Genomic DNA, 144,179 nt, shown 5'->3' on the forward strand with positions numbered 1-144,179 from the left:
TCTAGTGCCCCAGAACGAATCACCTTACTCCCGAGTCCCCATCTTTCCTCTGCACCTAGTTATTTTTCCTTTTTATATACATAATCATTGATATCTTAACTCGTTAGAGGACAGCCTGGGCAACTACGTACTCCTCTTCAAACAGATCATTTTTCCTTAGTAAGGTCGTGTGTTAATAAATCTTCACAATTTTGTCATGAGAGCCCCCATCCTTCCTGAGTCATTCTCCCTTTTAAAATCTCCTGTTGTTGGAATCACATTTGCTCTTTGAAGTTTAGAGAGACCCTGAATCTTTCAATCCATTTGATTCGACCAAATATGCTATGGATGCAAAAGCGAATAAAACACTCTGCCTCTGAAGACTCAAGTCCAGTTAGGTTAACAGGCAATGCCTCACTATATGAATTGGGCAGGACTCTAGTCAGTGGTCTTAGCAAGTATGTGAGGGCACAGAGGATAGAACAGGATAATCTGTAGAGGCTTAGAAAAGTGAATAGGAATTTGCCAAGTACAAAAAAATGATGGAGCATTTCTGACAAATAGGGCAGCATATGTAAAAGCCCTGCTGTGTGAAAAGGTATATGTGTCCAGGGAAAAGGGAAGACATTGTTATGGCTGAAAGATGGTGTAGGACAGGGGAGGGATTTTAGGACAACAGGAGCAAGATGACGAAGAATATGTTTTCCTGTTAGAGTATGAATCTCATATGGTAAGATCCACAGAAGTGTCTTCAACAAGGGAATGCGAAAATCCATGTTCTTGAAAAAAAACCCTAAGATATAGTTAATTTGGGGGAATTCTAGTATTTCACTTTTATAGGCTAGGAGGACTGAAACAACTGTTTTCAGAAAGCACTTAAGCCCACTGCAGAGGCTGTTGGGCAACACTCGAATATGTAGAAAATTGCAGTGTATATGGTTAACAACTTCTAGGCATTTATCATCCCCTACGTCTACCTGGGTATTTCCCACGTCCATATTCACATTCCAAGTTCTGCCACAAGTAGCAGTTTGATGGACAGCAGCTGAAATTGCATTTTCAAACTTATTTTTGGATTGTAGAAGAGACTGGGTTGAACATTTTCTTCACTTCATAAGAGTCTAGAGGATCCCAGCTTATCTTCCTGTGTTCCTTGGAGCCTACACAAAGGCGTGTTGTCTGTAAGTAAGGTCTGAGCGTAGGCGGTATCTTGTTCACTGTTGAATCACAAAGAGCTGTCACAGGGCCTAGAAACCAGCAAACTTTCAATAACGTATTAAATGAATGAAAGAAACAAACAGAACGGTCTCCTTGAACCACAGTACCTCCTTAGCAGCAGTTGAAGAGGAGTCAAATATGGAATTATAAAAGTGATATGAGATTCTAACAGGCTTGTGTCAGGCTGGTATGTTGTGAGCCCTAATAGTCCCCAAAACCTGATCTTGAAATATTCAGTTTCTTCTTCCCGCAGGTAGCATCAGAGACTCAGAGGGTTAGCATTACTGGGAGAGAAATGTCTAAACTCATCAACTGATTAAAAGTTCAAACACAAGTATAAAGATTTTAAAAGGTTGTAGGAAAAAGTGACTTTCTACTACTTGTGTTTTTCATTCCTTCTTTCTTGTTGTATTTTACTTTGTGTATTATATACATATATTTATCTGAGGCATGGATGCATAAACACTCACAATGACTGAGGCTATAAGAGTAACATGTCTAAATGAAATATAGTACAGGACAGAGAGACAGGAAGTATTGACACTTTCTCCTTGTTTTTGGAGTCTTAGCCATTTTTGAAACATTTAATGTTCAGTCTCAAGCAAGAATTTAGCACTTGATATTTGACATAAATTATGCTTAGGATTGAATGAAAATAGTTTTCTTCTTATATGTATGTTTGCCTTCTCAAATTCAGATCTCCCCCAGGACCCATCTTCTTAACTCACCACAATTGTCATACAGTAATTTTTTTGGATTGATTCTGTTACAGGTCAACGGAAAATGTATAGGAAACAGCAAAGGTAAGAATCTTCTATTAGTGGCTACAGCATTGTGTCAACCCAAGAGCAACCTCTTCACCTACCTCCAATAAAGATGTAAGCCATCTACATCTCATTCAGAGACTGGGAATGCAGACAAAATTAGGTAATGATACAATTTTACCTCTTAAGAAAGGCACTTAAAGGATATGTAGGCTTACCCTGTGTTTTAATTAGGAGAAACAAAGATTGAGAGAAGTTACAGAGATGTGCCCCAAATCACAGGTCAAGTTGATATCAAAGTCAAGACAAGAACACAGGTATCTTGTTATCCAGTGTTCTTTCTGCAATAGTTTGTAATGGTTAGTGTTATATGGGGGGCCTGGAGAACATGTTTTCCATGGCATATACCATCATAGAATAGCAATCAATCACACGACTGCAAGCATTAATAATTAAGCTGCCATTTATTAGGCACTTTTCTTATGAAGAGAACTTTATGCTCATACCTGGCCTCATATCTTTGTGGCAACCTCATATGATAGATACTATCATTCATGTTATTTTATGAATAAGGACAATGACACTTAGGAAAAGTAATATCTTTACATGTGGCCATGCTACAGTTAATCATGAAACTAGCACCCTAACCCGAATTTTATCTAACAAAAATTCCCGTGTCCCTGACTACTAAGCTATACTCTGTGAGTCAAGCTTAGCTCTGAAAGAAAGAGATCAGATTAGCCCATGTCTATCCTTCCTACTTTAATAATCAACAGTTTGATTCCAGGTACATTCATGGAAGTTTGTGTCTTAAAAAACAATCATTAAGAAACTCTAAGTGAAAAATACTGGGGATTCAGTGTTCTTAAAGGGTTACTGACTTTTTTTCCCCCACAGACTACAGTGAACTGATCTCAAGGCTCCTACGTATAACTAGATCTTTGTAGTTGTCACATAGAGAACAGAGGGCTGCTCTGATGGGAATGGCCTGCAGTTGAACCCTGATCATTTGTCCATTAACATTTTTACCTGTTTTCAATTGAAAGGATGGTACACCTACAATTTTCCTTTTAAATCATACAAGTCTCATGCTGACAAACACTGATCTTTTCCAAAATACCAAAAATGTATAATTTAAAAAAATATTCTGTCCTATTATTTAATTTAATATTTTTTACATCTTTATTGGAGTATAATTGCTTTACAATGGTGTGTTAGTTTCTGCTTTATAACAAAGTGAATCAGCTATACATATATCCCCACATCTCCTCCCTCTTGTGTCTCCCTCCCACCCTCCCTATCCCACCCCTCTAGGTGGTCACAAAGCACCGAGCTGATCTCCCTGTTCTATTATTTTAGAGGTACAGCCAGAACTCTGCCGGGGAACAGGTTATCCAGTTAGCTCATTTTCTGTGCCCTGGGGTTTCTCTGTCTCCTTGTTCTGTTCTCTTTGAAAGCATTGTACTCATTAGCATCACCATTGCAAGCTGAGGAGAGGCAGGCTTGAGAAGGGCTATGCCTTCTTCAAAGCAGCTGAGTAGATAAATAGGCTAAGTACAACAAGGATCTGAGAGAGTATCTGATGTCTCCCTATAGTTTTACTATTTCTCATCTACATCAATATTGGAGATCTCTAGTTGAAAGTTTAGCTTCACCTGCTGCAGGCTCTAATTTCTGTAAGAAAAGCATGGCAATAGATAATAGGATTAGTTAGAACCTTGATAAAGTATTAAGCTTCTTCCACTAGTTTCTTGATTTTAAATTTATCAGTTAAAAAAAATGCATTCTGAGTATTTATAAGAGAACCTTAACGTTTTTATTAGCTATAATGCTCAGAATCGTATTTCTCAAACTGTGACCCCCTACGAGGCCAGGAAAAATCCCATGAGCCCAGAAAACATTCTTAGAGGCTTTGAGGTCTTCTATATTATCACATTAAGTGTTTATCTTTAATGAAACATTCAATATAAGTATATTCTGGGTCATCGGCACTACTGCCTGGAACTGACTCCCAGCTCTTTATTTCTGCTGCCATAATTACTTTTGTGTTTAACTTCACTCCAGGTAAAGGCCATAAGTAAACATTTGCAGTACACTGTAGGAAGGCGGGTTTTGCAATCACTGGAGAAAAGTAATAGAGGAACTGAGCCGTGACACATGTCTCCCTGGCAGAGGCTGGGTAAGTTCAGAACTACCTCTACCATCACACATTTCCCATCTCTGTGTTGTGAGTTGACTTATTTGTCAATTTCCAACAGTTCATTGTCAACATTTCCTCTGCTCCTGATAGCGGCAGTGATTACGATATATACTCACGCAGTGAAGGATTCGGGAATGCAGCTATGCAGACTTTACGTTCACGCAGACCACAGTACAGAATTAGCAAGTGAACCCTAATTAAACTTGGCATTAGAGAACTTCTTATGCAGCATTTCATTAAAGTGAGAAGCCATATTAGCTTAAGTAGTCAAGTCTTAAAATTATTAATACTTTCTAAAACACATCAGTGCAAATATGCATTTTCTATATTAATATATTTAAGTCAACATGGGAGAAACTGTTAAAACAGAAAGAAACTCAGGGCAAAATCTTCTTTGTTATTAAATACAAATTCTTTATTATTGAAGTCATCATTTGTAACTTAATTTCAAGAAAATAATCTAGTTGAATAAATAGTAATTTGAAATAAATTCACATTGTTAGTTTTGTTTTTATTTATTTTGTAATTTCTTTTGGTTCTATAGATACATAGGAATATTAAGAGTGAGGGATTTACACTAGGTTGTGCAGATTTAAGTTACTATGTGATCAAAATACGGTACCGGGAAATTTTTATTCCCTGCAAAAAGGAGACAATACATTGTAAGAGTCTGAGAATATACTGTGATATGCTCTATAAATGGTAAACACTTGGTAGAATGTTTTCAATATATTGGAATTACAGAACTGGAAGAGAGCTTAGGTATCATTTACTCTAGTCCCCTTGTTTAGGCAAAACATGGACTCAGGTAGTTAGAACCCTCCTCCAAGATCACTTAGAAAGTGAAGTCATTCAATCAAGAAATAATTCTGAGCACTTACTCCTAAGTGCTAAGAATATAATGTACACATGTGGTTAATGGCAGAGCCCCACCTAGAAGCTACACCTTTTATGGCCAAGCCCAGTCTGTTTTTATTTCTCCATGGGTCTTTCTAAGCCTGAACACCAGCCAGGAAGAAGCCTGATGTCTTAAGCAGGAATCAAACAAATCACAGTGGCTTCTTCCATTCTGGGTTCTGCTTCCATTAGCATCACGATTCATTTTGAATTTAGTTGATAAGGTTGAGATTTTAGTCTCAGCTATAGAGAAAGAGAAGCAAGGGAATAAGTTAAAAAATTATGTATATGAGCTCAGGCTAGCCATACAAAGTAAACTGTGGCTTTTTCTTAATCAAAGACCAAGTTTTATTATTTTGATGAGGAGGGCAAAGCTTCATTATCATCTACTGGTCTTTCTAACTATGATAAGTGACAAACTAATGTGGAAATTTTGCAAATTATTGAGAATATCTATGCTGTTTATAGGCTCAGTCACTGGGAAGATACCAGGTGAGCTTGTTGTGTCGTAGGGCATTTGGTACAAATACCAAACTGCATTTACCGTCAGCTCTCTCTATGCTTTATTCTCATTCATGTAGCACCAGTATAATCCCAAGTCCCTAGGACCTGGGTCCAAGAGGCCTTGAAAATGTTGGGTATTTCCTTTTCCCTATTTCACAGTTAGCTCAATAAATAGAAAGTCCAGTTGTGTAATATTATGGTGTGGTTTTTCTAAGGATATACAGCTTCACTTTCATTCAAGGGCCTCTGAATCAGTGTGAAAATCAGGGGAGGAGTTATGACTACCGGTTGGATACACTGAGGAACGTCTTTCGTGGGTGCATTAATACTGTTTCACCAAACATTTCCAATTCTTCTTCCTCCAAGGTTGGGGTAGGATGGCTCTTTGTGATTCCTCAAGGATCTGAACCTGCAGTGCATTCTCTCCATACCATAGCAGTTTCTTTGAGTGAAATCTAGAGAAGCAACTCTGATTAACTTAAGGAAGAAAGGGCCTGGTGCCTTTTTTTATTGGAAAGATGATGAGTAGCTTCAAGAGTTGGACAAAGGGGGAGGTTGAGGAGGAGAGGGACAAGAGCAAACACTCAGGTGTGAGCCGCAGAATGACGTCTGACCATCCATCTAGTTCATTGGTTTCGAACCATGAATGAACCCTGGCTATGCAGTAGACTCACCCGCAGAACTTTTTCTTTTCTTTTTTGGCCATGCCTGGGGGCTTCTGGGATCTTGGTTTGCCTACTAGGGATCAAACCCGGGCCCACGGCAGTGAAAGCACCGAGTCTTAACCACTGGACCGCCAGGGAATTCCTCACCTGCAGAACTTTTAAAAAGCACTTATGCAAAAAATAAAGTAAAAAAACTGGGGGCATCAAATTAAGGACCCCATGGATGAAATTAATTGACAGGTAGTGGTACAAGGAAAACAGTCTCAAGTCTATATCTGGAAGCTAATATCTAAATATGAAAAGACTGCTTGGAAATTCACAACAAATCAAAAGTAACCCTGATGTAAAAATGAGTAAAGGATATGAAACGGTGATCTCTATAAGAAAAAAAGAAAAGCCCTAAAGCTAACAAACTCATGAAGAGATACTCAGAATCATTGATAAATATAGAAATGAAAACTACAACAAAAATATACCCTTGGAAACGTTGGAATGAAAAAATTAACAAACTGGGTGTTGCCAAGGATTAGTGCGGATTTGAGTATATATATATATATATATATATATATATATACATATATATATATATATATATATATATAAAACTTCATGCCTTGCTTTGGGAGTGTGGAGTGGTATACCATTTGTAAGAGCAATCTGTCATTTAGCCAAATTACGCACATAGCACAGTAATTCCATTCTTAGCTATATACCCCAAAGAAATTCTCACATAGGTCTCTACAGGAACATGCTCAAAAATATTCATCGCAGTGTTATCTGTGTTACAAAGAGTTGGTTTCAAGTTGGCTGTCCATCTCTGGGAGAAGAGAAAATTAAAGTTGATAGTTATAAACCAAGGAGAATTATGAAGCAGAAGAAGGAGTTAGAGGCAATGAATTAAATATATACATGGCAACATGGATGGATCTTAAAAGCATTTGCTTATGAAGAAAGAAACAATATAACATACCTAGCACAATACCATTAAGAGACTTTAATCCACATGCACACCAAATAAAAAATACGCATTTTTTTTCAAGACTACATTAAACATCTATCTATCTACTACAAGATACTAGAAGATAATTAGATAATGTTATAAAAATGAAAATAACATAAAAACTAATGGCTCTGCTCCTCCCCAGAACAATTTCTCCCTCTCCCTCTCTCTTTCTACTTAGTTTTGGAGAGCTCCTAGGTGATTACAGTGTGAGGTAAGAATAACTATTGAACAGAATATAAAATCCACAAAAAAAGAATAAAAAGTCTCCAGTGGCCTTTTCCTCTTATGAACATCTTCACACAAGATTCCAACTACAGGTGAGAGAATCTGATTACTTAGTATAAGTGGTATCTGTGCCCCCAGGCTCCTGAGATCAGAGCCCCTCCTGACTACATGCAGAGCCAGACGAGCTGTTTCCCACAAAAGGGGTGCCGGGCAGCCCCAAACCCCAGGTGGGCCTTACTCTACCCAACAATAATTAGCCTGGATGTTTGGAAGTTTCTGATTCTCAAAATATATTTAAGACAAGATGTTTGATTCCAGGATGATAAAGATTCATTAGTGCATGACAATTAATCACTATAAATTCAGGATTCAAATGATTCCACTTAAATAATTCAGTATTGCTGAGTGCTTTGCTTTTACTACACGAAGTACAGAGAATAAAAGAAAAAATATATGTATATTTTGGATCTTGCCAATAGGAATTCCAGGTTAGACGGATTACGGTCTGTCATTAGTGCCATATAATGTCTCAGGATGAGATATATGTCAGATTTTTGTAAATAATTAGGAAAAATTACTGAGGAAATTATTTGTATGGGAATTTTAGGCAAAACCCCTTGTATATGCTCTAAAATTTCCTGTTGATTATTTTGAAATTCCAACACTGGATGGAACTCAATTCCCCCTTCTCGTACCTATTAAGGCAACAATGTGTTTATCATGAGTTTGGGCAAAGCTTCATTTTAATTACTGCACATGTGTTCTAGCGATAGAAAAAGCTTTCGATCTAGAAGGGATCTTTGGATTCTCATTATCTCCAGTTTTAGTTTTATTAAAAAAAAAAAAGAGGGCTTCCCCGGTGGCGCAGTGGTTGAGAGTCCGCCTGACGATGCGGGGGACACGGGTTCGTGCCCCCGTCCGGGAAGATCCCACATGCCGCGGAGCGGCTGGGCCTGTGAGCCATGGCCGCTGAGCCTGCACGTCCGGAGCCTGTGCTCCGCAACGGGAGAGGCCACAACAGTGAGAGGCCCGCGTACCGAAAAAAAAAAAAAAAAAAAAGAAATTAAAGTCCAGCGAAATGACGTCCCTGGCTCTAGGAGGTGGGAGTGTCGGTCTCATTTCAAGCTCTCACTCTGATGTCAGGACAATGTTAAGGCTCTTCCCAGATTTGTCTTCCCCAGTGAATGGTAGATGATACCTAGTCATCCAGAACCTTGATGTCTGCATGACTGATACTAAAGTGCTCCGTCACTTTATTTTTTACAGCTTATTTCTTTAAAATTTGTTGGGTTAGTCATTTAATGTTTTTAATCATAAGTAACATAGTATTGTTGAGCCATTAAATGCATTTGTTCCAAATTTGTTATATGTATATATATACACACACGTATATACGTATATGGGTGTAGTACGTATGTGTATATGTGCTGTATATACATGTATCTATTTTTTATGTGCATGTATGTTTGTATATAAGTGTACATATATACCCTTCAATGTGCAAGGCACCATTCTAGACATAAGGAGCACCATGATAAAGGAAACAGATGAAAGTCATGCCCTCAGGGAATTATAGTTCAGAAGAAATCATTTCTATCAAAACGAGCAAACAAAGCAGACACCAATTCAGAAGTGGATGTGGCTTAGTTGTTGCAGAGTTTTATGCTCATGTGTGTGTGTGTGTGTGTGTGTGTGTGTGTGTGTGTGTGATGGAAGGAGGGAATGTGGAATAGGAAACGGGTTAAAAGAAATTGCGTATTTCTTTTATAAAGGTCTTAGAAATTAGAAGAAAATTATATTTGTCTGAGTGGCTTTATATGAATATTTTCATAGGAATACCTTTCAACTGCTGAAAATTACTGTGGGCTGCTTGTGCTGATGACGTGGAGGGGGGGTTGCCACTTTCTTTTCCTTCCCGACATTTTTCACTCTAATCTAGGGCATGATGTACCAACTGATTCTACTCACTTTGTATTTTATGAGTTTTTACCTCTTCAATTTTTCATATGAAAATATTTCCCCCATTCTTCCTAAGCGTGTGGGTGCTTGATGTTTAAGCACATGGACTTTGGGTAAAATGCAGGTTTCTGATTATAATACCTTCTTTAGTACACATTAAACTCTACTCACAGGAAACTGATGGCTTGGTCGATTTCCTCTCTTGACTTCTCCCCAAGTTGTCCTCAAATACGTGCTTTATTCTTCCTTGAAATGACACATCCCGGTGATTCCAACCAGTCCTTTATGCAAGTAATTCCCACTTCCAGATCCTAACCCTTGGACTGTCTTCTGAGCATGTCCTTTGTCCACGGGCTAACGAACATCTCCAGCAGGCCACTGCATAGCAGTATATTAATTTTCCTGAAGCACAAACTGCTCTGGCTTCTTTGTTTCTATCCGTGCTAGAGCATTCTTTTAGTTGTTCAGGTTTGAGAACTTTAAAAATCATCTTAACTCATCTTGCGCCTTCACTTCTTACAACCACTCAGTCACCAGATACTTCTGATTCTTTGTTTGCCATCCTTCACCCTGATACGGAAAATGAATCAGAAAGTAAATTTACAGTGTTTTTCTAAGAAGAGACCAGTAGGTGGAGAGACATATATGGGAACTACCACTGGGAAAGATTTGGGTTGGGATGACTTGTACATGAAAATATTTTGAATGCTTTATTTTGGTTATGATTTTAAGGCCTAGGCTGGAAACTTAACTAGCTTTTATTTGATTTTCTGGAAAATATTTTTGAAGTTCCAAATATATAAATGGGCATGGGATAAATTAGGAGGATGGGATTAACAGATATATACTACTATATATAAAATAGATAACCAACAAGGACACACTGTATAGCACAAGGAACTATACTCAATATTTTGTAATAAACTATAAGGGAAAAGAATCTGAAAAAGAATATATATACATTTACACAAATAACTAAATCACGGTGCTGTACACCTGAAATTAACACGACCTTGTAAATTGTTCAATAAAAAATAAATAAATCAAATGTGTTTGCGGGATACTTTGCTATGAATTACCTGTTACTGGTAACAAGTCTCTAGAAACCACTAGAACTTCCTCTGGGAAGCAGAGGTCAGCTCTTTTTTGTATTGGTGCTGACTAGTACCACGGATGCAGGCAAACATGCACACCTTGGAGATGCGCTCCCGGATATGAGCGTGGCACTCTGCTTTGCACCCACGTCCAGGCAGTGATTACAGGGGGCTCGCAGTTCCAGCACGGATCTGATGTTCACTTAGTAAGCCTGCAGAGACAAGAGATGGAGAGAAATGTGCTTCATTCCTCGCCCCTCAGCTCAGAAAGGCATCTCCTGCCATCAGCTGTTGATTCTAAGAGCCATTCTGTCTCCTCCAGAAGACAAAGCTTGGCAAAGTTAGGCCTGCCACAGAAATATTGTACAATCTCTGCTTTCCGGTCTCCTCTTTGCGTGCATAAAGGTTTACTCTTCCAAGACTCAAAAATTTAAAAATCACTACTATCTCTCTTTGCCCTATTTAATGCTTTCAGCCTCGAGCTCGGTATTGTTTGATGAAAACGTTGCCTCTGGAGCTTTCTTTTCATTTCCATTGCTTGGTGTCCCCTTGCCATTCACTCACGGTAAACCTTTTCTGTCACCTTGCTCTGTGGTGATTTCATAAGTGATAAAGAGCTATTTTTAGTTCTAACAGAGTCTGACATTCATTGTATGTGATACAACATTTTAACCCATTGACATTTTGATAAACCTACTCTAAATCTTTAAGTTGTGCTTACACTTAAATATTTTATGCTGTTTTCTCTTCTTTTGCCATTTATCTTCATTTTCTTTATGGATCATTTTCCTTTTTCCTGTGAAATTGGAGTTTCCAGTATGCTTTCCAAACCTTCTTTCCATTTTATAGGAACATACCAACGTTAAATAATTTTTGCATGCCCTCACCTCAAATATTTACTTGGCATTGCCTTCCTTGCTCCAAGATGAAATCTTAAGAATACTTGTGAATTTCCTCAACTCTTCTTTTCTCTGAGAGAGTCTAAAATTATCTATTTCCAAAATGCTATTAAACTCACTCTTACTATACATCTATTTTCCTTTAAGAAGCTTTACATAAAAATAATTTTTCAAATTCTCATTTTCACGATCATCATCCATTAGGGTTTAGCAATGCAAGATCCATTGTTTCCCCACTCTTTCTTCCTTAGTGTTCCCTGAGATGCCTGCTCTGATTTCATGGTCATTTCTTGGAATACTTACGGTATTGAGAGACGATGCACACGGACGATGCAGCAGGGTCTTGCCAGTGAAATAGGGTCCGCGTGAGACAGTTCAGTACGTGACAGGAAACTAGTGACAAAAGTGTGGGAAGAGAGGACGTAGCCCATTGATCAGCAATAGGAAAACGCAGCTACTTCCGTCAGGGCTGGAGTAATCAGGGGGCCAGGTGGTGTTGCCAGCACTGTGGTGGGAGCTGGAACCATAGTAGAGAGACATAGTGCCAGCCAAAGACGTGATCTGATGCAGAGAGGAGAAGAAAAAAAGATCTCGGCTTCTCCCCCACTTCTACTTGCCAGTCTCCCGTCAGGGCCTCCTATTATGGGAAGCTATTGAGAAGCCAGCTGGCAAGGGGACCTGGGACTCGGCTTGAGGACACAGACTCTGGGGAAGGGCAGGGCATGGGCTTAGAGCAGCAAGCCAAGACCCGCAGAATCCTTCCTCGACTTTGCCATTCCAAGACTATCTTTACGTTGCACCAGCAGATGGATGCTGTCTTGGCTTGCCATGTTACTCTTCATTCCAGTCTCAGCTCCTCCACAGTTTATAGTATTGCTCCACTGCCATCTTTCTACCAGGTTTGTCCATTAAAAAAACTGGATTTCATTTTTATTTCTTTCCTCCATCACAAAGTGTGCATTATATTTTCTTTATTCTCTGAATTTCGGAGTTACGAAATTATCCTGGGATTTGGGGATTTTATATATATATATTTATGAATCGTTCTTTGGTCTTTTTTTCCATCCTTCTAGGATTCTCATCACACACGAGTTATCTCTCCAGTACCTTTCTTCCAGGTCTCTTTCATCATTTCCCTCACACTGCCATTACTACATTTTTGCCACACATATTTTTTTCCATCTGTTTCTCAAAACAAGTAATAAACTTTCTAGACTAGGATTTCTGGGAGGTTAGGGTTTCTTTATTCAAACACAGTGCTCAGATCATAGCAGGCACTTAGTAACTATATGTGGATAAAAGAGTATATAAATTAGGCAATCATATTTTCAGTTTAACAGATTACAAAATATATGGACACAGATATAGATGTATAGAGATATGAGTGTATATGTGGATGACTTCAACTAAAAAAATAATGCTGCACACATAAACATTTGGATTTCTGAGTTACCACCAGATATACAAACTAAATAGGACTCTTGCATAAAGGAAATGGAGGAATAGTGTACAAGCAAATATAGGCTTTTCAATATATATTACCTCTAATTTCTTTCTTCTTTAATTCAAAACAGGAAGCAATGGTACCCATAAATTTTCTTGAACATTGTGCTTATAGAAATATTTGTGTTTCATGCCTCAAGTAATAGCAGAACAAAACCTTTTGAGCTCTAATTTTTTATTTAACCATTTAAAATGTTACTCATTTTGCTTTTTTGACTGGAGATAAGTCTAAAAATGCTATTCTAAGGAACAATATTTTTAATGATGCATGAGGCCAGGTATTTTTTAATTTTTAATTTTAATGATGCTTGAGACTAGAATTTTAGAAATGGAGCTATATAATATTTTAAGCTTATTAATATTAAAGTCATTTTTATAAGATACCTAGCAAGAGTGTACACACTTACAGTGAATTAAAATGGGAAGTGACTACCTAAATATTGCAGACACATAATGTGATTTATAAAATGTCTGTGATGACAATGCCAGAATCTTTTCTATCCCTGGCTCCATATTGGAATCCCCTGGGAGCTCTCCAAAAGACTCTCTCCACACTCAGGCTTCGACCTCAGGCTCATTGATATTTCATTTTATGAGCAATTTTCTCAAGGGAGAAAATAATCAGGCCCCAGCTTGCTAGAATGGGAAGAGAAAGGGAAGCAATAACAGTGCAATGAATATCATTTATTAAAACTTTCAAAGCTCCTTGCACCGACCAACCAGTTTAAAGACATTATTCTGCTCACGAGTACCTTACAAGCAGAATCCTTCCTCAAATTATTGTTACCATCTCTGTTTGACAGAAAACAAAACCGAGCCTTAAGGATGTTAAGCAACGTGCTCAGACTCATCATTTACCAACTGGTGGAAATAGGCTTGAACTCAGTTCTGCTTGAAACGAAATCTGCTCTGAACTGCTCTACTGCACTGCTGCTCATGATGTTAAATTTGATTTACATGATAACGTCATGTTTATTCTAACAATTCTTACTTCATCTTGACAGGGAGAAAACTGAACGTGAAGTATGTTTTTCTCTTATAAAAAGACTAGATTACACATAATTATACACAGAATAAAATGTAATTAAAAACACGCATTTTGTTGACACGTTTGGAACCTTGGATTAGACTGTTTCTCTTTAAATGCATTAGATTTCTAAATATAGCCTCAGTAAAATAGGCTGTTCCCTAACAACATAATGTACCGTGGAAAAATGCATTGTTTAATACAAACCTGGGTCACTGTGTTTCATTTCCAAGTGTGAATTTCTCACATTTTCCACATTACCCCTAATATCAATGATAACATTCACAATGAGAACAGCACCAAAGCGCTGGTTCTGTGTCAGGCCTTGTTTAGAGCAAACAACATCGACATCTCAGCTTCTGTGTGACTCTCAGAAAATAGCATAGACAGCAGTGTGTGTGTGTGTGTGTGTGTGAGTGTGTGTGTGTGTGTGTGTGTGTTGCTGTTGCTCTTTGGGTTCAAGTTTATTAAAATTATGAAATGAATTTCAGAAGCCTACCTGAAAAATTAGTGTTGGAGCAAAGTACCTAAAGTCTCTGGAATTCTTTAGATTCCCCCTCCCGCCAGCAGGGATGATGAACTAAAGGACAGAGAAATCCTCCATGGGACGATGCTGCCTTAGTTTGGTTCTTCGTGGAAGCCTTCCAGGAGCCCAACAGCAGGCAGGCACCCCATCCAAGAGGGAAGCACACTGGCCCAAAGCACACTTTTTAGTGATCCTCAGTCAGCCCTCCCTCTCCCTTGAGGGTGCGAAATTGTCAAAATTGTACAATCATTGCCTTTATCACTTTTGTTTTATTCCACATGTCCAAAAATTTTACTAACCAGGATACATTTTCCTTAAAAGAGTAAGTCATTTTGTTTAGTTCTATTGATTCATATAATTTATCCCAGCAGATGCTAATAAATAAAATATTTCACAATATGCATTAACACATACACAAGTTTTTTATTTTTTTAAAATTTTGGTCCCAGAAGTTTTAAAAATACGATTTATAAGATTTCCCACATAAAAACTTAACCTTATAATGTTTATTTTAAGACATTATATTAATGTCTATTTAATGGTACTCCCGATTAGGATTTTCCTTCAAAATCTACCCTTTATTCTAGGCAAATTCTATTCACATAAAATAGAATTCAGGTCTTAGGAACGATAGTTTACTTTTCCTTAATGGTTTGTATTTTTACCTCAATGTTGATTCAGTTCTCACTTTTTGTCCAACCTGATGATCTCCGTGCTTCCTTCTTGTATTCATACAAGAAATGCTTGGACTTCCCTGGTGGTACAGGGGTTAAGAATCCGCCTGCCAATGCAGGGGACACGGGTTCGAGCTGTGGTCCGGGAAGATCCCACATGCCGCGGAACAACTAAGCCCGTGCACCACAACTACTGAGCCTGCGCTCTAGAGCCTGTGAGCCACAACTACTGAGCCTGAGCTCTAGAGCCCGCGAGCCACAACTACTGAGCCCGCGAGCCACAACTATACTGAAGCCCACACACCTACAGCCTGTGCTCCACAACAAGAGAAGCCACCACAACGAGAAGCCTGCGCACCGCAATGAAGAGTGGCCCCTGCTCGCCACAACTAGAGAAAGCCTGTGCACAGCAACGAAGGCCCAACGCAGCCAAAAATAAAAATATAAATAAATAAATGTAAAAAAAAAGAAAAAAAAAGAAATGCTCAACATGTCGCCTTGATTTGAATATTCCAGAACATTGGTGGCAATATTATTCCTGCTCAAAGTCCACATAACTGATGACCTATGTGTGGCATAAAGAAACACAGAAAGCAACCTTTGGAGGACAGTCTAACCCTTAATGGCTGACCCATTTATTTTAACCAGTTCTAGGACTCATTTCCTCAGTTCCAATTCCCAGGTCATACATGCCCTCAATAAACATCCATTAAATCAGTTGATACGAGTTGTGGGTGAGGAATCTATTTGTTCAGGCTATAAAACATAAAAACTGTCCTTTACACTTAGAGAAAAATATGTTCCCTGATAAAAAACAAGCCTAACATTGGCAGCATCAGAGTCAGGCAGGTATTTGGAAAAAGTAATAATGACTGGAAAATGACATGACAATTAAAGAATGGCACAAAAGAACCCACTTTACCTTTAACCTTTATCACGCTTTTTAAATATTCCTAGCGTTTCTTCCCATGACTGAATTTTTAAAGTCTAAAAATGTTGTCAAATATAACAGTACTCTGAAAATAAGCAGCATCGCTATCGCACTTCATGAGGAATTGATCATAGTCTTAATTTATAACTTGTATCTCCTCATTGTAAGGCAGCACATCAGAATGAGCCTGTCCCTTGTCATCTGTGAAAATAGAGCAGTCTGACACGAGCCAGTAAAAAAAACAAGGGCTATTCATGGAGTTTTCCCCAAGATTAAAATAAAACAATGCATTTGAGCTTCAATTATATGATGAATTCATTTTGTATAATTGTCTAAGTTATTGAAAGTAATTGACTTGGGGTCATTTTTCTCTGTGTCCTAATGAATTTCTGTGAACAAAGAACAGATTAATTTCTTATCATCAGTGACCCCTGCCGTTTATCTGCAGAAAGATAGTGAGCTATTAAACTTCCTAGGTTAGTTGAGGATCTTTGGCACTTGAAAATCCAATCAGGTCATAAATTGGAAAATTTTAATTTAAAAAGCACAGTTGGACATTAAAAATGTAATGATGTTTACTTCTTTAAATATTCTTTTGTAAGTGACTTTGCCATGTGTAATAGCAATAAGAAGAGAGAGAGAGGTATGGACGGTCTGTAGTAAAGTTCTTTAGAAATCACTCTTTTGAGGATCATAGGTCTAAGTGAGTATCAAACAGGAGTTCCCACTGTGAAGGGTCTCAGAATTACTTGAAAATATAAGATGGACATAGGTTTATATAAAAGGCAGAAAGTAGGAAATAAGCCCACCAAGAATAAATTTTCTCTGATTTTATTTTCTAAAGGTCCAAATCCTTATGACCCTTGAAAACTCTGGATTAGAGGCTTTCAAATTCTTCACACTTAAAACACTGAAAACTTCGTTCCGCATACAGGCTCTTTGCAGGGCAGATCTTTGTGTGGTTCTGGGGCCGCCCAGAGCATTGCCACTAAGCGACCCATGTGTGGATGGGAGGCTAGGTCAGAGGGAAAAGTGAGACTGGCTCTAAGACACAGACTGGAGTTTGAGTTGGAAAAGTCACCTACTGGTAGAGTCGACTAGATGCACATGGTGTATCCAGGAACATGATTTACTTAGACTCACAGCAAGCAGGCCAAGCTTGGGGTGGGGTTCAAGTAGGAGCAAAGAGATGGAGCAAGAGGCTGATGGGTAGCGTGACAGTCTGGGTGATTACAAGATCTCACTTTACACACACAGCCCAACGTTCCTTCATTGAAAAGGAACTGTATCTTAATTTGGGCAATTGATTGTCCAGTAGATGGACAACTACTATAGGGCTTTTCTATTTAAGAAAAATATGCTTTTACTCACTAAAGTAGATATCAGGTTGTGAAGAAATTGCATCAAAATTTCATACATAACCAACCTTTCCTACCCCATGGAAAAACTGACTTCAGTTAATTTCCTCAACACATTGTCAAAACATTGTGTTAGGTACACTGATTTTGCTTGTTAAATCTCTTAAAGAGTTTTCGGGAATATTTACTAACGTTTTGCTCGTAAAAATAAACCTCCAAATTTTGTATCTGTATTCCCAGCAGGAATCCAATAAGGCTGCTCAAATATTGAATAGTATATGGGAAAGTCATTTGAAATCTCTAAAGCACTGTATACTATAAATTATTATTTCCATAATTACAGTAGAGAAAAGTCACATGCTTTCCAGGTTTCATTTCAAGGTGCACTTTTAAAGTAGTGTCATCTTCCTATTAACCCACTCCTCTCTATTCCTTTTTAATTTTAATTTTTTTTCAAGACAATTTCGATGTCAGTATCCTCCATAAAGCACTCCCTGACTTCTCAAGCCCAAACCAGCTCTTCCTTCACTGAATTCTTTTTCACTACAGTCATTATTGCATAGTCTAGTACAGAACTGCAGTGGGATTGTTTCATATACATCTTCATTGAGACTAGAATTTTTTGAGGACTGCGTGATGGTTATGTGTCAACTTTACTGGTCACGGGGTACCAAGGGTAAACATTACTTCTGGGGGTCTGTGAGGGTGTTTTCAGACGAGATAGGCATTTGCATGTGTGGACTCAGGAAAGTAGATGGCCCTCCCCAGTGTGGGTGGGCATGACCCAATCCATTTGGGGGACCGAACAGAACAAAAGCCACAGGAAGGAGGAACTCACCCTTTTGCCTCCTGTCTGCTTGCTTGAGTTGGGACATCCCTTCTTATCTTCTCTGGCCGTCCGACTGGGATTTGCACCACTGGATCCCTGGTTCTTAGGCCTTCAGGCTCAGATGAAATCACACCACTGTCTTCCTGGGTTTCCAGCTTGTGGCATGGACTTGAAGTCGTGGGGCTTCTCAGCCTCCATAATCACGTGGGCCAGTCCTCATAAAACATCTCCTCTATATATCCTACTGGTTCTGTTTCTCTGAGAAGCCCATCTAATAGAGACTGAGAGTGATTTTTTTTTTTTAAGGGTGACTTGGAGCTTAACTTTTTTTTTTTTAATTAATTAATTAATTTTTGGCTGTGTTGGGTCTTCATTTCTGTGCGAGGGCTTTCTCTAGTTGTGGCAAGCGGAGGCCACTCTTCATCGCGGTGCGCGGGCCTCTCGCTATTGCGGCCTCTCTTGCTGCGGAGCACAGGCTCTAGACGCGCAGGCTCAGTAGTTGTGGTGCACGGGCTTCGTTGCTCCGAGGCATGTGGGATCTTCCCAGACCAGGGCTCGAACCCGTGTCCCCCTGCATTGGCAGGCAGATTATCAACCACTGCGCCACCAGGGAAGCCCGAGAGTGATTTTTTTAAATAATCAGAAAATCTCCGAGAGAACGGCCATAGAAGATTCATATGAACATGGAACTTTTAAATGGATGTATGGGAAACAGTGACTTCAAGAAGAAATGTGGCCGCATAGGGCAGACCTTGCCCTTTTCTGAAAACAATATAAAAGCAAAAAGGACAGTGAAAACAAAACAAAATGGACTTCCATTTCCATCAAGGCCACAGATTCTAAAGCATGTTGAAGAGCTACTAAAAAGCAGCTAAGATTGGGTAGAAGCCACATGGAAGGGGATTAAAAGAAGAAGAACAGAGATGAGAGAAACAGGACAGTAGTATCCAATATCTGATCTCAGAAAGTTTAAGCAAAAACACATTTCCTCAAAACGAAGGATTCACCTGAAGTCAAAATATTATGTTTCTTCTTTATAATCCTGAGAATCACACCTGAACTAAGCAGAACTATGAGAAAAAATTCTCCTAAATGGAGTTTAGTTCAAGGGTGCTGAGGAGAAGGACGACACTAAGACCCACACAGATGAGCCTTAGTTGCTAGAAGCAACTGTTTTGGCAGAAATATCTCAGTGCCATGACCCCTATTCCCACATTGATATATCCCTTCCCCAGTGGTCTACAGGGGGGCCCAGGAATAAGGTGGGGCTAAGGTTGTCTTTTAGAGAGTCAGTGCCACTCAAACAAGGAACAAAGACTGTCCTTGTTCAATCAGATAACTCACTCAACCTCCCTGGAGAAGGCCGGGAAATATTTCCACTTGGAAACCAGGCAGAGGGAAATTATCAAGCCCTATAATAATAACTATCTTTATTCTTATTTTACTATACCATTTTACTGGCATTAAAATGGATTGTCTAAGAAGTATATTTTTTCTCAAATCATGGAAAAAAGGGAACCACTATGGTTTGAATACCTACTAAAGACAAAATACTTTGATTTGCCTCATTTGATTTTCCTCTTAACCCATCTATATTTTGAGGCATTAAGGTTTAGATAAGTTCTACCTACAAAAGTAATAGAGTAATCAAGTGCTAATGACAATTGAATCTATGATGTCTGCCCCCGTGATATTCTATTCACCATATTTTTCTGCTTCCATCTAAATTTTGTGAGTTAATGGAGGATTTTCCTTATTTCAGGGAAGATAAGATGCCATCAATTAAAGTTACACGATTCTGTCTTATACCACTAGGAATAAAATGTGCTGCCAACTAACACATGATGTGTATGAATGATAAGACACATCTGATTATCAGAGATAATAATCTGATAGAAAACAGGTGTTAGAATGAAAATCTAATATATTTAAGCTTAAGAGAAAATTCAAGCTTCAAACATAAATCCCACAACTTTATATGTGAGAGAAACGATTCGACTTGGATTAAATTTGATTTGTAAAAATACTGTGTATCAGCCTAGCCTCTTAATAATCACCCAAAGAATAGGTGAGTGCCGACTGCCAATATGCAGTGTGACTTCATTTCAGTTAATGCTGGAATATAGTTGTCCTTTCTATTTGTGTATAACAAGAATGAAATGAAATTTAAACACATAAATAAATCCTCTCCTATCAATTACACACTTCCAGATATAGAATAGTTCTTGTTGCTAAACCCTCACTTCCAACCAACAAATATTGAAAATTTGCCATTTTGACTCCTTAGTCAACTACTTTTACATTTCTTTCTGATGACTAAGTTAATTTCACAGGGCTTTCTTAAAAAGATTAAGACATCGTTGCATTTGCTGGAGAATTTATGTTAAAAACAACTTCAAAGGTTCAGTTTCCTGAGGAGAACAAAATGAGAGAATAAGATTGATATGGAGTTTGAAAAGATGCTGGAATCAAATTCTTTCTAATAGCTCTTGGGATCTCTTTCCAGCATAAGGTGCTTGCATCCTGGAGGTGAATGCAGTCCCAGAGGTATGCGTGGGTCATATAATGATACGTTTTCCCTTTCATCATTTCTCAGCAGAGTGGACTCAACCTTAAACTGTAGTGCATCTTTTCTAGAGTTGAAACAATTATGGAAGAATATATAAATTCATAAGATATTGTCATAGTCCGTAGGACACTGTTCTCATTTAAAACCATTTTAAGTGAATTGAATGCTTGTGAAAGTTGCTTATGTAGTAAAGCCTCTGCCTTTTTCTTTATTTGCAGGTCTGTATAGAGAGCATCAGAGTCTCTTTGGACAATTTATTACTTCATCCATAAAAAGCCTAACTCGTTCAGCGCCAAGAAAATTATTCCTTGTTTGTGCCAACAAAATAATTTATATAATTCTTCTTACACAGAACTCAAAACACTCTTAACTAATTCACTCATGATGTATCCATAGAAAATGTGGATTGTCTTATGGACAGAACTTGTTAGGTTCAGAGAGATGATTCAAATGCAGTGTGGCTATGTTTTAAGGATGTAACTGAGTGGGTGAACCCCTAGAGTGCGTTCTCCTCTCAAGACATCTTGGTACATGTTCCCTCTATTTTGTTGCCCCTTAGGAGTCTTTAAAGGATCCAGATTTTTTTAAAAAAAATTATGTGCCTATGTGGAGAGCTTCCTTCAGTCATGCTATATCATACAAATTACTGAACTTAAAGCTTTCCTTTAGTAATCTGGACAAGAATATACATTGGTTCACTGTATGTTCCTTATGGAATTTATATCCATAATATCCTAAAGATGCTCTAGCTCCAGTCCAGCACCCTGAGTGATCACCCAGAAATTCTGCTGGGTTTAGACATTCTGCTCCTTGCACTGCACTGACTCTGAACTGGACTAGGCCCAGAAGTAAAGACAAATTTCCAAGATGCCATCTCACTGAGAAGATCTCATTGCACTCTAACTCTGGGAAATATTAACAGTGCTTTGTGATACCACTGGGAGTCAGAAAAGCTAAAAAACTTAAAACTAGTCACCATTGGTTATCTTGTGCTTCCAAGAAAAGCAGAAATGCCACTGAGAGATTCTTGAGTGTCCTCTGAGGTCACCTGATATCCGTAGCCAGCCTATGGAAGCTCAGGCTTGAAACCCTCTTGGCAGAGTGCCAGCCTGGGACCAGCGTTAGCATCCAGATAAAAGAGGAAGTGCTCTGCTGCTTCAGTTAAAAGCTGTCAGTCTGCTTTACAAACCAGAACAGTGGTTCAGTGTGCTCCAGGGAGGTCCAGGGGATTCAAGATAATGTAAGATAGTACACTTGTCTCTTAGACACTTAAATGGCAATGTTAACAGAGAATATAAAAGAACAGCAAACCTTGGAAGTTGTCAAAACACACGCATTCAAGCATCTCTGGCCATTCTTGCTAAGACCCTAGAACAGGAATAATTCAGATCAGATTGTAAGGCTGGCATTGGAATGACAGAGATTGGTAAAAAGAAACAAACCAGATATAAAATGAGGACAGGAGCAGAGGAGATTAGGATCTAGCAGCTAAAATAAAGGGCTTGAACACTCAACATATCTACCCACCCCTGATGGCCACTGTCCTTCCAGGATCTATGTTGAAGGCTATGTTTTCCAGCAGCTCCTTGGAGCTGAGGTGGGAGTGGCCAGTGATGGCTATAGATCAGGCAGACCACGGGTACTATCTTCCACCAATCCTGTACCCCTTTGGGTAATAAGCCAATCCTTCCCGTGCAGAGCTCACCACACTGGGGTTAAATAGCTCTGACTCTTCTCCCAGTCTTGTGCTGGAGTTGACTAGGCATAACTGGGACCTGTTTACAATAGTCCTGTATCCACCTGGTGTCCAATACTTATCAAAGGGATTAGCATCTGACCCAAGCAGATTGATCAGAATCCTCCAAGGTCATCTGCTGGAACTGTCAGGAGTCACGTGATTTTGACTTGCCTGCACTTGTTAGCCAGGAGGATGGTGTAAGCAGGAACTTCCTGTTTCAATCTTGGCCACCACATGAAGGCAGCCTGCCAGAGCATGAGATTATTTCAACCTCGGGGTACAACAGAGCTCTAGGACTGCCTGGCTGCAGGCCAATAAGTTTCTTTTACCTTTGTGTAAGCTCATCTGTCTTGGGTTTATGTCACTTGAAACTAAAGGAGCCCTAACGCAGAAATTAAGAACAACTGAGCACATGGCTCCATACCCTTGATATTCACTTTCACCTCCTAAATTTTGTGCACCTTTCTCTTCTCAAAATAGTTTGTTAGGTTTTAATGGTAGATTTCTACTTTCCTCCTATTGTCCGGCTCTGATGTGAACATTGACCCTGTCCTACATTTTACATTAAAATCTGTACATCAAGTGTCTTGAATTTTCTTAATGAAAGGAAATGGACTAATACTGTATGATGCCAGTTAATTAATCTATTAAATGGAGAAATCTACATGATCACTCTTATGATCACTCTTAGAATTGGTTACCCATACATACTGTGACTACATGGCATACACATGGCATTTATACTTGTGAGCTCCCTTTATACAAGAGTGTATAAGTGTGTCATTAGTAACATTAGCAAGAAGAAAAACTAAGGGAGTACCCTAACATCATTTTATAAAAGCACAATGAATTGTAGAAATGATATATAAGCAGAAACTTTTGATATAAGCAGAACAACTTTTCCCAGCTTCAAACTAATGAAAACGTATTTTAAAATAAAGCAATAGGGCTTCCCTGGTGGCGCAGTGGTTGAGAGTCTGCCTGCCGATGCAGGGGACGCGGGATCGTGCCCCAGTCTGGGAAGATCGCACATGCCGCGGAGCGGCTGGGCCCGTGAGCCATGGCCGCTGAGCCTGCGCGTCCGGAGCCTGTGCTCCGCAACGGGAGAGGCCACAACAGTGAGAGGCCCGCGTACAGCAAAAAAAATAAAAAAATAAAAAAAAATAAAGCAATATAGGGCTTCCCTGGTGGCACAGTGGTTGAGAGTCCGCCTGCCGATGCAGGGGACACGGGTTTGTGTCCCGGTCCGGGAAGATCCCACACGCCGCGGAAAGGCTGGGCCCGTGAGCCATGGCCACTGGGCCTGCGCGTCCGGAGCCTGTGCCCCGCAACGGGAGAGGCCACAACAGTAAGAGGCCCGCGTACCGCAAAAAAATAAATAAATAAAAAATAAAATAATATAATAAGTATGCAGGAATATCTTCAAACAGATGACTATAATAATCAAAATGTAAGACAATGAATGTATAAGCTTATCTTTCATTTCAGGAATGGTTAAATGTTTTCTCATTTTAGAAACATTAAATAACAGATGACACAGCCTTGTTAGAGATATGATATAGTGTAGGACAAAGCCACCCGATGTCAAAAACAACCTCTTGAAAGAACTAGGTGTCAGGAAACTGAATTAACCCAAGCCAACTGATGAGGCTCGGCTGACGAGCTAGCTACACGGCAGCAATCTCCTCTGGCTTATTCTAGCATAGGTTTGCAACAAGTCATTTGTCAATCACTATGCCCTTTGCCAATAATTATTCCTGGTCGCTATTCCTAGTCTTTATCCAGGGCCATCACTGGATAAAGTGATAAAGTATCCAGCAGAATTTATAGCTCATTAATTTGGGGTGATATTTATGGTGAGTCTATGTGAGGCCTTCAGGGCTTTATTAAGACTCTGCCATGATTAGAAATCTTGGAATGAGGGAACAGTTGCAAAACGGTAGTTTTTTGGATGTTTCCTTTTGTCTTTGCCAAACTCAAGTCTGTAAACATAAATGGTCACTTTGCACAAGGCATTGCATCAAGACTTTTTTTTCTAGAAGGCACTAGCATTCTTACACGGGATTCACATTAATCATGGCTTTTAAACTGTTATATGACAAATAGAGAGCAGTATCTCATTTATAAAAGAACCAGCTAAGCACACACCCTAGACCTGACACCTGGGGCAGCTTAGTCCGCTAATTTGTCAAGAGTAATTAATGGTGGACAGCATGGTACGTCTTCCTGCCACCAACTCAGTTATATCTGGAGGCAAGCGTGCTGCTGTTCATCTTTTAAGAAATTTGCCAGATTTTATAGGATGGAAAAGTTTGCTCTGTTCTTGCACAGTGAATCCAGGTATAAAAACGTCACTTCTTAATCATAACTTACATTTATAGAGCTCTTTTGCTCCCTAAATCTGAAATCTCATCTTTTGGATTACAGGGCCCTTTTGATCCAGAATTTAATTTCAGGCTTTGAGTTATTATTAAAAGTCTCTCCATTTTTTGTTTTGTTTTGTTTTTGCTTATATTAGATAAAATTGAAAATCTCTAGGAAGTGATAGAGCAGGGATTTAAAAGTGTATATAGATTATACTTATATTGGGTTGGCCAAAAAGTTCTCTGGGGTTTTTCTGTAACATCTTATGGAAAAATCCGAACGAACTTTTTGGCCAACCCAATACTTTATGGTACTTTATGGCAATACTCTATGCTTCTGAAAGCTTTCATTAAAGATTTCATTATAGAATTCACAGATCTTGAGACAGATCATACATATGTAATCGATCAAATTAGATTTGGCACAGAACTTCGTTTGGGAAATATACATGGCATGTATTTGCCTACAAATGTGGTTAAGGCTCCAAGCAATATTTGAGGCATTTGACAGGGACCGTGCTTGTTAATAGAGGCTGTGTTGTATAGTAGAAAGAGTATGAAATTTGCAGCCAACTAGAACCAAATTCAAACTACCCAGAAGTAATTTTATCACTGTCAAGTGGTGATGGTAATACTTACTGGTGAATATTAGTTTTAATAAATGGCAATTGTTTAACCCTTGATGGTGTGTCACTTTTAGTTCTCCAAAAAACAGACGCCATGATGGGATTAGGTGGGCAAAAGGTTTACTGAGGGAAATGTTTCTGCTAAATAAAGGGGGGAGGATGAGGAACAGGCAAACAGCCGGGAGGATGTTCTTCAGATGATGAGGTGCATCTGACCACCAGGCAGGGGGAGGAGAACAGGCTGGGAAGGAAAACTGTCAGATCAGCTGGGTTTCACAGGTAGTGCTTTGGGACTCCAAAGACGAGGAAGGCAATTCGAGTGGAGATGGAAAAAATAAAAGTTTGATAAACAAGTGTTTGCTGGGTCACCAGAGACACCGGGAGATCAGAGTAGACTCTGGTCGCTAAGCCCTGACAGAGTCTCCCTCACCACACCCAGCCCATATTCTTTGCAGACGTCTCTATCGACCTCTCTCTCGTGATGGCTCTATTCTGGGAACAAGCCCTCTGTCTAAATTCTTTTAGGCAGTTAAGGGAAAGGTAATGAGAAAAACTTCCTGAGTCTTCTTAAAAATAATAATTAAAAATAATCAGCCTAAATCAATTCTCATGCCAAAGAAACATATTTTAGAGTGGCAAAATCTGCTCCCCTACAACAGTATTTTTTTCCTTTCTTTTGGGAAACTTAATTTGAACTGTCTTGCAGTTCACCAATCATTTCCTCAGCTGTGTTGTGTCTACTGTTGAGACCTGTATAGTTCAGCTGTTCTTTATTTCTAATATTTTTATTTGACTACTTCTTATAGTGTCCATCTCTCTGCTGAAATTACCTTCTGATCTTGCATTCTATCTAATTTTTCTATTTATAGCTTTGAACATATTAATCGGAATTATTTCATACTCCCTGTCTGATCATTTCAGTACCTGTTTCAAAGCTGATTTTTTTTTTTTTTTTTTGCAGTACGCGGGCCTCTCACTGTTGTGGCCTCTCCTGTTGCGGAGCACAGGCTCCGGACGCACAGGCTCAGCGGCCATGGCTCACGGGCCCAGCCGCTCCGCGGCATGTGGGATCTTCCCGGACCGGGGCACGAACCCGTGTCCCCTGCATCGGCAGGCAGACCTTCAACCACTGCGCCACCAGGGAAGCCCTCAAAGCTGATTTTGGTTGTAAGGATCACTTGGACTCTTCAGGCTGTATTTTTGTCTACTTTTGGTGTGCTTTTTTTGTTATGTTCCTTCTGCCATGCCTTTGGTATCTGGTCAGGATTTGGGCTGGATTTGAAGTTTGTTGTTGCTGTGGTTACCTGCGTTGAAATGTGTTGTTGTTCTGGGCACCACAAACTGTCAATTTCTCTAGTGAATCTTTTTATCTCCCGGGTAGATGTTGTGTCTTCAGTCTGTGCTTCTCCCTTGAGAGAGTTCCCCTTTTGCAGCTTGCCAGCTGTTTCCCTTTATTTTTCAGTTGAGGCTTGGTTAGCATGGTTATGGGATGGGGGCAGAGACATCATCATTGTACAGTAAGTCCCCTACATACGAACGAGTTCCCTTCCGAGAGTGCATTCGTAAGTCCAATTTGTTCATAAGTCCAACAAAGTTAGCCTAGGTACCCAGCTAACACAGTCGGCTGTATAGTACTGTACTGTAATAGGTTTATAATACTTTTCAAACAAATACATAAAAAACAAAAAATAAAACATTTTTAATCTTACAGTACAGTACCCTGAAAAGTACTGTAGTACAGTACAACGGCTGGCATCCAGGGGCTGGCATCGAGTGGACAGGCAAGAAGAGTTACTGACTGGAGGAGAGAGAGGAGGTGGGAGATGGTAGGGCTGAAGGATCGTCAGCAACAGGAGACGGAGGGCAAGCTGCAGTTTCACTCACGCCTGACACTGATGGCATGCATGTTTGCATCTTTGAAAGTTCTCAACTTGAAGGCTCGTATGTAGGGGACTTGCTGTATTCTGATTAAGTTTCAGACTTAGGGAAGTCCTGGGAACCTGGATCTTGTGGGTGTGGGCTTCACGAGAGTTTCTGCCCCTCCTGCACCCCTATCTCCTGCACCAGTTGCAGTGTCCTCAAGCTATGCTTTTGTTCCTGGCCTTCTGCACATGAGCCTTTCCTGCTTAGGGAAGATGGGAGGAAGGAGACTGTGCCCTCTCGGTGCTGGCTGTGTTCACTGCCACACTGCAGTGGATGCCTCCCCTGTAGACTCACTGTGTTTTTTCTCTAGTGGAGAAAGAGGGCGTGGGTTTGGGTAAATTTTCACAGTGGGGTGAGAAGGGAAGCAGCAGATTCTAATTTTCCTTGAGAGCCTGGAGGATGTCCTAGAGCAAAGGCCTGAAGGAAGAAGTGTGAGAACCCCTCTGTGTCGGTGCCCCCAAGGCTTTATACTCTCATCCTAGCCCACGTTCAGCTTTTAGCAGCTTGTTAAATCTTTCTAGTTAAACTTCCTCCTGGATTATATTGTATCCTGACATGTCTGCCTCTAAGCAAATGCTCAGGCTCTATTTCTCTCTGTAGACTTCTGGGTCTTTCAGAATCCAGAGTGTTGTCTGCCCTGTGGTCTCAGTTCTCTGATGAGCTCAAGAAAATCATTAATCTTCAGTTTGTCCTGCTTTTTTCCTCTTGTGGAATGTGACTGACATCCATGTTCGGCTCTGTACACCTCTGAGGTATTTTTGTTACTGAATAAATGGTTGTGCTTATTTTTAAACGTTTTATTGTCATTTTGATTAAATAGCTGACCAGGTGTTGCCTCTCAGGCACCCACGGTCCTGTCTTGATCCCATGTCCAAATTTCCGGTGACAACTGTTTTGATTTTTGAATCCCCAAATTGAGTCTTAAATACAGAAAAATTATTATATAGCTTTCAGGTTATCTTTTAAGCCAAAAGTAGCTTGAGGTTTCCCAGAGGGGCCCTGGGTAATCACAAAGATTTGTTCATTCCTCTTATAAAAAGGGAGGTGCTGTAAATAATTAGGTTTATTTAATATGTTACTATTAAAATTGCATGGGGAGATGTTAAATTGGAAGAGATGCTGAAACTTGTAGAGGAAAAATGCTGTTTCTATAAGTATTTCAGAAATTGTGTATTTTGTAGGGAGTTCCTAGGTATTTGTTATACTCTCACTGCCCATGATAGGTTTCTGCTTATCGCAGTTGATGTTTTGCCCAATGATATTAGATACCAGTAACATGTTATCAGTCATATGTTTGGTTATCATTAAAATTCTTACTTGGTCACTCTCTTATTTATTTTGAATATAGCATTTTCTAGGCCAAATATTCTCAATTACTGTTGCATGGCTGACTTACAGAGTTTTATAAAAATACCAGTGGCGGGTCCTACTCTAGACTTTCTGAATCTCTTCCCATGATATTCTCATTATATTTTGTATATTAAGTCTCAAAACCTTTGTATCAAGATTTTTTCTCAATAAAATGTATGTTTGTGTGTTTTTAAAATCAGATGTTTAAGACACAATCATTTAATGAAAACAGTGGTAATAATTATGTATTTTAGACATTTTATGTAGTTAGACATTTATAGACATTTTATCTAATTTTTGGTATGGCTTTATTACTTTTGTCTGTCATATGGTTAGAAAATTCTTTCTTTTTTGATACCAAAATCTGACTCCTTTAAATCCCCACTACTACTTCACACTTTCTACCATGCTATAGGCCTTTTATGCATTCGAAAGTAGTGTTTATTTTTCCTGTATTATTTTTCTACTCTTTTCACCTTATTAAATGAGATAATGAATGAGAAACTCTCTTTTTCCAGCGCTTGGCACTTGCTCAGCAGTAGCTGTAAGAGTGTGCGTCATCCAAAACTGCTGAGGGAAATTTGAATGTGCATTTTTTCACTTTCTCGTTGAATTGCATGCCCCTTTTATGTTTAGAAGTCATTGTCAACTTTTCCGTTCCCCCAGCCACATACTACCTCATCAGCATTTGTTTTAAGTAATTCTTGCAAATAGCTCTTTCATACACACCCACGACACACACAAACACAAACCCACAGATAGACACACGCACCTCGTTTTTCTAATAGATATAGTTGCTGTTGTAACTACAGTAATAAATACTTATTTAAAATATTGTACAAATAATACAATTTTATCATTATATGCCTTTTCAACTAACATGCATTAAAATACAACTAGCATCACTGACTTCTGCAAACATTTTTGTTAAGTTTGAAATGCTTTAATAATAATGGGTCAGAAGGGAATTCACTTTACACAGACAAAGGAGCTTGTCCTTAGTCCTGGAAGAGAGTCCTGAACGAGTTATCAAAGGGGCGTTTGCGGGGGTTTGGACCTGGAGCAACGGGGCCAGTGGAGAGTGAAGTTCCAGGCTGCCAGTGTTTTCCTCCTGGGCACTCTCAGAGCAGCCGGTTCACATCTTTATGCTAGTATTTACCACATGATATTGCATGTGCTTTTATTACTTACGGATTGTGAGTTCCCCAGGGTAGGGACCAGTTCCTGTTTGCTTCTGGCTCCTCAGTGCTTAGAACACGTTAGCTAGTCCTGCATTTCCATTTGGAGCTAGTTCAGAACATAAAAGGATTGCTGTAAACGTAATATTGATATATGTAAACCATACCAAAAATTAGATAAGATTTTCCCACTGTGGCATAGTGGGAAACATACTCCTTATAATAGTATGCACACGCACACACACACGCACATACACACAACGTTAAACCCTGTATGAAATCCCTCAACCACTCTCCAGAGCGTTCAAGGACAGGGACAAAAGGACCTTCCTGCAAACATGCCTGTTTGGTTCGGGCTCCCTGCATCCACAAGGTGCCTGGCCGTGGCCGTCCTGCCTCCTCTGGCCTGCATCCCACTCCTGGCCTTTGGGCTCCATGCCAGCCCCTGTGCTACTCACACTCAACACTGAACCCTGTCTGCTTGTGTATACACTGCCTCTCTGCCCTGTCCCCATTCTGCATTCCTCCAGGCTCCCTCCCATCATTCTTCTGTATTCTGACCGACGACTGAAAGAAAAGGCACAACATAAGGCTGTGAGTTGAGTTTATTCAGTGTTGTACTGAGGACTGTAGCCCAAGGAGACAGCCTCTCAAAGAGCTCTGAGGAACTCTCCAAAGAAGCAGGGGAGGAGCCTGGATATGTATGACGTTTTTGGTTGGAAAACAAACAGGAACATCAAAAGATTACTACTAATCCCAAAGAACAGATATCTCAAGTTAGTGATTTTAGTGCTTTCCTATGTACAAGAAGATGCAAGAATCTGCAGTCACTGAAATTTTAACTTAGATATGTATATTAACTACCTAGGGGCCGGTAACCAAAGCACAGAATGCTTTCTGTTTTCCTCCACAAATTCCTCCCAGATGCACTGTTTGTAGGCAAGTGGCTAATGGCTTGATCTTAGCAGAACTGAAATGGCAGGCGACATTTTTTCCTTTTTTTCAAGAGTGAGCACCCCTCCTCCCTAGGACTCCCCTCCCTCTCGGCCTTGCGCTGTCTTTGTCCTGCCATTCCACTAGGCACTTTGTCCTTTAAATCTTGATTTACTTATCTTTCTCACTAGATAACAATTACCTTTGAAAGCAGAGGCTGTGTTTTATTTGACTCTGTGTCACCAGCACTTATTTTAGCTCCTAGCAGCAATATTTGTAGAATTAATGAATTATTTATGAGTGAATAAAGGCAAGTAGTAAATAAATTTGACTTAGAAATCTCTCGCTCCAGTGTCTGGGAAGATAGTAGTAAGATGAAGATGGAGTGAAGTGTAGAAACAGAATTTGAGAAGAAACAGTGAGTTCATTTCAGACTCTGCATTGAACGTGAGTAAACCGGGGAACACCTAGGCAGATAGTAACATTTAACAAATATTTATCCAGAACTTATTAACTACCAGGCACAGTTCTATGCATTAAAACAGGAGTCACCTTACCCAGAGGGTTATGCCCTCAAGCCTTTTTTCAGGCAACCAGCTGGTCAACAACTAAAAGACTGAGGGGGTCTGGAGACTGGATAGCTTGCAGGATAACCCCACAGAGCAAGTCATACTCCAGAGCTTCCCTGGGTATAACTGAGGTCAGTCTGCAGGTGCGGATGTATTTGCAGGTGAGGGTGTATTCCTGCTGAGTTCTTCTTAACAAAGGAAGTGATCTTCCTCTAGCTCCTCTCTATAACCCTGAGCACAACTGGAACTGCTGTTCTTTTTTTTTTTTTAATTTATGTAATTTTTTGCATCCAAATTTTATACACACAACTATTTTAAGAAGCCACTGTAGAAAGTTTGCAAAAGAAAGCAAAATGCCTTTAGGAGCTTGTATTCTAAAGAAACACACACACACACCTTAAAATACATACATCATAAAACTCCAAAAACACATTTGTTCAGAATGAGTTGAGCACACGTTCTGTTCCATGTTGAATGACAAGGAGAGCTTGGGTATATTTCTGTATATCTCAGTGTTGTTCTTTGGAAATGTAGTTTAGGATTATGACAGCATTTCATCACATGAAATATGCTTCATATTTTCACATTTCTTATTATCTGCTGATAAATTCGAATGTGATTGTTAGAGAACACTGCTGTTTGCTGTGTACTAGCCAAACACAAGCAATGGCACGTTGCCTACTGGAAAACAAGAAATGAATTAGGAGACTCATTGTTGCCTCTGATTGACCTGACCTCACTTTTTTGTTTCACCAATGGGATTTTCCATTAACCACAACACTGAATTCCCTACTCAAACTTCTGTATCAAATTTTTTTCTTTATGTATCTCATGTACTACTATTCTTCTTTCTGGAAGAAGCTTCCCTTTGCCTACCATGGAATAGACTTAAGAACTATCTCAAGAGACAATATTTGTGATATTCTTTTAAATACTCATTCATTTGAGAAAGAAGTAATATCTCTGTAGATATCTTTATCATCTACTCATTTGTTAAGTTTATGAGCCTGTCACCTGAAAAAGAAATGCACAAGCTAAAAGTTGACAATTATGTTTCATTCAGTGGACTTACTGAGGATTTACGCCTGGGAGGCAGCCTCTCAGATAGTTCTGAGGACTGTTCTGAAGAGGTAAGGGAGGCTGAAAAAAACCCCATGTAGTTGACCATCAAAAGGTTACTGCTGGGGCTTCCATGGTGGTGCAGTGGTTGAGAATCTGCCTGCTAATGCAGGGGGACATGGGTTCGAGCCCTGATCTGGGAGGATCCCACATGCCGTGGAGCAACTAGGCCCGTGAGCCACAACTACTGAGCCTGTGCGTCTGGAGCCTGTGCTCCGCAGCAAGAGAGGCCGCGATAGTGAGAGGCCCGCGCACGGCGATGAAGAGTGGCCCCCGCTTGCCACAACTAGAGAAAGCCTTCGCACAGAAATGAAGACTCAACACAGCAAAAATAAATAAACTAATAAACTCCTACCCCCAACATCTTAAAAAAAAAAAAAAGAAAGGTTACTGCTAACCACACAAACAGACATCTCAAGTTAAAGATTTTAGTACTTTTCTAAGTATGGGAAGATGCAAGAGTCTGGGCTTATTGAAATCATTCCTTTGATATGCATTTTAACTATCTTGGGCCATATCCTGCTTTGCTCTATCCTGAGTTTCCCTGGGGGTGGGGGTGGGGCAGAGGAGGCCTGCAGTGGCTGATGGCTTCATGCGCACAACATCCTTTGTTTACTGAAATGTTAGGCGGCATTCTTTGTCCATAAGTCAATTAAGTGGAAAGGAATTTGTTATATAATATTTAACATTTAAGATTTTAGTAAAACATTAAATAACATTTTTGCGTCTTGAAGGTTATTTATTATTTAAATAATAAACCTCTTTTTAAAAAATAATAAAACCTTGGGGCTTCCCTGATGGCGCAGTGGTTGAGAGTCCGCCTGCCGATGCAGGGGACACGGGTTCGTGCCCCGGTCCGGGAGGATCCCACAAGCCGTGGAGCGGCTGGGTCCGTGAGCCGTGGCTGCTGAGCCTGCGCGTCCGAAGCCTGTGCTCCGCAACGGGAGAGGCCACAACAGTGAGAGGCCCACATACTGCAAAAAAAACAAAATAAAACAAACAAAAAAAACTTCTAAAAAATAATAAAACCTTTAATGTGGCTTGGAAATCATGAAAAATTTGCTAGTCTTGATTCGTATAAATATTTATGAATGAACATAGACTAAAATATATCTGCACGCTTGATGGTCACATATTTTTTAGAGAATTATGGAGACACTCTATTGAAGACATTTAAAAATGTAGGGACCTCCCTGGCGGTCTAGTGGTTAGGACTCGGCCCTGTCACTGCCATGGCCCGGGTTCAATCCCTGGTCGGGGAACTAAGATTCCACAAGCCATGCAGTACGGCCAAAGAAAAAGATAGTAATAAACTAATAAATAGATATTCTTTCCTTCTGTCCCTCCCTTCTTTCTCTCTTTTTCTGCTGTATTGAGTTCACTGAATAGACATTAATAGAATGCATGTACTACTAGAGGGATCAATGATGAAAAATTCTTTTTCTTTTAAAGCAAAGACTTATACGGTTTATTTTAACGCTGCATTTATTTAGCACATTTACAAAAATAAGTTCACATGGAAACATTATCACGAGTTTACAGGAAGAGAAAAAAGATTTTTTTTCCCTCTCTCTAAATGTCTTGGTAGTTAGATTATCTTTTTCATTTTCTCTAGTTCCACTGCTAAAAAGTATTAAATAAGGGTGATTTGTGGTAACTATAATAAGACTCTTACATATAAATTATCAGTTTTCACTCATAAATGTATTAATGACAGCTAATTTTGTTTTGCTTTTAAGCATAATTTCTATTATGATTTAAATAAAATTTTGACATGAGACAAAATAGAAAAAAAAGACTCATAATTTGCTCACCATTACACATTGTTAATATGTACTTAACTACAGGAACAAATATGCTCATTTTTGTTGATTTGGTCTTATGTAAACATTTTGCCTATTCTTATATTATGATTATATCTTCTTAACCATCTTAACTTCTTAATTACAGTTAAATAATCATTTTAAATAACATCCTACTTAATAAAGATAATTTCCTTTACAATTTTATATTATTGAACAATCATTTTCTCCTGATTTTTATTATGTTAAAATGTTATAAAATATTTTTGCATTTGTAATATTGATATTTAATAATGCTTCTTTTGAATTTACAGGATATGGGGTTACTAAACAGCATGAAAATTATGTCTCTTAATGTGTATAGTCTCAGCATTTTAAATTATTAGTATGCTTTTATAATATTTTTTAGCAAAGTTTGAGACAGCCAGAGTCACTACTGTTCTGTGGACATTAGGCATTTAGCATTCATAAATGACATCAATATTATACAGTTGGGCTCATCACAGAACTGAGCTCACAGTGAGAGGCAAATAGAGAGGGTCTGAGGTGAGATCAGCTGACCTGGAGCAAAGACTGTTGGAGCCATAAACCAACAAGAACACTTTAAATGGCAACTGTGACCATATGGTGGAGGTGAAGAGCGGAATAGCGTGAATGAGAGAGCCATCCAGGGGCCTCACTCTTGGGGCTCCCCTACACTTTCCTGGGTCTTATGTCTAAAAATCCCACCAGATAGATGTAGCATGTCACATACAGGGCAGATATCAATCCAAGTACACCAATATTCATTTTAAATGTGAACCCTCTAAATATACCAATTAAAAGGCAGAGGTGGTTAGACAAACATGACCCAACATTGTCTATAAGAAACCCACTTAAAATTTAAAGACAAAAATTAGTTAAAGGTAAAGAAATGGAGAAAGACATCATGATAACAGTAATCAAAAGAAGACTGGAGTAGCTATATTAATTGCAGACGACCATACTTCAGGACAAAGAACATGGTCAGGGATAAAGAAGGGTATTATATAATGATAAAGGAGTTTATTCTCAAAAAACCCCATAACGATGCTTAATGGGTATGCACCTAATAAAAGGTCAAAATGTGAAACTTTTGCAATCTTTGAAAATATTTTGAGACCTAAAAACATTGTTTATTTAATTTCTTTTCTAACAAATGTGATCGGGAACTCCCTGGTCGTCCAGTGGTTAGGACTCTGAGCTTTCATTGCCAAGGGCTTGGGTTCAATCCCTGGTTGGGGAACTAAGATGCCACAAGCTGTGCGGTGTGGCCAAATAAATAAATAAAAAATAATAAAAAATGTGATCATTTCATATGACAACTTTTCCTTTGAATTCCTTGATTCTGTTTTTCACAAATCAACACCATATGGCTACTTAAGTGGACAGAAATGGCCACAAAATCCCAAGGTTTTATTATTTTGAGTGGGTATAACTTTAGAAAGATTTTCACTTCAGTCTCTGAAATGTCATAATTTTAAATTATATTTTAACTAAGAATATATATTAGTTATAAAATTAGAAATTTGTAGCATAAGATTAAAATAATTGTAAATATGTAAGACACCAAAGGAAGTTTGTAATCTTCTGTTGCTATAGAAGCTTTTGTTTCAACTGAGGAATCTTCTAAAGAATTACAACCTATGCCAGAAAATCTTGATTTTGGAGTAAGCAGTAACAGTCTGTGTAGAACGTGTCGGTTTTGTTTTTATGAAAATGTAAATGTGCCTTAACCTCATTTTTCCATTGTGGCATAAACCACAGCAAAACTTTGCCTTAGTAAACCGCTAAAAGGTATGCAAAGTTTAAAGGAAAATCACCAGAATTGTTTTCAAATGATAAGAAAGAAAATGTTAAGCTAGGAACAAAATTCAAATAAGATGTTTCTGAAAACTTCTTAAAGATCATCTTCAGAATAACCTTAAAAAGTGAAATTTGAATAACAGGGGAACTTTTGGGAAGGCCCGTGTTGTTGATACATCGCAATTTTTTTGAGGGGAGCACAGGATAAGCCAACTGAGTTGGGATCTGCACTTCAGCTGCATCAAAGGTTGTATCCTAATTGCTCAAAAGAAACCAAATGATTAACCAACCTGGATTTTAAAATTACAGTTAAATCCAAGTACTGGCTTCAATAATTGCACTGTTATGTTGGTTTTTGTTACTACATTTCTAGCCATGTCTCTGAATATGTTAGTTTTACGCCATTTTTAATAAAATATTTTAATTTAATGGTCTATTCTAATACCCAGATATAAGTCATTGCAAGAAATGTCCTTTTCTATTGCATTATGATTGAGAACATTTCGAAAACTGGGAAGCGTTGCAAATATGGGGAGACTCATGAGGAAATGATTAGTATCTGCATTCCATGATATTTTACATGCAAGTAAAAATTGGCTATTACGGCTTATTTTATTAGAATTTTAAAACTTATCTTTGGAGCATCTTTGAGTTTTAGAAACATTACTATAAATGTATATGATTCAACTTTGGATGACCTCATAAGGAAAATACAGACTCTTCCCCTCCCCGCAACCCCTGCCCAGTTTCCGAGCCATATAAATTCCTTCTGGTCCTTGTGTACAGGGAAAGCGTGAGGGAGCTGTGAGTCACCCCCAGAGCAGAGTGCTTGGCAATGTTACTTAGAAATTTGCCAGGTATGATAATGGTTAAAAGGTATTTGGGGCTTAAACTTTTTTCTTTTTTTTTTTTTTTTGCGGTACGCGGGCCTCTCACCGCTGTGGCCTCTCCCGTTGCGGAGCACAGGCTCCGGGCCCGCAGGCTCAGCGGCCATGGCTCACGGGCCCAGCCGCTCCGCGGCATGTGGCATCTTCCCAGACCGGGGCACGAACCCGTGTCCCCTGCATTGGCAGGCGGACTCTCAACCACTGTGCCACCAGGGAAGCCCGGGGCTTGAACTTTTTAGCAAAATCTTCCATCATAATTCTTATTTTGTCATATTGAAGATTGAATTTGTGGTTGTATGTTTCCATTTCAAAAAAATAAGTACAAAAGATGAAATGAAGCTCTGAAAATGGGCTTCTCATTTAGTGGACTTGAGGTACTACTAAAATCAATATGCTTTTCATGTCTTAGCTGCTCCAAATCTTCCTTGTTCTTTAGAAAATGGAAACATGAAAACATGATGTACAAAACTTCCACTGTAATTACTACAGATAATAGAAAATAGAAAAGGCTCCTTTGACCTGTGAGGTTTTTTTGTTTTTGTTTTTGTTTTTGTGAGTGGACTGCTAAAAAAAAGCTTGCCTTCAAACCCAATTCAGGAAAGACCCATAAAGAGCTACCTCTTTGAATACAATAGGATCACCTCCATTGTCCTCCTAATTATCCCCTGTGAATATGGGAGGTTCAGTCACCTTGTCTGTAGGATCTAGTTTTTCAAGAAGATTCTCTTATTTGGTGTTTGAAAAATAGGTAAAAGCAGCTTATTTCTGTTATTACTGCTGTTTTATTGGTAGTTTTTGATACAGCAAGTCATTGCAGCTCATTTTTAACACACACTCACATAGCTTGTCATTGTTAGTACCGTGTGAGGGTAGGACAAAACATGATTTTGCATGGCAACATCACCTTATTCACAATAGCTGAGTTATTAACTCCATTATTTTTCTCCCTCCAAACAATGACACTATGGTGAAGCAAAAGATGTATCCAGTCTCCAATGCGGTAAAAAGTACCAAGAAATCTTAAGTGGCTCATTCCTAAGGGCAAAGTTCAATCTATTATGACCTCACTTGTTCCTTGGGCACATTTTGCTTTAAGTTAGAAACAAGACACTGGGTCTCAGAGCAAAGAACCATTCAAGGGAACAATTCAAATAGATGAGGTTAAAGTAGTCTTCTATTTACTCTAAACCACATTATTAAAGAACAATAAACCTAGCGAAAATAGGGCTTTGTGCCTGTATGTATTCATAGAGACATGGAAACATGCTTGACTGCTTCCTAGGTACCAGGCACTATTTTCCAAGAACCATCTCCTCACAAAAGGTTTATGAAGTAAATGTTGTCACTGTCGCCCGTGATAAACAACAGGGAAACAGGCACAGAACGGTGAATTGTCAAGGGCTTGAACTCTGTCTACCCCAGAGCTCAAACTCCTAACCACCATGCTATGCTGCCCTCCCATGTCAACAATGATTAGAATTTAAGACATTATGACAGAGAAAAGTAAACTTTTTCCAAGTTTTGGTTTTTTTTTTTTTTTTTTTTTTTTGTGGTACGCGGCCTCTCACTGCTGTGGCCTCTCCCGTTGCAGAGCACAGGCTCCGGACGTGCAGGCTCAGCGGCCATGGCTCACGGGCCCAGCCGCTCCGCGGCATGTGGGATCCTCCCAGACCGGGGCACGAACCCGTGTCCCCTGCATCGGCAGGCGGACTCTCAACCACTGCGCCACCAGGGAAGCCCCTAAGTTTTGGTATCTTAAAATGAAAAATGCCAAATATTCTCACCAGGGGGAGGTGGGTAAGGGCAAGTGGAATAAAAGACAGACTTACTTTTTCTAAAACAGAATGTGGCTGGACAGTTATTTGTTACTTAAAATCCTGTTGAACTTGTCCTGAACACACAAAATTGCCTGCAAGCCGAAGAACCATCTGTCTTCTTCCTTTTTAATGACTTTGCCAGCATGAGATTTTCCAACGTTTGTGCAGAATTCCTGAGAGTCTGACAGACACATGCTAAGAAATCCCATGGGTTACATTTGGAACACCAGCTAATATTTCATGTTCTGATTACTGTGGAGAAAGCAAAAGGCTTTTTCATTGTGTTAGAAGAAAGGAAGATAAATATATTTTTTAAAAACACCATAAGCTTTTGGAGTCTCATGTAAAATCAAGTCTACTTGACCTACATGCTCTAAAATTGGGTGCAAACATGAAGTCTTGCAATCTTTGGTTTCAACTATTAGAAAAACATTATGACAAATGACTTGGTATTTTCATACAGTTTTCCTGCGGTAAACCGTAACACTGTCAGGTAAGCTGGTTTCCGTGATTTAGTCTATCTTTGACTTATTTCTTACGGCATTATCAAACAAAAACTTATTCTCAGAAATGTGCATTAGAGATATGACAGGACTTTATTATATTTATTATAAGGGAAGGGTTCGTGGCTATTTGGAATGAACCTAATTATAAATACTCATAGAAATTTACACACAGGTCCATAAAAATAAATGATAATTGCAATCAAGTTTTACTCTGTTGTGTTTATATTTTTGTGTTTGTGAGTCTATCCAGCATTAGGAAGCAAACACATGTAAGAACAGGCTGGCTTAAGATAACAAAATAGAATCCCATCACAGATGCAATCCAATCTGGGACTTGTTACCTGTGGTGGAGGCGATCAGGAGCATGCTCAGACCCCCAGCTAGTGCCCCCTGCCCTCTGGTTGGTCCTGACAGAGGTCACAGAAGCAAGCCCAACCTTTCCACTGTGTATGTATGTATACACATGTTTTGGGGTAGATAAACACACTTATAATGTAAACCCAGATATTTATATATAAATGGGTGAGCAATCATTTATACCAAACTCTCTAAGATATAATCAATGCAGATGGCTGTGTGTGAATACATTTTGTTTACAATGGAGGACAGTGTGTTAACTAATAGTGTCTGCATGACATTTAATATTTTAGAAGGTAAAGATGGTGTCAGCATCAGAAAAAATGAATTGAAAGAAATTCAGTCTGCATGGGATCATACAAAAACTAGTATCTCAGACCTAGGGACACATACAGACTGAAAGTGAGGGGATGGAAAAAGATACTCCATGCAAATGGAAATCAAAAGAAAGCTGGAGTAGCAATTCTCTTATCAGACAAAATAGGCTTTTAAAATAAAGACTATTACAAGAGACAACGAAGGACACTACATATTAATCAAGGGATCAATCCAAGAAGAAGATACAACAATTGTAAATATTTATGCACCCAATATAGGAGCACCTAAATACATAAGGCAAATGCTAACAGCCATAAAAGGGGAAATCGACAGTAACACAATCATAGTAGGGAACTTTAACACCCCACTTTCACCAACGGGCAGATCATCAAAAATGAAAATAAGGAAACACAAGCTTTAAATGACACATTAAACAAGATGGACTTAATTGATATTTATAGGACATTCCATCCAAAAATAACAGAAGACACTTTCTCCTCAAGTGCTCATGGAACACTCTCCAGGATAGATCATATCTTGGGTCACAAATCAAGCCTTGGTAAATTTAAGAAAATTGAAATCGTATCAAGTATCTTTTCTGACCACAACGCTATGAGATTAGATATCAATTACAGGAAAAAATCTGTAAAAAATACAAACACATGGAGGCTAAACAATACACTACTAAATAACAAAGAGATCACTGAAAAAATCAAAGAGGAAATCAAAAAATACCTAGAACCAAATGACAATGAAAACACAACGACCCAAAACCTATGGGATGCAACAAAAGCAGTTCTAAGAGGGAAGTTTACACCAGTACAATCCTACCTCAAGAAACAAGAAGCATCTCAAATAAACAAGCTAAACTTACACCTAAAGCAATTAGAGAAAGAAGAACAAAAATCCCCCGAAGTTAGCAGAAGGAAAGAAATCATAAAGATCAGATCAGAAATAAATGAAAAATAAATGAAGGAAACAATAGCAAAGATCAATAAAATTAAAAACTGGTTCTTTGAGAAGATAAACAAAATTGATAAACCATTAGCCAGACTCATCAAGAAAAAAAGGGAGAAGACTCAAATCAACAGAATTAGAAATAAAAAAGGAGAAGTAACAACTGACACTGCAGAAATACAAAGGATCATGAGACATTACTTCAAGCAACTCTATGCCAATAAAATGGACAACCTGGAAGAAATGGACAAATTCTTAGAAAAGCACAGTCTTCTGAGACTGAACCAGGAAGAAATAGAAGATATGAACAGACCAATCACAAGCACTGAAATTGAAACTGTGATTAAAAATCTTCCAACAAACAAAAGCCCAGGACCAGATGGCTTCACAGGCAAATTCTATCAAACATTTAGAGAAGAGCTAACATCTATCCTTCTCAAACTCTTCCAAAATATAGCAGAGGGAGGAACACTCCCAAACGCATTCTACGAGGCCACCATCACCCTGATACCAAAACCAGACAAAGATGTCACAAAGAAAGAAAACTACGGGCCAATATCACTGATGAACATAGATGCAAAAATCCTCAACAAAATACTAGCAAACAGAATCCAACAGCACATTAAAAGGATCATACACCATGATCAAGTGGGGTTTAACCCAGGAACGCAAGGATTCTTCAGTACATGCAAATCAATCAATGTCATACACCATATCAACAAATTGAAGGATAAAAAACATATGATCATCTCAATAGATGCAGAAAAAGCTTTCGACAAAATTCAACACCAATTTATGATAAAAACCCTCCAGAAAGGAGGCGTGGAGGGAACTTACCTCAACAGAATAAAGGCCATATATGATAAACCCACAGCCAATATCATTCTCAATGGTGAAAAACTGAAACCATTTCCTCTAAGATCAGGAACAAGACAAGGTTGTCCACGCTCACCACTATTATTAAACATAGTCTTGGAAGTTTTAGCTACAGCAATCAGAGAAGAAAATGAAATAAAAGGAATCCAAATCAGAAAAGAAGAAGTAAAGTTGTCACTGTTTGCCGATGACACGATACTATACACAAAGTGTCCTAATGATGCTACCAGAAAACTACTAGAGCTAATCAATGAATTTGGTACAGTAGCAGGATACAAAATTAATGCACAAAAATCTCTTGCATTCCTATACACTAATGATGAAAAATCTGAAAGAGAAATTAAGGAAACACTCCCATTTACTGTTGCAACAAAAATAATAAAATACCTAGGAATAAACCTACCTAAGGAGACAAAAGACCTGTATGCACAAAACTATAAGACATTGGTGAAGAAATTAAAGATGATACAAACAGATGGAGAGATATACCATGTTCTTGGATTGGAAAAATCAACACCGTGAACATGACTATACTACCCAAAGCAATCTACAGATTCAGTGCAATCCCTATCAAATTACCAATGGCATTTTTCACAGAACTAGAACAAAAAATTTCACAATTTGTATGGAAACACAAAAGATCCCGAATAGCCAAAGCAATCTTGAGAAGGAAAAACGGAGCTGGAGGAGTCAGGCTCCTAGAGTTCAGACTATACTACAAAGCTACAGTAATCAAGACAGTATGGTACTAGCACAAAAACAGAAATATAGATGAAAGGAACAGGATAGAAAGCCCAGGGATAAACCCATGCACCTATGGTTGCCTTATTTTTGATAAAGGAGGCAAGAATATACAATGGAGAAAAGACAGCCTCTTCAATAAGTGGTGCTGGGAAAACTGACAGCTACATGTAACAGAATGAAATGAGAACACTCCCTAACACCATACACAAAAATAAACTCAAAATGGATGAAAGACCTAAATGTAAAGCCAGACACTATAAAACTCTTAGAGGAAAACACAGGCAGAACACTCTATGACATAAATCACAGCCAGACCCTTTTTGACCTACCTCCTAGAGAAATGGAAATAAGAACAAAAATAAACAAATGGGACCTAATGAAACTTCAAAGCTTTTGCACAGCAAAGGAAACCATAAACAAGACGAAAAGACAACCCTCAGAATGGGAGAAAATATTTGCAAACAAAGCAACTGACAAAGGATTAATCTCCAAAATTGACAAGCAGCTCATGCAGCTCAATATCAGAAAAACAAACAACCCAATCCAAAAATGGGCAGAAGACCTAAATAGACATTTCTCCAAAGAAAATACACAGATTGCCAACAAACACATGAAAGGATGCTCAACATCACTATTCATTAGAGAAATGCAAATCAAAACTGCAATGAGGTATCACCTCACACTGGTCAGAATGGCCATCATCAAAAAATCTACAAACAAGAAATGCCGGAGAGGGTGTGGAGAAAAGGGAACCCTCTTGCACTGTTGGTGGGAATGTAAATTGATACAGCCACTATGGAGAACAGTATGGAGGTTCCTTAAAAAACTAAAAATAGAACTACCATACGACCCAGCAACACCACTACTGGGAATATACCCTGAGAAAACCAAATTCAAAGAGTCATGTACCACAATGTTCATTGCAGCTCTATTTACAATAGCCAGGACATGGAAGCAACCTGAGTGTCCATCGACAGATAAATGGATAAAGAAGATGTGGCACATATGTACAATGGATTATTACTCAGCCATAAAAAGAAACGAAATTGAGTTATTTGTAGTGAGGTGGACAGACCTAGAGTCTGTCCTACAGAGTGAAGGAAGCCAGAAAGAGAAAAACAAATACCGTATGCGAAGACACACACACACACACACACATATATATATTCCATATATATATGGAATCTAAAAGAAAAAAAAAATGGTTCTGAAGAACCCAGGGGCAGGATAGGAATAAAGACACAGATGTAGAAAATGGACTTGAGGACATGCGGAGAGGGAAGAATAAGCTGGGATGAAGTGAGAGAGTGGCATGGACATCTATACACTCCCAAATGTAAAATAGACAGCTAGTGGGAAGCAGCTGCATAGCACAGAGAGATCAACTCGGTGCTTTGTGTCCACCTAAAGGGGTGGGATAGGGAGGGGGGGAGGGAGACACAAGAGGGAGGGGATATGGGGATATATGTATATGTATAGCTGATTCACTCTGTTATAAAGCAGAAAGTAACACAACATTGTAAAGCAATTATACTCCAGTAAAGATGTTAAAAAAACACACACACACAGAACCTGTATTACAGAGTTATCAGTCATGATGGTGCTTTTCCTGGTTTGATAAGACCTACCCCTGAAAGAAGGTGATGGCCAGCGTTGTCCCAGATGTTGTCCTCTCCTACCTGGAGAGGTAAGGGTTAAGGGTACGGGCACCGGAGCTGGACTCTGGGGTTCCAATCCAGGCTCTGCTTCTCTTAGGGCAGCTACTAATGTCTCTGTGCTTTAATTCCTTCTTGTGGAAAATGGGTTAGTAATAGTTACCCACAGGCTTCCGGTTTTCTTCTCGTCACATAAAGATTTTACCACTTCACTCGTTATTCTTTCCTGTATTCATTTTGTTGTTTTCAATGTCCACGTAGATTATCCCTGTAACATTCCAGTCTCTTATTTTCTTGTCCTCCTCATTTCAATTACGCACTTGCATGTTTGGAAATATAAATATTATGCTTTGTTTGTAAAAATAGAATGTGCCATGTCATTAGAAGTGTATAAAAAGACTTATTCAACAAGATACTTTTAGACATAAGAATGAGACAGTAATAAAAAAAAGGAAAGAATTGTGCAGTTTTTATGCTTTTGCAACCACAAGGGAAGAAAAATTGAGGTGCAGTTTGGGAAGATTCATACAGAGGAAAATCTCTGAAATAATGATGAAATGGTTTGTATGGCAGATAAATGGGATTATATTGAACTGGGAGATTTCTCAAGGTCATCTTGCGCACTGCTCATGCTGGTCATTCCTCTTGCTCTCCTCAGCAGAGAGATCAGTGAAAAAAACTAGGTATTTGTACATCAGTTTTCTCTGCTGTTCTCTCTGTTGCAGGCTGCTCTTGCCTGGAAAGACGCTCTAGGGAGCAGGGCAGGAGAGTCAACCATCAAAATAGACTTCTTTTTGTATTGTTGAGTAAGCGGAGAAAAATCCAGTTCGGATGTATGGAAAAATATTGCCGCAAAAGGAAATTAAAGCATATGCCAAGAACATAGGAGACACCAGATTTCTGAAACAGATTTCTTTTTACAAAACGAAAATGACAGCATAATTTCTCCATGTTCTCAAGGAGAAAAATTACCTATAATAAAAGTACAGGTCATTATAGAGATAGTAAAATAAAAATTGAGAATAGCTGGTTAGCAAAGGTTTAAAACAAGGCAAAAATATAAATGCGATATTTTAAAGAACAGGTTTTATGTAACAGAAATTGAATTACTGAATTAAAAAACACATTTCTGGACCAGTCACAGAAAGGAGAGAAAGAAGATTAAGTAGATGAAAGTTATAAGATGGGATATAAGATATTGGATATATGACATATCCTATACAATTTATAAGAAAAAATAGAAGTGAGGGAAAAATGTAATAAATATAGAGAGGAAAAAAAGGATTGCATGCTGAGAGAAACATGATCATCTGATTTTTTAAATATATGAATATATATATATTCTTTTCCTACATTCTCCTCCATTAGCTTATTACAAGATACTGAGTACCCTGTGCTATGCAGTAGCATTATCATCTGATTTTGTAGAAGACTCACCGAGGTTGAAGACTAAAGAAAAGATTCACACCGGGTCATAATCAGTTGCCCACTTTACTAGATTCTTAGTTTTAAAAATAAAAGTTATTTACAAAATAGTGCAAGTGAAGTGACAGCATGCTTTTTCATAGCTATTTAACAAACCAGAAAAATAATGATGTGATACCTACAAATGCTGAGTGAAAACAAATTTTGAATAAATACACCCATGCCAATCACATATACTTAACTCATTAAACTCAGCTCGTATGTGCAGTCCTTGAAAATATTATTTGAAGTCTGAGCCACTGAGAAATGAGTCAAAATTATGAGTATAATGGTAGGAAACAGATAAGGAAATCATATGAGCTGGAAATCATAAAAGTCAGTTTTATTTGTAAATATTATGGAAAAATTGAATGCTCAAGAATAGAAATCTTTAAAAAAATCATTTATGTTGTTATCAATGTAATATAGTTTACACCCCTAGGTAAAACCAACTAATGTCATTTCAGGTGTACGTTTAGGAAATGGAAGAGGAATCAGATAAACTATTTTGTATGAAAGAGAAATATTCCATTTGATGGCATATAAATTTTGATTTAAAAATTTGTTAGGAATGTGTAAATAAAAGTCATCTTAGTAGAGGTACGAACATGATGGAGACCTTCAATTAGCAAACAAAATATAGTATATCTAACAAGAAAATCAGTTAGCTATATAGCAAGAAAATATTCTTTGTCTTTGTGTGTGTGTGTGTTTTTACTATCCCTCCTGTGCTTCATTGGGCTTCTTCATCTGTGGGTTTGCTTCTTTCACAGGTCTGAAAAATTCTCAATTTTTTATCTCTTCAAATATTTCCACTGATCCATTTGCCTTTTTTTTTTTAAACTTCTTCTGGGATTCTTTGATATGTTGATATTTTTTCTGATGTTCTCACTCCTTCCTCCATGTCTCCTAACCTTTTTTTCTTAGAGATCACAATATTTATTCAGCCTTCTATTGTAAATGAGTGTTTTAGGTAAACCTCTCTTTTATACTTTCTATCTCTTTGTCCATCTGTCCTGTATTCTGGACAATTTGGTCAGATCCATTCTCTAGTGCATTAATTCTCTCTTTTTAATTTGCTTTAATTCCCGTTTATTGTCGAATAATTTTATTTCATACATGCAAATAAACCCCAACACTTTATTAAGAATAACCTTCGGCTTCCCTGGTGGCGCAGTGGTTGAGAGTCCGCCTGCCGATGCAGGGGACACGGGTTCGTGCCCCAGTCCGTGTAGATCCCACAAGCCGTGGAGCGGCTGGGCCCGTGAGCCATGGCCGCTGAGCCTGCGCTCCGCAACGGAAGAGGCCACAACAGCGAGAGCCCCGCGTACCGCAAAAAAAAAAAAAAAAAAAAAAAAAAAAAGAGTAACTTTTATTTCTGTCAATTTAATCATTTTTTAAAATGAACTGTTTCTTATACTTCTAGGAATATCTCATCTCCACCTCCACCCCCAACTAAAATATTGGAATTTTTGTTGGAATACTTGGAATATGATTTTATTTGTTTTTAGTTATTTTTGGTTTTTATTTTACAAGGATACCCTCCATCTGTGTACACAGTAAAGTTAGAATAGGACAAAATAATATTTCAGAACTTTTGGCTCCTGAGATTACTTAAAAATTACTAACCTTCTAGTAACAGGTAAAATAATTTAAATATAATTTAAAAATTATATGGAGTTTTCCATTTAAAAAATACTCTTAAGTAAAAAGATGCAGAAACTTCTTGTTATTACGGGTTGATTATATCCCCCAAAAGATATGTTGGTGTACTAACCCTTAGGATCACATAAGAATGTGATCTTATTTGGAAGTATGGTCTTTACAGACGTAATCAAATCAAATCATTAGGGTAGACAACCCTAATCCAGTATTATCAGAGGATCAGAACAGAATTTGATGTATTTTTATTCTTTTTTTCCAGTTTTATTGAGATCTAATTGACAAAACTGTATGTATTTAAAGTGTACATGTGATGATTTGATGTATGTATACGTTGTGAAATGATTACCACAATTAGGTAATCAGGGTAGTTAACACATCCATCACCTCACAGTTACCTTTTTTCCCGTGTAATGAATCACTTAATGTTTACTCTTGGCAAATTTCCAGTACAAAATACAGCATTATTACCTATAGTCACTATGCCTTCTATTAGATGCCCAGAGCTTATTCATCTTATAACTGAAGGCTTATACTCTTTAACCAACATCTCCCATCCCAAACTTCCACTGCTGATTCCATCACTGGTATCTACCATCCTACTCTCTGTGTTTCTGAGTTTGACCTTTTTTTTAAGATTCCATATATAAGTGAGATCATATAGTACTTGTCTTTCTCTTTCTGGCTAATTTCACTTAGCATTGTGTCCTCTAGGTTTATCTACATTGTTGCAAATAGCAGGATTTCCTGTGGCTGAATAATATTCCATTGTACATACATATGCCACATCTTCTTTAGTCAGTGGACACTGAGGTCGTTTCCATGGTTTGGCTTTTGTGAAACACGCTGCTATGAATAGTGCAGATATCTATTCAAGATCCTACTTTTACTCTTTTTAGCAACTGTACAAGATCGGGATGTAGCTGCCGGGAGAGCCTCCATTCCAGGAGAAGCAATATTAGTTGAATCAGGTTGGCGGTGAAGTGTAAGTCCTTTTACTTACCTTCCTCAGAAGCTTCCCCACGCTACATAGTAGCCGGCTGGTGTCCTTCCTCTCTGTCCTCTCAGGTCCTCCTCCTGCTCTGAGATTCCAATCCTCCCAATGTTTCCTCTTCTGGACTCCCCGATTCTGTAAGGTTATGTTTACTCCTGATCAAATACAACGTGAAGAACAACTAACTCTCTCCAATCCCTTCCAGCCCTATGGTAGAATGTTCCAAAGAATGAAACGTTCAGTGTTCTGACTCAGTGCTTCTCAAAGGGGTGTGATTGGCATTCGGGTGCCATGATTCTTTGCATCTGTGGAGCCACTAGATGTCAATCGTGCTCCTGAGGAACTGATACCATTAAAAAACAGACAGACACGAAGATTTCCACATGCCCTTTGAGGTCAATACCATTCCCAGGTGAGAATTACTGTTGTAAAATGTATCAAAATCAGTTGAGTTTGGCAGTGTCACTTCCTAATTCAAGGAGTGGATGTTACGTGTGTGTGCACCATCCTGGTGGTCTGAGGAGTGGCTGAGTTGTTTGGGAGGGAAAGGAAGTACTACAAGGAAGCAAGATACGTTCCTATGACCTGTGCTCAAATTGCTAATGTGTCCATATTATAGGAAACATACAAATAAGACATGAAACATTCTCACATCCCTCCCTCATCTCAAGCTAATAGGAGGAAGAAGCCTTTTTGACTGGGAACGCTATGTAGACTTGGAGGAACACAGTGAGAGGCTGCAGGTAGGATACACAAAGGTAGAAGGCTGACGGGGGGGGGCGGTTAAGAAGTGATTGTAAAGCCAGAGTTTTGGAGGTCTGAGAGGTGAGTGTGGAAGCGAGAGTGACAGGAGCAGCTGCTGTCCCTGGGAAGCTGGGGGCGGGGCTGATAAAGGGGACGATTTACATATCCTCCTCCCACCTCGACAGACTTTGGTAGAGAAACTGAATAAAACACTGAAACGCTTCCAGTTTCCTCTTGATTGATGTGTGTGATCTGACGTATGCGTTTGGAGGAGATGGGCAAAAAGCTGCACCGACTCAGCTTCAAGGATATTTGACAAGCAAGTGATTGTTATTAGGAACACTAATACTATTTTCCTCAGCATTATTTATATTGTTGAAGACATGTCTTTCAAATTTAGAAAATGTCATATTAAGGCCATTACATTTTTTTTTAGTTGGATGTCCAAACAAAAAAATATATCAGGAAAAATTTCATTGGGGCACTTTCTATACAGACAATATAATATATCCTTTTGGCAGGATGATAATAATGATTATTATTGTTACTGACCTACGAAAAATGACTTTGAAGTCGGCTTGACCATTTCAGAAAAATAACTATTTTAGATTTCCTGACATGAAAGCAGATCTAGCACTTTTATTGTATGTGCTATTTCTATATATCATGAAGAAATATTTCACTTACCTGCTGTAAAATTAAATATTTAAAATTATGATGTGGCATTTACTAAGATATAAGTAGGCATTGTCTTAACATAAAATATTCAGAAATATTGCCTGACAAAGGCCCTAGTATTTTATGAATATTAAAATATTCATTTTATTTTGCACATGAAGGTGCTGGCTTTTGTCTCTCACTGTAGGTACTGTTGTGATTGATTTAGTAATATGCATAGAAATGGCACTGATAATTCCTCTAGCATAATGCAAGGTGGTTATAGAACCATGATCCAAGTATGTTGTATTATGTGGCATTTAGAATGGGAATATTTAGCTCAGATTATATTGAAAATTAAACTATTAGTTTACGAACTGATTGATATTAAGGAGCCCTTTTTGTATTTTGGTTACGTTATTGAAATTTAGTTCAAAATGTATACACCTGGAGACTGAGCTTCATCATCCCTTACCCCAGTGCACTGGCAGGTGCCTTTTAGTGACACACTCCTCAGTGACATGCTCCTCAATCACTGTGGCTTAGATGTTTTGTCAAGTAACAAAGAGACTTTTGTGTTTGCACGTAAAGGGACAGTATCACAATAAATATATTGGGTTCTAAGAAAGAAGGCATTTGTCTTTAATTTGCATAACACTTCTGAGCTCTGTCTGGGAGAAAATCAACAGCTTTTCAGAGAGCAATAGTTTTGCCTTGTTACGTTCACACCCTGTCCAAACAGGTCTGTTAAATCACTGGGCAGGAACACCCTGCAGGAAGAAGTGGCAGCAGCGTGCTGTGGTTTCATAACATTGAAATTCTATCTTTTCTGTCAAATGTCAGGGGTGATACAGCATGGAATGAAGCCTGCCTACAGCTGGTGAAAAGGGCTTAAGAGGAAAGAAAGAAAACAACTTTAAATAGTATCGATTCCAGAAAACAGAGGACACTGGGAACCATCTAGCTGCTCACCAGCTGCTCTTAGGTGGGCAATCAGGGGTGACCTGCTTGCAAAGGGAGACACCTGCCAGGTAACAAACAGAGGCAGCGGGGACCCAGGTAGAGTGCAGGGAAGATGTGAAATAAACAAGCTGCCCACAGTGCCATTTCCGTTTCAAGTTACCTAATTAAGCAATAAACTAACTTAAGATAATCCCATGCTTGTGCAGGGATCCACAATATTGTCATGGTAAAAGTGGAATTCTAAAAGACTGCCTCTGGAACAAGGAAAATAAATTAGTCTGGAAACTTGAAAACAATTTCAAATCTGGTAAATATCTTTTTCTTCAACTTGCTTAGCTTTTCTCCTGACCTTATTGATGTGACCCATCCTAAAAAGTACATGGCATATACTAGGACACTAATTAGAGACTATCTGTAGTTGTATTTTTTTTTTGCGGTACGCGGGCCTCTCACTGCTGTGGCCTCTCCCGTTGCGGAGCACAGGCTCCGGACGCGCAGGCTCAGCGGCCATGGCTCACGGGCCCAGCCGCTCCGCGGCTTGTGGGATCTTCCCAGACCGGGGCACAAACCCGCGTCCCCTGCATCGGCAGGTGGACTCTCAACCACTGCGCCACCAGGGAAGCCCTGTAGTTGTATTTTGAGAAGTAAAATCGACAGTATATTTTCTGAGGTCAAAATTTCGTACTGAATTAGCCGGTTAAAGAACATGGATATGATGACTCAGGTGCTAGGACTTTTTGTGTAGTGAAACATTTAAAAATATTTTCTTACGGTTTATTTCCATAAAGTTTAAATCCAGTATCTTAAAGGTAATTATAAAACAAATTCTCATCGAATGTTTTCTTGTCATTGACAAGGGCATAAAATCCAGAAATCTATAGTATTTTTTAACTTTTAATTTTATATTGGAGTAGAGCCGATTAACAATGTTGTGATAGTTTCAGGTGCACAGCAAAGCGACTCAGCCGTACATATACATGTATCCATTCTCCCCCCAATACTACTATTTTACACATGAGGAAATGGAGATTTATTGCTTCAGAAGATAAAAAAGAGAGGAGAGGAGGAAGTTGAAGCACTTTGTTGGGAGAAAGCAAAATAATTAAAACGTTAGTAAAAGAGAGAAAATTGATCAGTTGATCATATTGGAAGAGGTGATCTAAGAAGCCCTCTGATAAAAGATTTAGGAATAGAATACCATGAAACCAGTTTCAAGAACTAAGCAAAGTTGAGGCAAACCTCCACGTATTTGTGCTGAAGAAAATTAGATTGCCAGAGTCCAGAAGTGGGCTTAGAGATGTATCAATGTGGAAGAAAAATAACTTAATGTGGTGTGAAAAGATAGGTAGTTTATCTTTTTTAGTGCAGCATTTTTTGCCAAAAGAATGTTTTTACCCATTACCCCAGTTCCCATGAGCCAGCCTTTGCCACAGATGCAAACTTCAGCACCATTCGCTACACTTGCCATTGGTGAACCTGATCTTTATCCCCTCCCAGTTATTCTCCTCACTGGGCTGACAGTTCAGCAGTTAAGAGCTGTGGAGATAAATAAACTATCCGAGTCGACTATAAACTGACATTGTGTTCCTCCTCTCTGTATATACAGCCAGGAGATACAGTGTTACGCTGGGCACAAAATTTGAGGAGAGAGTGTTCTAAATGTAGAGAATGGATTCGTGGAATTGTTGGCTTTACTCACAGCCCTGAAGACCTGGATAAGTCCCAGAGAAGTTAGAGGGAGATGGTCTTTCGTTAGTGCTATCCTTGGCTATGGAGTTCCTAGAATCCTGTGAATCCTTTCGGGATTTCTCAATCATTACTTTTGTTACATGAGCCATGATTTAAAAATCCATCCACTAAAGTAGTGTGATGGAAATCAGTTGGTGGGTTTTCAAGAATGCCAATGCTGGGCTTCCCTGGTGGCACAGTGGTTGAGAGTCCGCCTACCGATGCAGGGGACACGGGTTTGTGCCCCGGTCCGGGAAGATCCCACATGCCACGGAGCGGCTGGGCCCGTGAGCCATGGCCGCTGAGCCTGCGTGTCCGGAGCCTGTGCTCCGCAACGGAAGAGGCCACAACAGTGAGAGGCCCGCGTACCGCAAACAAACAAAAAACCCAATGTGATATCACGATTATATTATTATTAGAAATGTATTTGGTGTAAGAAAAAAAGTTAATTATCTGTCTGCTACCCACAATCTGAGAAAAAGTCCGTCGCTGGTTCTTATAATATCTATTAACATAGTTGCCTAAGGAATAGGGGGTGTCATATGACCCAGTTTTGTTTCCAAAGAGACTACTGTAAAAAAATTATGAAGCATTTTTAGTATCAATAAGGAAAACTTAGTATAGTTGTGATATGGTTATGTTTAAAGATTGCTCTAAATAATATGCTTTCAAATTATGGGGCTCGACCTCTGTATCAGGCAGAATCGACTGGGGAAAACAAAAGCCCCATTTTTTTTTTAGCCAGAGATAATTTAACACAGGATATCGGCTAAACAGGAATTGGAGAACTGGAAGACAAAAAGGAACAGGCGAGGTGCCACAGTGACATACACTCCACGAGCGGGTGATGAAAGTAGAAGAGGTCGGCATTATCAGGACCTGGAACTCCTGGTAAGGAGGTTGAGGTTGAGGAGGTCTGTGAACTGGGGCCGGACATCTGAGCCGGGAGGTTGTCCAGCTGGGGCTGGCGCTTCGTGAGCTCAGGGAAGACTGTGCCAATCTGGGACCCAGACCTCTAAGGAATGGTGCTGATGGACAGACAGCTTTTGAAACCCCAGGATCTCAGACAAAGGCTCACAGAACTGGGGTCCAGACGTCTGAGGAGAACGAGATGCCTGTAAGCTGGGGCTAGTGTTTCTGAAGAGCGTGATGTAGCTGGTCTGACAGTGAGGAAAACATCTGGAAATAGAACCAGCTGCTATTGGAACCCAGAGCTGCTGCCAAAGGGAAGGGTCATTATGGGGGGAAACTGGCAGACAAATAGCACCTAGGGAGCAGAAGGCCCCCTTCCTCCTCCTGTCTCTCTCTTCTCTCTAGCAGCCCTGCTGGCATAAACTAACAGCAAGCTAGCCAGCAAAGAAGTGGGGTCTGCACTTTCTCTCCAGTAGCTCCAGAACCGAGGGAAGATTCGAGGGGAAGCACAATAACATAGCACCAGCACAAGCCACGATGCTGGATACTCAGGGTTCATGCACAACTGTCCACACACATTTGCAATTCCACACAGCAACAACAGTTGGATTATTTGGCCTAATAAGATGAAAGCATCCCTTACACAAATGAAGACCTCTTGCCCTCTCTCCAAAAACAAGTGGGAGACATAAAACCAAAGAGGATTCTATGAAATCTGTAACCTTTGAGCAGTTATGTTAAAAGAAGTCATGAGGTATTGGTGGCTGCTCCACAGTGTGGGCGGGGAGGAACTGGTCTAGGATCCAGGGATTCCCTGGGACATCTCATAAACTACTACATTGTAAAGGAAAAGTTAATGGAAAACTATAGCAATCAAAACAAGTCAGGGCCATGGAAGTTTTACGAAAGAATGAAATGAACCTTCAAGAGTAAAAGTTCTAGTTATTCCAACAGTTAAAGAAACCAGCTAGCTAAGATTCCAGGAAGGGGCAAAGGGGACATTAAAGAAGGAAGTTAGTCCTCAGTTACAGAAACTAGGACTGTGGCAGCTACTGAGAATCACTGCTTTCTTGCTTGTTGGATACATATGTGTTTGCATATGTACCACGTTCTTGCTTGCTAATTCTTTATGTGTATAGGGGTGCCTATCATCTATCTACCTAGCTATCTATCAATCTTTCTATCATCTATCAATCTATCTATCATCTCTATACTAGTACTTTCCTATCTTCTTTCCCCTTGTTAATTTATATAAGGGTTGCAGGTGGTAGGTAACTTTATAATTTAGTCTTTAAGTGAAGAATATTCAGGTGGGACCATGACTGAATTTGAGGAATAATTAACACTGTCCCTGTGATAGATACACTGAATATTATTATAATGAACCAAACTGATACATGTGTTTTAAGAGAGATGAAACCCTAAATCCCCATGAACTTGACTATTAGTTAGGCATGAAAACGATAATACAGATGAATACTTATTGGTGTTGCTATTTGTAATATCTTCTTGTGATTTTTTTTTAATACTTAAAACCTTATGTGAGATTTCCATTTTATTCCACAGTGGTAGAAGATTTGCTTTCTCACTGTAAACAACTGGAAAACTGGACAAATGTGAAATAATTTTTTTCAGACGCTGGAAAGCAGGCAGAAAGGAGACAGATGAGGGGAGCCCCACAGGTGCCCCACTTTGTGTCTGGAGGCACATTGCCAAACCAACGCAAGAGCAAAACCTAAGCTGAGCACGGTGGGCTCTTTGGGCTGTGGAGGCAAGGATGATTTGGGAGGATGGACAGCTGGAGGTCGTGAGAGAGCGAGTACCAGAGAGGAGGGCTACATGGGGAAAGAGTTCTGAGACGTACACAGGCGTCTTTTAAGTCTTGGACTGAATATTCAGCTGTCCCTGTGTTGCTGAAACTCCATGAGGTTGGGAGAGAGGATCACTGTGGTTCAGCCCTTGCTGGACAATTCCCTTAGCCCTGAAGGGCCAGAGTGAAGAAACCTTGTTGACCATGGGGGTATTTACTCCACATTCCCAAGTAAGGGCTGCTCTTGACCCAGGATGTCATGCTCACAACAAAGGCTCACCTCCTCTCCTCTGAAGACGTTGTGATGTAATGACATTTAGCACTGACTGACACTTATTCTGGGCCTTGAACTGTTCTGAGCATGTCACATATAATAACCACTCTACCCTCAAAACCGTTCTATGAATTAGACACTTATTATCCCCATTTCAACAAGGAAACGAAGGCACAACTAAGGAGGCCCCACTGTTTTTACAAATGGAGCCAGAAACTGCACCCCAACTCCAGAGTTTACCCTCTTAGCAACTATTTCTCCTCTGCCTGGAAGTAGATATGACAATGACCATTTCACTGTAATGGGATGATGGTTATTTAAATTTTCTATAGTTTGCTTATGTGCATTTTTAAATGTTTCTAAAATGAACATGTTCTGATTTTGTAATAATAACAGATTTATTTTTAGCTAAGAATATAACAACAGTTGTGAACAGTGTACAGAAGTGCAATCATTTTAGAAAGCAATTTGGCAGTGTGAACCTGGAACAAAAATAAGACTGTTCCTATCTTAGGTAAGGTTGGATCACATGTTTTAAAAAATGAATAGTATATATAAATTTAAAAACTGAGAAGAGGATAGGATTGTGAATTATTTTGATTATTTTAATTTGCTTTCTGTGCATCTATCATATATTATACAGGAAAAATATAATTAATCTTAATCAGGGAAAATGGTAATTTTAAGTTCCCATTATTTAGCTAGTAAGCTCATTTGTAGGATTTTTAGTAACAGGTATTTAGGACACTATTGTTTATAGTGATGAAACCTCATGAGTAACCTATATGTCAAAAATAAGATTAATTAAACAATGATATAGTTATGTGATGGAATATCATGAAGACATTGTTATCCTATTTTTGAAGAATGTTTAAGGACTTGGAAAATAATTCAGAACATGTTAATAAAAATTAACATTTTCAACTGTATATAACCTCTGTTTCCAGTTTTGTAAAAATAAATCACAAAGATAAATACATATTCTTCCACCCACACCCCACCGCTCACACGTCACAGGGAGACACCAAAAATGTTAAAAGTGGTTCTATCTGGATAGTGAAATTAGTGTGATGTTAATTTATTCTGTTATCTTTCCAAATTTACCACGAGAAAGATGCTTGTTTTTTCTTCCATGAGCAATAGACATGTGTTCCTAATGTAGAGGCAAACCATTTGACCCTACTTTTGTACAGTTGTCAGGAATTCAGAATGATACAGAAATATGTTTTCATTTCCTTGGTGCTTACCGGTGACTTAGGGATGTCAGCCTTCTTATGTAACTGTAAAAGTTCCAGCTTTCTTCTTTGCCAACCATTTTATAATTATTATTTGGGTGTGAGTAAATATAACAACACTGGGGAGAATATGAAGGTTTCTCGTTCATCATAGAATTTACTGAAAAATAAAACGTGTATATTTTAGTTATTCAGTATAAAGTTTTATGTAATCATTTTTAATTCTCCAAGAAAAATAAATCATTAACATTACCTAGCCTTCAATGAGTATAATGAATATGCACAGTTCATATGGTGATGTTTGTAAATAAAAAAGCAAAGCTCACATTTTTATCAGTAATCAGTTATTTTTCTCCTACATTGTATACTTGCAAAATTGTTTATTACATTAGTCTGCAGAAAGGTCACATTTGATTGCTGTTTTTTAAACCCTTATTGTTTCAGCTACTAGTTCTTTTGGTTTCTTTCCTCCTTTAATTTCAGACAAAACCGGTCACTGATTGCTCCCTCAAAAGATGGAAACACTTGATAGGCAGACATGCCTATTACTTGGCAGAAGATAAGAGGGTAAAATTCTTGGGAGATAAAAGCAAGTTTATTTAGAATGATAAAACTGAAATCTTGAAAATCTTAAAATGTTTTGTGATTGAATTATCTGAGAAAATGAAACAACCATGACTTTTGTGATTTTGATGGATTATCACAAGTTTCAAAGAGAATCCCAGGCCAACATTTTAACAAATATTTGTGATTATTTGAGTTCCTGCCTGCATTGTTAGCTACTAGGCTAGAGTATATAATGATGTGATGTTCTCTAGATTGCTGTCACACTGATGCAAACTAGCAAAGCTTCACCGGTGAAAGTTCGCCAACAGGCTCTGTAGGTCATTTCCCAGTAGCAGGAATCATCTAATCAATTCTGGGGATTAAAAAAAATAATAATAATAATAAAGTGAATTCTGTGAGAGTAAGAATCAATACTCTTATGTCTTCAGTACTTAATAACTGTATCCCCGGCACTTAGTAAGGTCTCTGACACCTGCTGGGCTTCCAGTAACTCGACGGTGAATAGAGAAATGGATGTGGCACCACTTTAAAGAAACACAGTTTAGGCTGCGTCTACATCATGTCACAATTTCTCAAATGGGCTGGAAATTGAATTTTTTTGTTTTTATCCAGGCTCTTAGATTTATGAAAAGATGCCTAAGTATGTTTCCCTGGAATGTTTGGACTTTGGTAAATTTGAGTTTTCATATTTTATTTTTATAAGTAAACAACCGGAATAAAATGAATTTAAAATTTTATGCCTTACTAGGATAAATCAACATAAAAATATATAACACCTATGGATAAGTTAGTGGCCTGTATTTTTTTTAAACCAAGAATCAAGATTTAAAATATCTGACCTGACGTTCATATGTTCTTGGTGGAAAAACAAAGTATTTGCAACAAGGGCTACTCCTGAAAACCAAGATTTTTTTCTGTCACACTTAGAAGTGGTTTCTCTTTTGCATTAGTGTTATTACCTCATGCAAATTTAATATTTTAGCAGAACAGTTAACAAAGTCTAGTTAAGCAATGCTGTTATAACATGCAGTTTATATACCCTCAGCTGGCTAAGACAATTCAATACTTAGCAGCTGCAAAATGAGAATGTCAAAACAAAAGAAGCCCAAAGAATTTAAGCTATTTTAGGACTAAACATTTAAAAAAGGCAATCAGGCAAAGGAGAGAAAAGCCAAATAATATCATAAATATGGACAAGTTTCTTTGAGAGACTGAATTCATTAAACTCCCAGGAACCAGGAGCACCTCCTCTCCAACTTTAGAGCTTTTGGCTTAAGGCTGATTTTTAAAAAATTTATATTCAACAAATGAAAGTGACCTTACTGATCTTACACTTTATACACAGTCAAAGATGTACTTCGGGTAACCTATTCCTGCTTTTTTTTCCTATAACAATTTTTCAACTATGACCTTCAAGAATTAACTATTCGGGCTTCCCTGGTGACGCAGTGGTTGAGAATCTGCCTGCTAATGCAGGGGACACGGGTTCGAGCCCTGGTCTGGGAGGATCCCACATGCTGCGGAGCAGCTAGGCCCGTGAGCCACAACTACTGAGCCTGTGCATGTGGAGCCTGTGCTCCGCAACAAGAGAGGCCGCGATAGTGAGAGGCCCGCGCACCACGATGAAGAGTGGCCCCCGCTTGCCACAACTAGAGAAAGCCCTCGCACACAAACGAAGACCCGACATAGCCAAAAATAAATAAATAAATAAATTTAAAATGCACAGTATTCCAAATCATTGTATAAAAATAAAATTATCATCCTTTGTACACTCTAATGATCACTTAAAAAATTACCTCTGTAATTTGAAGTTGTAGTTTAGTTTTATTGCATTCTTCATGCCTTTTCTGCATATTTTGTCTTTAGTTTTCAGTTCTTACTTTATTATTTTTTGGATTTTCTAAATTTTCTTCAATAAGCAATATTTTTGTTTTACAAAAATTTAAAAAATTTTAACATTGAAACTACATTGAAATGTGAGGTAAATGTCAATCCATTAACTCAAAATAAATGAAGAAACATTATTCTGGTGAAATGGTATAAGTGGAAAGTCTGTTGAATCAACAGTGCATTGCACCCTCAAGGAAATTTGCAATATTGTGTCTTCTGCACAAGTAAAATCTTGGTGACATATGTGAAAACATTCACAATTTTCTTGGTGTGAAAAAAACTACAACTGCCCTATTTTTATTGCTTCTTGTATGCAATAAAAATATAACGTTTCCTTAACTGACACACATAAATTTACTATATGTTAGAAAAGAGATTAAATCTGAATCCATTCTGCTTTCATCTTATATACTTTCATCCACTTGTCATGCTCCCACACGAAAGATTTCTAATCAATCGTGTAAGTCCGAGATTGTCTTTTTTGCTTTTTTAACACCATGTAACCTCAATTTAGTATTCGGCAATCTGGTACATATGAGTTTCTAGCTTATGTGGTAGTTTAATTTTTAGAACAATAAAACCATAGGTTGTTTTTGTTATCCAATATATTCTAATACACGAGTAATTGTCAAGAAGACATTATAAGGAGTTAGTAAACATTGAATATCTATATCACAGTTATATTGCTTCATCTAAAACCCTAACAGGTTATTAATAGCATTAGTAAAAGGACACAGGTGCAAACTATCAAAGTGAGCAAATAAGGTCCATTTTTAGTAATAAAAAGAGAAATTAAGAAGCCGTCTGAAAACTATGGCATTTGTTCAGTAGTAAATATTAAAATATAAAAAAGCAAAGTTTTAAAATATACTTTATATGGTTAAGAAAATATACTAAAGCACTATGCAAGATACTTTCTCTTTTTCTCACCCTCCTTAGTAAACTTATTATAAAACCATGAATACATACCAAAGTTTGAGAAAATTTTAAAAGACATTATCTATGTATAAAATTTGGCGATATCACTCCAAATCCTTTCAAAAGATAAAATATAATATATAACCAAAAGCTAAATGTAAAGAAATATAATATAGATGATAAACAAAGTGTTAATTTCTATAATATAGAAAGTGCTGTCTGATAATTACACGATAAAGAAAAAATATCAATAGATAGAAAATTCGATAAGAATCCCTTCATGGTCCACTGTGAATACTAGTGGACAAGTGTGGTCATTTATATTTAAATTAATTAAACAAAAGTTAAAATTCAGTCTCTCAGTCACATTGCTACATTTCAAGAGAATACTTCTACTATGTTGGAAAATTCTATGAAAAGCTGCTGCTTCAAATTTTCAGCTGATAGAAGAGCAAATACAAATGGCCAACTGGCAACAACAAAAAAAAGGCCCAAATCACTAGTATATGGCAACAGTGATTACAGTAGCAGAGTATTATTTTACACTCACCACACTGGCAAAACAAGAAAAGAGCAAGCGTACCCTCCTTGCCTGGGATTCACTTATTCTTACCATTGTCATGGACCTACAATGCGGCATATCACTTTTAAAAGCAAAACAACAATATTTATTTAATAACATTTTATAATATGTGTGTGTGTGTGTGTGTGTGTGTGTGTGTTTTGTATAACTGTCTTGACAGCAGTATCATTCCCGGTAATCTCTCCCACAGAAATAAAAGTCCAAGTCCAAATGAAATATGTATGACGGTGTTTATGAAAGTCTTGCTTGTAATGACCAAAAACAAGCAAATAAACAGAAATAAAACCTAAAAACAAATAACTGCCCATCAATAGGAAAGCAGCTGAATATATTACATTGTACTCACATCTTGGAATATTCTGCAGACACTGAAAATAATAAGTTAAAACACTACCAGTTGACTTGGAGTGATGCCCACAAAGAGCTATAAGTGAAAAGGGAAAGATTTAAAACAATGTGCATTATATGAACTTATTTTTTTGCAAAGCAAAAATGACGAATACATTTATGCACATACTCACACATATATGCCAATACACGAATGTACATAAATGATTATCTGAGCTTGGAAATATATGAAGACTACAAATTGGACTGCTCATTTTGTCAACATGCTGTGGAGACGAAGATGGAGAATCCGATATGGGAAAAGGGACAGTTAAGCATAAAAACACTTAAAATGATATAGGATTTGATTATTAATGTAATCACATACAATTATATACACCTATATCTGTGTAAAGACATTAAAATAATTTAAAAGAAAATTCATGCTTTCTAAATCTAGAGAAAAATTTTATAATCCACACTGAATTTTAATGCACGTTTCTATTCCAAAACACCAAATAAGATTTTTCTCATGGCATACTGCTTAATTGTTTTATTTAGGTGTCAGTTATGCTTTTTCTTGTTTACATACAGATGTATCTAACACAATCTAGGAAAAGCATAATTGGTTCAAGTAACCCTAATTAGAAGGTTAAGATACTATAGCAATACCATCCAATAGAAATATAAGGCACATTGTAAATGTGAGCCAATGTATAATTTAAAATTTTCTGATTACCACATTAAAAAAAGTGAGAGGAAACAGGTGAAATCAATGTTAGTATTATATTCTTTTTAACTCCAAATATCCAAAACATCTTGTCAGCAAGTAGTTAATGTAAAAATTATTGAAATACTTTTCATTACTTTCTCATATTAAGCCTTTGAAAACCCGGGTATATTTTACACTCTCAGCCGTTCTCAATCTGCTTGGCCACCTTCTATGGAGCACCCATAGCTGCTGGAGTGGCCAGGGTAGAACTAGGCAGCTGGAAATAAAAGGAGGGAACTGATCAAAAAATGTTGCAGTAGTAAAAATTTTGCTCATGGTATAGAGGAATTCAGAACTGTCTAATATATTTTTTTAATCTGTTCATTGGCACATGCAACATGTAATAGATAGCATTTCCAGAATAAAAATGTTGTCTGATGTTTCACAAATGGTTCCCCCCCAACAAGTTTTAGTGAGATACAACTGACATGCAGCACCGTATAAGTTTAAGGCATGCAGCATAATGATTTGACTTACATGCATTGTGAAATAATTACCACAAGAAGCATCCATCACCTCATATAGTTATAAGAAAAGGAAAGAAAAAAATGTTATTTTCTTTGAGGTGGCGAGTCTTGGGATCCACTCTCTTAACTTTCACATACACCATACAGCACTGTTAACCACAGTCATCCAGTAGTAAAATGGTTTCTTTTATAAGATCCATAAGGACATGTTTCCTTGGTGCCTGCAAAAGCTGTTCTTCTCTCACACAAATGGTCATTTTAGAAGTAGGTCATTCTCCATTTAGAATGGAGAAATATGTATGTGTTTGTGTGTGTGAGTAAGTGAGTATCACTGTGTATGCTTCTTGTAGAGTCTGAAATTCTTCCTTTAAGAAATTCATTACAATCATCTACAGAACTTTCCTTTTTTTTAAAATGCAGAATCTTAACGTCAATCCAATTTCATGGATTCAGAATTTCCAACTGAGATGAGTGCCCATCAATGACTTTTTAAAAAAATGCTCACCTCATGATTCTGAGGTAATAAAGACTGTTTTGTTTTTGTTTGTTTGTTTTTTTTGCGGTACGCGGGCCTCTCACTGTTGTGGCCTCTCCAGTTGCGGAGCACAGGCTTCGGACGCGCAGGCTCAGCGGCCATGGTTCACGGGCCCAGTCGCTCCGCGGCATGTGGGATCTTCCTGGACCGTGGCACGAACCCGTGTCCCCTGCATGGGCAGGTGGACTCTCAACCACTGTGCCACCAGGGAAGCCCAAGACTGCTTTTTGATGAACCCTGTTTGAGAAGCTTTGCTTCCATTTTTGGCCTGCAGGCATCTCAGCACTCTAGTTGTAGACATTTCTCTCGTGTTTTAGTGTTACACCCACTCCCGATTTAGTTATTTTTGTCCCACTATTATTTTCCCTTCACCTTGAATATGATCTTTCCTAACCTGATACTGACCACAGTGAATTTTCAATACAAGTTATTCAACATAGAAAAAAATTGAGAAGCATTAACACATCTTTGTGAAATGTCTTTACTAATGCATGACGAGGCTTCGTTGCCCTGGGCAGTTAATTTGCCTGCAGAGATTAGTAATGTTAGAGAAGGAAGACAAATACGTAGTTTCTGCTATGAAAAACAGAATTTTGCAGCAAAACCATTCCCTGTGCAAAGGTCCATTTACTGTGTGGCTAAAGACTGCTGTTTCCTTTCCCTTTTCATCAGCTTTATGAGTCAACAACCAAGACCAGTGCTACCTACCCTTGGAATTCTCCCATGTGTAGGAAGGATAGTTCTTCTGCCTACGACAGTACAGAGGAAGGGGGTATGACATGGATGGGATAAAAGAAAAGCCCGGGGGCCTTGGAAAGGAATCAGAGGGGGAGGAGGTGGAGGCACCTCAACATCCTGACACCCAGGGGAGGGGTGGGGATAGGCTCAACAACTGAGGACAACGTCGAGATCTCCCGTTTGGGATTCTGGAGAGCAACCTCCTCTCAGGCCACCATATACCGACATGGGAATGCCCGTCTGCAAGGAATATGAGGCTCTGTGACGTGGGCGAGCAGCAGGGGACTTGGGGTGCGCCTTTCCACACTGGCCCTGGGTCCACGTGATATATACTAGGGTCAGGCCTTGCAGGCGAATGAGGGGACACTTGCCAGAGGGAGTAAGGTGAACACAGGGACGGATGGAGCCTGTGCTGCTTGGGCTGGGAACTCAGGGAAATGCACAGCACCATGTGGGGTGAGGTGCACCTGGACTCTCCTCCAAGCTGAGCGGAGTGTGCTGAGCTGCACCGACTGTAGACGTTAGTCACCAGTGAACCCTGAGCGAGCCTTAGCCAGAGACAGAGTGGTTGGAAGTGAGAGCTTTGCCCAGTGACCAGAGCACAGCGAAAGCATAAAAAGAGAACCAGAGCTCCCTGGTAGTGAGGAAACTGTCATAAAACCCAAGGCCACGAGTCAGATTTTGCAACCAGACACATCTTAGGGGAGACACTTGGAGGACGAAGGATGCTCGTTCAACAGAGACTGATAACTGCCTATGTCAGATTAGAATATGCTTTAAACCAGATGTGACCTTTAATTTTTTGCTTGCTCAGAAGAAAGGCCAGATTACTTAAATAAAAACTTAAATTAATCATTCTGCCTACCCATTTTGTAATGAGAGTTAATTTTTGACTTCAACAAATAGATAAAGGAATGAATGATTTAATTAAATAATCGTTATCATACGGATATTTGAACTGTGCTGAAGGAAGCACAGGAGCTGTAAAACAAAACAAAACAAATTTTATGGCAAAATGCCCTTTTCTGCAAGTTTAAACAACAATAACAAAAAACCCACTTAGGAGTTAATAACAAGATATGAAAGAAAATATAATTATAGTAAATCCAGTGTGATAGTTTCTATAGAATACTGTTACTAGTCAAAATATACCCAGGAAATAATACAGTGTGGAACCAATGACTGGGCTTTATTAAGATACATTTCATTCCATCCCTTAGCAGCTCAACCCACGTCCAGAAAGACTCTTCACTTGCCTACTTAGAACAGAACATTCTCTGCACAACGATCAGAATATGGCTTGAAAATCTGCTTCTCCTTCTCCTCTTCTACTAAGTTTAAAAATACTTGTTGCCCTAGGAGAAAAGCTGATTCTGATATTTCCATTAAAAACCTATATCTAATTAGTAATGACATTATCTTGTAATTCTTTGAGTATGAAACTGAAAGACAACAAGAAGCACAGTCTAGCTCTATTTTTCAGAGATTAATATTGGGTAATTGTTAGTGAACCAACTTGCGTCAGGCAGTGAAGCCAATATACTGACACTGGGTTGTGGTGAAGGAAAGGGCAGCGTTTATTGTAGGGCGCCACACAAGGAGGACGGGTGGCTCATGCTCAAAACCCCCAAACTCTGCAAAGGGTTTCAGCAAAGCATTCTTCAAGGCCAGGTAAGGGAGGGGGGGCGGTTCTCAGGGTGTCTGATCAGCTCATGCATAATTCTCTGAGTAGCTGATGGTGAGGTAACGGGGCAGTATCACAGGGGTTAACATCAATTCTTAAGCACCAGTAGGTTTGGGCGTTACATGCTCAGGATCATCAAGTAGATAATTTCTTCCATTTGGTGGTGCTTTTAGCATCTGTGAAACAACTCAGGAAGCATGCATCAGATACTATTATCTGGGTACTTCACAGAGGAGCTACGGCCGAGAATATAGGGGAGGGGTCTGTCCCGGGAAGACCCCATAGGGTTCTGCTCAGTTACATAAATATAACTCATTTTCTTTTCCTATCTGTTTTATATTCAAGGACTTTTCTGATTTGTATATGAAAGTTCATTTTTGTTCAGTTGTTTTCAGCTGTTCAGAATGTTCCTTTATCTTTATCAATAGACATTTACTAAGTAGTCTGCCATGTACTCTGTTAGACAATGAATTGCCTAAAGGTGATTCATTTTATACTAAATTCAAAAGGAATTCAATTTCACATATTTCAAAGCATGGACTTGTAGGATTTCAAAAGTATTATTTTACTTATTACCAATTATTATGGAAAATTTCTAATTTGTTTCAAAAAGAAGAAAGGTGAGCATGAAGAAACCGCATGTGCTCATCAACAATTATCTCATGGCCTCTCTGCTTTTATCCCCACTCCACCTCTTCTCCCTCTTCCAGATAATTTTGAAGCAAACCCCAGACTTCCTATTATTTCATCCAATAAAGGTTTTTAATCCTGGGTGGGTGGGGGACACTAAAGGGAGACTATTTATTATTGACAATCACAATTGTTCAGCTCTTACGATTAGAAAAGAAAGATTTCAAAGGAATTTCTTTTGACATCACAGTGGACTACATTCCAGAAAATCCACAAACTGCATCATTCCATTTATATAACATTTTGAAATGACAGAATTATAGAAACTGAGAAAAGATTAGTAGTTGTCATGGCTTAATGAAGGGGTGGGGGTCGTGGTCGTGATATTAACACGAAAGAAGTCAGCTTTGGCAGCCCACTGATGAAGCGTCCTGCAGGGCTCACTTCCTGCCTGGTACAGTACTGGACAGCTGAATCTAGGGTGAGCTCTGCATGTCAAACACTGGCTCTACTTCCAAAATAGTTCTCCCAAAGGTTTCATGATCAACTACTGTCCCCTTTGCAGTAACTTAAGCTTTGTTATTGTGAAAGGGTTTCATTTAGATGGAAATTTAGTCTTTTGAGCAATCTGTCTTACATTGGCCCCTAAATTAAGACTGTAGAAGTCTTCCTGAGTCTAGACTCTACTCCTTAATATCGCCACCACATATCTACAGAAGTCTGTTCTTTAAATGTTTGAAACAAAATTAGTTAGATGCACAGCCTTTGCCAAAGTAAAACTTTAAAAATTAGGTTCTGTTCATTTACAGAATTTAGAGATAGTATTTCTTCACAGATTATCATATAAATGGGACAAACACTTAAAGGTGTGTGATTCACAAGATATTAAATTACGATTCGGTTACAGTAAGATGGATCTTGTTTATAATTTCTGTGACTTTTCACTTTTTTCTTTTTCTCTTCTCTAATACCTCAAATCAGATATTTCATGATGTGGCCATAACCCTTGCATCTCTCAATCCACACACAGTGAACAACTGAATACGACAGCTAGAAATTCTGCCCACTGGGAAGGTCTGCCTTCACCAGGCAGACAGTGAGTTCTGAGAAGGCTGTAACCATGCAACAGTTCACTTCCCACTAGGTGCTCATGATTTTGCAGAGCTCCATGTTTTTATTCCTCAGTCAATTGTTCTTATGAAACTTCTGTGAGGCCACTGGTCAGCTTTCAAGCTCCAGCTCATGCAGACTTATTTGGACCTTTCAGACCTGCTCAAGCCTGATCTCTTAAATATCATTTCTACACGGTTATGGATTACTGTGGAGAACACCCAACCTTATGGTGCAGGGATCAGATTTTCATCAGTTCCTGATGGGCAATGGTTATGTAAAGTCTGAGACATGCATTCACTGTCTAGTAGATCTAGTAGATCTCAGAAGAAAGCCAGATACAGTTCCTTTAAAGAAGCATAAGGTATGCGTGCAATAGGAGATAACTTTTCTCCAGCATTTACAGATCTGTGCTGGCACGATCCTGTTTGAGCTTGCCAGAGTCAAGTTCACTTGTCATAAACACTTCAATTATCACTGGATATTCTAAGGCCCAAATATTAGAGAAGCTTCACCAGCCTGGGCCTGATGCAAAGCCTTCTCTTGCTCTATGCCTCACTCAAAATAGCAGCTTAATGGGATACATAGCAAATAGACCTGACTAAATATGCTGTATGTTGACTACAAATACAAAAAAGATCCACATGTATGATGTGCCACATTTTAGTAATTGGAGGTGCAATGTGCTGCATCTTATCTTCTGCTTTGGAGAGGTAGGTAAACACACTCCAGATCCCTGGACGCTCAAATTTCCATGGGCTGGTGGGCTTCTGAATTTTCATGGGGTTTATCCCATATACTCTGGCATTCATGTTTGCTATGAAGACACTGTAGTTTTCACTGCTCCTTGCCCCACAGACTCAATCAGCGCAACATCAATGAAACAAAGCAGTGACACATTCTGTATTAAAATTTTTTTACAGACTAAATTATGGATGCTTCAGTAGGTCCTTGCAAAGCAGCAGGAAAAAAAAAAGAACATTTTCCACATCAAAGGCAGGGTTAAAGGATCTATGTCGATTTGCTATGATTAGAGAAAGAGCCATAAAATAAAGTAAACGGTATCAGAATACAAGAATGCATAAAGACAAATCTAATGAGTTAGAAAATAGAGATTAAGGAGAGTAATAAATAAATAAGTAAATAAACTGAAAAGCTGGGTTTTTGAAAAATTAATATACGAAATATATATGTTTCTATGTAATTTAGATAAGAAAATATTTAAAGCTCAAAATTTGAAAAAGAATGAAGGAAGTAAAAAGGTAAGGAAAAGAAAAAAACCAAAATAATTTAAAATAATAATAATAAAATAACTTTCTTAATCTGTTACTAATATATGTTTTAATCTGGGTGAAATAAATACTTTTCGGAAAACTATAACTTTCAACAATGACTGCAGAAATGATAGAAAATATAAACAGCCCAATTTTAGTAAAATAAATAGAAGAAAACTTCAACATTTTACTTTAATACAAAGCATCAGATTGCATGGGTAGTAAGTAAACAATGTTAAATATACTGTGTACAATGTTAAATACCATACATTTAGCCCTTTCCTCATGTGTTTAGTGTTCCCAATTAAATATGATACTGTTGCTTTTATTTTTATTGTATTAAAAAAATACTACTTATGTTTTATCATTACATATTTTTGCCAAGAACAGATTTTGAATCTTAAAATGCTATGCCAGTATTAATGTAGATCTTCCATTTTTCACTTTAGATCTATGAATATGGTGAATTATATTAACACATTTCTTAATTCTAAAATATCTTGCATTCTTAGGTTTACCCCAATTTAGTCAAATTCTATTATTCTTTTAAGATGTTGCTGAATTCTATGGGCTAATGTTTGGGACTTTTGTTTACTACTTATAAACAAATTGGTCTGAAAATATCTTTTTGGACCAACATTTTTCATATTTTTAATTTTTCTTCAAATAGATTAGCAGCTTTCATTCTCATATAATCCAGAATAGTGCTGTCTACCTCTCTTAAGCCATGCTTCATTATAATCCTTTGGTTGCATTAGGTTCACACTCATCTATCTTATTAAGAAAAGTTAATGTTATTTTTCCAGATCACATCGTTAGTCATAGAATTTGATCTAAAACTTTCAATAAAAATAGCATACCCAGGGACTTCCTTGGCGGTGCAGTGATTAAGAATCCGCCTGCCAATGCAGGGGACACAGGTTCGATCCCTGGTCCGGGAAGAACCCACATGCCGTGGAGCAACTAAGCCCGTGCGCCACAACTACTGAGCCTGCGCTCTAGAGCCCGCGAGCCACAACTACTGAGCCCACGTGCCACAATTACTGAAGCCCGAGTCCTAGAGCCAGTGCTCCGCAACAAGAGAAGCCATCGCAATGAGAAGTTCGTGCACCGCAACGAAGAGTAGCCCCCGCTCGCCGCCAACTAGAGAAAGACTGTGCGCAGCAACGAAGACCCAACGCAGCCAAAAATTAAAAAAAAAAGGCATACCCAGGATTGGCTACAAAATTTGTAAGACCCAGTGTAAAATAAAAATGCCGGGCCCCTTGTTCTAAAATTATTAGAAATTTGAAGATGACAACAGCAGAGCATTACACCAAGCCTGAGGCTCTTCTGAGTGCAGGGCCTGTGCCATTTCCCAGGGTACAAGCCCGTGAAGCCAGCACTGGTAACCCTACACACCCCTGTCATAAATCCACAGGATGTAGCGCCAGAAGGGACTGGAAACTGTACCTTGATTTCACAGAAAGTTGAAATAAGGAAGTTACCGTAGGTCATGCTTGCACAAAGCGTTGCTGTTACATTAGGCTGGGGTGCCGGGCGCGGGGATGGTTGACCGCAGTCCTAAGGTTCTAGACATCACGCTTCTAAGCTTTACCCTGCCAGGTCTAATTTTGGTTTTGCCAGGTATATCCTCAGTTGCAACACATTGCTGATTGAACTGCTTGTACATGGGGAAGACTGTCCAATAGCCAGTCTGTTCTTATTGCTGCAATAACTTAGAAGATGTTTATATTCTCTTCTCCACTTGTGCTGTTAATACCATCAATCCCTTAGCTATTTTCATACCATATGGACCTCAGTTTCAGTACTAGCAATCTCTTTTAAAATGACTACATAGATGTTCTTGAGAACTAAGTAGTGTAACAATACCTACTTTGTCCTCTGAATTACTGTAAGGCACGTCGACAGTTAAAGCCAGTAAATGTAAAAAGGCAGGTGTAAGGGTCTTAGGAGCAAGCTTAATAACCTTTCTTAACTCATGAGCTACAGAATGGAAGCCACTCCCAAAATGGCAAAATTAGGTTGTTTCAGCAAAAATGGCTGGTCCTGATAGACATTTTGCAAAGAATATGGTGGCTTATTACCAGTAAGCAAGTTTTTTGTTAACTAAGTTCTGCTTCCTGTTTATTATGCAGAACCATGGCATAAATGTCCACTTGCAGTCTCTGAGGACTGAAAGTCAAGATTTATGTCACTAAAGAACATTTACTTTAAACCCTCACATTTAACAATTCTATGCCTTCTGAATGAACTAGGCCCTCATTTTTACTTTAAGTGGTGTTAGGACATTTTGTCCTTGATGAATTATTGTCATTTGGGTTCTAAAATCATTTAAAAATCACTAAACATATGAAACTTCCTGTGAGAATTAACTAGCAATTACTCTTCTATTGAAAAAGAGAAATCGTGGTATAAACCCATTAAATACTCTTTCCAAATTCAAAAACAAGGACCAATGTTCTAAAGTACCTCATAGGTCTTCTTTTAATCTTCAGTGGAAATTATTTATGATATTCAAAATTTTTACAACAGTTTAGTTTTTGAGTTAACTTTTAAAATTACATTGCCTAAATTTTTTATTTAATATATAAGGGTCACAAAATACTATGATAAAATTATCTTTACCCATGTTTACAGAATTTAACTTGGACTAAATAATAGAAATGAATATACAGATTTCAAAATGGAGACAACATTTTCATCTCAGGTTTGAATGTAATTAGTACAAGCACACACATTTCTTGTATCTGTAGATTACTGAAATGGCTGAACCTTAGAGATTAATGAAAACAAAGAAAGCCCCAAAGTAAAGTAAGTGCTTTGTCTCAATCATCACACATACTACTTTATAACTGAAAATTCAAAAACCACATGAGAAGGAAAGTTCTTACAATATTCTAACAATGATGTTGAATTCTGGGTAACAGAGATACAGGTGCTTTCCTTCTTGTTTTTTTTCTGTCTTATTAAAGTGCCTGCTGTCATTTTTGTAGAATTTTGTACGGGCTAGAGAAGGCAGACCTTGTCCCCACAAGAGTGTTGCTTGGGGATGGGGGGGAACAGAGGTCCTTCTCTGCATTGCTGACATGTGGCAATACTGTAGGTGCTCCCTAGATAGGACAATTAGAGATGAGGCAGCAAAACTGCAGATGACCTGTGATCCATGAGGCAAGCTTTCTGTGTGTCTCCCTGTGTCTTCATGAAGTTATTAAATTCATGAAAACATGAGTGAGATTGGACTTTTAGCATGAAAATACTAGAGGAATCCAGATCTATGTATCAATCAGGATAAAGATGCAATAAATAAAACATTGCACACAGATGCAAAAGTGGAAATGAAGACCAAGAACCCAGAGGAAGCATGGGAGAAGGATGCTGAAGTCACAAAGGCTGGGAAATTGTGCACTTAGCTAACACTCCAGGGCAGCCTGCCTCAAACTGTGCCTGGATGCTATCCCCAAATCAGAGGTAGAGTGTGGAAACTATGTAAGATTGGCATCACAGGTTCTGAAAAGATACACTGTTCAAGAGCAGTTATTTCAGACAGAGAGTCTGATATGGGTTTACTAAAGAGATGGAATCCAGTAGGAAGGAAGGAAGAAAGCAAGGGAAGGAGGGAGGGAGGGCAGAGAGGGTAAGCAAGCTCCTCAGTGTCTCACCCCTGGTGGATGGTGAACTTGGATTCAATCTAGAACTCATGTGCTTCACAGTAAGCTTTTTGACTTGTTAAGAAAATACTTTGTAGAAAGGATGGCAAGAAAGGAATCTGGAAATCAGTGAATGGCACTGTCTTGGCTGATGTGTGTAGGCAGATGCAGACAGATGGAAGAAGATGTGGCGCAGATGTGACTCAACTCCCTGATGCTGCAGCTTCCAGTGACTCTCGTGTTATAACCACATTTTCTACAATGAGTATTTATCGCTCAAGAAAGTAAGAAAAAAGAAATATAGGGGTTTTATTTTAAAACCATACATGTATGGCACATGAATTCATTTGAGTATTAACTTGTGATTTTTCTGAGTTTTTTCCTCCTTTCCCCCTAAATGGGGCCAGGACCTTTTGTTCCCCTTTGTCAGGCTTGTAACAAGAGTAATATGTGCTTATAAGCAATGAGCGATCCAAAAATGAAATTAAAAATAAAGTTCCATTCACAATAGCATAAAAAAAGAATACTTTTTAAAAATAAATGGAGATACATTCCATGCTCACAGATTGAAAGACTCAATACTGTTCAGATGGCATTCTCCTCAAATTGATCTGTAGTTTCAATTTAATCACTATCAAAATTTTTTATTTTTATTTTACTTTTTGCAGAAGTTAACAATCAAACTCAATAATTTATATGAAGATACAAAACATACAAAATGGCCAAAACAATTTGGAAAAAGATAAAGTTGGAGGACTTTCATTTACCAATTTCAGAAATTAGTGTAAGACTCCAGTTATCTAGATAGTAAATGTAGACATAGGGATGCATGTTAAAGAATTGAGAATCCAGAAAGAAATAATTATATTTATAGTCAATTTATTTTTGACAAAGGTGCCAAGAATATTCATTGGGGAAGGGACTGTCTGTTCAACAAATGGTGCTGGGGCAACGGGATATCCATATGCAAAAAAGGTGAACTTAGACCTATATATACCTCACACTACCCACAAAATTAACTCAAAAATGGATCATGGATCTAAATGAAATAACTAAAATGATGAAACTTGCAGTAGAAAACATAGAGGAAAATCATTGAGTCCTTGAGTTAGGCAAATATTTCTTAGATACGACACTATAAACACAGTCCATACAATAAAATATAACCAGCTGGAACTCACCAAAGTTTGAAATTTAAAATTTTCATTTCAAAAATCACCATTAATATATACCTATGAGAACAGCCAAAATCCAGAACGCTGACAACACCAAATGCTGTAGAGGATGTGGAGCAACTTAATTCTCATTCATTGCAGGTGGGAATGCAAAATGGTGCAGACACTATGGAAGACAGTTTGGTGGTTTCTTACAAAACTAAACACATTTTTATCATACGATCCCACAATCGCTCCTTGATTTGCCCAAAGGATCTGAAAACTTATGCCCACATAAAAACTTGTACAGGAATGTTTATATTAGCTTTATTCATAATTTTCAAAATTTGGTAGCAACCAAGATGTGCTTCAGTGGTTGAAAGGATAAACTGTGGTACATCCAGACAATGGAATATTATTCAGCAAAAAAAAAAAAAAGTTATCAAGCCATGAAAAGACATGAAGGAACCTTAAATGCATATTACTAAGTGAAAGAAGTCAGGGAGAAAAGGCCACATACTGTATGATTCCAACTATATGCCATTCTGGAAAAGGCAAAACTATGAAGGCCGTAAAAAAATCAGTGGTTGTCAGGGGGGTTACAGGGAAGGGAGGGATAAATAGGCAGACCACAGAGGATTTTTAGGACACTGAAAATACTCTGCATGATGCTATAATGGTGGATACATGTCATTATACCAGATATATATTTGTTCAAACCCATATAACGTACAACGCCAAGAGTGAATTCTGATGTAAACTATGGGCTTTTGGTGATTATAATGTGTCAATATAGGTCTATCAATTGTAACATATGTACTACTCTGGTGGGAAATGTTGAAAATGGGGGAGGCTAGGCATGTGGGGGCAGAGGGTAGATGGGAAATCTTTGTACCTTCTTCTCAATTTTGCTGTGAACCTAAAACTGCTCTGAAAAATAAATTCATTAAAGAAATGAGAAGATAAGCAATAGATTGGGAGAGAATATTTGCAAAATATTTATCTGATAAAGGACTTACAGCCAGAATTTACAAAGATCACTTACAACTCAGTAAAAAGATAAACAATCTAATCAATTAGATTAAAATGAACACCCTCATGCATTTCCTGTGGGAGTGTAAAATAGTGAAGTTACTTTGGAAAATTTCTTTAGCAATTTTTCAAGAAGATAAACGTAAAACTACCATATGATCCAACAATTCCACTGTTAGGTATTTACCCAATAAAAATAAAAATTTATGTCCACATAAGACTTACATACTACAAAGCTACAGTAATTAAACAGCGGGGTATTGGCACAAACACAGACATAAAGATAATGGAACAGAATAGAGAGCCCAAAAATAAGCCCACATACCTATGGCCAATTAATCTTCAACAAAGGAGGTAAGAACATACAATGGAGAAAAGACAGGCTCTTCAGCAAGTGGTGTTGGGAAAGCTGGACAGCTGCATGTAAATCAATGAAGTTAGAGCACTCCTTCACACCATATACAAACATAAACTCAAAATGGCTTAAGACAAATATAAGACAGGACACCATAAAACTCCTAGAATAGAACATAGGCAAAACATTCTTTGACATAAATCGTAGCAATATTTTCTTAGCTCAGTCTCCCATGGCAATAGAAATAAAAGCAAAAATAAACAAATGGGACCTAATCAAATTTATAAGATTTTGCACAGCAAAGGAAACCATAAGCAAAATGAAAAGACAACCTACGGATTGGGAGAAAATATTCACGAATGATAAGATTGACAGGGACTTAATTGCCAAAATATACAAACAGCTCATACAACTCAATAACAACAACAAAAACCCCCCCAAACAACCCAATCAAAAAATGGGCAGAAGACATAAATAGACATTCTCCAAATAAGAATACAGATGGCCAATAGGTACATGGAAAGATGCTCAACATCACTAATTATCAGAGAAATGCACATCAAAACAATACAATGAGGTATCATCTCACACCAGTCAGAATGGCCATCATTAAAAAGTCTACAAATAACAAATGCTAGAGAGGGTGTGGAGGGAACCCTCCTATACTGTTGGTGGGAATGTAAATTGGTGAAGCCACTATGGAAAACAGTATGGATGTTCCTTAAAAAACTGAAAATAGAGTTACCATATGATCCAACAATCTTACTCCCAGGCATATATCCAGAGAAAACTCCAATTAGAAAAGATACATGCACCCCAGTATTTATAGTAGCACTATTTACAACAGCCAAGACACGGAAGCAACCTAAACGTCCATTGACAGATGAATGGATAAAGAGGATGTGGTATATATAAATACAATGGAATACTACTCAGCCATAAAAAGAATGAAAAAATGTCATTTGCAGCAACATGGGTGGACCCAGAGGTTACCAAACTAAATGAAGTAAGTCAGATAGAGGACAAATATATGACATCACTTATATGTGGAATCTAAAATATGATACAAATGAACTTATTTACAAAACAGAAATAGACTCACAGACATAGAAAACAAACTATGGTTACCAAAGGGGAATGGGGGTGGGGACGGATAAATTAGGAGTTTGGGATTAACAGATACAAACTACTATATATAAAATAGGTAAAACAACAAGGTCCTACTGTAGAGCACAGGCTAATATATTCAATATCTTGTAATAACCTATAATGGAAAAGAATATGAAAGAATGCATATATATGTATACATATAAAACTGAATTACTTTGTTGTACACCAGAAACTAACACAACATTGTAAATCAACTATAATTCAATTGAAAAAAATTTAAAAAAAGACTTACATGTGAATGCTCATAGCAGTATTATTTTTAATAGCTCAAACCAGAAAGAAATGTTCATCACCTGGGAATGGACAGACAAAATGTGATACACTTATACACTAGAATAATATTCATCAATAAAAAAACAAACTACTGACATATGCTACTGCATGGATGAACCTCAAAAACATTATGCTAAGTAAAAGAAACCATATAAAAAGAATATATATTGTACGATTTCATTTACATGAAATGTGCAGAAAAGGTAAATTTGTAGACAGGAAATATTAGACTAGTGGTTGCCTGGGGCTCAGGGTGGGAATGGGGATTTACTGTAAAGGGGTATGAGGGATGTTGTTAGAAGGATGAAAGCATTCTAAAACTGATTTTTGATGATGGTTGCACCACGTACTAAAGTTACTAAAATCGATGAATTGTATACCTCAAGTGGGTGAATTTTATGATACATATTAATAAAATATAGCTCAAAAATTTGGCAAGAAAAATAACATATGCATACCAGCTTAAGTAATTTGGATATTAATTGTTCTCTCTCAATAAAGAAATCGAAATCTATAGGTTTGCATGCAATTGGGTTTTTAGGATGAAATAGTAAAGGAGAGTCCATATCTGCATTATCAGTCAGCACAAAACTGATATATTGTAATACATTTGGTTTGTGAAATTTTACATCCTTTGTTTTTAATACTTTTTAAACTGGGAATAGTGTTTCTCTGTTCAGCAATGCTGATGATATCAGAATGGTAAATAAGTGAAAAATAACATGAAAGAAAATGTCATTTAAAGTCATTTCTGAATTACTGTTTAATATATTATTATTATATATTAAATATGTCAAATGTTTATAATTATAATTTATGTCCTCTTTTTTTTTAATCCATGGAATTCTACACTTATTTTATTTTATTTTACATCTTTATTGGAGTATAATTGCTTTACAATGGTGTGTTAGTTTCTGCTTTATAACATCTAAACTTATTTTACATGTCCTTTCTGCCTAGGAAGAAACTGATAATTTGTCAATAGTAAATAAATTAAAAACTGTATTTGACATTTGTTTTCTCCCTTTCAAGTAAGACTATGAATAAAGGGAAAACGAGCTCATCTATCATATAGTAAAAAAAGAAAAGGGATCATTGGTAAACGAAAATACTAGGTCCAGTAGTGATAAAATAAACATAGAATATGGCGAGTCAAACCATGAAGACGGAGCTGGCTTCACAGGTATAAGACCTATGCAGCCACACAAGCCCACCTCAGAAGGGCCCACACTTGCCTTAATGCTCTGCTGTTGCCATCTTGATGTTCTTAATAATTTTTAGCGAGGCCCTCCCCCCTTTTTATTTTGCACTGGGCCCAGGAAATCAGGTCGCCAATACCGTGTGCAGGAAATAATATCTGAAAAAAGGTAGCACTTTACCATATTAGTTGTACTTCAATTGCCCTCGTATGTTGAAATGCTTTCTCTTTGTATGCTTAGAGTTAGATAAATAGGGATAAGAATGTGTGCCTTTCCGTGACTGTACTCAAACAGCTGAAAGAATTCATGGAACCTTCCAACTCAGAATAATCATTTTGTTCAATTTACTTAATTCTCTGCAGATATTCCCCTAGAGCAAACAGTTTCTTATTAAAAGATTTAGAGAAGGTCAGACTGGTACCCACCCAGTACTACCTCTGTTTTGCCAGCGAGCTCTCATGGGCCTGACACACCACGAGCATCTTTGCTGATTGAGAGAAGAACAGCTGTCCAGAGGGCTCACGCCCGGAGGCTACTCCACTCACAGGTGACACTGTGATAGAGGAGACAAAGGAGGAAGAGGTGCCAGATGGATAAACGGTACTTATTTTGGAACTGAAAACCGTAAATTATGCTGTATTAAACACACTTGTGAGAGCAAGCTGGTGTCATCTGCTCATGACGGTTTAGCTGCTGTAGGATTACATGAAGTCTATCAAAAGATTTTTGTAAATGCGTAAAACATTTTCTGGACAGTATATATTTTCTAGGGACTAAAAATGTATTTTCTTTCAGCTTCATATAAATACTCTTTCTCTCGAAAGCGCTGCGAAGCTTTCAGGGTTCTTAATTCTCTGACCAGGGACTGAACACGGGCCCTCGGCAGTGAAAGCGCAGAGTCCTAACCACTGGACCACCGGGGAATTCCCTCTTTCTCTCGTTTTCTATCTTTTCTCATCATTGAAATCCTTACCCATCCATCTTTCACCCCTTCTGAAGGAATCTACAGTTGTGAGACCTCTGCATCCCCTTTATACTAACACACAAACACACACTCACACATCACCCCTGATTAACTGACAGAGGCTGCCTCAGTGCTGAGATGAGTACTGTTAGCTGCACCCTTGTCAGCAGGAAAGTGACTTGTGATTGATTAGCGCTGTCTCAGCACAGGGAAGATGCTGAGATGGTGAGGCTGGGGACACAGGGAAGGCAGGTTTAGGAAAGGGGCGTGTTATGCATTTGGCTGATCTTAAAGAAGGAGCTGTTGTTATACTGCTGCCGACCAGCCTAAGGGCCCGAATGTTTGCAATTCCTTTTCATTTTTGCAGACGCTTGTATTTGAGAAACAGTGATTTAATAAATGACGCTAGTTTACATTCACTTACAACTTGTTTGATGTTACAGAGTGTGGAAGCTGGAAATAAAGCTGGAACCTGGACTGAAATCTTGAGTGGTGCAGAGAGGACTGAAGCATTGTCAGCTGGATGAATACTGAGGGCTCCATATTTTTCTCCCAAAGCTTTTTTTTTCCCCTGGAGGGCCCTTGTTCATGGAATAATAGTATTCATTCTTAAAGCCTAGCTAAGAAGTCATCTTTTTCAGTAAGTTGTCCTGTCTTTTCCAACACAGGTCACTGCTCTCTTACCTCTGTTTTGTTTTTGATCTTTTCACTGTCAATAATAATGTGCTTATTTTCAAGACTGGCTTCTCTTCTAAGTGGTGAGCCTCATTGATGGACCTAAACAAGGTTCAAGAAGACATTCTTTTCAAAAGACTTATTAGGGAGGGGCCTGTAATTTGGTCTCAACATGAACCCCAAAGGCTTTTTTATATTGCTGTCCATATGACTTTATCTTACATGTAACAGGACATTAACAAGAAGTGTTAAATCATCAGCAATGTGCAGCCGAGACGGAAGGAAATACTTAGACCCATCGATACCATTCTCGATGCACCTCCTCCAAATACCACACAATGTCTTCAATTTGATACGAGTTACTAATCATTTCTGAAGGAACTTGCACTGGTTTCCTGTAACAAGTACCACAAACTGGATGGCTCAGCACAACAGAAACGTATTGTCTAACAATTCCAGTGGCTAGAGGTTCAAAATCAAGGTGTCAGCAGGGCCAGGTTTCCTCTGAAACCTATAGAGGATAAGCCTTTCTTATCTCTTCCTACCTTCTGGTGGTGTGCGGGCAACCTTTCCTATTCCCTGGCTTGTAGATGCATCTCTCCAATCCTTCATCTTCACATGGCCAGCTTCTTATAAGAACACAGTCGTACTGGATGAGGGACCCCCTCTACTCCAGTATGACCTCATCTTACTGCAATTAATTACATCTGCAAGACCCTATTTCCAAACAAGGACACATTCTGAAGTAGCGGAGGTTAAGACTTCAACATATTTTGGTGAGGACACAATTTAACCCATAACTGACTTATTCTTCAGTGATTTTATTTATATTATGTGTAGACATATTTCTAAAATACTTCCTACTTGCAGCAATGATAATGCCTTAAATTCCAAGTTGAAGATTTTTAATATTGATTAAAACCTCTAACTTGACCATATGAGTTAATTATAGAAATTTTCATTTTATTTTTTCCTGATTTTAAAACATGGCTGGACTTTACTAAGGTAACAAATGTAATATGCACGTTTACACATTAGAATAATTTAGTGTACATTTCAATGATTACATATTGTTTTCAATTCTTTCTGAGTAAAGTCCCTTATAAAATAAAACCAGCTTTACTGATGTCACTAGCAGATTTAGTCTGGGTAACATTTAACCATCATGTAATGAAGAAAACAATAAAATATTCCATAAGCTGTTAATAAAATAAAAATGAATGTTCTGAATAGTTTAAAATCTACTCATAAGTCGTATTTCAATCATTTGGATACAGCATTTCTTTGCCTATATTATCTAAATAATTACTTCAGTTTTCTACTTTATGTTTTGCCTATATTTATAGCACATTTTTTTCCAACAAAATTCTAGTAGAAGACGGTGTGTTTTACTTTACTTTTGCAGGACTTTTCTTTTTTTTTTTTTTAGTATCTTTATTGGAGTATAATTGCTTTACAATGGTGTGTTAGTTTCTGCTGTATAACAAAGTGAATCAGCTATACATATACATATACCTCCATATCTCCTCCCTCTTGCATCTCCCTCTCACCCTCCCTATCCCACCCCTCTAGGTGGTCACAAAGCACTGAGCTGATCTCCTTGTGCTATGCGGCTGCTTCCCACTAGCTATCTATTTTACGTTTGGTAGTGTATATATGTCCATGCCACTCTCTCACTTTGTCCCAGCTTGCCCTTCCCCCTCCCCGTGTCCTCAAGTCCATTCTCTATGTCTGCATCTTTATTCCTGCCCTGCCACTAGGTTCATCAGTACCATTTTTTTAGATTCCATATATGTGCGTTAGCATATGGTATTTATTTTTCTCTTTCTGACTTACTTCACTCTGTAGGACAGACTCTAGGTCCATCCACCTCACTACAAACAACTCAATTTCATTCCTTTTTATGGCTGAGTAATATTCCATTGTATATATGTACCATATCGTTTATATCCATTCATCTGTCGATGGACATTTAGGTTGCTTCTATGTCCTGGCTATTGTAAACAGAGCTGCAATGAACATTGTGGTACATGACTCTTTTTGAATTATGGTTTTCTCAGGGTATATGCCCAGTAGTGGGATTGCTGGGTCATATGGTAGTTCTATTTTTAGTTTTTTAAGGAACCTCCATACTGTTCTCCACAGTGGCTGTATCAATTTACATTCCCACCAACAGTGCAAGAGGGTTCCATTTTCTCCACACCCTCTCCAGCATTTATTGTTTCTAGATTTTTTGATGATGGCCATTCTGACTGGTGTGAAGTGATATGTCATTGTGGTTTTGATTTGTATTTCTCTAATGATTAGTGATGGTGAGCATCTTTTCTGCAAGACTTTTAAGCATAAGGAATGCTAAAACTCAAAAAGCAGTCATCAGCAAAATACCTAAACCATATCGACTTGACAGCTTCTGTAATTAATAGCCATGCTGGCAATCAATGAAGCCTAGATACTCAGCTAAAAATCAATGGAAGGGCTGATGATAATGTGCCATTCATTCTCTCACCAAGACAAAAATGAAAAATATGACAGTCAAACTGTCCCACAATGCATAGCACCTGTGCAATTCTGCTAGCTTCATGTAGGAAAAAAGTGTGAGTTGTAATTTAAGACTAGAGAAGCCAACTCTAACAATGGAAGCAAGTGTGACTGTGATACATTCTTAGACCTAGGTACATCCTTTGGGCTAACACATTCATTAGTAAGGAAACAAAATGGAAAGTGTAAACTGAGCCCCAGATTTAAGCATGAATCAAAAGGAATTACCATCCATTTCATAAACAGTACTTTAATCCAGTGGATAAAGTTTGCTTAAAGGGTGTTTTTATTAGTAGTATGTTATTATAGATTAGAGCGCTTCAGGCTCTGAATCGAAATGACCTGTAGTAATGATCAGTATCAAATTTTAATTATGGTGACAATGATGAGAGCTAGCACTTGGTGGGTTCCAGTGTTAGTGATTTAAGATCAGTACCTGAAAGTTTCATCACTTCTATTTTAAATGCTACTGAATGCAAGCAAATCCTCTTCCTGTTACTATGCTTTGTTTCGTACGAATCAGGCCACAGATTGGATGAAAGATAATCAACTACCCAAATACACCAGCTACAAGCCAATCATCACTCTACAAGCTACCCCAGAAAATCTGCATTCACTAAGGTATTCAATACTTGATGGAGACTGACTGATCCAATCAACGGCTCATCCCCAAAAGACAGTTTTACTTTGGAGGAAATGGAAACACTTGATGGTGACCAGAAGACTAGAGCTAACAAAAACAAACAGAGTAATATCATGGCTCAATATTATGGCAGAGCACTACTGCTGGAAGCAGAAGACTTCTGCTGAGGTGAAACACATCTTTTCCCCATAATGGTCATACATGCACTGCATCCAGAGAAATTCGGTTTAACTGAGGCTTGTCTGTGCCGCTATTAAGTTAGTTTCCTATCTTCTAGTTATTCTTCATATGGCCTTAAAATAGACTTGATCAACTGAAGTTCAGCGCATCTCTGGTCTTTAAAATTGATACCTGATGGTACTATTTAAAGAAGTTACATCATCTCACCATCATTACTAACTTTGGTATAGCAAATTCTTTTTGACTATGGAAGGTGAATTGCAAGAAGTCTTAAATTGCAAGAAGTCTTAAAAGTATTTTCCTAATTTCCATGTTTCCATTTAACTTTGCCCACCACAGTATTTGTATTTAAAAGTTCTAACACACGTGGTAGTAAGAAATAAAAAACACTGGAAAAGTTACATTCTGAAAAGAACATGTCCATTTCTGAATAAATACATTTAATTACAAATCCATAATTGAGTATTATTAAGAAGAGTAAGTTCAGAATCTATTTGGCAAAGTTTTACTTCCACTTAAAATTATATTTTATCAAAATTTTGTCTTTCAAAAATATATATTGTCTTTATATATTGAGAGTTTTTGACTAGATACTTTCTATATAAGATCATCTCAAGTATCCCATCACTAGCAAAGGGATTATATTACCATTAAGTTTAAAATGTAAAATGGCACTATTTGACTTACCTAATTCCTAGGCCCTGAGCAAATTAATGGGTCACCCAATATTTAGGGCATACTGTATAGTGGTTGAAAATATACTGAACAGGTAATTTGGCCTGGATTCCATCTTTTGCTCTAGCAAAATTAGTTGTAGGTTTTTTGTTAAGTTACCAAATTAAAATGAAGAACGGGAAGTCCCAGAGATGTTAAACAACTTTGATTAGATTACTGCTAAAATTTCTAACATTATTTAAAGCCTCTGATTCTATGGTATAAATTGGTGTACTATAATACATAAAATAGTATTCTCACTTTATTAGTTTAGTGTTTGGCTACGATTTAATGTTTCATTATCCAAGCAAACATTATTAATCAATCTACAAAAACGAAAGGCAATGGACTTAAAATGTAATCACAGATTAAAAGATGAAGTCTTATCATCATTCTCTGATACAAGTATGGTTTTAATGAATCTCATAAGATTTTCAAGTTGTCTACTGTGATGTGTGACATAATTGCCATAGATATATTATGGTGTCATTCTTCACGTCTATTCCTTTTAAATATAATAATACATACAGTTCAGTCTCTGCAGAATGTAAGGTATATATAGCAGGTGTGTTAACAGGGTGCTTCTGTTCAGAACATCTTGGCACTGTCTTAGTATTCATTCCATTTTACGTAAAAATAGTGACTTGCTCAAATGCAATTTAAAATCTAAATATAAAATCAGTTACAGTAACACCCCAAGTAACCATGTCTTTTCCTTTAGGTATCACACACCGGTATGGTGCATACCTGCTCCCTTCCTATCACTTATACTCTTTCTCAACTGAAGCATTTTATAAATGATTCATGTAATTACAGCTTAGTTAGTGATTTGGTGAGGTCACTAGAAGGGAGAAGATTTAAAATTGTTTTATTTTTACAGAAATTCAGTATCAAATAAAATCATCAAAAATTATACCTTTTAGCATTCAAATTTTTCAATACTACTTTATTTTATATTAATGGTACATTAAATTATCATCTTCCCCCAAATATAATATCAAGTTAAATTTACTATTATTGTGGTAAAAATGTTGGGGTCCCAGTTATCAAATGTGAAACAGTCATCTATTGTTTTATTCCTTGAATTCATTAACTGTTATTTAATCTCAAAGCAAAGCCAGCCACGTAAGGTTCTTATTCAGTTTGAAAATGCACATTTGAATTACAATACTGGAATGTTATCCATCTAATATTTCAGCTGGATCTTGCAAAACTTATCTCACATAGTAACAATGAAGAGCTGTAGAATGTCTTTGGGATCTTAACAATATTATTATAACATTAAAAAAGTCATTGTACACAACTTCTTCATGATTTAGGAATGTGGAAATGATTAGTACCTCAAGTAAATCTGTAAGTATCCTGGATGTCTGGGACGCTCTGCAGTTTCCTACGGAGGCTCAGGAGACAACACCTTCTCCTGTGAGGAAAACATTCCTCACAGAATCAGGATCCTGGGTTGAAATCCCTTAATATGCTGTGAGGCTTGTAGGACTCTCTTTCTTTCTTTCTCACGTATAAGGACAATAATATCTGCTTTGACCATTTCCCACAGGTACTGCCAAAATGAAATGAAATATTAGATACCAAATAAATTTGAAAAATATGGAAATGAGATGCATGTTCAAAGCTCAAAGTTTGATATATGGAGTAAAGTTCAGATACCAATATGATTTAAAGAGGTATTTTCAGAATAAAAATTACTTTATTGAGGATAAAATTAAGCAAACATTCCGAAATAAATTAAAGTGAATAATCAGAACATTGGCTTATATTACTGTGTTTGTATCATTAATATTAATGGTTATTTTTACCTCTGGAGACCTTGAAAGTAAGTCCAGTGCTTTTCAGAAACTCATGTGGTCAATATTGATGGAGTTCTTGGCATGGGGCCACCTTGTTTATGACAATCACAAGTCAATGACTCACACAGGAGTAAATTTGCTGTTGAAGATGGTGTTTTTACTTCCTCATGTATCAGTTTTCAACCATATCTCACATGCTTAAAGATCAAACATTAGGTTAAGACCATGAAAGAAAAATTACATAATCTTTCAATATTGAATATGTATACTTTTCCCAATCATGAAAAACGCATTAATTACACTAAGTCCATCTTTTAGATAAAGAACTAAGATCCCTGTCATATCCTCAGCATTCCACTGCCTTGAGTATGCTGTGCATATATGATGAGGTCCACTTGATAGCTATGATGATACCTGGATCAATGTTGACAAGGAATCTAACTGCAAGGAGCAAGGAGGGAGATATGGATTCATCACCTGCAGTAGCCCTCCAAGTGTCAGGGCAGTACTGTGATCTTAGGTGATATAAACTTGTCATGACTGGGACGAGAGAATGAAAACAGGAGCAACCCTTGGAGCCAGCTAAAAGACTTTTTTGTTGGGATCCTATAAATATTTGGCCCATCTGTACTGTGACTAGACCTCTTGACATTTTGTTGTCTTCTCCCTTTGATTTTATTTATTTATTTATTTATTTACTTGTATGTGATTACTCTTTTTTTAAAAAATTTATTTTATTTTTGGCTGCAGTGGGTCTTTGTTGCGGCACTCGGGCTTTCTCGAGTTGCAGCGAGTGAGGGCTACTCTTCCTTGCGGTGTGCAGGCTTCTCATTGCCATGGCTTCTCTTGTTGTGGAGCATGGGCTCTAGGTACGTGGGCTTCAGTAGTTGTGGCACGTGGGCTTAGTTGCTCTGTGGCATGTGGGAGCTTCCCTGACCAGGGCTCAAACCCGTGTCCCCTGCATTGGCCGGCGGATTCTTAACCACTGCGCCACCATGGAAGCCCTCCCTTTGATTTTAATATGAATTATATTTTTAAACTGGGCCTTGTCAGAACTTTTTCCTAATACACTGTACTAAATTCCAAAAAGTACACACCTCAGAGTTGTTAATTAAAAGGACCTGCTGGTATAAACAAACACATACGCTGCTGATAGCCACCCTTTAGGGGTCAACAGTGGGGAACTCCTGCTGGGCTTCTGTTAATTGTTGTCCAAAATCTTAACAGGAACTGTCTAATGATCTGGTATGGCTGTGGCCATCTGGCCCTCTGAGTTCACTTGCCAGTAAATAGCCAACCTTTAGAAAAAGAACTATCTCTTACAAGGTGAGTATCTGATAAGATATAACCTAGCCACCCACATGTGTGCATTAAGGATGGATTTACCTTAATTTGCTAATCAAACCTCATACTCCTAATTTAAATTGTCCTTTAGATTTATTCTAATGTCAACTGCTTTAACACTAGCTGAGAACCAGATTTTTTTGCTTCTTTTACATAAGTAGCATTAGATGCATCAGGACTTGTTAGTATTGCCTATTTTATATTTACGGCCATAAGGGATGAAGAATGCTTTTAATAATTAATATTTCTGAATTTTACCTGACAATTTTAAGTAATGGTACGTCTTTTCCTTCCAGTCAGTGGGGGTACTGTGGAACTGATGACTAGGTGCAAAATCTAGTTTCATATGTTCTAAAATAGACTTAGGATTTTGGTTAGTGTTAGCCCTCTAAATATTACAAAGCTACAACATTAGCTAGTTTTTCATGAAATCATCTCTCCCATTTTTAGCTGAATGTTACATAATAGAGTTAACAGATTTAAAGCAGCTAGTAAGAGCATAATTTCATTCATGGTAAGACATTGTTTTAAAAACCTCTGTTTTATTAGTCTCATTTTTCAAAGAGCTGAAGGTCTGGATATAGGGGAAGAGATCCTTCATCTCAAGATGCATATGTGTATATTTTATTCATAGATAACTGTGTGCTGAAGAGAAGACTATAACTGGCCACATTTACTCTCATGTTTAATCTGCTATAGTACACTATCCAAAGAGATCTGGCAGTACTCTAAAATTTACCTAAGCAGTAGAAATGGAAGTTATTGTTTTTCATTTGTATTGTATCTTATTGGTGTCTTGCCTTGTAACAAACACTTTTCTTTCTAAATTTTCAAACTACAGTAAGTCCCTTACATACGAACCTTCAAATTGTGAACTTTCAAAGATGCGAACGTGTGTTCCATCAATGTTAGGCATGAGTGAAACTGCAGCTTGCCTTCTGTCTCCTATTGCTGAGGATCCTTTAGCTCTACCGTCTCCCACCGCCTCTCCCTCCTCCAGTCAGTAACTCGTCTTACCTGTTTACTCAATGCCAGCCCCTGTATGCCAGCTGTTGTACTGTACTACAGTACTTTTCAGGGTACTGTACTGTAAGATTAAAAATGTTTTATTTTTTGTCTGTTTTTTATGTATTTGTTTGAAAAGTATTATAAACCTATTACAGTACAGTACTATATAGCCGATTGTGTTAGTTGGGTACCTAGGCTAACTCTGTTGGACTTATGAACAAATTGGACTTAATGAATGTGCTCTCAGAAGGAAACTTGTTTGTATGTAGGGGACTTACTGTACTCTCTTCTCCAGATGATATATTTTTCACCTAAGGCTTTGCTTAATTGGTGAGCACTCTTTAAAGGAAACTAAGTTCACACAGAATAGTATTTGTGGCAATGTTCACTTTGACATATGACTGATCAATGTGGTAGCATGGATGGCAAAATATAGCCACACTGTGACTATCAATCATAACACACATCATGATTGCTTTTAAGTTATGTTGCCCTAATTCTGAAAGAAGAACTAGAAACTCAACTTCTTTCAAAGGTTTTATAAACAAATTTTACATGAGGTACAGAATGTCCAACTCTTTCATGTTTTGGGTTTTATTCTACCTCTCTTTTTTTCCATGGCTCCTGCTAGCAAATCTGAAGGTTGGATGGGAAATGAGAAATCAACTAAACTAACCACAAATTTTTCTAGAACTATCTTCATCCAAAAAAATTTCCATCAGGACACTTTCCAATTGCAAAATCAAACATCTGTGTCTATAAAAATTAAACAAAGATACAAACAAAAGAACGCTTGGATGATTCAGATCCTTAAATCTCTACATCCCTCCAGAACCCAGAATGTAGGTTTCCTGCCATTCTACTTGCTTTGCTATCCTTCCACATCCTGGTTACAGTACTCAGAATCTCTGTGGAAAATCAAACAATTTTCTCATATTTTTTCTTCCACACATTTCTGAGACCCCTACTGATTAATTTCCACATACTTGTGAAATTTCCATACTTCCTTATGTTACTGATTTCTAACTTCATTTAATTATGGCTGAGGGATACACTTTGTGTGATTTCAATATTTTTACATTTATTGAGATTTGTTTCACATCCTAAGACATGACGTATCTTAGAAAATGTTCCATGTGAACTTGAGGAAAATGTATTATTTTGCTGTTGTTAGCAAGTGTTCTTATATCTGTTAGGTCTAGTTGATTTACAGTGTGGCCAAGTTCTCTAGTTCCTTGTTATTCTTTTGTCTAGTTGTTCTATTCATTTTTGAAAGAAGGATAATTCATTGTTGAAGAACAATAATAGTTGAATACTTCAATATTGAATTATCTATTTGTCTCTTCAATTCTCTCAATGTTTGCTTCATATACTTTTGGTCTCTGTTGTTTGATGCACATGTGTTTACAATTGTTATATCTTCTTGATGAATTGACACTTTTATTGATGTATAATATCCTTCATTGTCTCCTGTAACAATTTTTGATTTAAAGTCCTTTTATATGATATTAATAGAGCCAACCCAGCTCTCTATTGGTTACTAATTGAATGGTATATCTTTTGCCAACATATCACTCTCAATTGATTTGTATTTCTGGATACAAAGTGAGTCTCATATATTTGGATCACTTTTTTTTCATCCATTTTGCCAATCTCTGCTTTTAAGTTGGAGAGTTTAATCCATTTATATTTAATGCAATTACTAATAATGAAGAACCTCCTACTGTCACTTCACTATTTGTTTTCTATACTTCTTTAATAATTTTGTTCCTCATTTTCTCCATTATTTTCTTCTTTTGTATTTACTTGATTTTTTAGTGTAATATTTTGATCCCCTCCTCATTACCTTTCCTATTTTTTTTGTTTGTTTTTAGTTATTTTTATTTATTTATTTATTTTTGCAGTACGCGGGCCTCTCACTGTTGTGGCCTCTCCCGTTGCGGAGCACAGGCTCTGGACGCGCAGGCTCAGCAGCCATGGCTCACGGGCCTAGCCACTCCGTGGCATGTGGGATCTTCCTGGACCGGGGCATGAACCCATGTCCCCTGCCTCGGCAGGCGGACCCTCAACCACTGTGCCACCAGGGAAGCCCTTTAGTTATTTTTCTTAATGGTTATGCTGGGGGTTACAATTAATATCAAATTTATAAAAAAACTAGTTTGAATAAATACCAACTTAACTTCTATAATTTGCAACATTTCTGCCCCTCTACAGCTGTGTATCCCTCCCCCTTTATGTTGTTATTATCACATATTACACCTTCATATGTTGTATGCCTGTTAACATAGATTTATATTATTCTTGTATGCATTTAAGAAAGCCATTATCATTGGATGAAATGTGTCTCCTCCTGAAGATACCTGTAATGTGACTTTATTTGGAAATATGGTTTTTACACAGTTAACTTAAGATCAGGTCATTAGGTAGGGTGGGTCCTTACCTAATATGACTGGTGTCCTTATAAGAGAGGAAGACAGCCATAGGAAGACACAGGCACACAGGGAAAAGACCAAGTGACAATTGAGGCAGAGACTGAAGTGCTGTAGTTACAAGCCAAGGGTCATCCAAGATCGCTAGAAAACCACCAGAAGTTAGGAAGAAGAAAGAATTCTCCCTACAGGTTTCAGAAGCATAGCTCTGCTGAGATCTTGATTTCAGATTTCTGGCCTCCAAAACTTAGAAAATACATTTCTTTATCCACTATATATATAAAATTTACAAAGTATTAGACAGTGTCAGGGTTTGTTTTAACATTCACAGCTTTTGCTCAACTTGTGTAGGAATTACTATGAAAACATCCAGGCACAAGAATATTTTAACTAGACACTAATTATATCATGTGTGCAGGAGGAGAATAGGAGAAAGATGAACTAAACTGAAGATGGGGTCAGAGAAATCTTGACAGTGGAGAAAACATTTCAGTTGGGATTGAAATGATGAGAAGTGGTTAACTAAGCTGAGAGGCAATGGGAGAGGGTTCTCGATGAAGGGATTGTGCCAAACCAGGGAAGTATGAAATTACATAAGTTGTTTGGTAAAGTATAAGAGGTTCAATACTGTAGAATATTAATGTTTGAGATGTAGATGGGAGAACTATTAGTAATGACTAATGATGTATTATTAAGGAAACCTGCCTCAACTGAATTTAGGGGGAACTGAGAATGTCCTTCCTGACCAAGCCATATCTAGAGATTTAAATCACAGCATCTAGACTCCTGGTTCCATACCTTGTCTCTTCTTTCTTCTGTGTTGGCTTCATTCTCAGTGAATTGGCAAAGACAGTAGCTAAAGCTGAATATTCCTATCCATCGGTTTAGCTAGAGGATGAGAATTTTTGTTGCTATTGTTATTGTCATTGCAGTTCTCCTAACACTACAGTAAAAGTTCCAGGTAAGAAGTGGATTGGCTCATTTTGGGTCATTTTCTCTTTTCTGAACTAATTACACTTGCCAAAAATAGAGGGTATTGTGACTTACTGAGTTCGATCTCACATGCCTATCTCTGGGGTAGGGCAGAGGCAGTGCCGACATCCTTCTAGTGCACAAAATGAACCAAATTACTGCAAACTCATACAGGGATATAACTTCCAAAATAGGTTATGAGCAGAAATGGAAAAGACAGAGACATAATAAAAGAAACCAAACAAACACCAACTCCTGAGGAAACAGGAAATGAATATGATGGGTGGGCAGAACTAGACCTTGATATTATAAAGAAGGAAGTCTGTCTTATTCTGTAGAAAAGATAGATACATTGAAAAAAATGGAAAGGACAATGACAAATTGCATTTTCATGTTAGAAAAAGAACTCTGAGAACTGTGTGGAAGACTTGTTGGAGAGGAGTGAGACGGAGGCACTCTGGCCCCCGCCAAATATGTGCCCCAAATACAGACTTTCTTTCTTACCTGGATGCATTTTTCCTAATATTTTTCATATTCTTCAGAGACCTTGGGAAATGCCACAAAAATGTTGGCCAGCTATTCAAATATGATTCAACTATGAGATATAAATAATATATAAAATATATATTACATAGATAACATTATATAAGACTGGCTTTGTTCTTTTGAGATGCTGCATTTTAGAAAAATGCTAATGCTTTGCTTCTGAATTGAATATGTCTGTCTCTAGAACATTTTTATTTCCTGTACACTTCCATGTGTTTATGCATATATAATGAAATCTGTACTATTTTGGTATACACACTTTTTATGTAAGCATTGTATGTCCTAAGGAAGATATTTTGAATAGTCAAAGCAATAGCCTTCTGAAATAATATGATTTAGAAAATAGTAAAATCAACCAGAAAAACAGTGAATATTCATTACAATTCAATATGCTCTAATGACATCACTTATTAAATTTAATTTCTTGATTACTTTTATCTCTTTTAGTGTGTATTAAACATTAGCCAGCAGTGCTGCTCTTTACATAATGAAAGACTACCCATACATGCAGGATCGCACAAATATTTACATTTATTTTAGATCAGTAATCTCATGTGAGTTTTGTGTAAAAACATACCAGATCAAAAAAAAAAGCCTCCTACTCAGAATCTTGCAGCAGAGTATAAACATGAAGACCAACACTTTAAAATTCCTTTGTAAACAAAAAGACTTGTATTACTGAACCACAAAATATGTCAAGAGAGTGTGCTTGCTTATTTACTTTTCTGCTGCAAATTATATTGGGCCTTTTCCTAAGTTTATATTTGCACAGTGTTAGGCATGCAAGGAAAAGAGTGTGTCTATTTGCATTTTTAACATTTGGTATCTTTGGCATAAACGAAGGTAGGCAGTTTGCCCTCATATTCCCTCAGTACATTTCTTGACATGAAAATATCTTTCCAGTGATTCACTAATGTGGTCTGTAGAAGAAGCAAGACTATTATTGAGGCAATCTTCACATGTCAGTTAAAAGTTTAGGCTCTTGGTTAAATCTACATCTCAAGTGTAATTTTTAAAATGCTGTGACGTGACTTAGTCACGCTCTCCTTCCTCAGACACCCCATCCACCACCTCCAACTATTCCATGTGTTTGTTGATACAAACTTTTACCTGACTCAAATATCTGTTTCTACCACGAGGAATGATGTTACTTGGAATCTTACAGCAGATCAATAAATATGTTGATTCATTTAAACTAATCTTCTAAGGCACAGGGCAGTCTGAATGCAAACAGGAGAAACAAACAAACAAACAAATAGTAGTGGTGTGTTCTGAAGACAGCAGCCAGAACTGGAGATTAGGGTACAATTCACATACCTGCTAAATGAAGGCAGCACAGATACAAAGGCTTCAGATACAGAACAGTGGGCTCAACTCCCAGTTTTGATGCTTATTCATTGGAGGAATTTTGGTAAATTTATAACTTATTCATTCATTTTTAACCACAAATCATTTATCCAACAACTATTTAAAACAACCTAGAGTGAACCGGGAATTTACTATGTGAATTTCATGTATGGGTCATTGTGCGGGATTTGATACATATTTGATAAAGAAATGAATAGTCTGAATAACATTAATTAAATATGAAAATTATTCTAAAATAAAAGAACAACTTTATTAGTATATGAAACAATCTTTTTAGCTAAGAACACATTAGTTTGCACAGGGCTATTTAGAAATTCAAAGAGAAACCAAACAAGTGATGTCTGTCATTTTTTTACCACTCACAGTATTTTTATTGTGCATACTTTGGTTTCTAAAATAATTGTAGTGCCTCGGATTACTAGCATTATCACATTATCACCACTTTGGCAACTCTATATAGTTTTTGTTAGTGTATTTAAGACAGCAAAAAGCATGGCACAAACTCTTCAAACCCACCATAAAGAACTGCACAATGTCTCAGAATGACATAACAATGCACCTCCACTCAGGTTTTTTTTTTTTTTTTTTTTTTTTTGCAGTACGCAGGCCTCTCTCACTGCTGTGGCCTTTCCCGTTGCGGAGCACAGGCTCTGGACACACAGCCTCAGCGGCCATGACTCACGGGCCCAGCTGCTCCGCGGCATGCGGGATCCTCCCAGACCGGGGCACGAACCCGTGTTCCCTGCATCGGCAGGTGGCCTCTCAACCACTGCGCCACCAGGGAAGCCCTCAGGTAGTTTTTTGATTATTAGCAATGATGAAAAATTTTCTCTAGCAAGTACAGTTTTGACCCTTGAATAATGCAGAGGTTAGGAGTGCCAACGCCCTGAGCAGTCGAAAATCTGTGTACAGTCTGCCTCAGTGTCCGAGGGGGGCTGGTTCCAGGAGCCAACATGAATACCAAAATCCCAGGATGCTCAAGTCCCCAGGGTCCGCTCCCTGTGTCTGCAGTTCTTCATTGTAGGTTCAACCAACCACAGATCATGTAGTATTGTATTTACTCAAAAAAATCCACATATAAGTAGACCAGTGCAGTTCAAACCTGTGCTGTTTAAGGATCAACTGTAGTTTGTTATTAATGAAAATTTGTATGTTGGTGTCCATTAAGAAGAGAAAATTCAGCAACTGTAATAAATATTTTGTTTTAAAAATATGTTAGGAAATATATCGTGCATACAAACGTGTCTACGGCAAATAGATGAAGTTAAAGAATAATAAAAAAATGAACCCCATGAATCAAAGCTTTGCTAAATATGTTAGTACTTTAGATTGTCCTGTGGGTCATTCCCCAATCTTGTCCTCGTTGATTCCTGGAGATAGTATCACTCTCTTAATTTGGTGATAATCATTTCCTCCTGTTTCTTTGTAGAATTATCACAATAATAGATATCCTTGGGGCTTCCCTGGTGGCGCAGTGGTTGAGAGTCTGCCTGCCGATGCAGGGGACACAGGTTCGTGCCCCAGTCTGGGAAGATCCCACATGCCGCGGAGCGGCTGGGCCCGTGAGCCGTGGCCGCTGGGCCTGCGCGTCCGGAGCCTGTGCTCCGCAACGGGAGAGGCCACAGCAGTGAGAGGCCCCCGTACCTCAAAAAAAAAAAAAAAAAAAATAGATATCCTTGAATAATATGTACATATTTTAATTTTGCTTCTTTTCATATTTATAAAAAAGGACTGATACTGTGTTAATTCATCTCTGACCCTGTTTTTTATCTTTCAGCATTGTTTTTAGAGTCACCCAAGACGATTTAGGTAGCCCTATTTCAATTATTTTCATTGCTCAAAAGTAGAAATTCTTGAAACTGTTGGCCTCAGGACTCTTTTTTTCTTCCCTCCTTACTAGATAGTAAAATTATTTCCCCTGCTAATTTCAGTTTACCATTGTCCATATCATCCCCCAACAAAATGAGCACACTTGCCGGTACTCATACTCAGGGTCTCTTTCTCCATTCTCGATTGCTCCACCCCTCCTCTGCCAATGTACGATAAAAACATCTAGAACTTTAGATCTAAATTGTTAAGAATAGACATCTGTTCCTTGCTTTTTTGTTTTATTCTGTTCCTTACATTGTGAGAAAACATTTCATTTTACTAAGTTACGTGAAACCATTACTTCCATTGGCGCCTACCATCCTCCATGATACTGCTTTCTTATGTGAGTACTTCCCCCGAGGGTATTTATAATTAGATCTTGGCATGGTATACCATCTGATGCCTTGAAAGATGAAATTATCTTTAACTATTAATCCAGTGATAACTGAATTGAATACAAAAATACAGTTTTAAAGTTATTTACTTAAACATTTGAAAATACTACTCATTTTCTTCCTCCATCAAAATTGCCATTGAAATTTGAGGTAGATCTGATGGAATTTGTTTTCTGTCTAGGGAAGAGTTCTTTCATCTCTGGAGGTTTTGAAACACACTTCTTTGTCTTTCATTTACTTAAATTTCACAAAAATATTTCTAGGTGTGATGCCTGGAGTACTCTGAAGCTTTTCAATCAGCTAGCAATGATTTTTCTCTTATCCTTGTAAATTCTAGGATAACACTCCTTTAAAAAATTTTTTGTTCTGTTCTTGAGTACTCCTTTCATGTTGATGTTAATGCATTTTCTTCTGTCCTCAATATTCCTAGATTTTTCTTTTGCAGTATCCACTTTGTTATCTCGCTCTGACACCTTTTTAGTAAAGTATCAAGATCTGAACTTCAAGTTCATTAATTTGTCTTTAGATTTATTCTACTCTTCCCAATCTGTTGTTAGTCCTCAATATTAATTAATAATAAAAATAAATTAATACAAATCTGACCCTTGGTTCTCCTTATAATTCCTTATATTTCCTTATCTCCTTGAAAATACTTAATGTCACTAAATTAAACTCTTCAATTATGTGTTCCATTAATTTTACTTTGCCTGGTATAAGTGATTCTGTTCATCTTTATTTTATATAGCTGTGCTCTTTTTTTTTTCCTCCCATTTTCAGTGCCAATTTATGTTTTCTTAGTGGTATAGAGATTATGTGATTTTTACAGTTATTAGTTTCTCATCTGTTCCCATGCCCCCATCATTCATCCCAACATGCAAATGAATAAAACTAAGCACAGGGTCTCACCCGAAACAAGGTGGCTCGTAACAGTGGAATCTCTCAGTTTTGAAGGCATAATGCATTTCCCTCTAAGTCAAAGATTTTGAACTTAGAACACTGCAAGGTTTGTATAATTATGCACTTTTACAAATGTGGCATCAAAGTTTACAAACAGGAGTTATACAGCAACACAGTGCTCCATTTATATGATATTCTAGAAAATACCAAGGAATAGGGACCTAAAGTAGATCAAAGATTAAGGGTGGAGAGGCTCAATACAAATGGGCAGTATAAGACCACTGCTTTCCCGTGGTGGAGTGTTCTCCATTTCCATGGTGGTATAACCATACGTTGGTGAAAAACTCAACTCTACCTAGAGTAGTGAGTGTATATCCTACAAACAATTAATGGAAAACAACAAAAATGCTTTCACCTGCTAGGCGAAAGTTAAACTTTCTGAACCTTGGTTTTTACATGTGTAACACTTCCTTCCACCACCTTGGGATCCCTCTTAGGAAGAACTGGAAGGATCATGGAAGAAGGACACAGGCCAAAACAGGCCTTTCTTGGAACCAAGTCGGAAGTTAGAAAACACTCTCTAGGGCAACACCTGCCCTCCTGTCATTCACACAACTGGTGAGAAAGTGACAGGACTCCAGGGTCTGCCTTGGGTTGACATCAGGTTTCTGGGGTCAGATCTTGGGAAAGCTGTGGTCTGAAGCATGGGGTGCATATAAAAGACCTCCCCATGCGGGGTCCGTCCGAATTTATCCTAATCCTTGGGCATCAATATCACGTATTCCCAGAGCAGGTCTTGAGGCCAATCCCAGCTCTTAAACATCCCATCTCAAGCCCCCTCTGGACCTGTTTTCCGAGAAACATGTTAAAAACACAACACCAGTCCCACCCTGGAAACCTTCTCTGTTGCAACCCTGCGCGGCTGTGATCCAGTTAAAGCAGCAACAACCCAGAACCCACGTACCGAGGCGCAGGCCCCTCGGACACTATCATCCCCGCCGTCGCATGAACATCAACTCCGCACCGACCAGCACAGCTTAACAAGCGTCTCAAAAGCCATAATGTCAGAAAGGGACGCCCTGCCGGTCCTGGCGTTATGAGTCCCTCAGGCGCCCACTCTCCCTAAATCGCCCGCCTCCAGAGTCTCTGGCATCTTCCACCGCGCCCGGCACCTCACCTCACAACCGGCGTCTTCAGTGGTCGCTGCTTTTCTCCGGAACTCGACTTCCTCCTGCGGAGATCCAGCCCGCGGCCCGGGAGCCGGCGGTCCCAGCGGCCCCTCCCTTTACGCGGCTCCCAGAATGCATCGCGGCCGCAGGAAGTGGCGGGAAACGCTGGAGTAGGCCTCTGCCCTGAGGCCCGGGCTCCACATCAGCGAAGGCGAGGTGCGCCCACTGCCTCCCGCGGGAAGGAGCCGGGAGAAGGGGCGATGACCTCCAGTGCCTTCCGGGTCCCCACGGTGGCGTCTGGAGACCTGGGGCCCGGGGTCGGCCTCCAACCTCCCGGACAGCCGGCGTTCTGGCGAGCAGCGAGGGAGGCCTCGGTGGGAAGGCCGCGCAGGGCCGACGCAGGTGAGAGTTCGGGGGTGGGGAAGCGCCGGGGGAGGCCCGCGGGCCGGGCACCCTCCCTGGGTGCGGCTGGGCCCCTGAGCTTGGGCTCCCTTGTCAGCGCTGGGCCGCGGGCTGCTGCGCGCGCCTCGCTGAGACCGCAGCTCCGCCCCGCGCTGGGGTTCGTCAGGGGTGAGCCTCCCGGCCGCCGCCATCTTGCCTCGCGGGTGGGGAGATGCAGGATATGGAGTCAGCGCCGCCGTGTGTGCAGTTCCTTCGTCCCTGTTTAACGCAGCCGAGAGAGAAGCGCTCGAAACACCCGCCGCTCCTCTAACTTGGGCGCGTCCTGTCCCCGCCTTCCTTCTTCTAGAAGATTCCCCACCCAGTAGTTTGGGCGGCGCCTTGCGTTGGTTGGCAGCTCTGTCACCTCTCCGCAGCTCTTGGCGTGGGTGTGGCGGGCCCCAGGGCTTCTGCCTCCGTCTCGGAAACACCAAGCCCGCTGCTTGACGACCTTGAGATGAGTGACTTCGCTGTCCCCGACTCGGGGACTGGTGGAGGCGGAGGGGGGAGTTGCGTGGGTGACGCCGGGTGCTCTCCTCTTCGGTGACTCGTCTTGTTGTGTGTCGGGAGTGAGAAGATGTCTGTATGCCATTCATGCGGCGTGTTAGGCGCAGCCGAGGCAGGAGGTGATCCCATCGCCAGTGGCAACACGCGCTGGGTGAGACCCGCCAGACACAGGGAGGTCATGCAGGAAATCTGTGCATTGTGCTGTCCAGAGAGACACCTAAGAGGATTGGGCCAGAAATCAGGTGGCTAGGCAGCCCCCGGCTTGCATTTGGTAGAGGAAGATTTTTAAGTTCTAAGGATAATTAATAAATAACTACAACAAGAGGTTCATGAAAGCATATCTTTGAAGAAGAGAAAGATAATATTGTCCCGAAAACTCGGATAAATAGCTCAGCATTTGTTCTTTTAGGAATGGTGAATTTGCTTGAACACGAGATGCAAATATATAATGTAATGAAGAGTGAGTAAGGCAACCAATTGAAGAGCTCCTAGAGCTGACCTGAAGTTCCCAGGTAACTCAGTTTCGCTCTGAGGATGTTGCATTTCTAGAGAAGCTGTCCACCCTGAAACAGATTTCACACCTTTAGGTCAGAGGCCCAGTGATAAGGAGACCAGTACAATGACCAGAGGGCTTGCAGGCTTTCTGGACTGATAAAAACACTGAGGTACCTCTGATAAAAGGATTTGATGGGGAGACCCGAAAACTACACTTCTCTCCATCATTGAGGTGAAGGCGCTCAAGGCAGAGATGCTTTGGTTACATAAATTAAAAAGTGGCAGTTCTTATTCTTTAAATGCTATGGAGAAATCCAGACTTAATGTGCATGTGTACACACACACAGACACACACACGTTAAAAGACCATAACAGAAAAATACCAAGATTACCAAAATGTTCAAAAAGTGCTTCTCTCTTAGTGGCAGTAAGGGAAGCAGTTATTTTCTTCATACTTTTATGCATTTTTCCACAATGAGAAATTACTACATTTGTTATTGGAAAATAATTTTTAATATAAGAAGAATGTAAACTAGTCTATAATCATTCTTTCTGCTTTCCTGCAAAGCTGTTGGAAAAAGCCTGCCATGATTTCTGCTGAATTTAATATTCTTTCTCTTAAGGCCAGTGTTCAAAATGAACTATATTGATAATATGGATGTTAATTTATAGTAGTGGAAAGAAAGACAAGGTGGGGATGTACCACTGTGAAAGGGCCATGTAGTTAGTAGAACATGATGCCAGGCCATTTATGGTACATAGTCAGCATAACCCAAACTTTGATCTGTCCTTTTGCCAGTGCTCCAATGCCAAGAGACCGGGTTTTGACATTCTTGGCATTCGATTTAGCAGCTTTTCCTGCACACATGACCCTAAATTTCAAGTATTCACCATTCTGGAAATAATCACGTAACAAAAATGTCTCAGGGCAATGTGCTGCCTAATTTGTTTAAACTGTGAGCAGACGGCCCTGAAAAATGAACACCAGACAATAGATTGGGTATACATGTGTAGCCCTTATTCATACCATCATATAAAAACCAATTTGGTAATTCATTCAACAATTGTTAATAATTAATTGTTAATAATTTTATGTGACACAAACTATTTTAGTTGCTAGACCATCATAAAATGTCCCTGGCCTTGCAGAGCTAACATATTAGGGGCAGAGGCACACAGCAAGCGAGTGTACAGACATCCTCAGTCATAATTACAGATCTTTCTTGACTTATGGTGGGGTTACCTCCAATAAAACTATCATAAGTTGAAAATATCTAAGTTGAAAATGCATTTAATATACCTAACCTGCCAAACATCATAGTTTAGCCTAGCCTATCTTAAATGTGCTCAGAACCCTTAATATTAGTCTACACTTTGGGCAAAATCATCTAACACACAGCCTATTTTATAATAAAGTGTTGAATAGCTCATGGAATTTAATGAATACTCTACTGAAAGTGAAAAACAAAATGGTTGCATGGGTGCAGAATGGCTGTTAATGCATGGGTTGTTGACTCTCCTATGATCCTGTGTCTGACTGGGAGCTGTGGCTTGCTACCGCTGCCCAGCTCCACAGGAGCATGGTACTGCATATTGCTAGCCCTAGAAAGATCAAAATTCAAAATTCGAAGTACAGTTTGTACTGAATGCTATCACTTTCGCAACACTAAAGTCAAAAAATTGTAAGTTGAACCATTGTAAGTCAGGACCATCTGTATATGAATAATGCCCTTAGGACGTGACCTGTATCTCCTAAACATATCCTGAAGACCACGAGATAAGCCCACCATTCGGCAACTTCAGAATGTTATGTAAAAATGGAAATATTATCAATTTTGACATAATCAAGCCTCTTTTTTTAAACCTTTTTTACTGTTAATCTTTGAGCAGAAACTTTTCAATCTCCAGGCACATGCACACATAGTATCTGTATCCAGGGACAAACAGCGTCTTTTCATTCTGTCTTCACCTTTCCTTCCACAGGTTTTGGTCTCAAGGGCATGTCTTTATAAACATTTTTCATGCTAAACTCTCTCACAGATTATGCTTCTCAAGATCCCAGACTGCAACACACAGGAAATTAGGCTCTGGAAACAGAATAACCTTTCATAATTGTTTTGAGTTGGATCAAGAAGGCCAGGCCTGGCGTCAACCAGTCTTTGGATATGGGCCTCAGAGGAAAGGAGTTGACCTTGGGCAAGGTGTATAGCAGCTCTGGCCAATGGGCTGGTCCCTTGTGGATGCAGCCCACTATCTCAGGCATCCTTGGCAAGTGACTGATGTCCCTTTCCTCTTCCTCATTCCAGGGCAAGAGAGGACATAGGGTTGAAACTCTAGTCTGTGAGGTTGCAGCAGGAGGGAATGAGGTGGCATGAGATGGATCCATAGCAAGATGGGTGCAAAGGTTTGGTGAGAGAACACTGATGGATGTCTCTGGAATTGTGAGATGCTCTGGATTATGTTCATGGAGGAGAAGAAGGAGTACAGGAAGAGTGCAGCCGAGCCTGAAAGTACCCATCCTGACCCTGTCACAAAGTGATTTACAAACATGCTTACCAGTATGACCTTAGAATTTTGGAGAGTAAGAGAGCTTTACCATAGCCAATGCATTAGAAAAATGTGAAGGCAAGTCACACTAAAATATGTCCAGGGATAGTTTGACTCGATTGGAAAATATGGCATATATTCTAAAAGAAGAGTTTGCAAAGGTGGTTTGGGGACCATGTTTTAGAAAGCTTTGAAGGCAATATGGGATGCATCATGACTTTGAGCCAGGGGATAGTATCGTTAGCCCTAGGCTTAGAAACATTAATCCAGGATCAAGGTTTGGGGTGAATTTAAGTGGTTAGAGGTGAGAGGTTGACCGAACTGTGAGGAAATGTAAATGAGCATCAGAATGAGGATGGAACTACATGGTGGCTCCCTGGCTTGTGAATTACATGACTCTGGCCAAATTTCTTAGCTGGTCTCGTTCTTAATTTTTTAATGTCTATAAAGGGAAAGAGTTTATCTACTTCACAGAAGTTCATATAAGCAAACAGTAAGACAAAGGTTGTAAAATATCTGAGGATATATTCCCAATAATTACTAGTTCTATCGGTCCGTATCAATCACCCATCTAGGGTTCTGTCTTTCAAAGTATCCTGGGAATAAAAAAGATGTACCATAGATTGTTAGTGATGAGGATAAATAGGGGAAGAACAGAACACTTAAATAGCCTGCATCCATGATTGTACCCCCAACAGGAAATGATTCATTAAAATTAATGGCAGTCATCAAATTGTGGCAAATCATCTTGGAACTTGTTTTTCACTGAAAATTATTGGTAGAATAGAGAAGCCATGATAATTTCATAAATGACAAATTAAAAACCTTAATATCCCATGCATTTTACCTTGTCAGTTCTTCCTCATGGAAAATTTGAGGCCAAAAAATTCTGTATATGGGGTTTGCTGATCTGTGTTGTTGCTCAAAATGAACTTTCAGAATCCTGGGGGAAATTTGGTGATCCTGACCAGAAACATTCCGAAGACATTTTGGCCATGCATCAAATGGATAATCAGAATTCAAGGAGTCATTACCAGGGGGGATTCTGTCCTTTCTTTGCAAATAAGATTGGTCTTTGGTTATGAAATGTACCAAGTTTAAACTGTTGAAAGAGAGAAGACTGTTTTTAAGTTGTCTTAGTTTATTCGTCAATATTTTCACACAGTAAAAAACAAATTACCTCCTCCACTTCTTCCTTGAGATGGTCCCCAAAAGAGAGAGAGAAATGGCTTACAAAAGGAGAGAGAAGAAACCAGTAAAAAGAGCAAAGTGACCTTGAAATCACATGGTAGAATTATGTAAAAGAATGGAAAATAATGTAAATTTATAGATATAGATTCATAAGACAAAGTATATTCTCTTATATATATCAAGCAACAATATATGTATATAGCACACAACGTTTCTGCAGTCTTCCTGCACAACCGTGTCCATCCACACACACAGGCATGTGTATGTACGTGTGTGGACGTACATGGCTGTGCAGGAAAACTGCAGAAACGTTGTTTGAGTCCATACTTAGGACAGAGGATCAGTAGGGCCAGTAGTACCAAAGGCACGGGAGGATAATATCTTAGAATTACTTGGCCCAAACAACTTTTTATCTGAATTTAAAAGTAATATCTTTTTTTAAATTAAAAATTAACTAAAAAAGCAAGCTATTGCTCAAAGATAGTCACTGTGCAATATTGTGATGTGTCTATTTTCTTTGAATACATTATAGATACATAAGATAATAGCATATAAATTATATATATATAATTCTACCTTTATAATTTAACATTGTATCACCAGCAAAACCATATATTAGTATCTGCTTTTAGAAAAAAAATTTTATCGTGGCTTCATGATATTCTGTTGAGAAACTTTATCAGCTATTTCTTGGTACTTTGACATTATGATTGCTTCTAAATTTTAACTATTATAAACAATATCTTATATAATCATATTTGTTCTAAAAACAAATAAGCAAACTTTAAAATGGATGTGGTAAGCTACCAAAAGCACTTTTTTAAATAACAGAAAACACAAAAGATTGAACTCCCTTCTGTGGGCATTGGTTTGCAAAGGGAAGCAGAGTGTGTGGTTGCTCCTTTTTTCAGAGAAGTTAATGGGTAAAGAAAATCTATTCATGAAGAATGAACTAGTCTGGGTTATTGCAAAGAGACTTTGCAGTGATGTTTCACATAATATTATTAACATTAGTTGAGTGGTTAATGTGTGCCAGGCAATATTCTAAGCTCTTTATATTTAAACATTTATTTGATCTTCACATTAAACCTCTGGCAGGTACTACTATGTATCCTTATTTTATCAGTGAGGAAAATGAGGAATACACACACACACACACACACACACACACACCCCACCCCCTACATAGAATGAGTAAGGTTACCCAAGATCACTCATCTACTAAACGGAAGTGTCAGGATCTAGGCCAGTTTGCCTAAGAGCTCTATTCGTGCCAGGTACCTATCCTGCAGTAGTGTTGAGCTATTAATATTGTCTGTGCTTCAACTAATTGATCATGAACCACATGAGAATTCTTATTTGCAATCCTGGAAGCTAGAAGGCAGTGGAACAATATTTACAGATTATTCAGGTACCGAACTGCCATCTGAGAATATTTACACACCCAAGATAGCAGTCATATGTGAGGGCAAAAGAAGGATAAAATCTGGTATAGCAGGTGCTTATTGGGTGTACCATCCAGGGTATCATTCTGAAGGAATTGACGAAGTAAATTCTCTAAACAAAAAGAAATGGCATCAAAGCAAGATTGAAAGATAAAAACAGATAACATGTGCAAGAAAAAAATGTGTCCAGTGAATTTTATGTTCTTAGCTAAATTTAAATGGATAGAAATTTGTTCCTAGCTGTGTTGAAATGACAAGGACTGGACTTAACCTACTGTCATAACTAATTAGAAAAGTGGAAAAGTACATGAAACAACTGTCTTCAGGTGTGGATATCAAGTAGCCTCTGACTATGATCTTAGAGAAAGCCCATAAAATGTGGTGAGTCCTAGGATTGTTATCCAGCTTTTTGCCTGGAGGCAGTTTTTGGACCAGGAGCATGAAGTAGGGGCAGGGAGGTAGAGGCCAGCATTCTCCTTGGGCTAGGGGGGAGGTGGGACGTTAGAGAGGCGGAGGGGGCTGGAAGTTGTGGGACAGAGCTGCAGAGGAAGGAGCCCCGTGGTGAAAGAGCATTAGAGATCAATACAGGAACATTGTGGAGGCATTGCTGAGTACTAGGCCATGCGTACAAAGGGGGGACCTTAAAAAAGCCTAGGTAAAAAATGACCAAGGGATAAGCTGAACACTTGTCAGAGCTAACACAAGGTAAAAACACATTCCAACTATGACCAGACTGATCAGAGAATTCGCAATGATTTGCTGTGGTGTTTAGCAAAAACCCCAGAACAGTAACGCCTTGTAGAAGAGCACATCTTTCTCTGGAGTGAAGTCTACTCCATGCCCATACCAGCAAAGTATGAAAGTAGAATGCAGAGGGAACTTGGGATTTTTTTCTGCAGAAAATTTTCACAGTAAATGGGTTTAAAAATTTTTTTCCATTTAGTTTTTATACAGTTTTGGAAAAAATAAGTAAAATTACCTTCATAAATTAAAAAGAGATAAATACAGTGATATATAATTTATAAGTAGATATTTATGTATTGGGTTCATGCTCAAAATTTTATTGGAAAGACTATACAATCTGAAGAGTTGTAGACCAATAATAATGTAGAAGAGTAGCATTCAGTCTCAAGGTCAAATAATAGTGGGCCATCCATTTAAAGAAATTTGATGTGTCTATTTAATAGATTACTAGAAAGCCACTAAATTCACCACTAAATTACATGGAAAAGAATTGTATTTCATAGCAGTGAAAAAAACTTAAGAAAGCATATATAAATATAAAAGTTTAATGTGTATTTTTATTTTCACATGAGTCAAAATGTAAGGTTATATAATACAATTTTAATTCTGTGAGTGTATGTATGTAACTGTCTCCTGTATTTTTACATTCTTCTGTGTCATTTTTTATGTTTTCTGTAAGTACATGGAATACTTTTTAAATTAAAATATATGTAGGTATTTGAAGGTTATGTCATATTCAGATTTATGGGACTCACATTCTCTAGAATATTGTTAGCATTCAGTTTATATTTAGTGAATCCTTGGATGGATAAATGAATTAATGAATAAAAATTTTATTATTGTAAAAAATTATTTCTCAGAGATAAATACATTATTTGGTATTCTAACTAAGCAACACTATACTAAGTATTCAAAAGTAATAATTTAAAATTCTGAGTAGTCATCTGTTGCTCTTTGCTTAGATATTTTAAAAAATATTGATCGTGCTTGTGCTTAGCTTTCTCCTTGCATTTATATGCACAGAATTTTAGAAAAATCTGATGGTCCTCTGGTGGTTCATTAGGATTGAAGGCTTTAGCAGTATTAATTGATTGAGAACCAAAGTTTGATTCTGAGTACGGACTGAGTATTTATGATTCTCTGGTCTCTCTTCAATTACTACGATTTTTATTACGTTATCTTTATAAAATGTAATTTGTAAGTGTGATGGACACTATGACTCATTAATTAATGGAAAGTGTTAGGGGAAAGGAGACAATAAGAAAAGGGAAAATAGGCTATATAAACCATAGATTCATCTAGATAAACAATGTGAGGGAAAGTGAGGAGTGATGAATGGAAGGAAAGATGCGTATAGAGAGAACAGCAGTCAGCAAAACAAGCAAAGCCAAATCACGATAATCACAGTTGTAAGTTATTTTTATTCAGACCTTTGTGTTTAATGGCATGAAAATTCAGTGAAGCCTTATTCATGAGTTTCAGCCCCGCCCCCCTTAGTCCTATCCAGTTTATCAAGCTTCAGAACTGATGACAGAAAAATACACAGTTGTGCTGAGATACCAGCAATATTTGTAAAACAGAGATAATACTTTGTAGGAAGAAATATTTATAACTAAAATAACTTAATATTTCTACATAATTACTATTAATTATCATCATTTATTAAGTCTACATTTATTTACAAGAAGTTCTGTATCCATTTTGCACTTACATAATTAATTGATAAAAGTAAGAGAAAAGTAAACTAGAGGATGTACATAAGATAACATTTAAAAAAAAATTTAATTGCTTTCTCCTGCAGTCATTTATTTATTTATTTATTTATTTATTTTTGCGGTACGTGGGCCTCCCACTGTTGTGGCCTTTCCCGTTGGCGGAGCACAGGCTCTGGACGTGCAGGCTCAGTGGCCATGGCCCACGGGCCCAGCCGCTCCACGGCATGCGGGATCCTCCCGGACCGGGGCACGAACCCGTGTCCCCTGCATTGGCAGGCGGACTCTCAACCACTGTGCCACCAGGGAAGCCCAAGATAACGTTTTAAAGTTGACCAACAGAACAAAATTACAAAAGTTCGAAACAATCAGAAGAAAAACACACACACTAATACACTCAGACAACACAGGCAATATGTTAAAAGGATAAAAAACAATAGAAACAAAGTATTACATAAAGTATTAATTTGAACCCAAGAACAACAACATTGATTATATTAAGAAACTTTAATTTTTTTAACTCATCTATTAAAATTCTGTAACTCCCAAATGGAATTATTGAATAAAATGCAAATGTATATGGTATGTAAGTCACTAAAACAAAGTGACTCAAAAACACTGAGAATAATCAGATGTTTAAAGCATGCAAGGCACAAATTGAAAACAGGAGCCATGATATCAGTCAGTGTTAAATTTAAAGTTATTAAGCATTGTAGGACACAAAAGGCCAATTTATATTGATTAAGTGTGAAATCCACAACAAAAATCTAACAGTTATTTTGCATGTGATAAAATATCATAAACATTCATAAAACAAAACCAACAGGCAATTCAAGCAGAAATAGGAACAATGTAGTAGGCAATTTGATGCATACCTTTCTTGTGGCACAGTATGTAGACAAAATGATGATAAAGGTGACCTAGATAATTTGATGAATAAAAGATCTACTTGATATAATGAATTCAGTACCTTTAAAACAGAGAATATGCCTTTTTGTCAAGTGACCATATGCCCATCCACAAGCCCAAAGAAACTACAGGTCGTGGAAGGCATTTTAAACATGATCTTGTAGCTATCTGGAAACTTGTCCTTTGTCCTGGTTCTCAGACACTAAATTCATGAATTGACTCAGGCCAGATTGTACAGCCTGAGTCTGTGAGTGATGGATGAGGACTTCAGGTCTGAGTGCACTGTTGCCCTGCAGTGATGCATTGAACAGGATAGCTCAGAGATTGATGAAGCACACCTGGCCCAGGTGAGATGTTCTTTGGCATGGATTCAGATTTGACTAGTAGTAGGATTTCTATAGACTAATATACTAGGTTGGACTTAGGAGAAATTCTTAAGTTTCAAGAAGTTCTAGAGTAACCTTCATTCATTCACATATCATCAGTTGTTTGCAGCTTTATATTCTCCAGTGAAGGATTTTAGGGTCAAATTTTCACCCTGTTTGTAAAAATATTGCTGATATCCTGGCTACCTGCCAGTAGTGTGCTGATAGACCTGTATCCTTCAGGTAGTTCAACACTAGTTGATTTACCTGTACCTTACCTACTATTGACACTTGTCAACAAAGTGGCCATTCATCTTTAAATAGTCACAAAAACAGACAAAGGAGACCTCAAACCATTCCAAAAAGAAGAAATAAGAGACATTATTATCTTATCAAAATGCAATAACAATCAATGAAGAAAAATGGGAAAATAAAATATCTTAGTTTCTAGAATTTGAACATTCTCTTCAAAGACTTTTGGCAAAGACTCGAGTGGGGAGGGTTGGTGGCAGAGAGAAAAAAATTATTGCAGAATATCTTCAAAATAATTGTAATAAAATATTACAGTTTGATCTTTGATGGAAAAAAGGCACAATAAAGTACATAAATCATTAGCTAACTCTTTCCAAGGGGAAAAAAAGAGAAGCGAAGCCCAGCTATTCAAAAACAGACATGATAAGGAGAACTAATCACAGACACAGGAAATTTAGACTCATGAGACTTTTTTGTTCAGCACTAAGCAAATAATTTTGAAAACATGGGTGAGATGTATTATTTTCTAGAAAACTAGAAATAACCAAAACTAATCAATGAAGATATAGAGATTCTAAACAGACCTTAGACAAATTAGGGAAAGTTACCAAGCATCAAAAACCTGAAAGATGTTTTAGTCCCGGTGCTTTCACCAGCAGAGAGCTGTGAAATCCGTGCAGGTAAAATGTCTGGATGATTTATTAGTATTTTCTTGTGTAGAAATGAGAGGGACTTTGATGAAAAAACCTCCCCTCACGCCCTGACAACTGTTTCTGGTCATTCTAAATCTTACATTCAAAGGCTTATAAAAAGTACCAATTAAATAAATGAGTTGCTGGTAAGAGGCAGGAAGTCTCCTGTGACTTCTCTAAAAGAATAGGATTCCTGGGCTTGGAATAATGGAGTAGAAGCCCAGTAAATGTTTTTAATAAATGGGGTTGGCACACTTAAATGGAAATAACATCACAGCAGGCATCAGGAGACTTGGGCTATATACTAGTTCCATTAACCAATGACCATTTGACCTTGAGCAAGTCATGCACATTTTTGTGAATTTATTTATTTTTTGGTTTGTATAAATGGAAGGTATCTGTTTTGTTTTGTTTTTTTTTAGAAGGGGATCTTTGATATATTAATAGGTTTCCCACAAGTGTTTGAAGGATGCTTAAATAGTGATAAATTGAAATATTAAAAGAATAGAGAAAATTTAATGTGTTGCACACCAAAGTGGGTGGACTTCGATTGGTACCACCCCCACATGGGAATCTTGCCTTGGATTGCTAAGAATATTTTATGGAAAAGAGAAGAATCTTGGACTTACCAATATCATACTCAAATGTGCAAAGTAAACTTAACATCTTTCCTTCTTTCATACTTTAAACAGATCCCTTTCCCTTAGAGCTCCCTTCCCACTGGAAAGTGGGGAAATAAAATTTAACCCCAGTGTATTAAACTCAGTCCCATGGGATAATTCAGACAGTCCTTTGAGAAATCGCTCAATGCTCTTAGGGAAACATGCTCAGTCTCTAATATTACCCCATCCTCATTCCTCCACTTAAGAGGACACCCAGGTATGAGGAGCTTGTTCTATCACATGGCAGCAGAAGAGTGGGGATTTTCTATTCACGGTTGGGTTCTATGGTTTTTCACTGATCGTCTCCATAGAGTAGTTGGTTAAAGTCACTCCCTGAACATTCTTCTGACGTTTTTGCTAAAGATGGTACCTGGTAAAATGTGTAGCCCATTTCCTTTTAGCTTGATGAAGCCCTGATCACCTTCCAAAGCTGACTTTACGCACCTGGGTACTTCTGGTCTGGCAAACCCTCTCTCAGTTACCTCTACTTCCACTTTCCATCTTCTGGCCAGGCTATCAATGGCGTAGATTTGACTGTGAAGTCATCCTTCCCTTCAACAGTTCAGACCCTGGAAGCAGACCTTAACCTTACTACCTAGCTCATAAGGAGACTTGAGAACTTCTGGGATTTGTCTACACCATTCAGGAAAATTGGAAGACTTAGAGAAGCTAAAGTCTAGCCTGACAGAAGAAATAATTACATTGTATAGCCAGGTCTACTTTATTTGGGGGAATCTCCTAAGTTGGTGTGGGGTGAGGAAAAGCACATCCGAAATGCTCTAGAGACTCAGTTCCTCCTCCCTTTCAGGAGTCTGCCAGAATCTGACTCAGCATGCACAAGTTGATTCAATGGAAGAACAGCTCCAGAAACTCTTATTTTCAAACAAAGTTGTTTCCTCAGCAGGCAGCTAGATTGTTATACAAGACACTGCATGTGCTCTGCTCTCCTTTCTCTATAATACACAGACTGATACTGAGGATTAAATCTTTTTGGTGCACTTCCTTGATGTGGTCAGCTCTGCCCAACACAAGCTGCCTCTGTGAATAGCAAGAGAATATGAGAACACTGCACCATACTCAGTAATCCTAGTTGTACAGATAAAGTACACAGCACTCTCATTGCTGTGTGTCTGTGCCACAGTTGTACAATGAAAGGAAGATTGCACACCTCCTTACTCAGGCCAAGAGCTGCCATTTTAGGGAATCGGGCAGCATACCCCTGGCTCATTGTAATCTAAGGCAAAAATACAGAGCCAATGTCCAGTGATGTGCTGGAGTGGGCTCCTGGCAGTGTGTGACAGAGGATTGTGAATGTTTTAACACAGCCTTTATTACAAATTAAATTATATAAGCTTATAATTAAATAAATTTTATTAAAACAAAACTAAATAATAAGTGCTCAACAGTCATCATTGATTAACTATTTTACTACTATCTATGATTTGAGATTACTTACATCTATTATATTTTTACTGTGGATCTACTACATCACTACATACTACTGCACATTTCTTCCCAACTCTGCGTTCAGCGACACTGTGTTGTCAGCTCCAAATTGGACATGATAGGTGTATTTACACCATAGAAAGTGGCAAACACATTTCTCCAAAGAAGACATACAGATGGCCAACAAACACATGAAAAGATGCTCAACATCACTAATTATTAGAGAAATGCAAATCAAAACTACAATGAGGTATCACCTCACACGGGTCAGAATGGCCATCATCAAAAAAATCTACAAACAATAAATGCTGGAGAGGGTGTAGAGAAAAGGGAACCCTCTTACACTGTTGGTGGGAATGTAAATTGATACAGCCACTATGGAAAACACTATGGAGGCTCCTTAAAAAACTAAAAATAGAACTACCATATGACGCAGCAATCCCACTACTGGGCATCTACCCTGAGAAAAGCATAATTCAAAACGACACATGCACCCCAATGTTCACTGCAGCACTGTTTACAATAGCCAGGTCATGGAAGCAACCTAGGTGTCCATCAACAGATGAATGGATAAAGAAGATGTGGTACACATATACATGGAATATTACTCAGCCATAAAAAGGAATGAAATTGTGCAATTTGCAGACATGGATAGACCTAGAGACTGTCATACAGAGTGAAGTAAGTCAGAAAGAGAAAAATATTGTATAATATCGCTTATATGTGGAATCTAGAAAAATGATATAGATGAACTTATTTGCAAAGCAGAAATAGAGACACAGACGTAGAGAATAGACATATGGATACTGGAGGAAATGGTGGGATGAATTGGGAGATTAGGATTGACATATATACACTACTATGTATAAAATAGATAACTAATGAGAACTTACTGTATAGCACCGGGAACTCAACTCAGTGCTCTGTGATGACCGAAATGGGAAGGAAATCCAAAAAAGAGGGGATATAATGTATGCATATAGCTGATGAACTTTGCTATAGAGCACAAACCAACACAACATTGTAAAGCAACTATACTGCAATAAAAATGAATTAAAAAATTTTTTTAAATTAAAAAAAAAATTAGCAAACACTAGAAACATGGGCATTATTTTTTCTCTTGGATTGGATTGCTATCGTTAAACATTTGACAGCACACGACTGATATAACTCTCCCCAAATGGAGACCATTGTTTGTTGATGACTAGGACACAAGAGCTGAGGACTATCAACATGGCTGTCAGATTTTGAAAACTAAGCTCCTAGGAAACGCTGCTGCACAGGAAACAAAGCAAACTTTTTCATTATGGAACTGTAGCTGAGCCAGTCTTCAGGATATATAATCTAGTCTCAGTTATATGCATAAATAAAAATTAACCAGGAGGAAAAAAATATAATCATTTCAGTGTAGCTTTGTAATCCTGTATTTGGCAAGGCATTTACCTTTCCACATGTCTTTAGTTTAACTCAATTAGGTATTAACCATCTAAGCAAATACGCTTTTACAGAAGGGCTCTGCAGCTTATCCTGGGAGAAAGAGGAAAATAGCCTGATAAACATGTTTTGCTACAAATAATACATTCAAGAAAAATAGTATTCTTGCAATTCTTTTCATGCCAAGATTCTAAAGTTGTTTGAAGTTAACTATTCTTTAGTTTCTATGTTCTTGATTCTTTTATAAAAATCTTAATTTATTCTTTTATTTAACACATGCTTTAAAAAAAAGATGGAGGCTCAAGGATGAATAAGGAGTGGTCTCTGCCCTCAAGGCAATTATAATCTAGTTAGACGAGAAAGCCAGATAAACAGGAAATACCCAACAACAAAGTGAGTGCAGTGATGTAAATGAAGCATGGTTTGTGGGAGTACGTGTGTGTACAAATATGACTTCAAGTATGTAAACATGGTATTGCCCTTCCTCCCTCCCTCCCTCCCTCCTTTTCTGGTATACCCTGAATGCTCCTGCTGGGTGAATCCATCTAAAATACATGGTGATATCCCTCATCCTCGGTTGCTTCATGTGGTACTGTGGAAACAAAACCAATTTTAGCATCAAAGGATATTTTCAAGTATTTTTGTTCACTAAGCAAGCTGTAAGAATCTTCAGCTGTTTTGTTGCCATGGTGAGTGGAGTTGAAGTGGTATTTCTAGTCAGAGAGGAAAATCTAGAAAATGAATGCTAATATATATGAAATAAACTAACAGCCATCATCTTTTAAAGCAGGAAAGTTGAAATGTGAGAGTCATCACCTCCTCTCAGACATACAGAGAAGCATGTAATTGTGCCTGAAGACTGGGGGGTAAGGGATGCCCATTTTCTCCTCTTTGCAAATTCAGTTTTGAATACAGCTAAAGTTTTAAATTGTACTTTATTTCAAGAATGGGTTTAAAATTTGGTTGTAGTGAGAAAATAATTTTTATGGGGATGGAGGACTAGGTTTTGGTCAGTCCTCCAGAAATTATTACCAGGGAAATTTATAAATTTGTAGGAGCTCATTTTCTTCATCTACAAAAAAGAAAAAGAAAAAGATAAAAAGGAGGAAAACTAATAATTTTTGTCCTTGCAGAATTATTTTAATAGTAAATAATGTAATGTGTCCTAAAAGACTTAAAACTGTTAGGCCCCAGACAAACATTTAATTTTAGTATTGGCACATGGTAATACAACACACAAAAAGGTGTATTATTGATTACAACACCTGATGAAATAAATACAGAATTCTAGGTGGACAGTGAAATTCCCTCACCATTTCAGGTAACCCATTCTGTGCCTTTCTTTTTACAGTCTGTGAGATAGCATGGTTCTTTTTTAGACTTCTATAGCTGTAACAATATTTGGGAGACTAAACAGGTCTTTTTGCCCATTGTTTTTATGGAGGTTTTATCTTCTTACTATTGAGTTTTAAGAATTGGTTGTGTATTCTGGATATAAGTCCTGTTCTGTTTCGACACTGTACAAAAAAGACATAGGAATGGCCAATAAGCACAAGAACAGGTGCTCGAATGCATTAGTGATTCAGGAAATGCAAATTAAAACCATGATTGACATACTATTTCACAACCATTAGAGTGAATACAATTAAAAAGTATTGGCTAGAATATGAAATAATAGAACTCTCATATTTTGCTAATAGTAGAGATAAATGGTAATTTGGTGAATTTTATTGCACTTTCTTTAAAGTTAAAGTTACACTTATCATATATTACCCAGAAATTCCATTCCTAGGTATTTTTCCAGAGGAATTCCTTCTGTAAATCCAATTTCATGTATGTAGGTTTATTTGATTTCCTAGAGGTCTCTGATACTATATTTGATTTCTTTTTCTTTTCTTTATTTTAATGTTTTATGATTTGAATGGTTCCTACTTACCTTTATTTAAGTTCAGTAATCATTTTTTCTGCTATGTCAAGTGTGCTGTTAATATCATTCAATAAATAATTTATTTCATATTTTTTATATTTTAGGTCTGCAATTTCTGTTTAGTTCTAGTTTAGAGCATTTGTTTCTCTGCTGAAGTTCCCCATCTATTCACACATTCTAACCATCTTGTCCTATCAATTAATAATTTTCTCCATTAGTCCTTTTATTTAGTTATTTAATTGTTAATGATTTTATTTTAGCCTTTAATTCTTGCTTCCTAATTCCAACATCTAGGACATCCTTTGTTCTGACCCTGTTGACTCGTGGGTTTTCTTGATTATGGGTGACATTTCCCTGTATATTTGTATGTCTCTAATCAATGTAGTATGCTAGACATTTTATATAAAAAATTCAGCAGAGACTCAAATAGATAATTTTGTTTTGTTTTGTTATGCTCCACTGGAAACACGTACTTTCCTTTGTTAGGAGCCTATTGAAGGGCCTAACACCATGAGTTGAACTGAACTGTGGGTGGACAACTGCAAATTTAATTAGTTTTACTTTATCTCTGGTTTTAAATGAGACAACAGGAAATGTATTCGCCTTTTTTCCCAACTGTCAACTTGTTGAATTGACTGAGGGACTGTACTCTTTGATATATTACTTGGGAGTGAGTCTGTTTGTAGCTTTAGTTATATTCAACTTAGCTGAATTCATTTCCAGTTGTGCTCTGTTTCCAGCTGTGCTCTGTCTCAGTTAACTTAGCAACAGTCCAGTGGAGGGTAACTGTCACGTCAAGATACTCGGTTTGTTTGTTTGTTTGTTTTTATTGTTGGAGACCCTTCCAGTTACCAACCAGATTTTCCAAGCAACAATGTTAATAAAAATTGGGCTACTTTCACCTTTTCCTAGAAAGGTCTGTCTAGTTTCAGCAGTCATATCCTTCTACTTACCATACCTGGGTTAGGCAACTGGTCCATATACAACAGCAACTGTCTCTCTTTGCTCACTGATGAAGGGCTTATCCTTTGCAGAATTTATTTAATTTAGATTTGTTTGCATGCATTGCTCTTTGATGGCATTAAAGACAAGCATGCTTTTATTTTATCCAGTGTTTTCTTCTTTTAGTGGGAGCAAGGGACTTTCACTTGAACTCAGTTACTGTTTTTATTTTGCAGTTTGCTTTTTCCTTTATCTTTAACAGTATACATTTCCCCTATCTTCCTATAGTGGACAGCTCTCTAGATTAGTGCACATAGCTCTGCTTCATTATTTCCAATGGCTGAATGATATATCATATTATGACAATACCAAAATGTATCTAAATTTATCTCCTGTTGATGGCCATTACTATTGATACTTCAAATAATCACGGGATGAACAACCTTGTATACATGAGATACATATTTGTCTCAGACCTTCATGTGATTTTTTTCCCTTTGGTATATTACTGGGATTGGAATTGTTGACCCAAAAGGAACATTAATTTTAACCTGTCATAAATATCAACAGGTTATGTTTACAAATAAATATTATCAATAAATTCTTCAAAATTTTATTAATTCTCAACCCCCCTCCTTGTCACCACTGTGTAGTTCATTCTTTTAAATTTCTGCCAATTTCACAGGGGCAAATTTCTTCCCACACTCCTTTTTTTTAGTATTTAATTTTCTTGTTTACTAGTGAATTTCATCTTTACTAGTAACTAATAGTTAAACTTCATCTTTGAAGGCCATTTATATTTGCCCATATACTCTTCCATTGCATCCTTTTTCTAGTCCCTGTTGATTTTGAAGAACTCCTTGAACATTATGGTTATATAAACATACATATTATAAGTTATTTCTGTGTCTGTATTTCTTACCAGGGTGGGAACTTCTTGACATTAAATACAAAATCATATTAACCTTTTCATCTCCAGGAAAATTACAGTTGCTTGCCTAAAGTAGATGTTCAAATATTGACTAACTGAATAAAGTTGACACAGAGTGATATATTCCATAATTATTTCTCTAATAAATAATATATACCCACATATCCTATTATATAAACAATCAGCTTGTTAAAATAGATCCCAACCTATTCTGCCTTCTATTTCAGTAGTTGTGTTCATCTACATGCTTTTTAATGAACTTCACCATTATAATCCTGCTTTAAGTCCTACCTACCCAGTCATCTGAACTACCCTCAATGTCTGTAAAAACACTGTTTATCATTTACAAATGATTCATCTCTTTCCAGTGCATCACTTGTTCTTTTGGACTCAGTAATTGATCTTACTCATAATATAGATATGACCTAAGAGCCCTTTAAAGTTGAGTTTGATCAAAGCACTTACCCAGAGTCCTGATGGTAAAATATGTTACAGTCATTGAATCTAATTAAGAAAGAAAACCCTCTTAAACCAGTATGTATGAGTATAGACACGAACCAAATTCATTTATATTTTTGTCATTGAAAGCTAACCATGGGACATTTTGATTGGAAAACTCTACTAAGAATGGCAAAACATAGCAGGTGAAGCAGATGTTTCACTAAAGGAGCATCAAGTGTTGACTGCTCTCATTCCCTACTGGAACAGCTTTTCCTAGCAGTGAGTCAGGACACACCTGTGTCTTGATCAATTATTGAATGTATGGAGAAACTAAAACTCTCAGTATATAATTTCAGGTGTGCAAAAGACATATAACTTTTTCTATTATTCAGCTTAATGTTTAATTCAAAACTTTTATTCTGCTCAGACACAGTGCCCTTAAAAATGTCCCCTCTCACATTGGGACATAGCCATATAGTTATAAACATTGCAAAGAACTGGGGCCAGGTGGAGTGTGGAGAGCAGGTAGAATATGTTTCTTATATGTCTTATTCATTAGTCTACACATGTTGCTGCAAATTCCTACCCTAAAGGCTTATTATGCCTGCCTCCTGTCCTGCCATACTCCTGTCCTCAGTTAATGAGTGAGGAATCACTCATATGAATGGACACAAAGGAATAGGTTAAAATAGAGGGAGGGAGAAAATAAAATCAAAACATTCTCACTATCATATATGTGGGTAAGAAAATCACTACTGAATATTGTAAATTATTTGCTTTTCTATAAATACATACATTAAAACAGATGCAACTTTTCCATCAAATAACAGTATTCTCACTAACTTGCGTTTGAAGTTGTCTTTTTGAACTGGAGGGAAGGAAGTGGTTTACCCAGCAGAAATATGTACATAACAAAAATAATTGAAATATGTAGTTAGTTACTTTGGATGAATACTGCTGTTCTTCAGGATTTGTGGCAAAAAAAAAATGTAGATTGATTTCCCAACAAAATTAGCAAAGTTGAATATAGAAAATCTGGGTATATCATGGAAATGTGTCATGCATGAGAATATCTTCATTTGTGCCTGCAGCAGGAAAAAATGTGTGGAAACTATTTTATAGAGCAAAATGTAATAGGGCATAGCAGCTGACAGATAGCAGTTTAAAATAAAACAAAAAAGGTAAGAAGTATACATACATTTAACTAGACTCATTCAGAAAAAGTTTTCAGGAATGAATGGACAGAAATAGAACAGAGATGTGTTGGTTGTCTTTCTATTTGATAGATACATTTTATCCTCTATTCTGTGCATTCATGAAAAATATGCATTTAATGGGAGCTAGATATCCAGGCATGGGAAACAAGGCCTCTGTGAATATCAGGCAGCAGTAACTAGAGGGAAGTGCAGGACAGTGTCATGTTCTACACTAAACCATAATGCATGTGCTCACCAGCCATCTATTATTATTAGCTTGATTTCCAAAATCCTGTGAGACAGCACTCAACTGGCCCAGACTGTCTTATGTGTGCCTCTTGATTATGCCATTGGGAAAATGAGGATCAAGCCTCTTTGATTTCTATAGTGGAAGGCAGCCATTATCTCCCAAAAGTATCCAGGAGACTAGATACTGGTTACCCAAAATATGAAAAATATCTATTACACAGGATCACAATAACTGTAAGACTTGAAAGCACATCAGTAAATTGATCAAAGTTGATTCTGCTGCATATGTACACATCATAATTTACATAGCTAGTCTCTTTTTTGATAGATGGTCAGATCATGCTCTTTATCTTTACTATTTTATTTACTATTTTCTAAAACTTCCAAGTAACATCCGTATGCATAACTTTTTTTTTCTAGCAATATTTCCTTCAGACTGTTGCATGGAAAAGACCATTTTCGAATAACATGTTGTACTTATTTTACATTGACATATATTGCCAAACTAGTCTTCAGAAAGGTTCTTTAAATTTATACAACCACCCATAACTTTTGAGAGAAACCATTTTACTCACTGTTAACACTCTGGCAAGAGAAGGTAATATTCAAAGCTGGTGTGAGTGCAGCAAAAACTCAAGAAGAGGGGTTGGTATGTGGCTGGGATTATTACTGTTTACTTTGGGGTTCCGTATAGAGTGTGGTCCCTCTACTAAGAAATTTGAATTGGAAGAATAAGAAGATTAAATGGAAAAAATATAGAACAACTGCTTTGAGAATTGTGATTGGAAGTGAATCAGGATGAATAAAATGATTAAAAAATGGTAGAAAAGGCAAATTTAAATTTAGAAAGCATAAATCTGTATAGAACATCGTCCTGCTTCTTCCTCTGTGAACTGCAAACACTAAAGGAAAAAATGAATTGGAGGCGGGGTAAGAGTGTAGGGTCTTGAGTTGGTCACTGTGTTCTAAGCTCACTGAGAGGGCTGAGTACAGGTATTTAGGCATCTAGGATACCAGAGAAAGTACCATTGAAATAAGATTAGAACATCTAAGATAGTCAACAGTACAGTCAATAATATAACAACTGGACTGGGAAAATTAGGGGAAGATGAAGAATTAAGCACACTTTTTTTTTTTTACTAGAATGAACATTCCTAAGTGAATCCTACATAATGTCCACTAATCAAAACATATTGCACATTCAGTGCTCAGCAAGTATAAATAAAGAATACCTTCTTCCCCAGATGTAGAGAATGGACTTGAGGACATGGGGAGGGGGAGGGGTAAGCTGGGACGAAGTGAGAGAGTAGCATGGACATATATACACTACCAAATGTAAAATAGAAGCAGCTGCATAGCACAGGGAGGTCAGCTTGGTGCTTTGTGACCACCTAGAGGGGTGGGATAGGGAGGGTGGGAGGGAGACGCAAGAGGGAGGAGATGTGGGGATGTATGTATACGTATAGCTGATTCACTTTGTTATACAGCAGAAACTAGCACACCACTGTAAAGCAATTATACTCCAATAAAGATGTTAAAAAAAAATCTTCAAGAAAATTCTATAAGGATGACCAACATTGTAAGGCAGACACCTGAAAGACAGCAAGGCAGACAAACACACCCACTGCCTTAGGAATGGAGGTGCAGCAGGAGGAAAGAGCCAGGGAGATGGTGGAAGGTTGTTCACTGCTTCACTGATCCCCTCCCTGTAAACTTTCACTTGTTCAGGAACATACAGTATCCAAAGTATGATTGTGAAAGGACACATTGATTGAGACCTAGGTAGGCTGAGCAGAACTGCAACCAGGGGAATTCCCTGGTGGTCCAGTGGTTAGGACTCGGCGCTTTCACTGCCGGGGCCTGGGTTCTATCCCATATTGGGGAACTAAGATACTGCAAGACACACGGCATGGCCAAAGTTAATTAATTAATTAATTTAAAAAGAAAGAAAAAAATGCAGCCGGGGCACATGAATAGAAGCAGAGCAGATACAAAAATAAGGTTAAATTTTCTTAATAAAATAAAAAAAGATTAAGGGGTTCAGAGAAACTAGAGACAGCTTGGATTTTTCAAAGCTATGGAAGAGGTGCTTAGAGCTAAATTTGTCCAATCTTGAAGTACCTGCGAGTCTTCAGTGACACGTACTGTTTCACAAAGGATTCTTGTACTAAGATGAAGTACCCAGTATGTTTTAGATTAAACTATCCCTTAGAATTGAATTGAGAATGGACTCACTGTGCCTGTTAAATCCTTGGATGTGAGGCGATCAGAAGTTGAGACAGATCAGGCAGGACCTGTAATGATCCTTATACACCACCTCAGAGTCAGTGACATTATGAAAGCTTCTCTGAAAGATCTTAATTGAAACTTCTGTGAGTTGTACCTTTTAAGACTTGGTGTTTCGGGTGGAGAGCCAGGTCCTGGAGCCCTGTGCGAGTTTGCTAGACAGAAAGGCTAAGAAACCGTGTGATGATAGGAAAAATGTGAAAATTGGAGCATAAGCAGTTTTGAAAATGAACACTTTGATCAAGAAATTGGATTTAGATGTCTAACCATTAAAAAAATGTCTATGGAAGATAGATGTAGTGTGATGAAAGCCCTTTTCGTGATTCAGGAGGCCCTCAGGGCTGGTTAGCTGCTGTAGGATTGGCTCTCAAGTGTGCTTCTGAACTCCTGATGTTACCAGAATCTAGAAACGTTAGTAGAATATACAGTGCCAGAAAACAGGAGTGGGGAATTTTGAGTAGGCGTTACAGTATGTCACTGAAATTTTAGAGAAATGACAGGCCTTACACAGGAGAACTGACAGCTATAAATGGGAAGTTTGCAGGGCCTGGCATTAAGAATTATATCTGTCGCACACTCTCAGACTCCCCCATTTCTAAACTGATGCACAGTGCACCTGAACCTAGTACAAAGTATAGGTTCCCAGAATTTTGGCATCAATTTTCTTCATAGCAAGCACTGTGGAAAATACTTCTGCTGTAATGCAGAGTTTAGAAAATCAGCCCTGGTTAGGTAAAACTGTTGTGGAAGCAAACTCTCTCTCTATATTTTTTGAATTTTATTTTATTTACTTTTTTAATACAGCAGGTTCTTATTAGTCATCAGTTTTATACACATCAGTGATACATGTCAATCCCAATCGCCCAATTCAGCACACCCCCACCCCCCAAACTCTATATATTGAATAAAGTATTTTAAAAACCCAAAAAACAAAAGAGACTTCCATGAGGCATTAAAGAATCCCTAAATTCTTGTGATTATTGAAGCTAATTCCGTAGAAACAATGGTGGAAGGCAGCACTGAATGGTAGAAGACAAGATCCAACAGTGTTTTTGGCATCAGAGGCACCAGCTTGGGATCCAGAAGCTGGAGCTGATACAGGTGACTCAGCCCCAGTGGAAATCCTGGAGGTCATGGAAGGCTCTCTGCTGCTGCTTGCCCTGCTCAGACTCTGGCTAGAGACCAGAGATTTGTTTCTGATGTGCAGAGCTTGTCACAAAAAGGCAGGCTTGAACCCATTTGAAATTACCCTCTGACTCTTAAAAGACTTCTAGTAACAGTGGGATAAATTCTAGAAAGAAAAAGGAACTCATGTAATAGTGTACTATTTACTATTGAAAAAGATCCATGTGTAAATGGACCTGTACAGATCAAACCCATGTTGTTCAAGGGCCAAATGTATTTGGATTTTATTTAATTAATTGTGTAACATACAGGTATGAGAGGCAGTCAGGTACATATACTGCAAGGTGAAATTGTGGGGTGTGACATTTGGATGACTTATGGAACGTCAGATCTCTTAACTGCAAGGGACAGAAAAGTTGATCCAAACAGTTCTAAGCAAAGAATCAACTTACTGGCTCAGATAATAGTCAGATCTAAAAATTGTTTTTATTTTGTCCAATACAGGTTCAAAAATTGCTGTGACCTCCTAAACACAGAGTCCCATATTTCCATTTCTTAGCTCTGCTTTACTCTCCTTGGGCCTCCTGTGACACAGATTTTCTTCTTGCTATGGCAGTATGGCTACCAGCAGATCCATGCTTAAGTACTCTTCTCTCTTCCCAGAAGTTGTAAAAATCCTAAGATTGAACCTCAGGGGCTCTTTTGGCTCAGGCCTGTCTATTAAACAGTCACCCCCTAGAATCAGATGTGATATTGATTGAGAAGGCTTGGGTTCCAAGATCACTTCTGGATGATATGAGAGTTTATGTTGCACTGAGAATGAGGGGTGAGTGGCCGCCTTCTTCCTCTTCCCTTTGGAGATAACCACTCTTTAGTTGTTACATTTCTTTATAGTTTTACCATCTATATCCACCTCTGATTTTGAGTTTTATATAAGTATAATCAAACATCAGACAATATTTTAACTGGCTTCTTTAGCTCAGTATTATACTTGTGAGATTCATGCACAGTATTGATCATTGTTCTGGTTTATTCCTTGTCATTTATGTATTATATTCCAATTTATGAACAGACCAAACTTTATTTATCCATTATGATGTGGGTGGAACATTTTTTGTGCTTTCCAATCTGAGGCAACTACCAAAAAAAACCCAGCGTGGTGATCACATATCTAAATCCATATGAAGAACATACATTTCTCTCAGACATATACCTGGAACTGAGTGTCTGGGTCATAGGATATACGTGTTTTTACATTTAGAAGATAAGGCCAGACTATTATCCAAAGTATTTGTATTGTACATTCCTACCAGAAATGTATGACAATTCCTGTTGCATTACACCTCATTCCACTCAGTATTGTCAGATTAACAAAAAAAATTGACAGTCTGTTGACATATAATTGTATCAGCTTGTGATTTTTCTTAGTGTTTCTCTGATTAGTGAAGTTAAGCATCTATCACATGTTTATTAATCATGTGACTTTCCTTTTCTCTGAAGTACCTCTTTACTCTTTTGCACATTTTTGTTGGGTTTTATGTCTTTATCATCTACATGCTCTCTTTACAGATTTAGGTAGTCTTTAAGTATTATGATACTAATTCCTCAATGCCTAAATAATGTAAGTTATGGGTAGTGAGTGTTTCCTGTGTCTTGCTTACACAATTACTTCCTATCTTTAAGTAGGGAAGCTATTTTCCTGTATTCTTAGTTTTATAATTTTCCTTTTTACACTTGATTTTAATCAATTTGGAGTTTATTTTTTGAAAGGTTAGAGCTAACCTTCACTCTTACCATATGTTAATACAGTTATCCCATAATCATTTATTGTTATCAATTATCAAAATGTTTATTGAAAAATCTTCCACTGTCTTACATGCTACATCTCTCATAAACCAGGCATCCATGTAAGAAGGATCTCCTTCTGCTTTTGCACCTTCTGTTCTGTCCATTGGTCTTTATGAATATCTATCATCTAGTACTGCACAGTATTACTTACTACAACTTAAAGATTAAGGTGACCATATAATTTATTTTCCAAACTGGGCCAATGTGAAAGTGAAAGAAGTTGCTAAAAATAAAATTATGTGAGTTTTAAAAATATTTATTCATGTGTAACTCAATTTTATTATATTGGTGAGCCTATGGAAATGTCTATTCAAAATGATTTTAAAAAATAAAGTTATTTCTGAAAAATAAAATAACATTTATACAATGTACACATAGTCTTTGTTCTAGCTGCTGTTTTAAAATGCCATACACTGGGCAGTTTATAAACAACAAAAATTTATTTTTCTTGGTTCTGGAGTCTGGGAAGTTCAAGATTGGGTGCTAGCGGGGTGATTAGAGTCTGGCGAGGGTGCGCTTCTGGTTCATAGATGGTGCTTCTCACTGTGTGCTCGCAGGGTGGAATATGTGAGAGTGTTCTCTGGGGGCTCTTTTATAAGAGCATTAATCCTATCATGTGGGCCCCCCCTCCTCAAGATTTAAGCACCTCCCAAAGGCCCATTTCAACATATGAATTTTGGGAGGATGCAAACCTTAAGTCTGTAGCAGCGTTACACATATTAAAGCAAATCTTTAAAATCTTTTATTGACTATCAGCATTAAAAGATAACACAAACAGAATAATTAATCTTGGTAATAGTCACAAAATCACTTCTTATCTACATCTGTTTATAATAGCCTGTAACTAGTATTTTAAAGAAATAAGTTACTTTTTTCAATATGATACTATCACTTATAATTGGTTATAAAATTTACTGAGATCTTCAGAATTTTAATGATGATTTTATATTTCTTGAGACCTTTATTGACTTTTCTCTGTATACCCAAATATTTTTGAAAAACTATTCCTTTGGGGTATGTATTTTTTTTTTGCGGTACGCGGGCCTCTCACCGTTGTGGCCTCTCCCGTTGCGGAGCACAGGCTCCGGACACGCAGGCTCAGCGGCCATGGCTCACGGGCCCAGCAGCTCCGCGGCATGTGGGATCTTCCTGGACCGGGGCACGAACCCGTGTCCCCTGCATCGGCAGGCGGACTCTCAACCACTGTGCCACCAGGGAAGCCCTGGGTATGTATTTTTAATATTTAAAAATACTAAGTGTGTAATTATTTTACCAAAATATTTTCCAGATATTATCTTTTTAAGCCTCTATTCAGATCATCAATATTTAAAAAAAATTTTTACAGGAAAAAAATTTCTTTAAATCAGTTGATTCTATTTATGATTCTTTTGAATGTTTTACCAAATTTATATGCTGGAAAGTCATAGGCCTTCTTGTTTCATTCTGTCCCAGTCACGAGTATAAATTTATCCAATTAAAGTAGGAACTTCATCAAAAATTCTTCTCACAATCCAAGATATTCCAAATCACACTTGTAGAAGTTAAAAATTAAATTCTGTACACTATCTGAGCTCTCACTCTTTGATTTGTTCACTTCCTCTTTTGCTTTTGTCAGGATAATTTTCATTGTCTTCTAGTTTCCAAGGTCTCTTTTCAATAATTGCAGTTCACCCAGTTATTCAAAAGCTGAAGTTTCTCTTCATTGAATACTTGGATAAAGATTTCCAACCAATTTTGTGCAAATTAGGACCAATTTTTCAAGAACTCATTTACAAAATAATTCAGTAATACATTATATGTTTGATTTGGCTACATCATTTCTGAATTTTGCTGGTTTTGATTGGTTATTTCAAAGCTTTGATTGATTATTAATTCTTCTAGATCAATATGAAGTGTTAGACTACAGTTCCATCTGCTTTGTGGCCACATATTTCTGGTGTGTTTCCATTATTTCTTAAAATGTTAATAGGATTATTTTTTATCTTTCTCCTTGTAATTCTTCTAGTAACCTTTTTATGGATTAGAATATATTCCCTTTTTTTCCTCCCATTGCAAAAGATGATGGGATGGGGATGAGCTAGAGAGGCTTTCTCTGTTTCCTGGCTGGCTTGTGGGCTCCCCACCTTTCCTGAGGGATTCAAAATGTGGCCCCACCTCACTCAGGTAGCCATTCCTCAATTTCTCTAAATGAGGTCTTCTCGGGATGATTTTTTTCCTTTTGCCCCATGCCACAGGCTCTCACCTTAGGCATTCTCTTGCTTCTCAGTACTTCTTAGACCTGCTCCTGGGTGCCTCCCCTTCCGGGCACCTGAACCTTCTCTCATTCCTGGTGTTCTTTCGGTGCTCAATTTGGATCTCTCAGGAGGAGCCTGTCATGTTCTGGAGGATAGTCTCTGCAGTTATTTCTCAGGCTATTGGGTTTCATTCTACCATGGCAGTGTTTGAGGTCCTGTCGTATCCTGGCTTCTTGTGCTTACCAGGAACTTGGAGGCTCTGATGGTTTCCAGCTATACATGTGGCTCTTAGCCCTTCCAGGCTTCTAAACTCAAGTCTCAATCCTCTCTTTGGCGGGGAGAAGAGGTGGGTATTACATTGTATTCCACAGGGTTTATAGGTTGTGGATTGGCCCCTTTCATGGCCTGACATTCCCATCTCACAGGTATTGATTCTTACTGGCTTGGCCTCACCCAAATATTTCCTTGGGAATTCTTTGTTATCTACTTTTGTGGAATATGCCATCATCATTTTTCCTTTCACTACCCAAATTTATTTTTGTTTGTTTTCAGGAAGAATATTTTGGATATTCAAAAATTATGCTGCCAAAATGATCATATCACTTTAACTATTCATGAATTTTAACTAAATGATATAAAGTAGAAGCTCCCATTTTATCTTTCAGTCCCACTCCCCCAGAGATAAACATTATTAAGCTTTTATTGGATTTTTCATATGGTTTGTAAGTTTAAACAGATATAGCCGCATTTCTATGGACTAAACTGTGTCACCTCAGAATTCCCATGTTGAAGCCCCAACCACCAGTTTGATAGTATTGGAAGGTGGGGCTTTTGGGAAGTGATTAGGGTTAGATGAGGTCATGATGGAGGGGCCCCTGTGATGATATTAGTGTCCTTATAACAAGAGACACCAGAGAGCTTGCTTCTTCTCTCTCCCCCATGTGTGGACGGAGTGAGGAGGCCTGCAAGCCAGGAAGAGAGCCCTCACCAGAGAACTGAATGGACACCTTGGTCTTGGACTTTCCAGCCTCCAGAACTGTGAGGAATAAATTCCTGTTCTTTAAGCCACCCAGTCTGTGGTGTTTTGTTATGGCAGCCCAAGCTGACTCATACATTACCATATTCAAGTCCTTACTTTATTCAATCACATACATGCCCTTTTTCTACCAAAAAAAAAATCTATTTTTAAAATATAGATGTTTAGAGATTACTAAAGAATATGAGAATTTTAAATTTTAATCAATATTGTTAAATTACTTTGCAAAACAACTGCATCGATTCCCATTCTCACAATGAATTTACTAAGAAGACTTCACTTCATGTATTACCTCTAGTATTGAATTCAATTGATCAGAGATATACAGTGCCAAATAGTGTTGTATTTAGATGCAGCCTGAAGGTGTTATTTGAATTAGAATAGTAATACTGTATCAGATAATACAGTGTCATTTATTCTAAACTTCGTGTCTTAATCAGCTGTTATGTTTCTGACTGCTAGTTCATGATACAGCATGGGCAAAAGGCAAAACAGAAACAAAAACAAAAAACCTCAGAGTTCCAGTGGATGAGAAATACAGATAAAATAGGTAAAACAGTTAGCTAAACACACCTGGTGAATATTGAGACTTAGGACATAACACTGGGAAGGCAAGCATTGAAAACTTAGCAGGAAAAATACAGGATATTGCTGTCTACAGGAAGGAGGGAGTGCCAGACTGAGGTTGACACTGGCCTGTCTGATAACAGTGATATCTGCTTTCAGCCTGTGATTGAAAAGACTTAGACATCTAATAGTTGGGACCCTGTATGTTTAGAAAAGCCAAATTTCCAGTCCTAAGCTATTCAGCCTAAGCTAGACACAGGCGTGGAGGGTAGACGTTTAGATGTATCCTGGAACCTGAGAGAATCCTGATTCCCTAGGCCTATCCTTGGCACCTCCAGTTACTCATTTCTGCCAAGACAAGGAGCCATCCCTTAGTGTCAGGATGGTGCCAGAATGCAGCTCATGAACCAGAGGAAGACTTTCTCACCCCCAAGCCATTGATTCAGATGGCCTAGAGGCATAGGCTAAATTAGAGACCTGTAATTCAAAGGCCTGAGTGTCGATGCTTATGAGTAAAGAAAAGGATATTGACAGACCAGATTCTAAATTCACAGATTATAACTGAGCAAGATTTCTGGCTTTGGTCAACATCACATGGTCAGCATCCCATCATTTCCATAATGACCAAAAAAACACCAGTTTGTTTTTAATGTATTAATTCATTTACTATTATTTAGTAGTTACGCTAGATATTACAGCCTATATCTACTCTGCCTTTATAATTTTAGTTATAGACTTTGTTTTATTTAATTTTAGAGTTTCTAGTTTTCTGACAAAATTCTTCATTGTGTAATCTCTTTAACATATTAATTAAAAATTACTTTAAATTTTATGCCCGATACTCCAATTTCTGGATCTCTAGCAGATCTATTCATATTTTTAAATTTTTCTCCTGAAATTCTGTCATGAAGTTTTCAGATATTCTTGGTCATTTTTTATTACGTTTCAAATATTGACATGAACCATTGTAGACATAATTTGAGACTCTGGTTGATGTTCGATTTCTCAGGATAGGTTTGCTTTTGCATCAGGTAGCCAGTCCGGTTAGGGTAGACACAGGATGCCTGAATCTAATCAGGGCTTGAGCTGCTTCAAATTTGGGCATCAGATCCATGAGGGCTTGCTTTTTTCTAGTTCTCTTTCTTACATTATAGTGTGTAAACATTTGGGCTCCCATTTGAAAGCTGGAGATATCTATCAGGGTCTGTCCTCTTTAGTAGATGCTGAATGATCTGTCCTACCTTCACCCCCAGACAAAAGAGAGGTGAAATCCTTTTCAGTCTCAACCTCTTAGTTGCTCCTTTCAGTTTAGTTTTAAAGCCTCTTCACGGTTGCTTTTTTTAAAGTAACTTTATTTATTTATTTATTTATTTTTGGTCACGTTGGGTCTTCATTGCTGCGTGCGAGCTTTCTCTAGTTGCAGTGCGTGGGCTTCTCATTGTGGTGGCTTCTCTTGTTGCGGAGCACCGGCTCTAGGTGCACGGGCTCAGTAGTTGTGGCTCTCAGGCTCTAGAGCACAGGCTCAGTAGTTGTGGCGCACGGGCTTAGTTGCTGCGTGGCATGTGGGATCTTCCTGGACCAGGGCTGAACTCATGTCCCCTGCATTGGTAGGCAGATTATTAACCACTGCACCACCAGGGAAGCCCCTTCACTATTACTTTTGGATCGACAAATTCCTGAAGAACAACATAGAATGTTGGACTTTCTGTAGTTCATCATCACCTTCACACAGATGTATTTTGTATTTTATTCAGCTTTCCTAGCTGAAACAAACTTGTCTTAAAAAATGGAAGTGGAAGTCTCTCCTCGTTTATAAAAAGACATAGTAGCTCACTTCCCATGATGCGTTTTGGGGAGAGGGCAGGCATGTTGTTTGTGCCTGAGTGGTCAGGCACATTCATTTCATATCCACAATTGCCAGGCCTTGAGAAGCCACATCTGTGCCTGAGATTATGACAAATCAGTCAGATGGGAAAGTAGGCTATAGTATTTGAATAATTATTGTATTTTATGCTCAGTATCGACTTTCTTCTTGTGGTCACAATACCCTAACTTTATTTGGGGGATCTCTCCTTAGCCCATACCATTTCTGCAAAACAAACTTCACTCCTGGTTTCCTGAGTACCACACATGTCCAGGCTAAGTCCTGCAGCACATTCTATCCTCTTGGCCATAATGACTGTTTCAAGGATGGGCTCCAGGACCAAGATGGGCAGAGCAGGAGCAAGAAATTTCAAAATTGAGATTTAAGGGGACATTAACCTTGGAGCTCCAAGAGACCACAATGTGAATCCTAAGAATGAAGCCAGCACAGTGGAAGGAAGAGCTCAGAAAACAGAGAGGCCAACTCTTACTCACATTGGTTGACTGAATATGGATGAATGTAAAGCTCTGTCCCTGGACATTTTGGTAATAAAACCCAATATATTCCTTTTTCTTTTCTCAAAATAGTTTTAAGTAGATTTCTGTGACTTGCAAATAAAAGATCTCACTGATGAAGGCTGTCCCTATCTGGAGAGGGAAGAGAGCAGCTTATGTAAACCTGTGTATTTTGAAGGATATGGTTGGGAGGGAGGATATGTGGATGTTTGGGAACAACAGTACAGACTCCTTGCCATTCCTGGAGTGTTTTGCATCCACTCACCCTAGACCACACAACAGCCTCAGATTTTCATTTACAGGTGAGCCACTCTTAGGTTCAGTGCATATGGCTGGGGTGGGGATCAACCCCAGTCCCAGGTGTGGATCATGTGAGGTAGGCTAAACCATAGCCATCGCATTAGACGTGAGCACATGACTTAATAGTCTCCAACCGCAGTCAGTCTCAGGACTTCAGTGGGAGCTACTGGAAGAGGATCAGTCATTTCTGATGATCTTGAGCTTTGAAGCCTATGAGGTAGCAGCTGCTGACACAGTCCTTCCACATAAGTGAAGCCCCTGCATGTGAGCACAGCCAGCAAATTAGAAGTCAGAGCAGAAAGTTGGACAGTAAAATTAGCCAAGAAGACAATGTTCAACCCTAAGAATCCATCTATGCTTGAACGAAGGCTTACCTCTGGACTTTTCAGTTCCGTGAGCCAATAAAGTGATCTTTATTTAAACCTGTTCAGTATTTTTTCCTGTCACTTTGAACAGAAGGAATCCTAACTGATGCTGTATGCAGTCAGTTGTCTTTGGTGTAGTTGCACTGTATGGGCATAAGCATCATTCATGGAGCATGTATTCGAGGAAAAGTTATGTGAGGTCCTGTTGAATTATTTCTTCACACGTATTCACTTTCACTCAATAGATATTGATATGTACTATTAGTCTGTTAGCTGCAGTAAATGCAAAAAGACATTCTGCCTGAGAGGAGCTTACAACTAGGTGTTTGTTTGTTTGTTTGTTGCTATTTTTAAAAGGGCAGATGTATAAACAAACTCAGGCAGTACTTATGGGCACATGCCAGGATGGAAAGGTCTACAACAGGTATTTTTTGACCCGATGTGAATGGCCTATGATGGAGTTTCAGGAAGTCTCTGAATGTTGCAGAACTGTAGGCAAAATCTTGAGTGTATGAGCAATAAACTTCATTTGGGGAGAGTGTGCAGATCTTTCATCAGAGTATCAGAGATACTTCACTCCAGAAATGGTTAGGAGTCACTGCTGTATAGAATATTGTGGAAAAACTAAAGAGGGAAGTAGTCAGTAGTAAAATTGCAGCTCTATTCAGAACACGTTGAGGACATTTTTGTTCATTTATATTCCTATAAAGACAGATAGTAGATATGCAGTATATATTGGCTAAATAGGTAAATGAATAAATTTAGCTCTGTCTGGAATGGTCAAGGAAGGCAGAAGGGAAAAAGTTATGTCTTAGCCAGGTCTTAATAGTAGTAGAAATTCACAAAGTAGACTGTATTGGTGACACACTTGCTCTTTTGAGCGGATTAGTTTACAAAAATGTAAAGCCCTTAAAAGCACAGTATAAAAATATCTACCTATATTTCTAGACTGTGAGCACCGTGAAGTTAAAGAAACATGTCTAAATGTTGATCTTTTTAGTTAAGGAGACTAAGAAACTTACCTAACGCTTAGTGACTGTGCAGCTAGATTGCTTTATAACTGAATGGATGAATGAATACACACTGCACAGTATTTCAAAAACTCTGACCCTGTATGTTTATAAGCTTGTGGAGGAAATGTGTTTCAGTATCAGGGAGTGAATCAGCTACATGAATGCAACACCCCTGAATAAGTAAGAGTTCATTTTCCTTTCAGTCATAGCTATAACTTTTTACAAACAAAAGATTAATTATTTCATGAAGTTAAATCTTATAATTTATCACATGAATTTTTTCATTGGTTTAAGCCTTCCTCCATATTTTCTCCACTGTTGTTTAAATTTTCATATTTAATTATTTAACATGTCTAGAGACTATGCGAAAGAAGTAAATATATAAATGAACTCATATATCAATATCTAATCCATTGTCCCAGAACCATTTATTGTGTTATATTTTCCCTAATCCTTTATCATATGCTAACTCTTTATAGGTCTTGTTTCTGTGGTTTTTATTTTTCCCCATTCTTTGCCTACTTTTAGGCCACTTACACGTTGCTTTAATTATTAGATATTTAAAATATGTTTTAGCACATGGTAAGGTTATCACCCTCTTTATTTATTCACTTTAAAATTCACGTGCATTCGAAAGCTCCCAACTGGGTGGCTACTCCCTTTGGATGTAGATCTCTTAGGTGTGTTCTCCCTCCTCTCTGTTGACAGTTGATTTTCTCCTGACCTCTGTCACTACCATCTGTGCTGATTTTAAGGTCTGAGAGCCAGAGAGAGAAATACATTACTGTCTACTCTTTGGTGGATGTATCTGATTTCAGTTTGTGATTAAATCTGTAGCTGGTGTCATAAATCCATTCTCTGTATGGTAGTGTGAGAACAGCACTATAGTATCTGGGAATAACCATCCAGGTATGGTACTCTGAGATCTGTCCACCTGGCCTCACTCACCTAAGCTCTGGCTGGAGATTCTCTGAACACTGGAGAGATATGGAAGGACAGAGGCTGGATCCTGCATCAGTTGTTCATGGAATGAGTAAGTCACCATTTATATCCCCCTCCTAGTCTGCTTTCCATAATAGCCTATTGGGTCTTGTGATGGAGAGGCCAGTCACGAAGGGAGAGCCATGGAGACGTCCTGTCTCAAGGGCAGCTGAAGGTGGAGGCAGACGTTCCTGTGCGTGAGCACATTCAGGGAGGATCCATTCTAATATCTACTTATGATTCCAGATTACCTTTATATCTTGCTATCAGTTTCTACAGAAAATTCCTGCTTTAATTGAAATTGTATTAAACAAACCATATTTGTGCCTGAATATAAGGGAAACCGAAATAGAATGTGTCTAAAGCCCAGCCCTTTTGATGAATCAGAAACTTACCCAAAAAAGGCTTCTATAAGCTTGTACTTATCAAATTTAAGGATGAAAATGAAATTAAATAGGAAATGTCTACTCATAGCATTTTATGTATAGATTTAGATACACACTTATTTGAGTTAGTACATAAAGTAATACATTAATTTTGAAACACCTTTTTACACTCTCACAAGCCAACAAAAAATATTACTCAAACTCTCCACTTGCATTTTTGTGAGTATCTGAACTTGTGTCACCACTAGAGACAATATCTGTCACTAACTTTACTCTGTTTCTGCCTGATGAGCAGCACTTAGATGGTTCTGTGAGGATGCCCCTGGGAAATTTTGTGCCAAACCAGAGAATCCATTTGCATAATGGTGATAATGTTCTTTTCTCTTTAAAAAAAATCCCTGAAAATGTATTCTTGACCACTGCCACATGAACATTATATTGTTTTCTACTGTGATCTTTGACATCCTTACTTAAAATGAAATCTGATACTTAATATTGTGGAATCATTACCCCAGAAATAATAACTAAATTTACCTCCTTTAAAAAAGTTTTCCTTTGTTAGGTTAACAACTCCCTTGGGTATCCTCTGCAAGCATGTAAAATTAACATTGGTGGGTCTTATTGTAGGGGATGTGTCTTCCCCAGAAGAAGTTTGGGGTACAGTAGAGAGAGGCCCCACAGCATGAAACATTTTGTAAGGGTTCAAATATTAGATGGCTCCCTCTTATATGGGGATACTTTCAGGAAGAATAATCTCACCTTATTTTTAGGCATATGTACATTAATTTGGGGAGAATTTCCATCTGTATAATAATCATCTTCCTATTTAGACACAGGCTGATTTTTGCTGCTGTTCAAATCTTCTCTTATATTTCTCAGTGACTTTTGTTCATTTCTCCATTTGGACCTTGCCCTGTACATCTTGAAGGAAGTGTTTTCCCTTTGTGACTTCTTTACTTGCAAAATTTGGTGTGTGTGTTTACACATATACTCAGGACAGTATTTGGCAAATAATAAGTAATTTCTATGATGATGATGTAGATTTTTTAATGGTATGTGTTGGTATACTATATTTGCATTCTATGGAAAGTGTTCATGAACTAACCCTCCATGTGCTAACTCTTAATCACAAATACTATTATCTAACATTACATCCTCTAACAGCTGGATCTTGATATTGGTTTAGAATTTAGAGTGTGTACTCTAATTTGACTGACATGGGCTGCTCTATCCAGCAGGGCCGTCACCGTGGATAGCCGGATTCACTGGTCATACAAAGTTACCAAGAGAGACTTGTTAAAAATGCAATTTCTCTGGACTTCATCCTAGTCCTACTGAAGCAGGTCTCTGGAGAGCGGCACAAATTTCCAAGCCTCCACTTGATTTTTTTGCCCGCCAGTGTCTGAAAACCACTGAGCTAGAGCACACTGGAAGATAGAGAGCAAGTTCTAGTTATGCCCAACCAACCCAATCGAGTCAAGGTCAGTTGAGGTTCAGAGCAACTCTGGCACATTTACCATTGTTGGTAATTAACCAGAGCCCTCAGGTACCTGATGGTGCTAGAACCTGCCCTCTTCTTTAAAGAGAGTTTATATTAGCAAACTATAGTGGGCCTAAATCTAAAGGCTTAATCTTATTTTCTTTATAAATAAGCTTAGCGTACTCTTCATTAGCTCTTTATCCATAATTTGTTTTTAAAAATATAGATATGTTGGTCAAGAATTTGCACGTTATTTGTGAATTCTGAAAGCACAAAATGCCCTTCTAGAACAATAGGTATATAAGAACATGATCTGTTTTCACTTACGTGTGGCACATAAGCGTGTCATAACAACTAAGAGGAGGTGCCTATTTTTGTGCATCCAGAAGACATTCAAAGTGAAAAAAGAAAATAGCTCAGGATTGTTATATATTTGATTTATGGAGTTGGCATATTCAAGTAATGGTTTTCACTAGAAAAAAAATATTTCTTCTCGGTTTGACTTTTCTATGGTATTATTTGGTAGATAATTAACTCTAAGGAATAAAGGTAAATTTTTGAGAAGAGGACAAAACATGTTATTTTAATTATTTTTATAAGATAGAACCAAAGTAAAAGAAATATCCCCTTTCCAATTCATAACAATTTAGCCATTTAAATAGGAATAAAAGTACAGTCTCATGAAAATAAGTATAATCAAATAACTTCAGCACTTTGAATTCTTCGAAAGATATAAGCATAAATAACACCCAGAAAAGTGAACACAGAGCTGTGATATATATGTAGATTATTTCTGCAATGTTCTCTTGTAAGAAGCACGTTTAATCACCAGATCCCTCAATATATTTGCAACTGGGTACTATTCAGCTGCCTTCTGAAATGTGCCTGTGTATTAAGCTACTCTGTGCTGTTAGTCACACTGTTAGGTAAAACCTACGTAGGAGTTCCTAGACTCCACAGCCTACTTTTTCTGATAAATGAAACCTACATACCAGCCAAGCTATTTGCTCTTCTTTTCCACTGTGCTACATTTGAGCTGATAAGCTAACAAGAAGCAATGTATTTACTAACCTGGTTAACACCTTCCCTGCACGTATTTCTCATTTTGATTTTAGTGAACAGTGATGTTAGTGAAAACCAACTTTTAAATCACTATCTAAATTTCCTCAATGAATCCCAACCACCTTCAGGAGAAGAGCCAGTTTCTTTGCTCATGATACATTATCATTCACGAGAGAGTCCAGCCCTGTTCTCTGGTCTTTTCCTTCAGCTTCGCCACGTGCCCTCACACTCCAGGCCAGCCCACTCACCCGTCGGTCCTCCAGTGCTCTGGGGTCCTTCAACATTGGGGGTCTTCTTCAAGGATCCTTCCTAATGTCACTCAATGACCCCAGTATCTTCCTATCCTGGTCCCTCTCAAAATCGGATTGGAGTTCATCCCTCCTCCTCTGAAGCCTCGCAAATCGCTAATCCATTAGCATTCCCCGCCCTGTTGTGGTTGCCGGCCCAGTCCGTCCCTTCCTCTCCCCCTTGACTAAGCTTCAAGAGGCTGGACATGGTCTGTCATCTCAGCCTCCTCATGGTTCATTCTAGGACCAACACATAGCAAGCAGAAGTGGGATTGGTTGTTGACAGTTTACTTTCAGAGGGCATGTACCCTTAAAGTCGTCTTATTTTAAAACATCCTAATTCATGGGAACTATAAGAGGGGGGCAAGGTCCAGATTACCTAAAAACAAAGAATTGACTATAGGCTATTGTAGAAAGTATTATCCCAATTATTAAAAAAAAAAAAATTAGTAAAACGCTATTGCAGTGTATTAGACTTTTACTAAGCATCATTGAAATATCTTGTGAGACATAGTTTGGCTAGATATGACTAATACTAAGGTAAAAATAACAGAGCCTGACTTTGCTTCTTCCCCTTGTTTGAGAGTAATGAACCTTTTTTTTTTTTGCGGTACGCGGGCCTCTCACTGTTGTGGCCTCTCCCCTTGCGGAACACAGGCTCCAGACGCACACGCTCAGCGGCCATGGCTCATGGGCCCAGCTGCTTCATGGCATGTGGGATCCTCCCGGACCGGGGCACAAACCCGTGTCCCCTGCATCGGCAGGCGGACTCTCAACCACTGCGCCACCTTTAATTTTATATATTGTTCATTTCTTTTTTTTCCCCATTCCTAGTTCTCTTTCTGATTTAATCACACGCTCAGGGAAAAAGAGAGATGCTAATATTTTGAGACACCATTAGAATTCGTGTGTCTCTGGTTAAAATTAACAATGCAGTACTGAGGGGAAAATTTATTATCTAGTACATGTGAATACGTATGCTATCAGACTTCCTACTTCAGTCCTTAAAAGAAATCTGATTTAGTAAATGTCACAAAACAGGGGTTTCATAATATAAAATAAATGTTAGAGAGATACTGCAAAATGGAAATAGTGACTATATCTGGGTGTTGGGATTACTTAAGACTTTTAAAATTGTTTGCATTTTGTAATTTTCTACAATGTGCATATTGTATTTAATGTGCATGTAATAGTAATTACATTTATGAGCATATACACATATATTTAGTTCAGTTTATTATATACTATGTATAAAGTACAAACAGACAGTTGCCTGATTAATGAACAGTCTGGTTAATAAATAATATTTTTATCGGAATTATGGAGAAAAATTCTGACATTAATCAGATTTAAGTAAGTGTCACTTATCCCCTTAACTTTCTATAGAGAAGAGAGTGAGAGGTTAAGGGAGTTGCAGTATTTTCAATATTAGTCTTTTAAAAGTATTCTGTAACAAGAGATGTATGAGGAGGTGGTGATTCTGGGTGACGATTGTAAGTTCCCTGTATATAAAGCAGAAGTTATAGGTTCATCTGTGATGCCAGAACTTCTCCCATGCAGATATGAATTAAGAAACCACCACTTTGAGATGTTTCTAGAGCAGTGATTCTCAACGAGGGTGATTTTGCTCCCAGGGGACATTTGGCAGTGCTCGGAGACATTTGTAGTTGCCAAAACTGGGGAGAGGTGCGTGTGCTGCTGGTGTGCTGTGAGTAGAGGCCGGAGAGGTGGCTGAACCTGGTGTGAAGTATAGCCCCACCCCATGCTGGAGAAGCGTCTGACCCCATGTGTCAGTAGAGGCGATGCCGGGGAACACTGTCTGGAGTGGTTGTGAATGCTTTGATTGCAATAGCTCTGTTGATCCTTGGCTTTAAAGTCTATCCCCTAGGTAATGGGTCTGTCTGTCAGTAGCGAGAGCGTTCAACAGAGAGCACAACTCCAGCCTACCGGACATGAAATTTGAAGCTGAAAATGTGCATGGAGTGGACAGTTGGGGAAGAGAGTTAGTAAGAATTGTGATGTGCTGGACTTGGGACAAGAAATATGTATTTTGAGGAAAAAAAAGAGCAAATATGGTAATTCATTTCAGTAGAACATCTGCCACTTTTTCCTTGGAAGCATAACTTCAGGTCTTCCTTACGTTCACTTGGGGTGTTATTTACCCCTGTGAACAAGAGCAAGTCTGACCTGAGCTGAAAGTCCAAACTGCCAGGATCAGAGGCACACGGGGCAGGGGGAAGCAGGGTTGGGTGGTGGCTGGGTGGTGCACAGCTGGGGAGTGAGGGTCCAGTCAGGCACTTCAGCCTTGGAACCCTAACAGTCACTTTGCCCACCTCTCTCCCTTCGGGGTAGCAGAAGGGCTCTGGCGGATTTTGCTTTCTTACATTAAAAAGCCAGTCACGCTCAGATCATCTTTTGCTCTGAAACTCAGTCTAGTCTGCCTGTGAACTTTCTGTGTGAGCTTCCCCACTCAAGGACACCATGTGGACTTCCTTAGCCAAGGATTTTCTGAGCTTTCTATCTTGCATAGTAGAGATCAAGAAAAATATAAACCTGTCCAGGCAGCATCTTTAGATTAGGAAGAAACAAGGTGAAGAAAAATGAAGAGGTAGGTAAGAGAAAGAAGTATGAAATTAAATCCTGTAACCCAGGTATTAAACAACTGCCTCTAGATAGAGATAAAAATAGATAGACGGATAAGCAAAAAAATTCCTTAAATTTTTTTTAATTAAAAAAAAATCCTCACCCTGTGTTTATAGAAAGAAAGGCCTTGGATTATTACACTTCATCTATATTTTATCACAGAGGGCCAACAAGTTCAAAACAAAAGAGAGGGAGAATCATTTCAGGATTTAGAATATGATATGTTCAATTTCATGTTCTGCAAGGTCTTTTATCGAGAAGTAGAAATCAAGACTTCTGATATTATCCTCCACATGTATTGTATTTATTTATACAATAGAAAATGCCACACCGATATATTCACTTATGTCTACAAGTGGACTTTATGTTGTACTTAAATCTGATTTGGTTTAAGAGGGTTGACATTTTAAATTTAAGAAAAAAGTAGAGGACCAAACAAAATGCTTTCTAAAATTTACAGGGATTTTTCCAAAGGATATCTTTATCCATATCACTGGTTGAGAGAATATTGTATTCAATGTCAAAATAATTTAAACTATCAAAAGAGAAGTATTGAAAAGACTATTTCCTCAGCTTATGCTGGCTTCCTATACAAAGCTCAGATAAAATGTTTTCATTTCATGTTTAATTTTCAACATGGAAATTTGCCTACTGAAAGGTGCTATAAGGTAAGGACAAACCTGCCATAGAAAGTATATCTTTTAGTTTCTAGATCTTTTATGTAGCTAAAATTCAACACATTAAAAGCCAAAGTGCCAGCATGGTATATACTTATACAGGTTGTCTTGTAAAACATTACATGACACAGATCAAAAAGCTGTCACGTTGCACCAAGCTTTGACGGTCACTCCATATCGTTTTTAGAAACTTACAGTTTACATGGGTAAAATTTAGTATTCCGCAGAAAGGACTGGTTGGTTGAATCCAGCCCATTATCTTTTGCAACTCACCTTTTAAAAAATATCTACTTCTCCCTCCTGCCAACACTTAAGGAATGTGAATACGGATGATCCATCCTTTTGTTTTCTCAACATAGCTGCTTGGAATGATGGCACCCTAATACTGCCCATGTGAATGTGCACCCTACAGAATAGTACAGTCATTAGGAAGCAGGGAAGGGAGGTTGACACGGTGAGTGCCCGGTGGAACAAACCGCTGTCCTCTGCGACAGCCAGAGAGAGCTCAGGACAGTGCTGCGCTCCGGGTGCGCGCGCATGGGGAGGCGCTGGCCCCGGCACGGTCTCCTGCCCTCGCAGCGCTGGTGGGAGTGAGGGGCGAAGTGGGCAGGGTCTTCAGATAAAACGAGACTGCTGTTTGCCCCCAGCACTGATCCACGTGAGGCGGGGTAGAGAGAACCCCTGGTTTTCCCAGAGCGACTGAGGCTTTTCCTTCTCGGAACTCCGAGAGCCAACGCTAAGGGGCACCAGAGGCTCGGGTTGCCGCGGCTGCCACCCGGGCAGCCTGATGGCCCGCTGCTGTGGAAGTCCTGGGCTATAGCAAAACCCCGCTCGGTGGGGGCTGGGGCGCAGGCCTTCGGAGCGGGAGTCCCGGGAGCTTGGGGTGCTGCAGGCTGGAGGGGGAATCCTCCGAGGTCAGGGTGTCGAACTCGAAACTCTGCGCTGGGCAGTGAGCCTTGGGAGCCGAGGTCTTACTAGTTTTTCCTAAGACTCTATGAGGCCACTTCTAATCTCCTTCTACTTTATGAAAAATGTCGCTGTCCTATATACAGCTAAAGATGTCGATGCGCGCACATATCCCTTCCGTATACTAAAATCATTTAAGATGATTTGATGCACGGGAAGCTGTTGATCTCTAGTTGTCTAAGGGATCCTGAGGCACATGCAGAGGGATCAGATGTCACCTCCTCCACCTCCGCCAGCCAATTCATGTTCACTCCCATGCCCCCAACCTTTCATTTGAAGTCCACTATTCTTTAGTTAAGGAGGTGACACCCAGACCCTCGCCCCGCTAGAAGCCTCTAACCACCCGCCGGCAACTCGGACTTTTTCCGGAGTCAGAGAGGGAGCGGGAGATGCTGAAGAAATTTGCAGGCATCCTCAACCTTGCAGTCCGCATTCTGACTTTATCCAGTGATAACAGTAAGAAAAAACCCAAAACGTGGGGAGGGTGTGCGGAAGGGGAAGAGCGAGCGTCGGAGCGCAGCAGTGCAGGCCCCCCCAGCCGCGCCGGACCCCGGCGTCCTCGCCCCCCTCCTCCGCCCCGGCCGAGCCCCGTGCCAATGCGCCAGGATGGAGACATCTCGGCGCGGGAGGAGATGACGCAAAACCCAGCGCTCCCCCCCAAAAAAGTGTTTCTCCAGGACGAAGATGGCGGCAACTTAGCCGGGGACTGAAGATGACTGTGGCTCTCCGGAGGCCCAGCCCCGGCGATTCGGCCCCGAGGTCCGGGGGAGGCGGCGTCAGCAGTCGGAGCCCGGCGGCGGCTGCGCCCGCGGGCAGACCTGCGGCGGCGGCGGCAGCGGCAGTTGGAGCGCGGGGTGGGGGGTGGGGGGGAGGGAGAGCCCTGCCGGCGGCGGCGGCCCAGGCTCCGGACTCGCGGAGAGAGAGCGAGAAGTAGGAGCAGGAGGAGGAGGAGAGGAGGGAGCTGGGGAGGCGCTCTGGTCGCCGCCAGCGGGCAGCGGAGACGCGGCATGCCCCCGGCGGGCGAGAGAGGGCTGTCCTCGGCGGGGCCATGGGGACGCGCGCCCTGACAGTGCCTGGGTGAGAGGGGCAGCGCCAGCCACTCCGCCGCCTCCACCATCACCTCCTGCACTCCGCTCACCGCCGGCCGCCAGCCCCAGCCTCCGACTGTCTCTCCCCCCCCTCCCTCCCTCCCAGCCTCTCTCTCTGCATTATTGTTTCCCACTCTACAGAGGATGGGGTCGGCTGATGATTAGGTCGGAAGCAAGTCATATCTTCCTCCAAAGCCTGGTAATATTTATGTAGGCAAAACGAGAGAGAGAGAGAGAAGAGGGAGAGAGAAAGAGGGAGAGAGGGAGAGGGAGAGGGAGAGAGAAGAAACGGGAGGAGGGGATAAGGAAATTAAACCCTTTAAGTCAATGCATATCGTGGTGACACCGGCACAGGAGCCCTCACGGTGGAGTCGGCCAGGGCTGTGCGTTCCCAAAATATGACCAGGGGTGCTTGGATGTGTCGGCAGTATGACGACGGGTTAAAAATCTGGTTGGCGGCACCCCGGGAGAACGAGAAACCGTTCATCGATTCAGAGAGGGCTCAGAAATGGCGACTGTCTCTGGCATCTCTCTTGTTTTTCACAGTCCTGCTCTCTGATCACTTGTGGTTCTGCGCCGAGGCCAAGCTGACCCGGACCCGGGACAAGGAGCAGCAGCAGCAGCAGCAGCGGCAGCAGCGGCAGCGGCAGCAGCAGCAGCAGCGGCAGCAACGGCAGGAGCCCTCCTGGCCCGCGCTCCTGGCGAGCATGGGGGAGTCCTCGCCCGCCGCCCAGGCGCACAGACTCCTCGCCGCCTCCTCGTCCCCCACCCTGCCCCCCTCCCCGGGAGACGGCGGCGGCGGCAAGGGCAGCCGAGGCAGAAACAACCGGGGCAAGGCTTTTATTCTGGGCAACTCTGCCAAGCCCGTGTGGCGCCTGGAGACCTGTTACCCCCAGGGCGCCTCCTCGGGCCAGTGCTTCACGGTGGAGAGCGCGGACGCCGTGTGCGCCGGGAACTGGAGTCGGGGGCTGGCGGCCGCGGGGGAGGAGCAGCAGGTGAGGGGCACGCATCCAACTCCGCTCTGGAACTTGTCGGATTTTTACCTTTCATTTTGTAATTCCTACACACTTTGGGAGTTGTTCTCGGGGTTGTCCAGTCCCAACACTTTGAACTGTAGTCTGGATGTGGTGCTCAAGGAGGGCGGTGAGATGACCACTTGCAGGCAGTGCGTCGAGGCTTACCAAGACTACGACCACCACGCTCAGGAGAAATACGAAGAGTTTGAAAGCGTGCTCCATAAGTACTTACAATCGGAGGAGTACTCGGTGAAATCGTGTCCTGAGGACTGTAAGGTAGGAACAGTGGATTTTCCTCATCCTTGTGCTTTTATCCGTGTGTGTTTGGTTGAGGCGTCTTCTAGAGTATTAAAATGTTTTTTGGACTCTGGTTTTTTTGTTACTTCACCGTTGTTTTTGTGGTTATAAGAGCTTGACTTGCTGCTTGATTTGGGACTATCCCGTGGATTGCTGGTGGACTGGTGCCTTCTTCTGGGATCCTGGGAAGGTCAGGAAGACCCTGGTCTTCTGAGATAATAAAGCCAGTGCTATGGAGTTGGTTCAAACTCTGTTGCCTTTTTTTTTTTAAATGGAATTTGAGTGAAGCTTGTTAGGGAGACAGGGATGGGATTGCATACTGATGACTGCAGCGAAAATGAGAATAGTCTGAGACAGGCATGTATGGTCTGGCTTATGGGCCTTACACATGAGCTCTCTGATTGTGACATCATTAAGCTGGTTGGCCGAAGGGACAAGAGAAAGTGTTTGTGGCTGTTTATGTAGGAAGAACTAAAAAAGTGTTTTACTTGTTTTACAGGGGTAGTTCTGGCCATTTGGAAAGTCTGCGGGCCTACCTAAGCGTATTTACTCACATAAGTTTCCTGTTTTCTCTTAGAAACTTGTATAGTTATTGATCGGAGACTCATTATGAGTAGAAAGCTTTAATTAAGTATCTGGTGATAACTGATCAATGTTAGATTTTTTATCAGCCACCTTATGTAATTAGCTTGAATTTTCAGGATGCTCTCCAGTGGTACTAATTGGCAAATGCTTGATCTATGAATGAAAAATACTGAACTCATTAATAACGTATATTACCTTTAACTCCTTCCTATTAATATAATAATGGCTATAATCCTTGCTGATTCACAAAGAAGTGTATGCAAGTTTTTAAAGAAATGGCTAATGCAACCATGGGCGCTTGTCCTAGTAGACGTGTTGCTGTCCGTGGTGCTGAAATGAGATTTGCTCAAGAGCTCTGTTGAAGATGAAGATACTGCAGTGACCTTTTAGTAGGGAAGAAATGATGACAGAATCTCAGTAAGCCTTAATGTTTTGTTCCAAAGGTAATTTCTTAAAGAGTGCAATAAAATAGTATTGCTTTTCAAAATAAATAAGGCACCACATTCTCTCTGTCTTTCTCTTCATTACTTCCCCAGCCTCTCCACAGGAAGACAGCAAATGTCCCTTTTTGGCCTCACTTGCTTTGTACCCAGAAAGCGTAATCAAGGGCAGTATGGATCAAAAGATTCTGTGATGCTTTCACAAGAGAGCTGGCCTAAGGGATACCTACTTAAAATGAACATAGTTCAAGGGCTGTATTTTAGTTTGGATTGGTTAGTTGTGCTTTTGACAACTAAGCTAAACTAAAACTAAACTTGTTTTGCCAACATTCTTTAAGACCAGAAACATATCTTCTTTGCAAATAATAATATTGCATATACAACATTAATTTAGAATGCTGCTTCATTAGATAAATGGATTTTAAAAGTTTTTTACATATTTTCCTTAACCATACCCCTGTAAGTCATGCCTGGGAATTAAACTTAATCTTAATGGTAGAAATTAATAATGAATGACTAGTGTATTTATTGCAGTTATTTATTTTGACAAGATACGTTGCATCAGAATTGCAAGGAAACTGATGTGCCTGCCAATTCTACTACTAATAAAAAGCTTGCAAAGGTTTCAATATATTTATGTTTCAAAGTGATCCCTTGTAATAATATGAATTTGCTTGCTTCCTTGAATGTAAACTCTCGTAGAAATTTCTAGTAATTCCAATTTGTATAGTTTCAGTATTTAAATGATAGTCTACATTGTCAATATGCTAGAGCATATTTTCAAATAAGTCTGTCAAATATGTTTTTGTTTAAATATTCAAGTTTAAAATATGTATAAATGTATATTTTCCTCTTGACCTGAAATCATCATCAACTTTATACTTATATCATCATAGCTATACGGTACAGTGTAGGTTAAATTAATGTGTAATGTTATGAACTACTTCTGGATTGTGTTCTCATATAAAGTAGTAGTTGTTAGCTGTATACACAAAGGCGTATTATAAAAATCTGAACTCCTTTTTAGAAACATTTCTTCACACTGAAAAGTAAACACAGACATTTGAGTTTTTCATCTCCACAACACAGGATTTATTACTTGTGATGCCTTGTAACTATTTCTTGGTTGTTTGTTTGTCAGCTGGAAACACTTGAAACATTTATTCCACGATAACTGTTCTCACACAGCTTCAGATTTTAGGTGCCAGGGGGTTGGAGGGGGGCAGTGTTAGGTGTTCTTGGTTGATAACTCACAAATCTGTTGATTAGCTCCTGAGCTTAATATACAGCTTCTTTATGATTCTGCAAAACCACAAACACATCCACATACCAAGTATATTACACATGGCTTAGAATGCTACTTGTAGTCTTTGAAGAATGTGTCTGAGTTTCTTTCTGAACATTTTTACTTATTTCAAACATACTTATAATTATGAAATGATGACTGTCTTCAGGAGCAGTGTTCAAGATATACAGTCTGTGCAGAATTTTCCACATTGAAAGTAAATGCATTACATATCTGGAATTGGTAATATATTCATGAAAAAATCCAATTTAATAGTTTATTAGTGTATTTATAAATTTATAGACAGGAGAATATATGCAATCATATTAGCTATACAAATTAGTAGAATCCATATTTGAGGAGCAATATATTAACTTTGTTATATATAATTAAATGATTAATACAGTGATTTCTGACTTTTAAAAGTTAGGTCATGTTACTACCCTCTAGTTTTATAATCTCCCCCATTAAAAAAAATGCCACATTCCATATACATATAAAATTAAAATGGATTAAATTTAATTTTTATTTAACTTGATTTAAAGGGCTTTTGGCCCATTATACTGAAAACAAAACAAAACAAAACAAAAAACACCTTAATATTGATCTAATCCAATCATATTGTCTTGGGCCCATAGTAGTTGGAGATCAAATA

At 38.5% G+C, this 144,179-nt stretch overlaps 1 protein-coding gene across 1 annotated transcript; it reads right to left on the reverse strand.

The window, feature by feature from the left end:
- Positions 1 to 51,479: 51,479 nt before the first annotated feature.
- Positions 51,480 to 97,687, reverse strand: LOC111176325 (uncharacterized). Its single transcript, XM_089899808.1, has 4 exons — positions 96,662 to 97,687; positions 77,563 to 77,690; positions 75,898 to 75,958; positions 51,480 to 56,969 (listed from the first exon to the last, which is right to left on the reverse strand). Exon 1 carries the CDS (start codon positions 97,685 to 97,687, stop codon positions 96,770 to 96,772), a length of 918 nt encoding a protein of 305 aa, XP_089755934.1. The 3' UTR covers positions 51,480 to 56,969; positions 75,898 to 75,958; positions 77,563 to 77,690; positions 96,662 to 96,769.
- Between the last annotated feature and the right edge of the window lie 46,492 nt (positions 97,688 to 144,179).

The sequence above is a fragment of the Delphinapterus leucas genome, chromosome 18 (assembly GCF_059928025.1).
Source record: "Delphinapterus leucas isolate spDelLeu-1000000601 "Yukka" chromosome 18, BTC_Dleu_Yukka2, whole genome shotgun sequence".
NCBI lineage: Eukaryota > Metazoa > Chordata > Mammalia > Artiodactyla > Monodontidae > Delphinapterus > Delphinapterus leucas.

Excerpts from the sequence above, each read along its gene's own strand:
- LOC111176325 (XM_089899808.1), bottom strand. The coding sequence starts at position 97,687 with ATGAATGGCATACAGACATCTTCTCACTCCCGACACACAACAAGACGA.